At 33.7% G+C, this 116,066-nt stretch overlaps 5 protein-coding genes across 10 annotated transcripts; 1 reads left to right on the top strand and 4 right to left on the bottom strand.

The window, feature by feature from the left end:
- Nucleotides 1–2,591: 2,591 nt before the first annotated feature.
- LOC148599111 (uncharacterized) lies at nucleotides 2,592–24,578 on the bottom strand. 3 transcript variants are annotated; one of them, XM_088560395.1, is made up of 6 exons: nucleotides 23,520–24,578; nucleotides 22,927–23,023; nucleotides 12,208–12,274; nucleotides 10,381–10,527; nucleotides 5,316–5,567; nucleotides 2,592–4,487 (listed from the first exon to the last, which is right to left on the bottom strand). In XM_088560395.1, the coding sequence occupies exons 2-6, from the start codon at nucleotides 22,999–23,001 to the stop codon at nucleotides 2,629–2,631; spliced, it is 2,400 nt and encodes a 799-aa protein (XP_088416521.1). In that variant the 5' UTR covers nucleotides 23,002–23,023; nucleotides 23,520–24,578; the 3' UTR covers nucleotides 2,592–2,628. The 3 variants fall into 3 exon arrangements, with proteins under 3 accessions (XP_088416521.1, XP_088416522.1, XP_088416523.1); XM_088560396.1 differs by lacking the exons at nucleotides 22,927–23,023; nucleotides 23,520–24,578 and adding an exon at nucleotides 18,653–19,249; XM_088560397.1 differs by lacking the exons at nucleotides 22,927–23,023; nucleotides 23,520–24,578 and having other exon boundaries at nucleotides 12,208–12,686.
- Nucleotides 24,579–25,590: 1,012 nt separating this feature from the next.
- Nucleotides 25,591–48,370, bottom strand: LOC148599110 (uncharacterized). 4 transcript variants are annotated; one of them, XR_015918725.1, is made up of 6 exons: nucleotides 48,090–48,370; nucleotides 46,892–47,432; nucleotides 44,769–44,927; nucleotides 42,758–42,836; nucleotides 28,904–35,794; nucleotides 25,591–26,354 (listed from the first exon to the last, which is right to left on the bottom strand). XR_015918725.1 is itself a non-coding variant. In XM_088562259.1 (5 exons), the coding sequence occupies exons 2-5, from the start codon at nucleotides 47,372–47,374 to the stop codon at nucleotides 34,578–34,580; spliced, it is 1,938 nt and encodes a 645-aa protein (XP_088418385.1). In that variant the 5' UTR covers nucleotides 47,375–47,432; nucleotides 48,090–48,370; the 3' UTR covers nucleotides 25,591–34,577. The 4 variants fall into 4 exon arrangements, 3 of the variants coding, with proteins under 3 accessions (XP_088418385.1, XP_088418386.1, XP_088418387.1); XM_088562259.1 differs by having other exon boundaries at nucleotides 25,591–35,794; XM_088562260.1 differs by having other exon boundaries at nucleotides 25,591–35,791.
- A 5,232-nt stretch (nucleotides 48,371–53,602) lies between these two features.
- Nucleotides 53,603–66,225, bottom strand: LOC148599109 (uncharacterized). The gene is made up of 2 exons (XM_088562262.1): nucleotides 66,084–66,225; nucleotides 53,603–59,759 (listed from the first exon to the last, which is right to left on the bottom strand). The coding sequence occupies exon 2, from the start codon at nucleotides 59,731–59,733 to the stop codon at nucleotides 59,041–59,043; it is 693 nt and encodes a 230-aa protein (XP_088418388.1). The 5' UTR covers nucleotides 59,734–59,759; nucleotides 66,084–66,225; the 3' UTR covers nucleotides 53,603–59,040.
- Nucleotides 66,226–77,957: 11,732 nt separating this feature from the next.
- Nucleotides 77,958–80,503, top strand: LOC148599108 (uncharacterized). Its single transcript, XM_088560468.1, has one exon. It carries the CDS (start codon nucleotides 78,506–78,508, stop codon nucleotides 79,490–79,492), a length of 987 nt encoding a protein of 328 aa, XP_088416594.1. The 5' UTR covers nucleotides 77,958–78,505; the 3' UTR covers nucleotides 79,493–80,503.
- A 537-nt stretch (nucleotides 80,504–81,040) lies between these two features.
- LOC148599107 (transcription factor E2F3-like) lies at nucleotides 81,041–99,693 on the bottom strand. The gene is made up of 10 exons (XM_088560467.1): nucleotides 99,671–99,693; nucleotides 99,182–99,529; nucleotides 97,027–97,129; nucleotides 95,407–95,498; nucleotides 94,469–94,593; nucleotides 93,147–93,220; nucleotides 92,832–92,931; nucleotides 92,070–92,159; nucleotides 88,043–88,242; nucleotides 81,041–87,395 (listed from the first exon to the last, which is right to left on the bottom strand). Exons 2-10 carry the CDS (start codon nucleotides 99,437–99,439, stop codon nucleotides 87,136–87,138), a joined length of 1,302 nt encoding a protein of 433 aa, XP_088416593.1. The 5' UTR covers nucleotides 99,440–99,529; nucleotides 99,671–99,693; the 3' UTR covers nucleotides 81,041–87,135.
- Between the last annotated feature and the right edge of the window lie 16,373 nt (nucleotides 99,694–116,066).

Genomic DNA, 116,066 nt, shown 5'->3' with positions numbered 1-116,066 from the left:
ATGGTAACCACTTTTTATTATTTCTGGCAAAAATAGTCAAATTTCAGTTTTCAAAAATCGGCCAAATTATCGTTTTTTGCTTATATAAATGCAAAAAATCTGATCTAAATATTTACTTTTCGATAAATGCATGTGATTACAATAAAATGCTGTAAATCTATTTCATTTTCAAATGTAAGTAAAGAATAATTAAAATTTTAATATTTTTTCCATTCCTAATAATATTTTTAATTAAGATGTATACATCCCTATAATATAAATGTTCCAGTTATAGGATTATTCTATTAAATTGCTGACAAGGAGTTTTTCTCAAAATACCATTTTTAAAGCAGTTTCAATAGCGACCTAAGTACATTTTTCAAATTTTTGTTCCCCCCCCCAATTTTTGACATTCAATATATTGAGCAAGGAAAAAGAACTTAGTAACAAATATTTTCCCATGTGCCCAAGTAATTTTGATCCTTACAAAGAATTGATGTTCAGATTTTATACGAGTTCTTCATGAAGACCCCTTTTTGGTGAAATGTAGGAGATTCCCATTCTATTTTCAGCTCATCGTCTTCTAGGAGCCGGTGTCGCACTGCAAAGTAGTAAATCCCACATAATATTTTCAGGGCTACTATTGTAAACATGCAGCTTTTAGGTGATTTATAGTCATCTTCAGGTTAAACCTAAGGTAGAAGCTCCACAACACATTGAACTTAGTGAAATTAACATTGGGGCCTATGGGTAGTGAGATTAGTAGTTTATAGCCTTTATTTCTAACACTTTAAAAAGGATTAAATAGTCAATTTACTGGGCTAGTTTATAATAATTATTTGAAAACAAGTTAACATATAAAATTATTATAGTTATCCTTCCTTACATTGTCGAGATACACTTTTCTTTAATTGTATATTTTTCATATTGTAAAATTCATATTTTCATTGATACAATTTTGTCAGTTGTTCTAGCATGAAGCGCTTCCAAGCTCTTCAGACCACAGTGATAAACACATGACCAACATTTCGTGCTACACATAGCCTGTGTCTATTAAAAAATATGGAAAAACTAGTCCTACTAGAATCAAAATAAATCACGGAAACTCCATTTTATCATTGTAATGAGGACAGCCAAATTCTTTATAACGGTCGTTTTATATCTTGTCTGACATAAAGTAATGTGATGCGCAAATACGGATAATTAAATATATGGAACCGCCCAACGGTAATAAACAGGAATTTAAGATACCATTAAAAGCGCCGAGAGCCTGATTTCAGGAAAACTTTCCGGGATTTGTGGATTTAGTGCAGGCAAAAAAACCGAAAAGTTCCGAATAACGAAAACAAACTGAATATAGAGTAAGCTACACAAGTAGTTTCCTATCTGATACGCTCCCGAAGGGAGATGAATGATCCGGCTTGTGTCTGCGGCTGGGTGGTTGAAGATGCCATACATTACATTTTGGAATGCCCATTATATTTTGAGACACGAGAACAATTGAAAAATGGTACTGCCTTTTTACCAGAATTAACAATTGAAACTTTGCTTTTTGGAAATGAAACCTTATCTGATGATTTATACAAAGATATTCTTAAATCAGTTCAATTATTCATCAAACAATCGAAGCGGTTTGACATAGGATGGTCAGAGCAAGCAATTTTAACTTCATCCTGTTAATATTTCCCATATTTTCTCTCTTTTATACTATTTTTTTTTTGGTTCAGATAACTATTGCCACATATATTGAAATAACAAGATCATCACATATGATAACATGTATACTGCTCTCCATTTAGTTTTGTCACAATTGGTTGTTTACATTGTATATTATATTTTATTGCTGACGTATGTTTACAAAATATTTGTAATTGATTATGTGGAAAGGCCCTTTTTAAGTTGGTATAACTTATGTCAAATCCAATTGCCTGTAAATTTTAGCAATAAAATATGTTTAAACAAAACCCGAAGGGAGCGTTTATGGTTGTATAAACTTTGTTCTGTATACTTATGGCAAGAAGAAGCATCAATATCCGGTTTGTACCTGCATTTTCAGGAGCTGAAAAACAGCATAATGGCAGCTTCATTTAAGTATACTTGTATTTATGTGATTGAGAGCCAAACCAGTCTTGGAAAATATTTACTAGTTTCGATAACTCAATACAAATCGAATCATAGCTTTTCCAAAAATGGGTTGGCAATAATAGTCTGCAGTATGGCGCCCAGATGTAAACGAAAATTATCAATATTACCCATAATTCTCGGGTCATAAAAATTGCGAAAGGAAAACGAAACAAAACGAAACGAAAATAATGGATAAAAGAAAGAATCGAAATGAAACAATTCGATAAAATGAATCAAATCGTAATTAAAACATAATTAAACGATACAAATGGAAACAGAATGAAGCGAAACTACATTGAATAAAAGAAATCTTTTAAGACATTATGCAAATTATAAGAACCATGTTTACCAGTGCCGGACAATTCGACACACAAACACTTTGGACCATAACAACCAATAATTCCTTGTGAATACCGGACGAGTCACCCTATCTTAAAACTCCGTTCCTCTTACAAGTTAAACCTTCCTCATATCAATAAAACACACAATAAGAAAAAAAAACTTAACATTTTTTTATTAAAGCCTTCAAGTCCTAACCAAAGGTCTGTGTATAGTTTTGTTTGATTGAGCATATCTCCTACAGTTCTTTTGTCGTATATTATCTGGGAGTTCTAATGTTATCACTGCCTGTTTTTGAAGTGGAGTAGCAATTGGTGGGCTCCTCCAACTCTCCATATATTGCATCTCTGATTGTCTCACTTTTGAAATATGTGTTAAATGTTCAATTCTCTCCAGTTTCCGGGATATAGAATTCAGCATTATTCCATTGCCTTGATTAATTTTGTTTCTGTAACCAGATAATACTCTTCCTAGTGGCAAAACGCTCTTATAACCATGATGATGACTTGATAATCCAGGCTTTTCAAATCGGTCCGTATCGATTGACACACTGTTCGATAAATCAATAATTTTAATATCTCTTTCATTTTTTGATTTTTCAAAATTAAAATCAAAATTCCTACTGGACACGTAGTTGATTTTTTCAGCCTCGTGAAATGTCATTGCAGTTTGGGGCCTACTCAATAATTTTCTAGAACTAATCTGTTGTGCTGACACGGTAGCTTTAGGTTTTGGAGTGTACTTTCTGTTCCTTGAATGAGCAGAAACCGCTCGAGGTCTAGGCAGTTCCTCTGTCTGAACATTTAAATCAATATTTATATGAGTACAAAACATTCCATTTGAATTCGGTTTCTGTGTTTTAGCTTGTTCGTGTCTGAGTCTTTCATTAGCTGCCCGAATGTGTTCTATATTAAGTCTTGGGTCGGTATTTTGCCGACATAATATCACATTTTCTATTTTCTTAAACGTTCTTAATCTGGCAGCAGATTTGCTTCGTTTAAATTTAGGTTTGTCTCTCTTTGGATTTGATTTCAGTCTCGTGAGATTTATTCTGGGTGTAATGGTGTTCGGATCGTCATCTAATATCGATTCTAAATCTAACGAATCGTCGTCACTAATTTCATCGACGATTTTGATTAAATCTTTAACTTCTTCCTTCCTTTCTACTCCTGCTTCACAATATATCTGCTGTTCTATCCCATCCTCTAAGAATTGCTTTTGTCGCTCATTCATCTCTTCATCAAAATCACACTCAACTTTCTCAGACTTTTCTTCATCGTCGTCTTGAGTTAAATCTTCCGTCTCTGCAATACTCTCTCCAAAAAAACTTTTTGCTGTCGAAGGTCTGCTTGGGAAGTTACTTCTAGATTTTGCCGATTGAGTCCTGGAAATGAAACCCTCATCCGTAGCAGAATCACTTTGTCCGTCTTCTTGGGCCTCATTATTCGGTTGTTCAAAACCAGAATCTAGACTCCCCATACTCATCAGCAACCTGCGTCGGGCCAAGGCGCTCATTGGTCGTTTTGGAGGAACAATTTTCGTTTCTTCTCCTGTCGTGTCTTTTTCTTGTTCGGGTTTATTGTCGGGTTCATTTTCTTTTTCTTTAATATTTACTGAAACTGAAGTTATATAGCCCGGTTCGTCTTTAATATCAGAGTCATCCTTATTTTTTGTTGGCTCGTCTTTGACTGGCTCCATTTTCGGCTTTGTCTCTTCTTTCGGTTTATCTGGTTCCGTTTTCTCTTCTTCTTTTTTCTGGGAAGCAAATGCCCAAAGTAGACTCTTTCTTTTTCTCAATTCTCTGGCAGCACGTTCCTCTTCTTCCTCTTTCGTTAACTCCGCTGGCTTCTCTTCGTCTGGTAGTACTACTTTCTGTTTAGATTCGTCTTCTTTTTCTTCTTCGTTTTCACCACCACATTCCTTCTCGTCGTGTTTGTCGTGCTTAGCCTCTTCCTCTCCTTCTCCTTTCTGCTCTTCTGTTTCCTCTGTCTTATCTTCTTCTACAGCGTCTTCAGTGAGCTCCCCGGTGAGGAAGTATTTGAAATCTGTAAGAGAAGTCGAAACCTGAACAAAGCAGTCATAAAGATACTTTGTAAAACTGCACTATACAAGGCATATAAATGAATCATTGAGCAATACATGGAATGAGCAAAACAAAAGAAAGTAATTAGACCTGTATATATATATATATATATATATAGAAGGGTCTGAAAAGTTCCCAACGATGTTAGAACTGTCAAATTTGCGCAGCAAATTTTTGTCGTTCCCTCTGCGGGACTCGAACTCGTACCGCTGTGACATCTATGGCAACACCGCCTGCACTAAGTCCAGCGCCCTAGACCACTCGGCCAGCTAGGCTATAAAAATATAGCTTTCCCTGGCGGGTGATTCTTCCTCGTAGGATTAATCTAGGGCTGTAACTTAGTACACGATGTATGGTAGTATGGGACAGTTCATCTAGGTGTTATTATGTAGGATAGAGGATCAAATTAATGATGCATGTCACAACAAATCAATATTATACAACGTCTCAGAATGTGACGACTCTATTTGCTACACTGCTCCATCGGATCAAATTGATACAGGGAAATTCAGGAGTTTCCCTCAGGGCTTTGCCTTGCCGGACTCACCGGGGGCCTTGAGCGACACCCCCCCCCCCAAGACCCCTCGCCGTAATTTTGCGTACAACTAAAACAGGCCTAGCTACGCCCCTGATTCACATGAATGTACTGGAATAAAATGGAAAATTATCAAAAATATCAAGACTACATGCAAAATTTTATTTTTAAAAATTTTATTTTTTTTTTCGAGGAAATGAGGGGAAGGGGGCCTGGTCATGTAGCTTGAATTAGTGACATAGTGCGAATTCGTACCTTTATAGTCCACCATCCCGTCACCATCATGGTCAGCCGTGACGAGAAGCTCCATTAATTCATCATCCGTCAGCATCTCCCCGATCCCCATCATCAGCTGATATAGATCTGGAACTGTGATAAAACCATCATTATCGACGTCAATCATACGGAACGCTGAGCGGATATCCTGTTCAAACTCCTCACCACGCACGCGCTTCCTCTGATTCATGATGTTTTCATCGAGTTCTATAATATCGATGTTTCCAAACGCTGAAATGTAGAGTTCAGTGTCTCTTACAATCTATGTATTTCTAATATCGTCATTTTGTGACTAACAATTTTTAACCACAGCCCTATGGCAAATATTTTATGTATTTCAGGACGAGACCGATTTACCAGGCGAACAGATCATGATTTGTACTAGTCCGACTTTGTATTGTGTCCTTATAGCAAAAACAAGAGCCCGTAGGTAGCCATACCACCCCAATCGGACATTTTTCTAGTCACTCTACCCCTTAAATATCGCGTAGCAGTGGCTACCAATTTTAAGGTCTTTTGTGTGAATCGAATGTTTTTTTTTGTATTTCTACATGATCAACATCTGCATCCAACCCCACGATAACCGCACTCAAGACGAACACGATATCCTGAGACCACCGAGGCGGTAAGGAAATATTCTACATGCTATTTTTGTGACAGGACACAACTCTGCGCGTGTGTCTTGTATCTTTTTTAAAGAATACAGTGCTTTAGAGGATTTAAATGCCCCGTCTACCAACTAAAAAGAGTCATACTTCCATGAATAGAGCAAGTCAACCCAAATGCGCTTAAAAAAAGGAAACACAGTTCTAAGAACAAAATGTATTTAAGCTAATTAAATTTTGAAGTGTTATAGTGACATCTGTAAATAATAACACGCCATTTCTGTATGTTACACAGTTCAAAGCGTCCCTGAGGTCAATGGAATTATAAAATTAATCTCCGTGCCCTTATTTACTCACCTACTACCTTTATTTTAATAGTGCATTAAGGAATTGACATATAGTATTCATAATAAGTATTATATTGAAATGATCTACAACACTGACAAAATAGCTTTGTATCACAAAGCAGTTGTTTGTTTCTTACAGATTTCATTCGTTTCGTTTTTGTCAATTGAAAATCTAGGTTTTTGTATCACTTAAACTACGAGGCCAAGAGTTCCCACAGGTTAAGTGATATAAAAACCTAGATTTTCAATTGACAAAAACGAAACGAAACATGTTGTGAACAACAAACAGCACACAGTAACCAGAAGATGACGGACCCACAAAACTACAAGCAATTTAAAGGCTGCTTAGCAACCAAAAATACATTTGATAAGAGGCGGGTGCAATGATAGGGTGCAGGCAATCTCTGTTTCTTACAGCGGAGTTTGTTTTGTATTACTTTACTGACATAATTTGGCGATTTGTGGCTCCTCGTTGGAAGTCAAGCTCACTATGAGACAACGAGGTGATTATTATGTTATCATTGTGAACGGAGATTGCACCGAAGAGTTCATCACTTACTCTTGTTACAAGTCTCCTACACCTTGGAAATATAGGCAATGATTATCAATATTGTACAAAACTTACCCTCGATACAAGTCTCCTACACCTTGGAAATATAGGGCAATGATTAATATGGGGTAGGCATTGCCTACATCAGCGAGCACCGTGAGCTTTACCATACATGTACCGTCTGTGCGAGACTCGTAAAAATAATAAAGGACATTACAAAGAGGGGAGGGTCGACCAGGATGAAAATTTTTGCTTCGCAAGTGCAATATTTTTATTTATATTTAAGCAGCAAGCAAAATCAATATTTCTGTTTGAAAATCTGTCTTGTTAATTAATGGGGGAGGTTTTTTTTTCAATAAATGAATAACTTGAACATTCCCCTCCCCAAAAAAAAATCCAAGCCCATACCTCCCTTTCCGCTAACTCTCAAAATGGTCAACGACTTTACAGCACTTCGCAATACTTTACATTTTTGATCCCTTAAGGACATCTCTAGTAGCAACATCCATTTCAGTTTTGGCCTGTCAGATCAATCTGTACAGATAACGGAAATATTACAGTTCTCCACGGATGATGGGAATATTTTACAAGATTGAAGTCATCACTACAGAAGTTTTATGGTCGTTATTATGAACTCGTGGATCGTTAGGTCTCAGTATCGTATTAATTTTCCCATAGACTTCTATAGTGAAGTGCATATTTTTAGGATTTTTTTAAAAATATGTAAATTGATTCAATAAAACTTTCACTTATGTAGCATTTCTAAGGACATGTGAAAAAATAATTTCCCGCAAAGAAAATATGATAAGTCCACGAAGAACGGACAGAAAAGTAGTCTCGAACTATAAATAGCCATTTTCCCTACTTTCACTTTCGTTTTGCACTCACCAAACCAACCTTTTCAGTGGAACATTTTTATGATATTATGTTAGATTTTCTTTTAAAAAAGTTCTTCATCTTACAGTGTGATGTTTGCTCTATTTTATAAGTCATTGTTCATATCTTTTGACAACATATTAGTTTGTAGAGAGGCAAAAAGAAAATGCACTATATTTTTATAGCATCCATGTTTTGACGTACACCTGCTCAGGGATATGCAATGCGATACTGGTACCGTTATGGTGTATCCATCAGCACCATGAAAACTGATTTATTCAACGGGTCATAGTTTTCCTTCCCTCGTTTGTCTACGCCGGACTTGACTTTTTATGAGCAACTCGGCGGGTGTTTCTAGAAAGGCAGAGGACGCTTACCCTACCGGTGCACCTGGTCCATGCTCCCAGTTTTTAGTGGAGTCCGAGTTGCTCATTTACTTTTGTTGCTTTGTATGTATGGTTTTGGATACTTTATGTTCTTTGGTGTGTATGTCTGTTTTCCATTTCTGGTCTTTGTCCCTGGATAACATTCTTTTGATTACCGCTATGGCCTTGGTTCCCTTGATTACTCTTACAACTATCATGTGATGTAAACGAAATTCAGACGACAGCTGCAAATTCCAAACAAGAAAATGATTGCCTTTCCTATCTTAGAAAAGCTATGCTTCGATTTTGATAATATAATCGGAGTTATATTTTTTTCCGAGGCGGGTTAGGTTCTTGACAACAGCAACAGCGGAACAGCGGCGATACACGTACGTACATCCACGTGTTTCCCGAAGTTTTTATAAACATAACATTCACTTCTTTAAATAAGTAAAACAAATTAGAAAAAGACTTGAAAATTATTAGAAAAGATGAATTTATTTTTACTTAAACGTAATCTTAACCTATATATTTTTATTTGTTTGATTGAAGGAAATGATGAATTTTCTCCGTATGGACAGTTACTTTTTGTTACTTTCGGGACATAACTTTTTTTCGTTAGTATATTGGGGAACCTTAAGGGAAAGTTAGAAACTACACGTAATAACGGTAGAACTCACACCGCTTCGCGGCGCTTGCTATCAATATTGTACAAAACTTACCCTCGATAGAAGTCTCCTACACCTTGGAAATATAGGTATGGCAAGCCAAAGTGGACAAAAATCAATATTTTGTAATATTAGAAAATGAATTTTTAATATTACAAAATCATGTTTTTAATATTAGAAAAGTTTATTTTTAATATTAGAAAAGGTTTTTTTAATATTAGAAATTCATTTTGTAATATTAAAAATTCATTTTCTAATATTACAACTTCCTGATTTAGTAATATTATAAAATATCAGACATTTTGTAATATTAGAAAATGAATTTGTAATATAAAAAAATTCCTTTGCAATATTGCAAAATCAGTCACATTTTTTAATATTACAAAATGATTTTCTAATATTAAAAAATCGCAGCTGAATACGACAAATCCATTTTCTAATATTAGAAAATGAATTTCTTATATTAAAAAATCGTTTTTTAATGTTAGAAATTCAATTGAATTTTTAATATTAAAAAGGTGTTTTGTGATATTAGAAATCTAATTTGTAATATTAGAAAATAAAGCAGTAAAATTAAAAAATCGTTTTCTAATATTACAAATTCATTTTCGAATATTATAAATTCATTTTTAATAATATTACAAATTCCTGATTTAGTAATATTTTAAAATATCACACATTTTGTAATATTACAAATTGAATTTTTAATATTAGAAAATGAATTTGAAATATTAGAAAATCAGTCACATTTTTTAATATTACAAAATCGTCATTGAATACGACAAATCCATTTTCTAATATTCAAACAAAAATAGTTTTTTTAATATTGGAAATTCATTTGAATTTTTAATATTAAAAAATGATTTTTAATAGTAAAAAAGTGTTTTGTGATATAATTTGATCTAATTTGTAATATTAGAAAATTAATTAGTAATATTAAAAATCATTTTTAATATTAGAAAATGCTCATTTTTGTCCACTTTGGTTTGCCATATATAGGGCAATGAATATCAATATTGTGCAACAGTTACCTTCGATACAAGTCTCCTACACTTTGGAAATATAGGGCAATAAATATCAATATTGTACAAGAGGTTACCCCCGATACAAGTCTCCTACACATTGGAAAGAGTTACCCTCGATACAAGCCTTGACTTCGAAGTAATTATGACAATTGTTCTTCACTAAATCTAAGGCCGTGATATTTAGAGCAATGAATATTGAAATTGTTAATTTCCTACTTCCGACAGAAGCATTGCACATGCACCATGAGATTTTGGGACACTAACGTTCGATATTGTAGCTAGCTTACTTCAGACAGAAGCCTCGTACACCATGAGATATTGAGAACAAGTACTATCTTTAAAAATAATGATAGCCGACGAAGTAAAATTTGATCTTTTTACTTATAATTTTCTACATTTCATTCAGGAAATAACACATGGCATGCAATTTTAATTTTCGATACAGTTTTATCGAACGCCACAAAGTTATCAGTATTTGACCAATCGGGAAACAAAACTGCGTTTAGGTGACTTGCTTTTCCACAGAAGAGCGTCTTTAAGGTCAAAGGGTAAAAAGCGAAACTATACCAACTCCGTCGGAAAAACAGTCCATATCATACAACACTTACTCTCGATACAAGCCTCGTGTACCATGTCTAAAATAACTTCATCTTTTGTATCAAGTTCCAGGGACTTCATTAGAGGGAACACGTTGTCAATGGTAACACTCATGTCTCCATCTTCTTTTACTGACAAACTGAATACGTTCTTGATCGCTAAAAATGCAATTAAAGATTAATTGAATTAAAATGTAATTAAAAGTTTATATAAATAAAATGTAATTAAAAAGATCATTAAAATATTAATTGTTGTAAGTGATTTAATGCCATGTATTTATCAAGAATGATGCAATGCATTATGCGTGTTCCAAATCTTATATCAAACGGAACGAAATTATTACACACAATTAGTTATACACAGAGAAATCAAAGAAAGTCACGATTCAGATCAGTATTTAAACAAGTAACAGAACACAGGACGAGGTATACACACAAGGTAACAATTACTAAAGAATACGTTCGTATAGCAAGGTTATGTGATGTGTTGCGTGCATGTAGACCTTTTATGATATACTGGATCTGATATAGAAAGTTGAAAGAAACGTAGATGCCGTACGTCGAGCTATATGTCGAATGAATCGAATGAATCTAACCCAAATTCAGATTAATACTACATCGTGCAGGTTGGATACAAAGTACAGGATATGGAGGCAATTCATTGTTTGTTAGCAATAAAAGCTATGAAGAAGAATGAGGATAGAAAATACACCAAAAATCCTTCCTTAAAACACATATTTACGTTAACCGAGTTAACATAATAACCGTTTTCCAAAACCACATCGTTACACTACCGAAGCCTTTCTACTCGATCATGTCAAGAATCAATAAGTATTAGAATCTCACGTCGCTCTTCACTTTATTGGAGTATTGATATGATAAAGAATACCATTTTATCCATGTATTATTTCAATAGATAGGAGATGTCTACTTAAAACTCTTTTGTTAGAATGTATATTTATTAAAATCGGAAAGAATAATGATTTTCTTGTTTGAAATGATCCAGTTTATTATTTTTTTTTTGTCACGGGGACTCCCACAACATTTCACAGTTTACTTTATATGCTCTTACTAATTATAACTGATTTAGCCACTGGAAAGCGAACCATTCATTCACTGACTCGTTCACCCATTCAACCATTCATTCATTATATCTCTACCCAGCACTTGACCTTATATAAGCAACTTAGCGGTTGTTTCGAGAAAAATAGAGGACGCATACCCTACCGGTGCACCTGGTCCATGCTCCTAGTTTTTAGCGGAGTCCGAGTTGCCCATTTATTTAAGTTTCTTTGTTTTTTTTCTCATTTTGTGTGTTTTTTTTATGTGTGTGTCAGTTTTCCCTGTCTGTTTTTGATGTGTGTGTGTCTGTTTTCACTGTTTTTTATGTGTGTGTCTGTTTTCCATGTCTGTTCTTTGATATGTGTGTCTGTTTTCCCTGTCTGTTTTTTTTATGTGTGTGTCTGTTATCACTGTATGTTCTTTGATGTGTGTGTCTGTTTAACCTGTCTGTTTTTTTTGTCCCTGGGTTGCATTCGGTTGATTTTCACTAGAATCTTGGTTGCCTTGGTTACTCTTAATGTCCTCTTTAAGAGATTCAGGATACAAAATATAAAACTTAAAACACCATTAAGAGAGATCAGTATATATTTATACAAGATCAAATTAATGAAGTATAAACATGCCAATAGTGCATATTAGTGTATTAATCGAGTCCCTAAAACTACCTCCCCCTTTTTTCCTCTCAAACGATTTTATGCCAATAATTTTCGGATTCTGTCCAGTCAATGTAAGTTCTAAAATTCTTACGATAAGTTATAAATGAACATTCATACTTACTGTCATAAACAAACGCCCTGAATGCCTCTTTTGCTGACAATTTCGGTGTATCATCTTTAACTTTGTCCTGCAAGAAGTAACGAAAAGACATCCTTACTCAACAATCATAAACGTCGAGGAAGACACTTTTTGTATAAATCAACACATTTCCTTGTTGTGCAGCAACGTTCCTGTGCAGATCCAGTCTGTCATGTGGGTGAATTATAGAATGTAGATCGTTTGAAGTGTTATAACTCAATATCTCTTGTTAAAATATTAATTTTAATTTTGTACTCTTATAAGCTTAGCATTTCAAGTCATGTTCCCACTTCAGATATTGAATGTCACGTCAAGTACACACGTCAATAATTCTTCAAACATTATTCTATTCCATATTTGTTAATCATTTGTAAATAATTAGTTTTACAAATGCCTTCTTCTCTTTAGAAAAGGTTCAAATACGTTCATCAAATCAGTTTAAGTTACATAAAAACAGAGTCTAATTCCCTATTTTCTATTGAATGATACACCATTTCTAATAAATTGTGGTAATAATGAAATAAAATCTTGATTTCCTCTCAAATCGATCAGAGTAAGGTGATGTGTATTGTCAAATTTATATTTGATAAAGATAAGTCCTTTCAATTTAAATTCCTCAAGAAGTCATCTGTTATAATTGGTCCATAAGGCCACGGCAATATCTTTTTAAAACTTTTTAAAGTTTTTTTTTTTATTAAAACCCCATTAATTAAGTCGCCATTGACGACCAAACTTTTGTAAATGATACTGTCCACACAAATTATTGAATATTAACTTTAGGGTACTGACAATGGAACTGGTTACTCACGCTAAATTATCGTCATTAAAAAGTAGTTTCATTAAAAAATGTAATTAAATTATCTAATTTAATGTTCTATATAGTTTGGTATATGATTCGAGGTCGGGCCGAGGACTAACTCGTGTAAAATGTCAGGAATGACAATAGGTTCCCGTGTTACTACACTTACATGTAACTTAGTGTGTTCGTTATATAATATGAAAATGAGTCGAGTATTTGATTAAAGTGGGGGTGGTAACCAGTGAACCTATGGCATGATCTTGGCTTGGTTATACACATATTTCTGAAAACGCTAAATGAAGAAGTCCTGGGTGGTTTTCATTTGACAAAAAATGATCAGTTAAACAATAAAACAACTTGCAGATATAACACAAATTTTGAAAGCAGATTTACAGAATAGTGAAAACAAATTATGTTGGCCTTCTTAATTTGTTCGATGAGTTTCTCCGAGCAACTTTAAAACGAACATATTCAGGTAAAATTCAACGATGCGTTTTGTTAGTGTTTGCTCAATAAAATAAATAATTTAAAATGTGATATGTATTTCAATATCAATTTAAACCCCCATTATAAGCCCCTGTAATTAAATTCAAACACAAATATAAATATACATAAAAGAGATTTAAATAGGAACAGTTTTATTTTAATATCAGTTAAAATCTCAGTAGAAAAAATACCAACAGATTACAAAAATGAAAAATACATCGTCATGCCATACTTAACAATGTTTGAAATATTACGGATAGACAGGATAGTGAAAACTCAACTAAAGGCTGGATAAATACAAATCAACAGCAGGCAGGATAGTGACAAATCAACAACAGGCACGATAATGAAAACATAACAAAAGGCAGGATAGTGATAACTCAACAAAAGGGAGGACAGTGATAAGCTCTACAATAGACAGGATAATGACAACTTAACAATAGGCAAGATGATGAAAAATCGACAATAGGCAGGATAGTGACAAATCAATAAAAGGCAGGATAAATACAAATTAACAATAGGGAGGATAGTGAAAACTCAACAATAGGCAGTATAGTGCAAATCAATAATATGCGGGATAATGACAAATCTACAATAGGCATAAAAGTGACAAATTAATAAAAGGCAGAATAGTGACAAATCAACAATAGGGGGATAGTAACAAATTAAAAATAAGTAAGGTACTGACAAATCAGCAATAGGTAGGATAGTGACAAATCAACAATAGACAGGATAGTTACAGATTAACAATAGACAGGATAGTGACAAATTAACAATAGGCAGGATAAATACAAATCAGCAATAGGCAGGATAGTGACAAATCAACAATAGGCAGGATAGTGACAAATCAACATTAGACAGAATAGTGACAAATTAATAATAGGCAGAATAATGACAAATCAACAAAAAGGAGGAATAGTGACAACTTAACTATGACAAGATGCTGACAATTCAACAACAGGTAGGATAATGAAAACTCAACAAAAGGGAGGATAGTGACAAATCAACAATGGGGAGGATAGTGAAAACTCAACAAAGGCAGGAAAGTGACAAGTCAACAACAGGCACGATAGTGACAAATCAATAATAGACAGGATAGTGACAAATCTACAATACGCAGGATAGTGGCAAAGCAATAGGCAGGATGCTGACAAATCAACAATAGGTGGGATAGCGACGATTAACAATAGACTGGCAGGATAGTGACAAGTCAACAATAGGCATGATAGTGACAAATCAACAATACGCAGGATAGTGACAATTAAGAATAGACTGGCAGGATAGTGTCAAGTCAACAATAGGCATAATAGTGACAAATCAACAATAGGCAGGATAGTGACAATTAAGAATAGACTGGCAGGATAGTGTCAAGTCAACAATAGGCAGGATAGTGACAAATCAACAATAGGCAGGATAGTGACAATTAAGAATAGACTGGCAGGATAGTGTCAAGTCAACAATAGGCAGGATAGTGACAAATCAACAATAGGCAGGATAGTGACAGAAGGTTTACTTTCATTTTTATTATTTGAATTAAACTTTCTAATACAAACATGTTTTAATTCAGGAATTAAACTTTTCAGTTTTTTATGTTTAATAAGTAAATTGTTAACCAATTTTATTTCAAAGAGAAATCTTTGTCATTGAAATGTCAACAGTAGGTTCTAACATCTAATTACGGTATCGAGAATGACTTAAAAATATAAAAACAACGAATATGATGAAACGTAAAAAAAGCACCAACGTATAACCTTATATACAAAATAAATACACCTTGCTCTGGAAGGCCTCCACAACACATAATAAAATTCACGGTTACAGAACGATGACAAATCTTCAAAATCAAACTTTAAAGTATTATATAACAACACAAAAATAAATTAATGACCAACATCCCCTGACTATTGACAAGCGATGGGGTTATAATAGTTTTATAAGGCCTTAACCACCCCCTTTAATGTTAGGTAAAAATGAACTGAAACAACACATACACATTTAACATTCACTCAATAATACAAACAATTCTCTGCATGTGATACCTCAACATACGCCATATAAACAAAATGAGATGTCCACTTCAAAAACGATCGCAGTTAGTACAAGCTAGATCAGAACATATTTTATATATAAAAAAAGACAACCGGAAGTAGAAATAATCGGTCAATTCCAGTCGACTGAATTTGGATTAGTAACGTCAAGTACTTAATAGGCAAGATTTGATGTGACTTGCAAAAAAAATCTTTAAAACGATGACTTAGTTCATCTTTGTGAAAACAAGGTTCAAAGAATAGAAAATAATTCGAAATTTGTAAATCTATAAAGGGCAGTTGATAAATCCATGGGATTTTGTTTTAAAGACTGTACTTTATAGACTATATTTCCGTACAAAAAACTGGGTCAGCAATACCATTTTTAATCAAGAACTTGCAAATGATTTTAAATTAGTCTATTCTTATTAAGTCTTATTAATCCTTTAATGCAAAGATAAGGCAAAAAATGTGACTGCTGTCAAAGTCGTTGAATTTAATTGCATATTGTTTGACTATGATTAAGCATCTGAGCGAGTTATTGGTCTTTGAGTGTGTCTAACTGTTCAAAGTCACCACAAAAGCGAAAAGAGCGGGAGTAACTCTTTACAATAACTAATGTTACTCGGTATTATATATGAGGTCGTTCCCTGACTTCGTATTTTATAGGTATTATTATTACTATTGTAAATTCTACGAGTAATCATAGTCAGTGCCGTTATTTTTTAATTCAATAATGACATATAGCAGTAAAAAAGATTGCTAAGGGGAAAAATTGGTCTAGTGTTTAAACATACAGTGGAATGACATGTGTTAAAGGTTCCCATGACAGAGCTTTACTTGAAAGATCAAAATATGATTACTTTTAGCATTGATGAAGTTTTATTTATTAGAAGAATTTATTTGCAGTCGACGCATAAGCGTGGAATTTTTACTAAAATTATGAAGTCTGATATTCGTCTTGATATTGCGCAAATTAATCACATTGAGCTCCAAATGACAAAAACGAATATGAACAGACTTTAAATAAAACTCCGCTAAAATTAAATGCCTGTTAGCATTTCATTTATATGTACTTATTTAATGCTTCAATTGTAAATTACGTCAGTTATTAGATAATTACGGAATAATTTGACCGTCATTTCCTTCCTGTGACGTTTTTATAATAGACAAAAGTACAAAATAAAATGCGTCTTTTGAATAAATCTAAATCAGACCAAGGACATGCTGTCTAAATTTGTCCTTTCTAAATACTTTTTTCTAAATACTTTTAACATATTGAAGTCATTTCAGTATCAATTAAAACTTTGACAAAGACTGATATATGACATCTGTGCCGTTCGAGTAAAAGCATGTATATACATTGTACGGAGTTAGAGGCAACAAGAAAGCACTCCGAGGTGCGAGCTCCAAACAAATCTATAATTCGAAACCAACTCTCGCCATCTTAGAAAATGCATCTTGCAAAGTCGGGAAAGGGCCATAGATTTTACGTGACGCTATCCGACTGTCGGACGGAGTTTTATTTCAATAATATCCGAGAGTTAGGGCTAACTTCCGCTGCGTGTATCTTTCCAGGGAAGTATATTTTATATTGTACATTTTAGTCCCTGTTTAATGTTCAATAGCCAATTGCTCGTTCTTGATTTTGTCATCATGCTGCCTCTGTACAGACAAATAAAACCGACATGTTCATCCGCTTCACTAACTGGGAAAAGCTGACCATCATAACTTTTTTTTTTAAAATGACCAAAATGCTTCTTGTATACATTTAGAAAAAAGTTATCCTACCTTCAGACTACAAGGCAAAGTTTTCCTACGACCCATCTCTGAGTAGGGTGCTACTTGTATACAACCTGTACGTCCAGAGACCGAGTGTTTAAAAGAAAAAAAAAAACGCTGAAAGCTTGAATGCACCGGGAATTATGATCGGGTCAATTTTAAAATATGAATAGCGTTACCATGGTGATGTAAGGCAAGCAGACTTGTGAATAAAAAGACAAAAGAATGATTGGTTGGGCAATAATGATGGCTTTTAATGGTCTGTTTAAACAGTGCATTTGATTGTAATTTAATTCCATTTCACGAGAATCAATTGTGCAATGAAACTACAATTGTTGTTCTACGATAAACAAAGTAATAAATATTTACCTACTCTCTAGATACTGAAGCTAAAACACTGAAAAAGTGAATTCATGGAGAATTGATTTACTGCTTAACTTCCAACAATGACACCAAATGTTAGCGACTGTTGTTGGCTGACATGTATGTTCTAATGAAAAAAACTAACAAAGACATTCATACGTAAAAAACGTAGGTTATAATTGTAAATAGTAATAAAACTGTTGCAGTCTAAAAAAAATAGCCTTCTGTAATCACTTCAATCGTTAAAAAATAATGATCTCTGCGATATTTCTTCAAGACCCACGATCAATGATTTCATTACAACACTTCAACATTACAGAAGTCAACAGATCTAGAATCTTTCACAGCTTTAGACCGGAACCCAACAACTTTAGAAGTTATGCAACAGCCATTTTTAATCATGACTTCAGAATCTGATCCTGTTCGTTTTTTGAATTTCGATCCTACATACACCCTCACTCATTAAAACAAGTTAATTTAAAACGTGTACCATCGAAGTATCTAGTGTTTATCTGAATTTCGACTCAACATGTACAATGTACCACTCACTCATCCCAAACGTATATCGAAATATTATATCTTGATATTATACATCTATGGTTAGGGAACTACCTTTTGATTTTTATAGGGGAGGGCTAGGATTAAATCTAAATTATAAACGCAGAATTGAAATTTTTAAGAAATAAATAAGGTAGGACAACTCGTAAGTTAAAAAAACAAAAGGGCAGGATCTATTATTGTCCTTATATACATTTTTTAAAAATTAGGCGAAGAAAAAAAGGCAAGACCTATATTTTCTCAAAATAAAAAAAAGAGAGATAGCGCCACCCCACCACATTCAGTAAAAATTAAATGGTTGCTCCCTTTGAAGATTATTTCGACTGTAGAAACAAAGTATATGAATATTTTCCTAAGTGACTCCAAATCCAATGAAATAGAGATACATTTATACTATATGATATGGTCCTACCTTTTTCGTCTTTCGCTTAGTAAACGAGGCGGATGAGGTACGTGATAATATTTTACCAGACGGAGGCATCCGGCCTAGCAGGGTACTGTATCAGACGAGAATAAATTTCTTGCACCAGTGTCTTAGTCGAGTTTGCGGGTTAGTTCGACAGTTAAGCTTTTGGAATGATTCCTTACACAAGCACTATAAATCTACTCCTTATACGAATTCATATAATAATGTCCAGAGTAAACAAGTAAATATTCCGACAATACCATATAACTATAAATTCCACATTAAATCTTTACTCTCTAATGATAGGTCCGTCTCCATAAGTAAACCCGTTATCACAAAGCAATAAAAATGAAATGTTAATGTTTCACAAAAGTAGTCGGTGACAGAATAGTTCCACAATATCAAGAATTTATTTATGTATTAGATGTAGTATATACTATGCCTGCTATCTAAATACCTGACTAGTTTTCACAAATTCAAACTTCCATATAATTGTAAAATAATATTTTCATAAAACTATTTACGACATGATTCTTGCATTATTAAATGTCTATGTCCATATCTCGTCGAAACTTTTAGACACTATATTTCGGCAACACCGACTTTTTTTTTAGATTTAAGAAGAATAAAATGTATACGCACGTACGAAACGCTAAGGAAACAATCAAAATACTAGATACGTAAATGAGAGGGCGGGATTATGACACAATGTTTCCTAATTTTAATCAATATCGTTTTCTTGCACAATTATAGTATTTAAATTCGATTATAATCTTTCTAACAAAAGTCACATTGATTGGACTTAATGTTGATTGTGACGCGTATTTTTAGCTTTTATCTATATTTTAGTGTTATAAGAAACAATTCTGAGAATCGAAAAAAAAAGTTACTATCTGAACATACAACTATCATCGCTCGTACTTTGGATTGATTGTTGACTTAAAGAAGATAAAGCATGTGTGGTAACATACTGAGCTTTGTATTAAACACAACTAATATGTCAGGGCGTGGGAAATTCGGACAAAAAATTATATGGACACAGATTGATATCTACCTCCCTATCTATACTTAGTTATTTTATATACTCAAATGCAAGAGGAATTGGCACAAGATGAACTAACAAGGTAATCCCCTAACTTGCAACCACATAGACAGAGAACAAATACTTGTAGTAACAGACTGGACATACATGTCAACCAGAATACAAAGCAAATGATGACAGAACACACAGAGAGCACAGTGACAGAAAGACCGCACCTAAAAACCGACAAAACAAGACTAGTAACCAACAAAACATGCATAGCAACCGACAAAACACACCTAGTAACCGACAAACCACGCTTAGTAACCGAAAAAACACGCATAGTAATCAAGAAACCCCATATTAACCCAAATACTGGCCAAAAATGGTTAGTGACAAAGAGGGTAAATTATCCTTTATTCATACATCCACACAAGTATATGAAAAATATCATTTGATTTAGACATGTGAAATCGATTTTAGATATACGAGGTAAATCCTTTGTGCGAAACGATCAAAACTTTCCAAGTATATCCAAGCAACCGACAAAACACACGTAGCAACCGACAAAACACACATAGTAACTAATAAAACGCGTATAGTAACTGATAAAACATACATATCAATCAGAATTGTAGCCATGTAACACAAAGCAAGTGAAATAGCACACAAACAACACAGAACTGTATATATCAATTAATCAATGATTCAATCAATCAATCTAATAACATATGGAGGTAAAGATCTTGAAGCGTTCTATAGGGACGTCTTCATTAGAAATATGTACATTGTAACATCTAGGAGCGTTCTATAGGGACGTCATTATTATAAATATGCACATTGTAACATCTAGGAGCATTTTATAGGGACGTTTTCATTATAAATATGTACATTGTACCATCCAGGAGCGTTCTATAGGGACGTCTTCATTAGAAATATGTATATTGTAACATCTAGGAGCGTTCTATAGGGACGTCTTCATTATAAATATGTAACATCTAGTAGCGTTCTATAGGGACATCTTCATTAGAAATATGTAAGATCTTAGAGCTTTCTATAGGGACGAAGCCTGATTTTACAAGGCGGTATACAACATAGCTTCTAGTACATGTATTAGAAACACTCTTGTAGAGTTTGGAATTATACCATAATTTGTGGAAGCAATATTCATAGGTTTTCATCGCCCTTTATGCTCTGGTGTTAACTTCATTAATCTCACATGCATTTTAGTGACAGTTCTTATTTGATTATGAATTTAGAAATTTTATTTTAGCCTAAAAGAAGAATTTGTTTCGACTTAAGAGGGTTCTTGTTCAACTGTAAGTTATGGTATTTAGATCAGAATTTCTCACATTTTCCAAAAATCCGACGTTGGAAAAAAATTACATTGCATTGCTGCCCCAAATGCAGTAACGGAGATAGGTGATTGGTGAACACCCTGCTTTTGGGGAATATTGTTGATTTTGTGCAAAATGTGGGTAAAATGTGCAGATAATAGCATGGACTCCCATTATATTTAAAGCTGCTTTAGCTGTCAAATTTGTTTAGTTTTGATTCCGATAAATTTTGCTGAATTCAATGAAATAAATTTGTAGCAATGCAATGAAAGCAATAAATGTCGATAATACCTACAGAATATTGTGAAAACAACGTTTTTTTTAATCAAAGAAGATCGATAGCTGTAATCTAATTATTTTTCGCCATTACGTCCGAGGATTGTCGACAGGACATTCACTGGTTTAAAAATACTTTCACCTTGGTTAAATATAGCAAAAAAACGGATACACAGGTAAGCACATGTCTTGTTTTCATTTCATTTTATCTATTTCTTAAATAAATAATGTCAATTACTGACCATTTGTGCCATAGTATATCACTATACGTAAATTAAAAAAAAAGGATCCTTGCGTTATATTGGAACTTTGAATTTTACGGCTTTAGTCCGTCAAAGAAACGGGTCTTTCTTGTTGTCGCTTTGCAATTAGATTTTTTTTTTAAAGAATCGACTCTTACAGCACAAGATCACCAGAAGTAACATGCATACAAATTTTATCTAGGTCGACTTTTTGTCTTAATAAGCAATATATGTATCAATAATACAAAGGCATATTCAACAGAAACAAAAAAATTACGAAAATGACAGATAAAGCAGGTTTAAAGTCTATGGATGCACCCTTGAATTAGTATAAGCAGTACAAAACATAATAACAATAATATGGCAATGTTCAAAATTTCCCTTATATTATATGTATATGTATTAATAAAATTTGATTCGGTCAGATATTGTCAGTCAGGGCGTAAACTGTAGTTTCCATAGTGGTAATGAAAGACAAATAATAGAAAATTACCGGTTCCGAGACAATTAATTGTTGTTGACAGACCACCTGACCAAGAAAGAAGGACTGTCTTATACAGAACGGTCGCTGTATATCAACCCAAATAAAAGTACACGCGCACCTTTAATACTCTAAAGGTACTCCGTTGTGGAAGGTCGCATTTCATAATGAACTGATCAAATATTATTGATCCGCAATATTTTAAAGTTTAATCTGCTTACAATTAATTATTTCCGCGTAGTATGTTAATTCTGTATTTTTACTGGTCTGTTAAAGGCCTGGATCTATAGATATACATGTACATATATCCTGCCATGTCCCAGAACTATCTTTTTTCGCTAAACTTTTTCCCTGTCGATTTCTTACTACAACTTCTATTCACATTAAAATTCAAAACTTAAGAGTCATATAATCAATGGAACTCAAAATGTGGACCTAATATTAAACTAACGACCCTTGAAAAAAAAGAATATATATGCATCCTAAGTCATATAAGTTGCACAGCCAAAATTTGAAACTTTCCAGAATTTTGTATTTACTTGCGAATCACAGAAAGAAACACACGAATTTCAAATATTATTTTCTTCTCTTTCATTTAATCGTAAGTATAAACTGTTGACATGTAAGTCTACAAATATTGTCATTTCGTCGATTAACTAAGAAAATCTCAACATTTATAACTCAATTTATCGACGTAATACCAAAATTGAAGGTTAAAATAAAAACAACAAAAATAAAGTGGACTGTGAGCTTTAATTTTAATCAAAAAATGATAATGCAAGTTCATGGGGGGCATACACAAACAAATACACACGTCATGTCAAACAGACAGACAGACAGCAACAGTATCTTGCCTATGAGATTCCCATTACAGTTAAAGTGATTGTTAACTTACGATTGTTTAATAAAATAATGCTACAAACCTTTTTCTTCTTTGGAGTAGGTTTCTTCACAGCTTTCTGTATGTTCTTTAGTGTTTTCCATTGCTGACTTGACATTTTCTCTGTCACTTATAAATCGCTGTAAACACAAGCAAAGCTACAATACTGCTGTAGTACGGATAAGAATCAGGCAACAGTGAAACAGTTATTTTTTAGAAGATTTGTATTGCAGGTACTTTAACTTTTATATTACATGTATCCCTTGGTGTCTATACCATTTGTGTCATTTGTGTTTCCATGTTGAATTCCATTTAAGCATTACAACTTTCCTCAATATAATTAAGCTGTATCAATACTAAGTTCTCTTACATGTACTTATACTCTTGTAAGTTTAGAGTGATATCAACAGCTAAATGAAAAGAACCGACGAAGTTCGTACAATTGTAAAAGAAACACAAAGATGGTTTCATAATACAGTGAAAATCCTCTTAAGAGATCTATACTAAATATTGCAAATATTTCTATTTAACAGTAGTAAATAGGAGATTTATTATGATACCACATCTGCTAATCATTTGTGAAGTAAAACATCTTAGATTTGGTATCAAAATATCAGAATTTAGAAAAATACTCACAATATATCTTCGTGTATGTCTTGGGGACGTAAACGATCTCTGCCAACAATCACTTATCCCGCGGTTAAATCCATTTCCGATTTTTTTTTTAAACTCCAGATAATGAAATTCATACGCTTAATTTCCCAAAATAAAGGAAATAAACCTGTCTTATATTGTAATTGGTCAGCCAGAATAGACAGGATATTTATTCTAAAGATGTCACACCAAATGTAACCATATTAGCACTCAAGATTAGTTTCGCACACTCTGACAGTTCGCTTCTACTTTCTAGTATTAGAGAAACATACAGAACTTTCATATAAAATCGACGTTGTCCTTCACCTCGAGTTTATTATATTCAACCTTTTTATAAATCTGAATTCGTCAAGAACTATGGTTCTTTACCTACATAACATCATTCAATCCAATCGTTCGTGCACACTTGACAAATATCTACAATGTCGTAATTTCGCAAATTAAATAATTCATTTGTATGATATAACTTTCCAAAGAAAACGTAAAAACGCTATATCACTATATTTTCGAAGGGAAGATTCTATTCACATTCGGATCCCCTACGATTCCACTAATAGTTTAATTTGTTATAATTGCACGCATATTTTACCCACGAAGTGTCCGTATTCAGAATAACATACAGTAGAAATTGTGTAGATTTAATTTTTAGGTTTTTAATCTGTAAAGGATTATAATATAAGGGTAATCACTAGTAAAATCCATATTGTTGGTATTCCATGACCTTTGATCTCAGCTCATCTAAATACCAATCAAGCACGCGTAAATTAATTTAAAGAATACTGAGATACAAGAAAGTTCGTTGGCTGCGAGCCTTTTTTTGCAATACAGATAAAAACTATATTTCCATTATACACACTAGATAAGACTGCTACATATGTAAAAGTGTTACGGACGGACGGTCGGACGGACATAAGATTATAATACAGTATACCCGAAACTTCTTAACTCGATTTATTTGTTAACGGGCCCTCTTACTTGACTACTGTGGATCGTAATCACAGTCCTCCTTAAATCTTGAAAGAAATGATTCATTGCTGTTACTTGTAATATGGGTATCAAGTTTTTAGAGTCAGGTTTCGAACTTTATATGCCGTGAAAATAATACAGCGATTTTTGGTCTCTAGTTATCATGGTGTTTAGAAGCTTACTATAAAATGACGAGAAATCAATCTGTCAGTTAGTAATAATCCTTGGACCATTGATCGTTCTAATGTCTAAGCGTCTGTAATCTTCCTATGACCCCATATGTCTTTAAATACCCCTTATGTGGCAACTGTAAACTTGCATATCCTTGATCAATGAAATTAATATCATTTGATGATTTTTCATTAAACCTCAAATCTATAATGAAAAAAAAAATGGCAAAGCTGTACTATTGATAAGTCAACGTGATCAAGATAGAAAAATTGCACTGAACAAGAGCTGGATCTATTTCATAAAACTATTGCTTCCTTTGATGTCTTTATGGACAAACCTTTTTACTTCACGAGGGGGAGGGGGCTACGGTTCAATTTTTCGATCAACGAAATATTTTTTTTCTTGCGGAAGAATGTTTTTGGTAAAAACTATTAACCAGTAATATTTCTAAATAATAAGTCACATGGCAGTGTAATATAAGTCATGTTGAAACGCGCCAATCTCATTTTTATTGATTTTACCAAATTTTTACGGTTCAACTTTGGGCATACTCTTTCTTTGCATGCATATTAATGTCAACCCTCTTGAAAAAGAACGTCTCTTAGAGGTCAGAAATAATCCTGAGACAGTTTGTGTTTTCGTGGTACACCAACTACATCCATCTAAATCAATCAAAGTTTTTTCATATCTTTCCTGTTCCATTAGAAATCAAAAAGATTTATAAATTCTTTTAATTATCCCATGATCTAGTGAATTCTGAGAACTTTTTAATGTGTAAATTTTATAGAAACTCTAACAGTTTATATTTCAAATATCGTTTGTTTTATCTTCAGCCCTTTTGAAGTTTGCATAAAAAGAATTTTAAATTCTATGAGCCAGCGATCCTTGAGCTGCAGGTAAGAGTAAATTAACAACACAGAAATGGACCCTTTATTGAAATTCAACAAGTAATCATAACAATTCAACCATTAGTACATTCAACCTGTCCTTACAGTTATTAACAGTCACAGAACAATCCATAACCATCTATTCAAGCAATACACAGTCACTGTCGTAACGATCCATTACAGCAATAGACAGTCACTGTCGTAACGATCCATTACAGCAATAGACAGTCACTGTCGTAACGATCCATTCCAGCAATTAACTGTCACTACTGTAACCATGCATTCCAGCAATTATCAGTCACTACCATAACTATCTATTCCAAAGTTACAATAAACAGTCACTTCGTAACTATTCCTATCAACAATAGAGAGTCACTAATGTAATAATTGATTCTAGCAATAGACAGTTACCGCCGTCCTTATCTATTCAAAAAGTAGAAAGTCACTGCCGTAGCTATCTATTCCAACAATAGACAGTCACTGCCGTGACTATCTATTCCAACTGTAGACAGTCACTGCCGGAGCTATCTATTCCAACAAAAGACAGTCACTGCCGTGGCTATCTATTCCAACTGTAGACAGTCACTGCCGGAGCTATCTATTCCAACAAAAGACAGTCACTGCCGTGGCTATCTATTCCAACTGTAGACAGTCACTGTCGGAGCTATCTATTCCAATAATAGACAGTCACTGCTGGGGCTATCTATTCCAACAGTCGACAGTTACTACCGGGTCTAGCTATTCCAAAAATAGACAGTCACTGCAGGAGCTATCCCGTATTGAATATAATAACCTGAAACATACAATAAACAAAGTAAAGGTAACAAACACAAATCTCATAAAAAAACCAACTTGCCCCAATAACTAGCACTAGCAATCGCCAATTATTTTCTAGAAAATAAAAAAAAAACTGACATGATGGTTCAATCATGAATATCGATGTCTATGATTCAACCAAATGTTTCCAACACATTTCGAGGACTTCAGGGATAGAAACAAGAGGCTCCCAGGAGCCTGAATCGCCCACCTGGTTGAATGTTGCCTTTCAAAGGCAATAAGTCCAACAATTTGACTCAAGAAGTCTTTGGTAGGGCTTATCATAAGGATCATTTCAACAATTGAAAGTTTCTTTTAATCTATCCTAGTTTTCAAGATATTGACTGAAAACTGTAAAGAAAAGCCATTTTTCCCCTTTCAAGGGCAATAACTCTTACAAGGAGTCATCTGACAACTTTTATCTCTGAAGACTTTTGTAGTCCTAATAATAAGGATCATTTCAGCTAGTGAAAGAATTTGACTACACCTAACAGTTATATGGAGATATATGCGAAAAACTACTGTCTGACCCCCATGTTCTATTTTTAGTAACGGCGGCCATATTTTTTGACGGATCAAAAATCCCCACATCAGTTCTATGCAGGATACCCCAAGGAACATTCATACCAAGTTTAGTTTCAATTGATTAAGTAGTGTCAGAGCAGAAGATTTTTGGAAGAAATAACATTAAAAATAGCAAAAATCGTTGAAAAAGGGGAATAACTCATACATGGCTTAACGGATTAAAACCAAAATTTAACACGAAATAGATTTCATCATGCTAAACACTTTTACTTGTTACAGAATTTAGCTAAACCTAATGGTTTTGGAGATATATGCAAAAATCTGCTGTCTGACCTCTATGTTCTATTTTTTAGTAACGGCGACTATGTTTTTCGACGAATAAAAAATCCCCACATCAGTTCTGTACATGATACACCAAGAAACATTCATTACAAGTTTGGTTTCAATTGGTTAAGTAGTGTCAGAGGAGAAGATTTTTGAAAGACATAACATTAAAAATAGTAAAAATCGTTGAAAAAGGGCAATAACTCCAACATGGCTTAACGGATTAAAACCAAAATTTAACCAGAGATAGATCTCGTCATGCTGAACACTTTTACACTGTCAAAAGTTAGCTTAACCTAATGGTTTTGGAGATATATGCAAGAATCTGCTGTCTGACCCCTATGTTCTTTTTGTAGTAACGGCGACCATGTTTTTCGACGAATAAAAAATCCCCACATTTCTATGCAGGATACCCCAAGGAACATTTATACCAAGTTATGTTCTAATCAGTCAAGTAGTTTCAGAGGAGATGAGTTTTGTACAATTGTTAACGACGACGACGACGGACGCCAAGTGAAGGCAAGAGCTAAAAAAAAACCACTTTTACCGTCTACTACTAGGTAACTGAATCAATTTGTAGATGAATAAAATGCTTTGCTTTGAATGGCGCAGCTTGATACGATCGCATTTAATTATTATTAAATATTTGACACAGAATAAGAATTTGACCCAAATCCTAGTGGTCACTTTTTAGCCCCTTATTCCTACATGGTTCCAGTCAAAAACCAAAATTAAAACAATCAAAAACACTCCTGCGAGGATATGGCACCTTGTGGTACTATTTCAAAGTGAACAATTCCATTTTATGCTTCTTTCAGGCCCCTGTGTGACCCTGAATTGTTACTAGGCTCCAGTCAAAACCTTCCAAATCAATCCCAGTCTTCCCTTTGGGATATGGCACCTTGTTGTAAAATTTTCGATATCCATTCACTTTTACTAGTCCCTTTTTTCCGAAATGTTCCAAGTCTTAAACCCCTATAATAAAATCAATCCTAGACTTATTTGGTGGTATGTCACCTTGTAATATAATTTCAAATAGATCCATTCACTAATAGTCAAGTTATTGTCTGGACATCAGGAAAATGCATGTTTCTGGCCCCCCTTTTTGGCCTTAAATTTCTAAAATGTGTTAACCCTAAACATTAATCGAAGCCTTCAGTTGGTAGAATAAAACAATGTGTAACAATATCATAGACATTCCTGAGCTTTTACTGGAGTTATATAGTTAAATTCTATTAAATGCTCATTTTTGCACCTTTTTAGCCCCAAATTCTAAAACCATTGAGGCTATTACCCCCAATGTCAATACCAACCTTCCTTTTGTCACATGGAACCTTGTTATGACATTTTATTAAGATAAACCTACTAATATTTAAGTTATCTCATGAAAACGAAGTGTCTACAGACAACTACACAGATGACAGGGTTATACCATAATACCAAAAACAAATTTTTTTTGCAGTCCTATAAAAACACTTTGTAAAATTAAAAATAAAAACAAAGATCCTTTTGAAAATTAACACCTACTAAAAAGTAAAATACTTCCTTTATGGTACCAAAGCATTAAAAATCATGTAATAAGCTTTATCATAAAATGGTCATTACAAGATTATGCTAATTGATAAATACCACCATTATAAAATCCACAGTCAGCATTTTTGAAAGGGAGATAATTACCTCACTTTGTAGTACAGGTTTTTAGCATCTACCTATGTGTACATCTTATAAAATGATATCAAGTCTTTAAAGAAATTCTAACAATGAACTCATCTTGGAGAAAAAAGATATAACAACAGTTATCAAATAGACATATGAAAAGCCTAACATAGAAACACAGTTACTGGTATTAGATAAGACTCCCATTCATACAACCACAAAATTATACTTTACAGCCTAAAATAATTTTAAGAGCCTCAAATTAAATAATCAAGTATACAATATATAATATAATTAATAAAACTCAATACAAGTGTTAACACAACTATAGGAACAAGGGTGAAACAAAAAAAAACCAACTGCATGTACATGTATGAGAGTAACAATCAAAAACAGAAAACAATAATATATGTATAATATACAAGTAAAATCAATATTACAATAAATAAAAATTAAATTAGTGATCACATGATTAGTATTGTATGGTTACATTTCACCCATGGGTGTGGTCTGCACAATAAGGAGAAAAAAGATTACATGGGAGTGAAATGGATGAAAAAGTATAATAATATCTCACTCATGGTTGCCCAGCATGGGCATGGTCTGTATAAAGAGGAATAAAAGTTTATAGGGGAGTGCAATGAGTCAAATTGTCTGGTACAATTACATCACATCCAAGGGTGTGATCTATGTAATTAAGAGTAAATGTTCACAGAGGAGTGCAACAGGTCAAATTGAAAAACTCTATGTACAAAAAACTTTAAATCTTCCAAAAAAAAGTTAAAAAAGAAACAAGGATTAATGTTGTAACCCCACTCAATGAAAGGGTGGCATATTGGAATCACCTTGTCTGTTTATTTCATCACAATCATCTTGGCTTTCAATAGATGGATTTATTTGAAATTTGAAATGCGACTTCCTATATAGATGGGGCATACACAGTAATGACTACATTGCAATGCACTTTGGTTCCTTCACAGACCATCAATGGGTGGTACACTATCCCTATCCTACACAGACCATCCATGATGATACACTCTCAGCATTCTACACAGACCATTCATGGGTGATACACTCTCCCTACCCTACAGAGACCATCCATGGGTGATACACTCTCCCTATCCTACACAGACCATCCATGGGTGATACAAACCACATATATTTGTATATTTTACTGACACAATGGAAATTAACAGGAGTCAAAACAAAGCATTTATTCAAATATCTGAGTACAAATGAGTGTTCATGATCTATTTAAAGACAAAGTCACAAATGGCTGAGTGTTCATGATCTATTTAAAGACAAGGACAAAGTCAATGATTTTTTTTTGTTCAGTTTGATGTTGACAAACTGACAGAAATTATTGATCTATTCACTTTTTTCATCTGAGATCAAATTAATGGATTTAGCTTTTGGCAGTAAAAAATCTTGAATATTATACTTGCCGAGGCTTGTCCAAGGCCACTGAAAGAACTGATAATGTTTAGCAATTGAAAGTTAAAAATGAAACAAAATACTGGCGTTAATTTACTAGATCTTTTGTTAAACACAAATATTCAAACGCTAGAGACAATAATAAACTCTTTATTACCAAGACATGCATGTGATGTTAACACTTAAAACTTGAAAATATCAAAAATATTTCTTTTAACATTCAGTAAATTTAATATTAAATCACATCAGGAATATGCGATTATAATTAATGTGTGGCCTTACAAGGAATTGATATAGGGTATAAGATATGAAGGATTGTCACATATGTGGATTGAAACAAGTCCAATGTAAACAGGGATTTATTGAAATGAAACATTGCTGAAATTTCATCTCTGCTTGTAAAAATATCATAAAGTGCTTTAACAAATGGCTACTTAAAAGGGGCAGCAACTTAAGATTTACAATGATAAAAATATATAGCATCAACACACTTTTTATCAGCACAGAATTATTAATAAATATCAGTACTTAAAGGGAGATAACTCTAACTAATTGTGCAATTAGCCAACACCCAATGATAAGGAATAACATTAATAATAAAGATTTAAAAAGAAAAAAACTACTTAGAAGTTCATACATGTAGCATTAGTAATCAAAACATTTGCTAGTAATTTCTAAATGATTTAAAATCACAGAATTAAGAAACACAGCAATAGGTTCACAATCAAAAATAAACATAATATTTTTGAAGCTTTGGTTGTTAGAACATAAAAGGCATTAAAATCTATAAAAACTGACCCCAGAAAAATCTGAAAACTTTCTAATTTTCTGACTTAACCAATTTTGTGTTCTCATTTGACAAAATATATGGTCTTTATTTGTATATTAAAACAAGCACTTTTTAATGTTTTTAAAAGTCTCTTTTCGTTGTGTTTTTCAAAAGTGGTTTAGTTTAGCCAGGTTTTACTGTATTGTTTTCCCCACAAATTCTTCACAAAATCACATTTCTGTCATTAATTTTTGTGAAAATTTCATCAAAAAAAAATATTCGAAGTCTAATTTTATGGTAGAATTTATTTCTTTACCGTTTTTGTAGAAAAAAATGTAACGAAATATAAAAACTGACCAACTTTTGGCACATCACTTACTATATTTATTTCATTTCAAAAATAAACTTCACAAAAAACATAGAAAAATGAAAAAAAATTTTTTTTTTAAATTAGCACTTCATAATATATAATAATACAGGTGCAGACCCAGTGATTTGGAGAATGAAGTTCTTAGCAATTATTGCTCAATTATGCAAAAGAGGTCGTACTAACTCCCAGAACCCCTCTTCCCTCCCTAGACCTGCCACTGCCATACTGTTGGAATGATTAGAAGACAATAACTTGAAAGAAAACAACAGAACATAAAAGACAAGGTACACTTAGGGGTGTTTTGGCTCCCTATCAGGTTGAATTCTTAACCATGGCAATAGAATGTTACCAATCTGCATTTTTGTCAAGGACTAAATAAAGTACAACAATATTATCATGATAGAACCTTTTAGATAGTTCTGGTTGATAAATTAAATGTAGTTGCAAATATATATTAATTTTGGTACAAAATCAATAATATTGTCAAATTTGTGATACCTGCACAAATAAAGACCTACCAAATCTTCAGGAATTCCGATAAATTAAGACAAAAATGCTTCGGAATATCAAGATATTACATGGGTCTACATTGGTGCTGACATTTAAATTTCACATGGTATGGATAATTCACTCTCTGAATTTGCCAAATTTTAGATAACTAGCATTTTTGACAAATGATTATAAAAAAAAATATAACAGATAAGTTATAAAACAGGTAATTAAACTTGAGGTTTAACACTTTTGTTCAGCAAATTAAAGTTTGCCGTGACTCAAACATCAATTTTCACGAAAATAAGGGGGTCAATTTCACCTGTAAGTGTACCTCAACCTTTCTCCCATTCAAGTAATAAATACAAGTATATATATATGAATTTTGCTACTGCATGGTGATTGAATTTCAAACAATCCAAGTTTCCTGCCATTTCATATTTTCTGAGTTCTCAACAATTTTCACAGGAAAAACTAACCGAGGGAAAACCCGTATTTATAATAAGAATCATCAGATTTCTGCTTTTGATTTTTTAATGAAATTCACTTCAAATTCGATTCAAAGACACAGAACTCAATCACCTTTACAATTTCAAACAATATGTATCTACAAATTACCCAAATTCAGCAGATTAGGATGACTGAGTTCTGATCATTTAAACATTTAACTGAAGCATTTTGTTGGTTTCAGATTATTACAACTCTGCCTGATTATTACTGAGACTAGTATTGAAAAGAATGATGACAGTCAAAGCAGTTAACATCAAGTAATATATTACAACATGAAAAAAAAAGGTTAACATCTAAAAAATAGCAGCTACATTAACACGTTTCAATGACTTCCATATTTATAACTGCAGAGAATTCATGTAACAAAACGCCTGACGATTGATTTCTCAGTCGCTGATCCGGGGGGTGGGGGGTGCAGGGGAATAGCATCCCTCCTTTTTTAAGAAAATTTGTCATTTTATGTGTAAAATCTACAAAATATGGCAATTGTCCTAGCATCCCCCCCTTCTGATGAACCCAGCTGGCACCCCCAAAGTGTCTGGATTCACCTATTATTTCTTATCACTTTAATCTGATACTGGGAGCAACCATTTGATTCTTCAGGAGGGGTAGCAGAAAACGATTCATTCTGTTCATTTTGTCTGCTGTAATATTTGGATCATGACTTTCTATTGTTCATTTAATTTTTCTCCTAATACACTACTGTCAACACAAACTTTAATTTCTCCACTCTCTGTAATGGATATATTATGAATGGAGTCACAGTGTCTCAACTCTCCACAGTGGAGTCACCATTTCAAAAATTGTAATTAAATTCTCCTGTCTTTATACCAACGTATATCTAGTGGTTCTAACAGTTTAATAACATTTCTGTAAAGGATAGAAAAAAAATATTGGAAACTATTGAAATGGAGCAATTTTATACCAGTTTTTAACTTTGTGGAGTCACAGTAGAGGCCATGAGTGACTACACTGAGAAGAGTCGAGAAATTAAAATTTTGGTTGAAGGTAGTAAAAAAAATTCTCCATTTTTGGTTCCCACCACAAGCAAAGTAGGACTAGTCCTACCTACATACAATGTATTTCAAATTTAATTCCCCCACCCTCCCTTTAAAATTAAATGCCTTGCTACTATACAAAATGAGTATTTGAAACAATATTTTGCTGTTACATAAAGCACTATAAGTTACTTATATATTCTTTAAATTATAACCAAAACAAAACAGAGCACTTGCAGAAAATTCAGTTAAAATTTTGAATTTTTGTAATAGTTAAATATGATAAATATATATAATTTTTTACAGGAGTATTGTATTTATCTACATAAATCAAAATTTACAACAAATACAAAAATCTATAACCTTTCAATAACAAAAAATATGTGTTGCATAGCAACTGAAATAGACCACAGCAACTAGACAAAAGACAAGACATACCACTCCCATCAACAAAAGCATTACAATGATGCTATATTGACAAAAAATGTCAAAATCTAAAAAAATCTGTGTTAACAAAAGTTCCAATTTGTAGAATTTCTGTGGTTTAATGAAATCTTGTTTGTGCTTGAATTTGATTTGACATTGGATTTGATAATAACCATGGTAACACAACATTTGATTGATTGTCCCTAGTTACTGGTGACCACAATACATTGTCTTGCCATGAATGATAATTGTTGTCATTCACAAATTACCTTTTAATAACAATATAAGAGGAGAAACTATTTGATCTTTAATGAGTGATCAATATTTTATTGGGGGTCAGGAACCAATATTTCATTGGGGAGGGGATTATGATCAATATTTTATTGGGGGGTCTGTGATCAAGATTTCTTAGAGGGCTTTGTGATCAATATTTTATTGGGGAAGGAACTGTGATCAGTATTTCATTTGGGAGGGACCTGTGATCAATATTTCATTAGAGGAGAAGATCATCATCAATATAGTATCCTCATTTTCCATCCAAACCTTTACAAAGATTTTGTAATGTGACCAATTTATTGTCCCAGTCAATGAATATTGAATCCTCATAAAAATCAAATGGTTTCTCCCTTAACCTCAAGAAACATGCAAAAAACAAAACAACTGATATCCCACTAAAATAACACTAGCTACGGATATCTTTCATTCAACATGATTTTTTATTGGTGTTTCCTCACTATGAGCAAGACTTTCATCCATCAAACCACTGTCTTCACTTTGAGCCATACTATTGTCTGCTGCACCATCGCCATCATTATTATTATCACCCATAATAAATGCTCCTTTCAATTTATGCATATTTTGGTTGAGTTCACTATCAAACACTAACTCAGGTTCATTCTGATCTGCATTTAAACTGGCATCCCTAGAACTGGTACCATTCTGACCAACAGTAAATCCCCAGTGCATCTGTTTCATGTGTTTGTTGAGTTCATACTTTCGGACGAAATCTTTGCCACAAAGTGAGCAGAGATGTGGCCTATTTTGAGTATGAATGCTTTGAACATGTCGCTTTAAATGGTCAGAGCGACTGAACCGTTTCTGACAGATCTCACACTGGTGAGGCTTAATTCCAGTATGTATAGCCAGATGTCGCTTTAGATGGATATTTTTAGTAAATGCCACACCACAGGTGTCACATATGAATGGTTTTTCCCCTGTGTGTGAACGCATGTGAACTTTAAGTACTGCTTGGCTTATAAATGATTTGTCACAGAATGGACATTTTAGAAGGGTATTTTCTCCATTGTTGTGTTTCTTCATATGTGTCTGTAAGTTTCCCTTTGTTGAGTACGATCGTCCACATATTGTACAGCTGAAACCAGAATGCTGTTCTATATGCTTGCCAAGCTCTTCAGTGGATGGGCAAGTTTGTCCACAAATTGGGCAAATAAATTTGAGTTCTTGTCCATCACCAGAAGTGCTTGTCACAGTGACGGTTATTTCTTTGATATTGCCTTGTATAGAAGGACTTTTTGTTGATTCTCTTTCCCTCTTCGTCCCACCAAACGACAGGTTGTCAAGACCTCGAGCTTTCATGTATGTATCAAAATAGCTGCTTTCTTTAGAAGATTCTGCTTGTCCAGTACTTTCTGTTGAGTCTTTTAACAACTTATCAAACGAAGGCATGTCAAATGACCTTGACTGATCTAGTGACTCAACACTTTTTCTCAACATTGAGTTTATATGAGTCTGTACATGTTGTTTGAGTTCCTCTGTATTAGGCAAGACTTCAGAACACTCAAAACACATCAATGGATTGAGTTTGTCCAGTTTAGATTTAATATTGGTTTCCGTAGTAACCACTGAAACGGTAGGTTTTGGACTTTCAGCAGTATATTCTTCCATTTCAACATCTTCTATAATAAAAAAAATACATGGAATTCATGATTCTTCAATTGTTTTGGTCAATATTACTTTTATTACATTAAATACAGTGTTCTCCCAATTAATGTAGAATGAAAATATTATATACTGACTTTAAATCATGAAAAACCTTGTTAAACAGCTCATTTGATTGATTTTGGTTCAATGTTCTTTGGCAGATATTTCATGATGCAAACATTTGAACAATTAAACCAGTAAAATCCAATAAGACTAGCTCAAACAGACCCTGTTTTATCTGTTCACACAAAGCCAGTTTTTTTTTTATTGTACTAGCTCAGTAAAGCCACAACCAGAAATTGAATTCCAGAATTTTTTCCACTAGCTAAATTGACCAAGTACTGAAACTTTACATACGCAAAATTTAAGTTTTTTGGGTTATTTCTGGACTTTACCTATAGACATGTACATTCCACTACCCAATTTTAGCAGGTGGAAATAATTTCTACTTGCAAAATCAAATTTCAGCTTGCATTTAGCAAGTATTTCCCCTTAAATTTAACCACTGTAATCATATCATACAACTCTTAACACATTATAATCACTCAACAGGTATCATTACTATTTCTTACTACCAATTTTAAAGTCTTTGATGTGAGTGAGCTGGGGATCAAACCCATAGACTCCGACTGCTATCAAGGCAAACATCCTACAATTAGATAACCCAGGGGGTTATAGATCATTTGACATTACCTTCAAAGTTTGAATAATGGGTACAGTTTATTAGGGTTTTCTCCAATTATTGTTGTACAAATATTAACTGGTGACAGGACCTTTAGTGATACAGTCCATGAACCGATCTGCACAACTATTTGGGGGACCAATGACCGCTGATGGATAATGAACTGATGACCAGTGACCAATCTGACTGCAGTTTTGTTATGTAAATGACAGATGATAGGTTCAAGTAAATTTCAGAACTTCCACTGGAATGAATCTGATATACTATCATACTGAATTTACCACAATATTAAGATATTAAATCCACATATAATACTTTGTTAAAAAATACAACAAATGTAAAATATAAGTAATTAATTGATGTTTAAATCTATTGCATTATGTACATATGTGTAAACGTGGACAAACGAAACAACAGAATCTGTCAAATATATTGACCGCTCAATGGTCATGTGAGGCAATCATTGGTTCAATGGATTAGTTTGATGGTTCAATGACTGATCGATCACAATTTTAGTTGCACGGATCTGTTTAGATACTGAAGCAGAAGGGAAATAACTCATAAACAATGGACTGGCTAGATTGTTCGCATTTTATATTTTCATTCTTTGAATTATTCTCTTTGTGTCTGTCAATCACTATGAAGGAATAATCAATTCTTATAATGAATTGAATGTGTTGACTTTGAGTTAACCCAGGTTTTGTCACAGTGGTCCAACAGTGAAGACTTTATATTTGGCATTCATATTTCCCCATTTTTGATCCCTAGCATCACAAGGTGAATCATTCACAAAATTAACATTACTGATATACATTTGTTGTTATTGACATAATATTTTTTACACCTGTCTTGTTTCGTTTTCATCTGGAGTTTATTGTTTTTGTTACTTGAGTATATAGGGGCAACTATTTCACTGTACCTGTGTATAATGATGTTTTGAGGCCAGCTACAGCCTGCCCTCTGGTGTGAGGGTTTCCTCGTAGTTCATTGAAGACAAATAGGTGGCTTTGGGCTGACACTTTCATCCCAATGGGGTATTTGCCTCTTTGTTATACCTATTCTCATAACATAATGACCAATGTGAATTTTCATCCTGCAACTAGCTACAAGCTTCTATTATACAGAGTGTCAAATAAACCATGGCTGTATTTGTATAGTAACAATATATTGCCTCCTGTTTACATTTTTCATTTTGAGTAACATCAAAAGCAGAAATTTAGGAGACCAGCTTTATTTCCAAATCCATATGATGTGTGTTCTATTAATTATAACTAATGTATTGATTAGAAATAAAATGAGTTTCATGTTTAAACATTAGAAATTCCCACTCATTCTGTTCTACATTAAAAACAAACTTAACCTACACACTAAAATAGAGTGTTGGGGATCAAGGCTTAATGGACAGTCATAAATACATTCCTAGAAACTTTGTTGAACAATTAAAACTGATATTTAGGTGTTTTTAAATGTGTAATATTTTGTATACAGTGGCCAGATTTTAAAGGGGGTGGGTTATGATCATGCAAAAGTACTTTAACCCAGTCAAATTTTTTGCACCCATCCCAAGTCAGGAATTTCTGGCCTCTGTATGCCTTGTTTCCTTTTCACCTTTAGTTTATTTTTGTATAATTTGAGTATATAGGGGTAACTCTTTTGCTTTACCCGTGATTATGATGTTTTGGGGTCAGCTGCAGCCTGCCCTATGATACGAGGATTTCATCATCGGTCATTGAAGACCAAAGGGTGGCCTTTGGCTGACCTTTTGATTCATGTGGAGTCGTTGTCTCTTTGGCACTATTAATTCTTGTCATATTCCTGAAACTTTGTTTGCAAACATACAATATTTTAAACCCCAAGTGACTTGAAAAAAAAGTACAAACTCTATGGAGTCAGCCTCATCTCTTGACCTACTCATAGAGATAAACGGAAAAAGAAAACTAATGACCTAACTATATGACAAATGGATGACTTCTCAATCCATTATGTCACATTTTTTCATCTGTGACTACATCCTTTATAACGTGAGTATCTATATTACAACTCATTCGTTAATTTGGTGAGGGTTTCTAAAAAAAGCAAGACCTACCAGTGCACCTGGTCCAATGTGTTAATTTGGTGGGTGTTTCTAGGAAAGCAGGACCTACCAGTGCACCTGGTCCAAGTTTTTAGTGGTCCATATTTACTTTTGTTTCTTTGTATGCGCTATTTTCTTTGTTGTGTGTGTCAATCTTTATCTTTTGATTACCTCCCGAATCTTAGGCCAAAAAAATAGTAGTCTTTTTTCCTGTTACCAACAAGAGGTAGGTAGGTAAGGAAATTATTTAATTAGAATTTAAGGGCAGCAGGAAACAGACTTTGGCTTAGTTAATTAGTTATTCTTTAACACAATGTTTTAGACATTTATTTATCTATCATCATACAATGTTTGTATAAAAAGTTTTCATCTAAATGATTCACAACACATCTTTAGTACTTATTATATAATTAATGAGTTAAATACAAGTGTATGCTCTTTTTTTTAAATTAGTTAAAAACCACAAGAAAGTTACACAACAATGTAAAGAAAACAGAAAAACAATTCTAAATCAAGCCTGTTGGTGTTTTTACCAAAAAAAAAAAAAACCCCAAAAAAAATGATTTATTTGGCACAAGTTAGAAATTCACCAGACACACAACTAGATTCACGAAGTGAACAATAGACAGTCACATTTAGTTATTTCAATAATGATGGATATATCATATGTATGTCAAAATGTACAAAGTTTTGAATCGACAATGGGTGGCTCAGAAAATGAATTTAAAGTTTCCTAACAAAGCAACCAAGTTTTGCTCAAATTAAAGACTTACCTCCTCTTTTCAATGAATTTCAATGCTTTCTATATAATTTATTTCTCTTTTAACATTGCAGTAAATCCAAAACCAACATTCAACTCTGAGAAAGAATACATTTGTGATATGAAGCGGGTGAAAAAATTTTTGAAAACAAAATTTGTCATGTGCCATCCACTGCCTGGACATCCTCTTACAAGTCAAAATGACATTCAAAAGTATTGGAAACTGTTTTGGACAAAGTCTTAGTGAAACTTAATTGTGACAATTTTGTCTTCACAACTAGTAAAACATTATGATGTCTAATGTAGAAGACATTTTACCATGTACAACTTCTCTTTGGCCATTGCCATTGTAAGCATTTTGCCCAATTCTTTGGATTATTATGACAATCAATAAGGCTGTTTACAAATTGGATCTCCATTCAATAAGAGGCAATTCTTTCAATCTATTAATAATCCTCAAGAAGTGATAATGGTGCTTTTAACATTATTCACTGATAGAAATTGTCTTTGAAAAGTGGGTCAGTGTAAATGAAATCATTACTGAAGTGTGATGGATCTTTTTATATAGACAGTATCTTGACTTGAATTAGAACAATACACGGATCAGGGTAAAACAAAACTATATAATTAATTTTCATGATTGCAATTCAAATTCATTCTTTTCTGGGTGTATTCATGTTTTAACACATTAAAAATTTGCTATTTCGTAAAAAAGGTCAGGGCAACAGTGGGCTTATGATCATAGATCTAAATCAAACCTTTACAACTATATATCTAATCAATTTTTTACATTTCATTAAGGGGTGACAACAAAAACATTTTATAGAATCAGATATTTATACTACTGGTGCTTGGTTCTACTGTACTACTACTATATATAAATTGAGGAAACTCAGGTTGACTTTGGGAACCAGTTTCAGGAAGGATTCCTTCATCACTATACATTGCAGTATGCATTGTTGAATCATCATTTGGGCTTTCAGCATTGTGGTTTTCTACTTTGACTTCTTGTTTTTGCCAAATACTGCTCTTTCCATCCTCACCACAGCACTTTTCTACATGTTTCATGAGGTGGTCATATCGACTAAACAACTTCCCACATGATTTACATGTTTGCATGTCAATTTTTTCTGGATCATGTGAATTTCTTATATGTCTCTTTAGACTCTGTGCATAGTTTGTTTTAAAATCACAAAAGTCACAATGAAATCCATCTTTCTCATGGACTTTGATGTGTTCTTTGTAATGATGCTTCCGCTTAAAGACCTTCTTACACACTTCACACTGGAACGAACTGACATGAGCACGTAAATGTGAATTGAGATAGTCTCGACAAGGGAAAAGTTTCCCACAAATGTCACATGGCCATTGCTGATTAGCATGCTGTGATTCATGCACCCTCCGTCCATGTTGTGATTTGAGAACAGCACCACAAATAGAACATTTCCAAAAATAGCCTGCATGGAGATTCATATGGTCATCAAATTCACACGTTCTATTAAACCCTTTACCACATAATTCACAATTGTATGGGAAAGTGTTTTTATGTTTATTCGTATGGAATTTAAGACCTGTTTTAGAGAAAAACTTTTTGTTACAGTCAGGCCAAGTACACAGATATTTAAGCCGGTCCTCTTTCGACTTCTGCATTGGTAAATATGGACTTGTTGGTGCAGACTCTGTCCCAGAGGACTGACCCACTGGTACAACCAACTGAAATGCACCCTTTTCTTTCAATGTCAAAAAGTTTTCAGAACTTGTCACATCAGCATTTATCAAAGCATGTGTATCTGCAGAGTTGCCTCCCTTGTTCAGAATAGGAGTTATTTCCCTTTCTAACAATGAGACAAATTCTGAATCCTCATGACCAGAATTCACCTCTTTCTTTATGTTAGATATTTCAGTTGGTTCCTTCTTGATGGCACATAGTTCTAGATTTTCTCCTTCATTTTTAGAATTCCTGATTCTTTGAGAAAATTCCTCATCTTCTGTCTTCATACTTTGATTTCCTGAAATACAAGGATTTATCCATTAGAGATTTTATATCCTCATTTTACTAAATTTTTAAAAACAAATAAGTTTCTGTAAAAACTATAATACTGCCATGATATCACAATGTACACAAATCTAAGAATTTATTATAAATCTAACTTAACACATGCAGAAAATGGAAGTACTTGTACCCCCATCAATAATGATTTATTTCTGACTGCCTTAAAACCGAATGTACTTCCAATCCATTTTGAACATTAAAACCTCATTGGTAAATCTTGCAAAAGTAAAATAAAACAGTGAAACTAAACTTACCAAACCAAAAGTCATCAAACAAAACAGTCCCATCTCGATCATCACCAATCAAAATGGCCGATACAAACTAAAATCAACTAATCAAAATAAATGTTATTTTACATCATTTGGAAATTGACAAAAGTATAAAGGAAAAATTGTATGTATTAACTAATACAATGTGCAAGACTGACCAATGAGATTACAAAGAATATATAAGGTTCATCACCACCTATCAATTTTTTATCTTATTTTACATATAACATTGACAAAGAATAATTAATGTTCATCATCACCTTTCAGTTTTGGATTTTATTTTACATAGAATTAATGTAACTTTCTCATATCTTGGGCATGCTTTGCCTTAAATATTTTCTAGATTCACTGGTTTGTCTGTAGTCACAGGGAAATTTGTCGAAAGGTAATGAGGAACCTGAATTTTTCAGTATGTGCCTTTAGCCTGCTCTTAATCATTATCTAGAGCATTAGCGTCTTACCAAAGACAAGTGAACATTTTATTTAGTTTGTGCCTTTAGCTTGTAAGAGCACTAGCGTCTATAAAAGACAAGTGAACATTTTATTTACAGTATGTGCCTTTAGTCTGCTTCAAGATTAGGGAACATTTCATGACGAACTTAAAAGTAACAGTCTTCAAAAAATCAGATAAGAGGTGGTTCATATACTTAAAAAAATCCATCAAATTTATTTTTATTTCTTTTTCAGAAACATTCACAGACCACATAATCAGTCTCACTTTGTCATTAAAATAATATAAATTGCATATGAAATTGGCAATTTGCACAAGATTTCGCTTGGTTGAATTTTTTAGAAGATTAAAAAAAAACAGATCTGTATACAAATACAATGTAGGATTATCTCTACAATAATTACAGCATAATTTGACTGAAAAAACTACCATGAACCATCTCTACCATAAGCAGTGTCTGAACTTTATATGGAGTGGTACTTATTTGTAATGGCAATACTATTGAAACATTGAAGACTTATCAGTCATCTTTGTATAGGGATTGGGGTATTAAATGGGATCCTATAGAATACAACTGACTTTAAAAACATCTATTTTTCCTGTTAAGGGACCAAGTCATATCACATGTAACTACAGTTGTTGTACTAACCATCATCTTGTTGAACTTGGTATTCCGTTGGAATGAAGTTCTCCAGGTCAGCTTTCAGGTCAGGAAATTCTTGTAGTAACTGTCAGGATAAACGATACCATAATTATTACTAACTTGTAATATCAGAAAGTCAAGTATTGGAATTAAAAAAAAAATGTAATCCAGGGACAAAGACCAGACATGGAAAACAGAAACACACAACAAAGAACATAAAATAACTAACATAATACATACAAAGAAACAAAAGTAAATGATAACTAAGGCTCAGCTAAAAACTGGGAGGCCCCGTGCAGGTCCGGGTGTCAAAAGAATAGGCCTGCAGCAGCACTAAGCTTGTCGTAAAAGGCGACTAAATAGTGCTCAGAACCCTAGCCAGGGGCTAGGGCGCTCTGCCCACAGAGCAACTGGGATGTGTGCCCCAGGTGGTGGAATGGGGTACCCCTGGCGTTGTCAGGCTATAATACGGAAAACCTGACCGCAAACCATGGTGGTGCACTGTGTTGGGAAAGATGCCACGTTCCTCGCACGTTAAAGAACGCTACTGTGGTATTCTCCCGTGTAGGAACCATAGGGCTCCGCCACAGGAGGCTAAATTGCCCGACCCTACCCACCTCTCCCTATTTCCAGTGGCAATCAAAATTTGTCGACCCCATTGTCCTTGTGTCCCATCCCTTTTTCATTTCATCATTACTTCATGTTCATTTTATCATAAATTTCATGTTCATCGTCTGAATATAGCTGAAATATTGCTGCTCGGACGTTAAACCCCAACAAAGAAACAAACAAAAACTTGATATAGCTTTGAACTTGGATTGTGATGAAATGTTTTACCTAGTATAAACTTCTGACATGAATAAAAATGTCAAAGAACTTGAAATCAAACAAAAGAAATAAGAAATTAAACAAAGCTAAAGATGTTTATCCTTGACCCCATTCCTTCTTTAATCTTAAAAGGTAAAATGAGGCATAACCCTTTAAATCTATCAAAACTTTCCTTTTGTGTTGTGAAACTTTGTAATAGAATTTCAAAAAGATCTACACAATTCTGCAATTGCGTTTTTGCCAAAAAACAAGGAAAAAGTTTATTTTGGCCTTTTCTGACACTCATTTCCAAAACAATTCAAGTCTCACCACAAAATCAAAGACTTTAGTCTTCAAAGTTGCCAAATGTCAAATATTCACCGTCACTGATTTTGGCATACTTTAAACATCCGAAATGGTACAAATGCGATATGCTCTAAAATTGGGGGACTTATTGGTTCCCTTGATATTATTGCATTCTCTTTTGTAATCGTTATGACCTGAATGGCTATAGTATATAGATATTGGTGTACTGATAATATATATGACCTTTATATAATCAATTGTAACGAATGTCTGTGTTTGAATAGGAAATTGGGTAATATTACATGAATTCAATGCTAAACGATCATTTTATCTTTTAATGTAAGCGTTCCGTTCTAATAAAAGCAAAAAACATGCACAGACATGTGTATGATATGTTTTTAAAAAGGTACGTTGTAGCGATCTTTGGATCGCTTATGATATTGACAGGGAACCATTTATGAACCAGATTAAGCAGCTGGCAACGAATATTCATAAATATCTGGGCGTCCTAATACATATGACCTATAAAGCCTTGTGACTAGCCTTAATACCTGAATCGGAAACTGGGTAATGTTAAAAGAAAACTGATTGACATTAAAGGTTTCCGCTTCTGGGTGAAAAAGTTTTCAAGATACAAACTGTACAGCAAGTTATTTTTGTGTATTTTAGAAGTCTGTCTGAAAACTCAAAAATTAAATTCTGAGAAACATTTATTGTGAGCATAAACTTATACTAAACAGTTAGTGTACCAGTTAGCATTGATCTGTCAAAATTACAGGTAGAATCACCAATAATTTTTTTAAACATTTTTGCCTCAAAATCACAATTACATATCCTCCAAAATAACCAGCCATAAGGTAAACTGCATTTTACTAATAGTTAAAAAGGGTTAAACATAGTATACCCTATATCCTAACATCTGTCGGTCATCTACACTGTAAATCACCCAGCACTTTAGGGCCTGTAGGACTTTCTCATTTTCTAGACCCATATCCTTCAGACGTTGTAGATGGCCAACTATATCTCGCACAGAAAGTTCTAAAAATGCCTCTTCATCTAAGATCTGAAAATCAAACACATGCTTTAGCTCATAATTGTTACATGTATAACAAATGCAAGACCACAAATGAGGAATATACTATTCAAAAACAGGCACAGATTCTGAAATATTGAAAATGAAGTTCAAGGCTACTTACCCTAGTTTTTTTTTTTTTTAGCCCTTCCTAAACATTTTATGGACTTTTTGGCTCAGGCACTGTTAAAGTCTAGATTGTTTCCCCATTTACTTAATGTAAAATGTTTTTGAAAAAATAAAATAATTTCCTACCTACCTAACCTATTTTTTTTCTTGTTAGTGGCAGCAAACAATATTATTATTTTTTTTGGGCCTTCCTGCATTTTGCTAAGATTTACAAGGCATTAACAATGTTTTCAAAATGGTGAAAGGGAGTTGGTCTGACCACCCCTCCCCTTAATCTGCCACTGCAAGAATCACCTCCTTCAAAAATGGTGTCCCCCAACTGCCAATAAAAAGTGATGCACTCTCTACTTCATAATAATTCATATGAAATATGGAAGTGAGCAGTAAAGTAACTTAAAATTCAAAAAGTTAAAGTAGAGCCCTATACTGGCTGGCCTCAACTAACATCACGGCTCAGTAGGGCCATTTTTTAGGTCATTCTCCATTTTGCTGAAATTTTTTGTTATTTTTCCTAAATATTTGGTAGAAAGAGCAAATCATAGGCTAGAACCTTTTTCCAATCACAGACTACAACCCCTTTCTCAATCATAGGCTAGAACACCCCTCTCAATTATAGACTAAAACCCACTTCTCAATCACAGACTAGAACCCCCCCCTTTTCCAATCATAGGCTAGAACCCCCTTTTCAATCATAGCCTGGAACCCACTTTCCAATCATAGGCTAGAACTCCCTTTCCAATCATAGGTTAGAACCCCCTTTCCAACCATAGACCAGAGCCCCTTTCAAAATTATCTGGATCAGCACCTGAGTATACTTAAATATGCACAATAGGTCACCTCTATTGAGAAAAACTTTTATCCCCTTAATAATGAAAAGTTAGTGTAAGCTGATGTCCAAGAACAGTTCAGTTTTCCCTTGATCAATGGGCAACCTCTTTATAACAAGTTTCACAGTTTAAGTACACAGCTGTCAACACAAATTTTAATTTCTCCACTTCCCATAGTGGAGATATTATCATTATGAGTGGGGTTACAGTGTCTCCACTCTCTACAGTGGAGTCACCATTCCAAATATTGTCTGCAGTTTACTACTCCTGTCTTTATACCAAGGTATATATAATGGTTCTAGCAGTATAAGAACATTTTAGTAATTGGCAGAAATAAATATTGAAAAGTAAAGAATTGGAGCAATTTTATCCCACTTTTGACTTTAGTGGAGCCATACTGAAGAACATAAGTGACTCCACTGTGAAGAGTGGAGAAGTTAGAATTTTGGTTGATGGTTAAGTGTAAGAAATTATGACAGTTTTAATTACATGTACTAAAACGGAAAAAAAAACAATGTGGATGCTGTAGCTGAACAGACCTTGGGGAATATACCCTACAGACTGGAAAGTTTGTGTTGAATAATTTTGTTTGTGCGTTGACTGATTTACCAGTAATAATGCCACCATACTATTTTTAGACAGAAATGTCACAATAATACGCATGATCAAACACATCACCTGGTAACATTTGCCAGGATTTCAATCTACATGTAATAATCCTTGCAGACTTTGTACAATATACAGCAAATCAAAACTAAAAAAATTAATTGCAGATACATATGTACATGTTCTTTTAAGTACATGTATGAAGAAAAATTGACAAAAACTAAAGGATCAATCTTGAGTGCTTACAGCTCAGGTCATTACAGACAGAAACATGATGCCTTTGAAAGTTAACAACAGGATAATTTTTAATGTTTCAGCCAAAAAACTTTCTTTACAATACAATTGCACAATAATGTCCTCTGTATACATGTATGTGTTATGTGATAACGTTACCTGCATAAAATTCTTGATAATAAACTCTGTTGCCTCTTTTAGCAGTCCAGAACACAGACATTTAGCAGCCACTCTATGAATCTTCAGACAATTCTCAACCTGTAGCTGTGAAGACAGAAAGTCACAACACAAGTTTTGTATTTCATCAACCTGTAACAAACATGCTGCTGGTAAGAGAGTCCAGACAGAAACATCATCCACAGAAACTGCTGATGTGTAGAAAAACTCGACGATATTCTGTACCGCTGAGCCATCCAGACCATCAATTCTTATTTCCCCTTGTTTGGAATCTTTATATTTGTTTTCAACCAAACTTTTAAAGTATGGCGTACTGACAGAAAGGATAAGTTTATGGGCTGAAATCTGGGTGTCACCACAGTTCAAAATGATATCACAGAGCTCCTGGCGTTTACGGAGCTGGTTGATAGCATCTACTAAATGATAGGCATGGTTGACAGATGTGTAGTGAAGGGAGTTCTCCATGGTGACGGACAGGGATTGGTAGGTGAATGGTGACAGCTAATAACCTCTACATTGCCATCTGTAAAAATAGAATTCTCTTACACAAGGAAAACTTCATAAAAAGATTAAGGACTTAGCATTACAAATATTTCCTTTTCAAGTACATGTTACATGCATGACGTTTTTTTTTATAAGACAGCTGCTTAAAAAGGGTAAGTGAAAGATAAAATGATTCATGTAATATGTTGTCATAATTTATAGAAATTAACAGATTTGTTATAAAGTGTAGTTATAAATAACATAAATATAATAGTAGATACGTGTATGTAAATGTTACAATTAATAGAAACGAACAGTTAACACTGCCTTTGTATTTGTAGAAAATTACAGTGCACAACTGTCATTTACTGATTCGGCGTCATGATATTGTTATGATTGATTAGCTAATTGGATTATCACACCTGTTGGTGATTACACAATTGTCAATGTCAATCAATCAGCTGATTGCGAGACAAGGGATGCGTATTGCTCAACATATCTCTTGACAAAAACCAGAAATTTCTACTAACTGCCAGGCTGACAAAGGAAAATATAACTCATATGACCCATTTTTTCAACGCAAGCCTTTCAGGACAAAGAGGGACCTTAGTGGAAAAAATCGATAAGAATACTTCATTTGAAAGATAAATTATGATGGAATGTTAGTCCAGATACATTGACAGAATAATATACTTACTAAAATGTCCCGCTTCAAGTTGCTGACATGGCGGATTTATCAAAGGAAAACGAGGAATAACCCACCCACCTGCCAATGGGAGGGAACTTTCGCCGGAAATGCCTCGTTGTGTGGAGGATATCCTACTTGTGAACTACGTCATCGAAATTTGGGGAACCCTCTTCGGTTCTATGGGCATGACCCCTCTTCTTGTTTTGGTGAAAAGAACTTGAGCTTTTATAAGTTGGAGAAGGGAAAATAACTTGCTAATGTTGCATCAGCTTCTCTGTGTGGATGTTGACATCAAAGTGAAAGTGAAAGTATATGTACTACGCGCACCTGCTTGCCACCAAAAATTGCCAACGAGACTGTTCGCTATTATTCTTTCAAGTTTTATTTAATGTCACAAAAAGAAAAAGTTTGCTCTTCGACAAAAGAACACAGAACAAATGAATTGAAAACATGAATATTGTCATGCTTTTCATGATCAACTGTTCTAAGATGCTGCCTAATCTTTTTTAAAAATTATATGCATGCTGATTAAAAAAATGTCATGACTTATGGTTTAATGTGGTAGATATTATTAAAATGAAGTTGCTTTTTCAGTAATTATTTACGGAAGGCAGGGAAGTTGTTTTTTTTTTCATCTGTATTCGTTATTGGTTTTTTTTTCAACGGTAAGAACGAGGCAGTCTAATTAAAATTAGCCCCTCCAATTTTTATTTGTTTAGCGTACATCAAAAATAAAAAAAAAAAACAATGTCTAATTTTAATTAGACTGAGAACGATGCTAATATTCTTTTTCAAACAAGAAATTTATCGCACCCGCATCATGTAGGGGGTAACAGGTAAAAGGGTACGGGTGTGCGGCCCCAAAAGTTTTTTCCCACCCCATTTATATATTCTGACACTGAAAAACTGACACCCATCCATATATATGTAAAGCATTTATGCAAGTCATTCATATTAATGTTTGGCATTTATCAGTATCTACATATCACAGCAGGATGCTGATCAGAACATTTGACATTGTATCTAAAGACATCATTATCATATCATAGCTAATATTGGATCCCTTCCTGCTTATCATTCAAGTGTTAATCTTTATTTGCTTTATTTTCTAGATCAGGAACTAATCCCTTTTAGGATTCGGCGCTGGAAATATTATTATTATTTTTTTTTTCGAAACAAAAAATATCTCCAGAGCCGAATCTACAAAGGGATTAAGTGTCAGTCCCTGTAAGAGTCGGACAGTCCGTGAAACATGGAATTAAAAAACCCATCATTTTGATAGTGTAAGTTGTCTATCTGCACCATCAGAATCAAGGAAAACAGATAAGATTTTCATTATCATGCTAGCTGGACCATTGAGTATGAACATTTCAAGGACAGATAACTCAAAAATCCTCATGTTTCTAAGATTACTGAAGAAATTCTGCACGACTGATTCAGTATAATTACTAACGAGGTCTTCATTTTCTACATCATATATAGCATTTATCGACAAAAGTGAAGTATTCAAATGCTTACAAGTAAACACCGTCAAAGGCGTCTGATGTTCCACTAGATAAGGGGCAGTTCAATATTGGGGGTTAGAACCGGTGCTTTTCCATATTCGCCTTGAAAAACAAACTTCAATCATATCTTCTAAAATTAACACCAAACAATCAAATGACAGGTGTGCTATAAAGAAGCGTGTGTCCTATCTTGAATTAAATTTGAAATTGAACACTATTTGAATAAAGCATAATGATAAAATAGCGGATAGCTTGAACTTCCATGAACAAGTTTCTGGTGTAAGAGATGGGAGCAACAACTAGGAATAAAATTACTTGGATGGGAGCGACAACAGGGAGTAAAGTGACTGGGAGGGAGCGACAACAGGGAGTAAAGTGACTTGGATGGGAGCGGCAACAGGGAGTAAAGTGACTGGAAGGGAGCGACAATAGGGAGTAAAGTGACTTGGATGGGAGCGGCAACAGGGAGTAAAGTGACGGATGGGAGCGGCAACAGGGAGTGAAGTGACTGGGGTAGGAGCGACAATATGGGGTAAAGTGTCTGGGGTAGGAGCGACAACATGGAGTAAAATGACTTGGATGGGAGCGACAACAGGGAGTAAAGTGACTGGGGTAGGAGCGACAACAGGAAGCAAAGTGACTGGGGTAGGAGCGACAACAGGGAGTTAAGTGACTTGGATGGGAGCGGCAACATGGAGTGAAGTGACTGGGGTAGGAGCGACAATATGGGGTAAAGTGTCTGGGGTAGGAGCGACAACATGGAGTAAAATGACTTGGATGGGAGCGACAACAGGGAGTAAAGTGACTGGGGTAGGAGCGACAACAGGAAGCAAAGTGACTGGGGTAGGAGCGACAACAGGGAGTTAAGTGACTTGGATGGGAGCGACAACAGGGAGTAAAGTGACTGGGGTAGGAGCGACAACAGGAAGCAAAGTGACTGGGGTAGGAGCGACAACAGGGAGTTAAGTGACTTGGATGGGAGCGACAACATGGAGTAAAGTGACTGGGAGGGAGCGACAACAGGGAGTAAAGTGACTGAGGTAGGAGCGACAACAGGGAGTAAAGTGACTGGATGGGAGCGACAACATGGAGTAAAGTGGCTTGGATGGGAGCGGCAACATGGAGTAAAGTGACTGGGGTAGGAGCGACAACATGGAGTAAAGTGACTTGGATGGGAGCGGCAACAGGGAGTAAAGTGACTGGGGTAGGAGAGACAACAGGGAGTAAAGTGGCTTGGATGGGAGCGGCAGCATGGAGTGAAGTGACTGGGGTAGGAGCGACAACATGGGGTAAAGTGACTGGGGTAGGAGCGACAACATGGAGTTAAGTGACTTGGATGGGAGCGACAACAGGGAGTAAAGTGACTGGGGTAGGAGCGACAACATGGAGTAAAGTGACTGGGAGGGAGCGACAACAGGGAGTAAAGTGACTGAGGTAGGAGCGACAACAGGGAGTAAAGTGACTGGGAGGAAGCGACAACAGGGAGTAAAGTGACTGGGGTAGGAGCGACAACATGGAGTAAAGTGACTGGGGTAGGAGCGACAACAGGGAGTAAAGTAGTTTGGATGGCAGCGACAACAACGAGTAAAGTGACTGGGGTAGGAGCGACAACAGGGAGTAAAGTGGCTTGGATGGGAGCGGCAACATAGAGTAAAGTGACTGGGGTAGGAGCGACAACATGGGGTAAAGTGACTGGGGTAGGAGCGACAACAGGGAGTAAAGTGACTGGGGTAGGAGCGACAACATGGAGTAAAGTGACTTGGATGGGAGTGACAACAGGGAGTAAAGTGACTGGGGTAGGAGCGACAACAGGGAGTAAAGTGACTGGGGTAGGAGCGACAACATGGAGTAAAGTGACTTGGATGGGAGCGACAACAGGGAGTAAAGTGACTGGGGTAGGAGCGACAACATGGGGTAAAGTGACTGGGGTAGGAGCGACAACAGGGAGTAAAGTGACTGGGGTAGGAGTGACAACATGGAGTAAAGTGACTTGGATGGGAGCGACAACAGGGAGTAAAGTGACTGGGGTAGGAGCGACAACAGGGAGTAAAGTAGCTTGGATGGGAGCGACAACATGGAGTAAAGTGACTGGGGTAGGAGCGACAACAGGGAGTAAAGTGGCTTGGATGAGAGCGGCAACAGGGAACAAAGTGACTGGGGTAGGAGCAACAACATGGAGTAAAGTGACTTGGATGGGAGCGGCAACAGGGAGTAAAGTGACTAAGAGGGAATGACAACAGGAAGCAAAGTGGCTTGGATGGGAGCCAGGCGCGTAGCTGAGGCCAAATTGAAATGTAGGCAAAATTACGGCAGGGGGAGCCCCGCAGAGATAGCGTTTATGAGCATCATTTATGTTCTATCCTGTTATATAATCAGTCCCCTGTGTTATTCTGTTATTTAATCAGCCCCTGTTATCATGATCTATAACCAGCCTCTATTATCCTGTTATATAACCAGCCCGTTATCCTGGTCTGTAATCAACCCCCGTTATCCTGTATAATAATCAACCCCTATTATCTTGGCCTATAATCTGTAATCTGTAATCAGCCCCATTATCCTGGTCTGTAATAAGCCCCTCTGTTATCCTGTCTGTAATCACCCCCTCTCTTATCTGGGGTTATACTCAGCCCTGTTATTCTGGGCTATAATCAGCCCCATTGTCCTGGCTTATATTCAGCCCCTGTTATCTGGGTTTATAATACGCTCTGTGATCTTACTTTAAAATCAGCTCCTATTATCCTGGTCTACAATCAGCCCTTGTTATCCTGGTTGATAATCAGCCCCCTTGTTATCCTAGTTTTAATCAGTCCCTGTTATCCTTGTCTACAGTCAGCCCTTATTATCATGGTGTAAAAACAGTCCCTGTTATCATGGTTTATAATCAGCCCCTATTTATCCAGTTTAACAATCAGTCCTCTGTTATCCTTGTCTACAATCAGTCCTTATTTGTGTGGTGTAATAACAGTCCCCGTTCTCCTGGTTTATCAACAGCTCCTTGTTTTTCCGGGTTTATAATCAACCCTTGTTATCCTGTTTTAAAATCAGCCATCTGTTATCCTGGTTTTTGATCAGTCCCCTATTATCCTTGTCTACAATCAGCCTTTATTTTTGTGTTGTATATACAGTCCCCGTTATCCTGGTTATAACAGCCCGGTTTTCTGGGTTTCATTCAGTCCCGTTATCCTTGTCTACAATCAACCTTTCCTTTTGTGGTGTATAAACAGTCCCTGTTATCCTGGTTGATCAACAGCTTCTTGTTTTTCTGGGTTTATAATCAGCCCGTTATTCTAGTTATAATTAGCCCTGTTATCCAGGATTACAATTAGTCCCGTTATCCTTGTTTACAATCAGGTTTTTAATCAGTCCCCTATTATCCTTGTCTACAATCAGCCTTTATTTTTGTGTTGTATATACAGTCCCCGTTATCCTGGTTATAACAGCCCGGTTTTCTGGGTTTCATTCAGTCCCGTCATCCTCGTCTACAATCAACCTTTCCTTTTGTGGTGTATAAACAGTCCTTGTTATCCTGGTTTATCAACTGCTCTTTGTTTTTCTGGGTTTATTATCAGCCCCTGTTATCCAGGTTCATAATCAGCCCTGTTAACCTGGTTTTTAATCAGTCCCCAATTATCCTTGTCTACAATCAGCCCTTATTTTTTTTGGGTGTATAAACAGTTCGTGTTATTCTGGTTTATAAAAAGTCCCCGTTTTCTGGGTTTATAATCAGTTCCCCTGTTATTCATGTTATAATCAGCCCCATGTTATTCAAGTTCTACAAACAGCCCTTATTTTTGTGGTGTATAAACAGTCCCCGTTATCCTGGTTTATAACAGCCCCCTGTTTTCGGGGTTTATAATCAGTCCCCTGTTATCCTGGTTATAATCAGCCCTTGTAATCCTGTTTTATAATCAGCCCTTATTATGCTGTTTTATAATCAGCCCTTGTTATGCTGTTTTATAATCAGCCCCTGTTATTCTGGTTATAATCAGTCCCCTATTTTCCTGGATAAGAAAAAAACCATATTAACACTTTATTCACAAAGCAGCAGAGTTCATTAATATCCAAATAAATAAATAATAAATAAAACAACATTTTACAAGTATATGTATACAATCCTTTTCTCATAAGATGTAAAATTTCTAACTCACTGATGAAGTAATCTAAAAAGACCTATTATTCTGTTATGCCTAGTTCACATGTGCAGATACTCAAATGTGAATCAAATACAATTTCAAACCCATAAAATGCATTCAGACACTGTGAAGATTCTATTATTACTAAAGTGTGATGGCATGCTCTCCTGTTCTTTACTGAAGTGTGATGGTGTGCTCTCCTGTTCTTTACTGAAGTAAGATGGCATGCTCTCCTGTTCTTTACTGAAGTGTGATGGCGTGCTCTCCTGCTCTTCAACACGTGTGTCTTTAGGTGTAAATGCACATTAATACAAATTACAATATTGAATGTTAATATTTCAAGCTAAACATCAAACATTCAGGAGTTGGGAAGGCAAAGGGCCATGGGTCAGTTACCCTTTCTGGCTGGAAAAGGCTCCTTTACCAAGAATCAAATTATGTGGTTTCTTAACAAATGGCCCCTTCTTATTGTGAGTATTTTTGAAAAATCCTGAAAATGGCCCCTTCTCAAATATCTTCCCAACCACTGTACAGTGTGATCACTTTAAGAGTGCAATTTGCATAAAAAATTCACATTGTAAATAAAGTGTGAATCTAATGCCAATTAAATACACATCCATGTCAACTAGGCATTAAATCTACTACTGTTAATGTATGGTATTGATTTTTGCCCCGAACAGAAAAATGCTTAAGTACATTTAGTACCAGCAAATTGATTTTTCACACTACATGTACATAACTCAATTTTTTTTTAACATTAATACATTTTGTACATTGACATGACAGAATCCATGAAAATTAGCAACTGTGAAAATTTTATGGGCTAACAGTACTCTATTATACAGGAAGGGTTCTGATTCAGAAAATTGTAAAAAGGTGTTTTCAAGGCTATTGTATGCCCCTTTTTGCACTATTTTTGCATAAAATTAACATAATTTTCAACAAAAAGTCTCTAAAATTTAACATACATGTATGTAAGGGCGAGTTAACTTCACTCTAGGCAAGTTCGAATTTGGCAAAACTTTGGACAAGTTTTCTTAATTCTACCCTCAGATAAATATATAATAGTTACTTTGAATTTTGATACTGACAGTACCATGTCATGAAGTGAAATATGAAATGTTGTCAGTATCAAAATCAAAAGTAATTTACATCATTTTAATGTAATTTAGCACAGTAATACAACTAAAAACTGTTGATGTGTAACATCATTTCCATTCATAACTCCAAAGAAGGCAAGTGTCGTCATAATCACACAATGTTTTGACAGAGACTTTTGAATATCTTGTCATGTAGGAGAGAAAGAACAAGAGGCTCCCAAGAGCCTGAATTGCTCACCTAATTAAATTTCTTTTAAGGGCAATAACTCTAACAAGGAGTTGTCAGACTATTTTGACTCCATTTGATTCAATGGACACATTTGTAAGCCTTATAATAAGGATCATTTCAGCAATTAAAAGCTATTGGCTAAACCTAGACTTGGGGATGTATGCAAAAATCTGTTGTCTGAACTCATTGTTCTAATTTTAGAAACGGCAGCCATGTATTTTTAGCGATCAAAAATCGGTCATTTCGTTAAGGATACCTATAAAACAAAAATGTCAACTTTCATTCAATTTTGCAGAATAGTTTCTGAGGAGCAGATTTTAAAAAGTAATAACATCAAAAACAGCAAAAAACTTCCAACAAGAGACTCCCAGGAGCCTGAATCGCTCACCTGGTTGGTTTTGCCTTTCATGGGCAATAAATTAAACAAGAAGTTGTCCAACAATTTTGACTCAAGAAAACTTTGATAGGACTTATCATAAGGATCATTTCAGGAAATGAAAGTCTAAATCTATCATATCTGTAAAAAAAAAAAAAAACCTGTCATTTTCCCCTGTCAAGGGCAATAACTCTTATAAGAGGGTGTCTGACAAATTTTATGCCTGAAGACTTTTGTAGTCCTAAAAGTAAGGATCATTTCAGCTAGCGAAAGAATTTGGCTACATCTAACGGTTCTGGAGATATATGCGAAAAACTACTGTCTGACCCCTATCTTCTATTTTTATTAACAGTGGCCATGTTTTTCGAGGGATCAAAAAACCCCACTTCAATTCTATGCCGGATACCTCAAGGAACACTTATACTGAGTTTTGTTTCAATTGGTAAAATAGTGTCAGAGGAGAAGATTTTTGAAAGAAATAACATTAAAAATAGCAAAAAAAATTTTGAAAAAGAGCGTTAACTCCAACCTGGCTCAATAGATTAAAATGAAAATTTGACCACAGATAGATCTCATCACGCTGAACACTTCTGGCCCCATGTCAGAATTTGGCTAAACCTAACGGTTTTGAAGATAAATGCAAAAAACTACTGTCTAACCCGTATATTCTATTGTTAGTAATGGATCAAAAATCCCCACATCAGTTCTGTGCACGATAACCCAAGGAACATTCATACCAAATTTGGTTCCAATTGGTCAAGTAGTTTCAGAGGAGAAGAGTTATGAGAAGTTGTTAACGACGACGAAGGACGCCAAGTGATGGCCAGGTGAGCTAAAAATATATGTCAACAAAGGAAAAAGTACAGATTACCAATACACACTGATGATTTAAATATGTGACCTACCTAAGTATATAATAAATAAATAAAATAATAGTACATGTATTTCTTGTCAGACAACAACCAATACACATATCCTAAAATATTTGATTTACAAATGAACTGGGCCTCAGGTTTCATAAAAAAACAGCTCAAGTTTTCATGAGTTTTCCTCAAACATCCAATTTCAAGCAATCTGATTTGTCAAAATTTCAACTGAGGAAATATTTAAGGAAATCATCAATTTGAGATTTTTTTATGAAACCAAGGCCTGATAAGCCTAAACATTGAAACAAAAAAAATCAAACTAACATGAAGGCAAAAAATAAAATCATGGATTTCAATATCAAACAAAAACCTTTGCCAAGCACAGCACGATACAACCTCAACCAGTTGAACTCTGTTCATTTGGACTAAGTGTGGAGACAATGTTACTTTTTGACACACTTGAAAATAGGGACTTAAAGTACATTATAGACACAACAACTGATATGAATACAATATTATGGTGCAGATGAAATTCAATTTAGAGTTTTTCTTCAGGGAGCTTTCATGAATCATTTTCTCAGTAATTTTGAAAGAGTCCGAAACAAAACAATTAACAACACCATCAATGACAACATCAATAAATAATATGCCCACAATTTTTTGCAGTCATATACAAAAACCTACAATAGGTATTCAAAAATAAATTTTAGTTTACTTGGACAAAAATATCTACCCAAAATTAAAAAAAACAAAAGGAAAATGCCAAGTTGCACTGTAAAATTGTCCAATAATTAATCATACTGACACTTGAGAAACTTCCATCCAATTAAAATGCTACATCAGGATTTATTAAGTACCTTTCAGTGTAAGAATCAGGCAAAGGGCGGCACATCATAATTTTCAATTTGGTCTTTTTTGCCACAAATATTATCAATACATCTAGAAAACCACTGAAAAGCTATTTCAATTTATCCTGAAGCATCTGCGATGTGGATATTTTTTGACTGCTTATATAATGAAAAAGTGCGGGAAAATTTTCCCACCATTTTTTCATTGTGCATTTCAACTAAATTTGACCTATCAATAAAGGCTAATTTTTAAACACTTTAATGGTTATTTCTGGAGGTTATTGGGTATAAATACTTGGTTAAATCTTTTTTTTTTCCTTCAAATGCCACACCTTATACACATTTTGCCTGATTCTTTGAAAGAAAAGTACTTAAGTGTAAGTATTTGTAAGAATCAGGCAAAATGGGAAAAATCAGTAACATGCATGTCAAAAACCCACAAATCTGACAATGTAATATCACTCAAGGATACTTTCTTTATTTGGAAAGGCCATTATTTGATCTCGGCATCACTGGCTTAGCTCAGTAATTTTTCAAAAGAATCTTAGAAAAATGAGGTTTTTAACAGAGTTATATGCCCTTGAAATGTGCATTTTCAGTGCATTTCAATTAAATTATTACTCAATGGTCCAGTATGATATGGAAAATCTTGTCTGTTTTCCTTGATTCAGATGGTGCAAATAGTCAAATTATACTATCAAAATGATGTTTTTTTCCCCATACCATTTTTCACCTAGCGCCTGATTCTTACAGGGACTGACACTTAAAGCTTCAGAAATAGAAAAAATTTTGTCTACACAAAACATTTTAAGGATGTCTTTGTTACTTATTCAGAATTACTCAGAAATTTCAGAAATGCTACTTCCAACTGGCAGAATCTAGATTAAACCCTGCAATCTATGCAAAACCCAAAACTGTTCTCCAATAATTTAAAAAATTTGTAATGTCCTTTGCTGTTTCCCAAAAATTACAGATGAAAAAAAATCCTAAACAAACTTGGCATAATTGTAAATGGCATGAAGTCTTAAATTGCTGAAATGGCAATCTAATACTGTAAATGGTAAAATTGTTCGTGTCAGTTTTATTTTGGCGCCAAGTTTGAAGAACATTACAGTAAAATTTGATGAACGATTGCAAATTTAAAACTGCCCGAAAGCAAATTTATAGCAGAATCTACAAAAAAAAAGAAGGCATGAAAATTTCCCAGTTTACAGTACTTCATGCTTCAGACTTTGCTTGTACTTAAGGCCATCGCTTTCCACACATTAGTACTTCCTCATGACCTTCACATCAGTACTTCCTCATAACCTTTAAATTAGTACTGCCTCGTGACCTTCACATCCACACTTCCTCATGACCTTCACATTAGTACTTCCTCATGACCTTCTTACCTAAATATGTTACTAGGGTTTTGGATGATTATTGTTTTTACCTCTGAACTTCTACTTGATTGATCAGATTTTGTAAACATATTAATTTTGGCAGTATACATATTTTCATGGTGGACAGCAACAAATAGTACCAGTAACCTGTGAAATGGATATTGAACACCATATGTATGAATTAAAATGCTAATCATTTTGCAAATCTACTAAAATTGACTTCCACAAATATGCTGACTTGACAAAATCCAGAACCAGGTAAACTAATATTTTTACAATGTGTAAATGAATCACTCCTCAGAGCAAAAGTAGTAATTTCCCCAATAATTACTGAAAACTAAAAAGTAATAGTTTTAAATAAATAGCTTTAAAACAAAACTGTCTCTCCTCACCCAACAGTTTGTAAAGAGGATGATACTTGTGCCAATTACATGTAAGTGGGCTAATAAAACAAAAAATAAATGGACTTCCTAGTGTAAACACTGATAAAAGTAAGAAATAAACCTAGTACACATTAAATATCATCTATAAGTGTCATCAACTTTCATATTAGCTAAATTATTAGAAACCCTTTCTAACTCTTGCTTCTCATGGATATCAGGAACTTTTTCAAATATTTCTAACAATTTAGTTCTAGCTAATTCAATATTTTCGAGTGATCTTGACCTTGTAAGATTGTCATTTGCACGGACACCTTTAATTGGGGACTCTGAATTTGACTTGGAGAGTCCTGGAGTCAGTGAGCCTGATGTGGTTTCATCATATGTGATTGTAGTTTCTGGCAAGGATGTGCTCAGACGCCATGGAACTTCATATGGTTTTTTGTATCGGTTCTTTCTGAGCAGTGACCGTCTTATACATTTCTGTTTTTCTCGGTTTCTCAGTGTTGGAGTATCTCTATATTGGTCCATATTACTAGAGCCAGGAGAGTTGGGATCAACAACAATATTCTCCCCTGGGTCAACTGTTGGATAGAAAGTTCCAAATGTTCCAGACGATATACTACTAACAAAATTTTTGTCTAATTGAACAATGTTGAGGGATTTAGTTTCAGAGTGAATTGTCTCACTTCGAGTTCGTACTCTTTCCCTTAAATACTGTCTTCGACTGTTTGTCACTGTACTGAGCATGCCTAGTTCATCTAGTGCTGCATCAACATCCATGGCATTACTTCTTTCTTTACAACAATAACACGAAGGAGATCTTGAATTCATTTTCCTGTAACCAGTACAGAGTTCATCTGAAAAAAAAATCAAAATTAAAAGAATAAAGATATACAGAAAGGTGCTACAAATGAGAATTATATGAATCAAGCATCATATGATTTATCAAGAAATAATTCACAGATACTTTCATGGAATAGTAATCAAGGGAACCAAAGTTATAGCGGTAATCAAAAGAATGTAATCCAGGGACAAAGACCAGACACGGAAAACAGACATACACAACAAAGAACATAAAGTAACTAAAATCATACATACAAAGTAACAAAAGCAAATGAGCAACTTGGACTCCACTAAAAACTGGGAGCATGGACCAGGTGCACCGGTAAGGTAAGCGTCCTCTGCTTTTCTAGAAACACCCGCCGAGTTGCTCATAACGTTCTAACAGGGTCCGTAAAAGGAATCTTTCCTTAAGAAAATAATATCAAATCATGCAATATTCCCAAAATTTTAACTTTACTCTACTAATTGTGACTCTCTTATGGCAAATTAGTCAATAGTTTTTTTCTCCAAAAAAATGCTTGAATAAAACATTTCCCAAAATATCCAAAAAAAACCCCCTGATTTAACTGTTTTACTTATGGACTGACCATTTTTTCCATCTTATTACACCCAATTGCAAAAATGTCCACACTGTTGCCTAAAATAATGACTGTAATAACTAAGCGCAGTCGAAGTGTAACTGAGACAACTAAATTATGTCTACTCAAATTCTCATTTTGTTTTGCCCTGTCACTGCCTCAACATCTCAAATGTTCATCAAAACATAATTTGTGTAACTGAACACAAACATACATTGTTGAAGACAGTTATAAAACAACAAAGCGTTAATAAGGAATTTAATGCCTAGCAAAACATTTTGTGCCACCAGGTAAACAAAATGTGGATACACAAAATGTTTAAATGGGCCACATTTTGTCGACCCAAGTGCATATAAAATATTGATGTAGACATAAATGTATTTTGACATCTTTTGACATGTACTCAACCAAAACAGTATTTACATAGCCAGTTATTTAGGTTGACAAAAAACGACTGACCCAACACTCTTTACATTTATGGTAGACAAAGGCATTTCTTGAAACACTTTCAATCAGAACAATGCAGCCCATGCAGTTCTATGTCAAGGTGTGTGGCACTTCTGGTTGTGTAGTTCTATGTAAAGGTATGCGGGCACATCTGGTTCCTCAATATACCAACGAAAGAAAAGTCCTGTCCCAGACGTACAGAAAAAAATGATTTTCCTGATTACCCCCATACTTGGAGAACTGTATTATTGCCTGAATTTTTTTATCAATCAGAAAGGTAAAGCATGTTGCTGGTGCTATTCATAAAGGTAAGAATAAAAAAAAATAGAAGTATGGCGCTCACTTCTACAGGTGAAGTATACTTATGGTCCGATGGTAAAGCTTGTGGTGCTCACTTCTACAGGCGAAGTATACTTCATGGTCCGATGGTAAAGCTGGTGGTGCTCACTTCTATGGGCAATGTATCTTCATGATCTGATGGTAAAACTGGTGGTGCTCACTTCTATGGGCAATGCATACTTCATGGTCCAAGGTAAAGCTCATGGTGCTTGCTTTTATAGGCGATGTATACTTCAAGTAAGATTTGTTTTATTGTATTTTTTTTATGTTGGTCTTCTAGTAATTGTAGAAACCAAACCAGACAAGTCTTTCCCTGATGCCTCCTTCAGAATGGATCACTACCACTTATGGAGGAAGGACCAGAATGATTGGAGGAGGACTTGCAATGTTCCTTAGAAAGGACATATCTTGTTATAGGAAGAATATGGAATGTGAGGTAGAATTTATCACTGTAGACCTTTCAGTAAGCTCAGAAAATTGATGATAAAGTTTTCCTATATAACTCACAGGGTCACTTACTTTTCTCATAGCCCACAGGGCTTACAGATAAATTAGTTAGTCCACAAAATCAATTTTATAAAATAACTTAAGTAGCCCAAAGGACTACCAATTAAAATTTCATGTTAGTCCTCTCTAAAATTAGGAAGGCACAGGACTACTGGACCGTTAAGTGTCGAACCCTAACTAGGACTACCAGACCTGTTAAGTGTCGAACCCTGATTAGGACTACCGGACCTGTTAAGTGTCGAACCCTGACTATGACTACTGGACCTGTTAAGTGTCGAACCCTGACTACGACTACCGGACCTGTTAAGTGTCGAACCTTGACTAAACCATAACTTATGATAAATTTCGGTTAAGTACATGTACATTGTATGACAATCTAAATCATGACCTATACTCAGAGGAAAAGGTACTCCTCTCATTAATGTTTGTGATATTTTATAGAGAGGACAGAAGATTTATTGGCCTACAATTTAGCCCTTCTTAACCAATAAATGGTGCCATTTTGATAATGATATCCTTTTATGTAATAACAATGAGATTGAGAATGATCAGAAAAAAGTAGCAGAACAATTTAACTTCTTCGAAAAATGTAGCCAAAGATATTGGAAATGATAGTTGTGAAGTAGATAAAGAACATCCTAGCATTATATCAATAAACGAAAATACTTGTATTCAAGAGGAATTAGAATTTCATGAAATTAAAAATGATTTTGTTCATAAAAATCAAATAAATGTACATAAAGCAACTGGTATTGAGTTTTGTTTGTTTGTTGGGGTTTAACGTCCGAGCAGCAATATTTCAGCTATATTCAGACGATGAACATGAAATTGATGATAAAATGAACATGAAATGATGATGAAATGAAAAAGGGATGGGACACAAGGACAATGGGGGGGTCGACAAATTTTGGTTGCCACTGGAAATAGGGAGAGGTGGGTAGGGTCGGGCAATTTAGTCTCCTGTGGCGGAGCCCTATGGTTCCTACTCTGGGAGAATACCACAGTAGGGTTCTTTAACGTGCGAGGAACGTGGCATCTTTCCCAACACGGTGCAAAACTATGGTTTGTGGTCAGGTTTTCCGTATTATAGCCTGACAACCCCAGCATGTAACACGCCAGGGGTGCCCCATTCCACCACCTGGGGCACACATCCCAGTTGCTCTGTGGGCAGAGCGCCCTAGCCCCCGGCTAGGGTTCTGAGCACTATTTAGTCGCCTTTTACAACAAGCTTAGTGCTGCTGCAGGCCTATTCTTTTAACACCCGGACCTACACGGGGGACTGGTATTGAAGGATATCTGTTAAAATATTAAAAATTGCCAAGCCTGTTTTTGTTGAAGCAATCACTAAACTTATATGGCTATGTTTACTCTATTACTACAGGTGAAGTTCCTGACAAGTTGAAGGTAGTCTTTGCACAAAAAGAACAGCCAGCTGGAGAGTAGGCAACTACAGGTTAGTTAGTATCCAACCTGTGGTGTTAAAAGTTCTTTGAGAGGGCCATACATGTACAATGTATATCAGCAACTTATTGAATATTTTGATAACATATTTCATCCTATTCTATCTGCATTTATACGAAGTGAAAGCTGTAAAATACATAATTGAAGTCAGAAAAAGGGCAGTCAAAAGAAATGAATATGTAGCAGTTGTGCATATGGAACTCTCCAAGGCCTTTGACTGCTAATAGTTATTTCTCTGACAGAAAACAATGTGTTAAGGTTAAAATTACTTAAGCATCTGAAAGAAAATTTATGAAGGCATTCCTCAAGGATCTATTCTAGGTCCTATTTCATTTAATGTATTTTTAAATGATATTTTTAACTTTGTTTTAGAAAGTACTTTATATACATGTAATTATGCAGATGATAATACTCACACTCAGGAAACAGCCCTGACAGATTACATGTAGTTAACACTGATTTAGTTAATGTCATGCACAAAAAAAAAAACATCAATGACCCAATGACATACATTTGTATTACTTGGTGTAAGCATTTTATACATGCATTGTATGGCCATGCATTAATTAATGCATTGTATTGTTAGTCTAGTGTTTCTGGTTATAACTTATATTGAAGCACAAACATTCATTATACATATAAACTTAAAGTTTATGCAAAAGTCGTCTGCATGTGCCTTATCTATCAATTACCAGGGTCTTTTTCATAATTCATTTACAATTCATCATTAATTAACCACTTACAACAGTGACTGTTAACTATTCATCTTTCATTGTCCTGTTGATTGATTTATTTGTGGGAAAAAGAACACCAAAATAACGGAATACATTCAAGAGTGAGCCTAGCGTTTCATTTATGAAGATTGGTTTGTACTCTTTTAGATATGATGGGGCCACACTCAGAAATGATTTGCAAGAAGCAATTCATGTGCGAACAAGTTTGAACCAGTTTAAAAGTCTAACAATAACTGGAAAGGCTACTTGTTCAGAAGTGGGTTCTGCAGACCTTAACCCACTTTTTATAGTTTTTTATTTATACAGTGCTTGCCTTGTAGTGCTAGTTTTTTATATATTATAGACAATAGACAATATTTATTAGCACAAACACATTTACATCAAATGGTTATGGTATAATCTTCAATATCACCATTTTTACATGAATTACAAGTTCTATTATTTCTGTCTATTTTGCAATATCTCCCTTTTTCTATTGCTAAAGAATGGGCACTAATACGGAATTTACAAAGAATGAATCTATCAGATTTATTTTTACAAATGTCTACATATGCGATTGTTTAAATGGTAAATGGGTTTTTCGGAAAAATGTTAGTTTTTTACTTTCTGATATGACATTAATAATATTTTGTTTAGTTTAGTCAAGCATTCTTTGCTCAATTCTGTTAATGTGAGATTCAATGATGTTTATGTTTAGATTTAGGTAACAGAATCTTAAATTATTCAACATAATTTTGATGGGAGACATCCATACACTACTTTCTTTATCTTTATTAAAAATATTATGAACCAGAGAATTGGGAGAGTTAAGTATGTGTACTAAAAACTTCAGAATATTTAACTGAACTCTGAGGTGTAAAGGTATCCTATTTAGTTCAGATAAACAGGCGATATTTTTTGCCTTGCTCTGAACCCCAAGAATTTCTTTTACAAATTTTAAGTGTAAATGTTCATATGGGTCTGAGTCTTCGTAATTTTTAGCAGCTCCCAGACCTCACTTCCATATAAAATAACAGGAACTATTAAGGTATCAAATAATTTCTCCATTAAATTACAGGGGTTGACTGATGACAAAGACTTTTTTTTATTTTAAACCAAGCTTTCTTTCCCTTTTCCATCAAATGTGTTTTAGACAGGTTGAGGTTACCAGTATAATTAAATAAAATACCGAGGTAACAATAAGACTTAACTGTTTCAAGTGTCTCTGTAACTATTTTGAAATGGTTATGGAATGTTTTACCATTTGAATTAAAACTATTATCTTGGACTTCTCTTTGTTGATTTTGAGTTTCCAATCCATACAAAAGTTATTAACAGCATTAATAGATTTTTGTAGACCCTCAGGTGTTTGACCCTCAGGTGTTTCTGATAACAAGATTATATCATCTGCATACATCAAAGAAGTTATTTTTAAATCAGAAATTGAAATGGGATCAGTACAACTTTTATCTAGTTCATCAGAAAGCCCATTTATAAAAAGATTAAATAAGGTAGGACTAAGTACATCCCCTTGTTTTACTCCACAAGTGCTTACAAGTGCTTATATATGCAGGCTTGCTATGCTTAATGTCTCTGAATTACTATCATTTCTTTTAGATTTGCTTTGTGCAGACACAAGATGTTAAATAATGGGGAAAAGAGGGTCAATTGGGGAAATAGTGTCAATATATATAACAAAGAGATTTATATGGACACTATTTTCCCCTCCCCGCCCTAAACATGATAACGTTACCAATCCTAGACTACATTCCATGAGGCTCACAAAGCATAGTGTGTGTGTGTGTGTGGGGGGGGGGGGGTTATGTTATCGTTATCGTATCTAACCTCCCTCCTCCCATTAACCCTCTTTCCCCATTATTTACGTCTTGTCACTTGTGCCTGTGTTATTATGCTTTGTGTACCTTAAGTAGCTTTTTGGTGTATTGTTTGTATTTTATGTTGGTAAAAAGTTCTACAGAGCTAGTTTCTGTATTATATAGCACCAACTTTGAATAAAGTTTCTGTCTGTCTGTCACCGTTTTGAAGACAGAAGTACTTTTCACCAAAATGTAAAATCATTGAACAGTTGTAAGATAGCATATTTTTATAGTAAAATATCAATAATCTTTTAGACGTTTTCTCATATATTATGGGCATGAACTTGTTTCACAGGAGAGGACGGAAAAATGGTTGGCGAGATAGTACTCGCCGGTGACTATTCTTAGACCAGTATAGAAGTAACATTTCGACGATCGTTTCCTCACTGTTACTGTAATTTGTTTTACAGTCTTACCATTTCAGTTTCAAAGTCTAAGAATTTGTCTGGTTTCCAGTAAACCTCTCCATTTTTGTATTTCTTTTTACATAAAATCAACAAAACTTGGAATGTTTACGTTTTCGTCTGACCGCCAATCATGAGGTCAATTTTAGGGTCTGACAAATAACCATATTTGAGCCTATTTCCGAAAGAAACCGAAAAGGACCATATTCATTCGGACCCTCCCCGGAATTTACTATGAATCGTCCTATTTAAATACGTAGTCTTGTTTATTATCAATGATTTAACTTATTCATTTAATTTGGTTTTCAAACACTATTTTTTCTTAACCGAAGTAACATATCGGATAACAAAAGTTCGACAAATCTGTCAGAAGAGCCACACAAATTAAAAATGCAACCCTGCTCATTGCTTGAGATTCTAACCTGCCTAGGTGGGACTGGAGCAGTTAACAAAACCCTTAAACCAAATACCATTTATCACAAACTGATACACTAGATAACTTCGGAAGTACATTGATAGGAAAAGAAAGTACACTTGATCTCATGATAACAAACCTTCCTAACCAAGTCCCTATTACTGAAATATTACCTGGTGTATCCGGCCATGACATAGTCTTTATAGAAAATCAAGGCTAAAGCAAACGCCTCGAAATATACCACTCTGTAGTAAGGCAAAATGGGAAGACATGAAAACAGAAATACAGCATTTATATGGTAACATCAAAGGTAAAATTGATACTCTAGCAGTAGAAAGGTCTTTAGTAAGAATTTAAGACACAATTAAATCAAATGAAAGCCAAACATATTCCACAAAAAAGCTTACAAAAAGATACACTCCCCTGGATAAAAACTGAGCTATGACAACACGAGACCGCTTATAAAAGAAAATGAACAAAATTTGGTAAAAACAGCGTAAGAGGGCGGTTTCAAAAAAAAATTCCAAACATAATATATATAAATTTATTAGTTAAGGCAGTCTAATTGATCAAAACTACTTGACAGATGAAAACAAACTTATCCTGTTATAATTACATATGATATAAAAATCACAGCCCCAGGCATAACCAAGCTCTTATATACAAAACCTAAACCCATCAAAAACCTGCGGACCAGATCAAACCTCGTGTTCTTAAGGAATTAACCATTGATATATAACCAATTCTTTGTCTAACTGATAAAAAAAAACTGGTGAAGTATTGTCAGAATGGAAAACAGCACTGGTATGTTTCATTATGTTAAGACGTCTAGATAACTATTTCCCCTCCTGGTGAAATAGTTTTGACTATTTTCCCTCTATGGTAAATTTCATTATCAAATTTCCCGGACTTTTTTATTCATTCATCTCATTGGTTTAAATTGAATGACGTCATAGGAGAGAACTTCAGTGTTTTCATAGTAGTTATTCAATATCATAAAACATTTATTACATGTAACTGGATTTTAGGGTAATAGCAGTTTTATTGTCCCCTTTGTGCAAACTATTGTCCTCGGCGTTGCCTTGGATTTGAGGGTGATAACAGTTTTATTACCCTCAAATCCAATCAATAAGTGTATATCGTTCACGTTTTGTCAGGGGTACCCCAAAGTTCTGTACTGGGAGCAGCCTGTTTTAATTTTATATTTAATAATGACATGCCAGTAGGTCTAAATTCCACAATACATTTATTCACCGATGGCCGATGACCTTATCGCCCATCTAACGGTTAAAGCTAACAGTTACACTACAACGTGACTTAGATAACTAGCAGAATGGGAGCAAAAATGGTACATAATATATTCCACTCTGACAAATGCAATGTCCTTTCGATTTCTAGTAACAAATAAACCCTATTGCTACACATTACATGGCCACACACTAGAACATGTCGATAAAGCTAAATACCTTAAATGACACAGTCAGGGTGAACAACATATGCAATAAAGTCACCAATAGAATAAGCTTCCTAAGAAGAAATTTAAACATCAGTTCAACCAAAAGAAGCAGGCATTTAAATCGCTAGTCATGCTATCACTTGAATATGTCTGCTCTATTTTGGATCCATACACTGTAGATGACATAAACAAAAAGAAATGATTCAAAGGCGTGCAGCTAGGTTTTTGATAAACAGATACCACAATAAGATAAGATAAGATAAGATAGTTTTATTCAATAATCATGGACCCTCTTGGGTAGAAAAAATGATACTATGATTACAATGATTTTAGAAAAATGTGCAAATATTCAATATACATGCAATTATGAATATTCCTCAAAGCAGGTAGAAATTGTCTAAGAAAGTAGTTGTTCTCCTTTGTATATTCCGAGTGATCGTCGCTGTTTACTATAACAAACTTTTAGTAATTAAGTATGTATATAACTCGTCAATTAGTTTTTGTTTTATCTAAATATGCGTATGATTCTTTCCCAACAAGCCTTGAAGTGACCATTCATGCAAAAAAAAAACCATTCTGACAAGTTAATAGAACATGTGTAATATATATATATATATATATATATATATATGTTAATAGAACAAGTGTAATATATATATATACAAGTTAATAGAACATGTGTAATATATGTACAAGTTAATAGAACATGTGTAATATGTATACAAGTTAATGGAACATATGTAATATATATAGAAGTTCTGACAAGTGAATAGAACATGTGTAATATATGTACAAGTTAATAGAACATGTGTAATATATAGACAAGTTAATAGAACATGTGTAATATATATAAAAAATTTATTTAACGACGCTAACCCTGCTATAAATGTTATTACACCAAAAAAAATTTTTTTTTTCTTCTTTTTTTTCAAACAAGCAAATGGTTCATTCAATTCAGGTTGATTGATTGATTGATTTTCTTTATTTCCTCCAAAATATGGAGATTTACAAAAACAAGAAAAAAAATCACAAATGCAATACAATAGTCACTTGACAAAAAAGAAAAGCAATGGTGTTTAGAACAAAGTCTAATCAATCTATGTTCTCTGAAAGAATGGTGGATTTTGAAATATCGCCTAAGTTCAGGTCGTTGTTGTACCAATAATTTCCATTTGTTTTCTTCATCAATAGTTACTGTTTGACTTACGACTTTTGACCAGAGTCTCTTGTCTGTAATGAAAGTTTCTTCAATGAAGTGCTCAAGAAATAATAACATATCCCCATATTTAAATCAAAGACTGAAGTCTTCAAAGTCGCTATTCGTCAAATATTCTCTGCCACTGATTTTGGCTTACTTTCAACATCTGAAATGGCACGAATGCGATATGCTCCGTTGAAATCGGACGACTTCCGCTAGAATCTTGGTTCCGTTGATATGATTGCGTTTCCTTTCGTAACCGTAATGACCCGTATGTTTTCAATTAAAAAAAAACTGGTTACCCGGAACCAGATTAAGCTGGTAGTGGCTAGATATCTGACATCCTTAACATCTGTCTCAGAAATGCATATATTATCTAGCGTGATATTGCTCTGGATAGGATCAGGACTTTATCTCTCGTATGTTTTTATCAATTCTTTGGTTAAAACCGTGAATAGAGTATGTAAGTCTCGTCATGTGACCCCGTGATTTCACGAGAATGGGTCCTAGTCTACCATTCAAATTCATAGAGATTTGTCATTTAGAGAGCGTCGAATTCAGTGAAGGGCAAACATATTTCTGTGTAAAAAAATACCGATAAAAATGACAAATAAATATTTCTAAATGATAGATAAACTAGAAGATTTTGAATTGTAATACAGCGTTTCGAGTACCCGGTAGTAAACAATAAAATACAGATGGGTCTTCGATTTTCAATACGTTCTACATCGGAAATTCCGGTAAAGAAAATGAAACTAGAACGTACGAGACTTACATACGCTATAAGAAAGTTTGTCAATTTTTCAATTACAAAAGTATATTCATTAGTCATCAATAAGGTTTCATCTAAATTCTTAAAATTTTGACCATGGCAATTGACCAATGAATGTAAATTGGCACGTATATTCTTGTAAAAAGGACATTTGGTTCAGAAATGAACTTCATTTTCAATGTCATTTTGTGTACATAAATTGCATATTCTCAAATTCCTGTCCAAAGGTTTATTTTTATGCCTCTCTGTTTCCATATTTTTCATTTTTGGCTTTAAAATCACTGAGACTCTGACGTCAGTCTGACTAAAAGTAATCTGCAAACACAGAAATTAATCAAAGTACTGAAGTACTGAGTCAATGAAGGCCTTCATAATTTGTTCTGTTCACTTTTCTAATTATAAAAAATGGATTGTATAATATTAAATAGGGGAAGGAAATTTTAAACCCCCATTCCCAAGGATTGGGGCATATACATTTTTATCCTTGTCCGTGTTTCCCGAACACCTTTTTCCGTCACAGTTTTCTTCGTAACTACTCAACACAGCGGCTTGAAATCTTGAAACATTTTTCCTGTAGATATACAAAGAACTTTGTTTTTTTAAAATCAATGTATTTTGAAAGTTAAAATTTTCGTCGCACTTTTCTTAGCAACTACTTATCAAGGCGGTTTGAAATTTTGACACATATTTGTGTAGGTATGTCATACGGTAGGATATGTTTTCGGAAAAAATCGACAGCGTTTTCCTGTCTACTGAGAACTTTGGTTATTTGTTACTATTTTTTTTTATTTTGAAAGTAAAATTTTTGTTGCACCTTTCTCGGCAACTACTCGTCACAGCGGCTTGAAATTTGAACATATTTTTCCTAAAGTTATGTTATATAGTGGGATTTATTTTTGGAAAAAATTCGACAACAACTCCCAGTTTATCGATGACTTTGCCTTTCCTTTTGACTTTATATTTTTGCAAGTTTAAATTCTCAGCAACTAATCATCACAGCGACTTAACATTTTGAAATATTATTCCCATAGTTATCCCATTTTCGGGAAAAAATCGACAACAACTTCCTGTTCACCGCAGACTTAGTTTATTTTCCTTATATCGTGGTATCAGTAGTGAGCCATTGCTCTCAGATTTCTTGTCGAAGTTTTTATCTGTAAGACACAAAGCTTTTTTTAAAAGATAGTTTATAAATCGAGTAGTCATGACACCTAGACATGATAAATGGGAGAATGATTACTCATAACTTTATTGAACTGTCCAGACACATAAATTTGATGATACACATTAAACAAACATGTTAAATCAATCTCCCATGTTTCTGCTTATTATACTATTGAACCAAATATTTCCACGTCTAAAAAAACTTTAAAATTAGGATTTTCTCAAGTCATATAAGTGCATTGTAGGCTTTTGTAGCTAAACCACTGTTGAATCTTGTTAAAGCATGTAGCTTTATCATTTTTTGCTGTCTAATTACCATTAATGTAAATTATATGACCATAAAATCAAACAAAACATGAACACAGCAGCCTAACCAGTAGTAAGACATATTCTGAGTTCTGTCCGATTACTTAAAGGCTGGGTTCTGTCACCTCTACAAAATACAGTTACTACAGAATCCCGATAAGGAGCAGTCCTAAGAGACTAAAAAGGTTATTCAAACAACTTATGTACTTCTGGACTCCAGAATTAAATTAAATGCAATACTGCGAAATATTCCAAATAAACATATAAACTGAAGACTTTTGGGGAATAAAATCTACTATCTAAATTTAGAAAAGTACTAATATGTTACACAGTTTTGAACAGGTGTTTGTTATGTGTTTATGTATATTACGAAAAAAAATAAAAATAGGAATATAAAAAGCTGATTATAGTTTCTTATATATGCGTCTTAAGCTAAGACTTTACAATTATTGTACATAAATAATTTTAAAAGTTTTCAGTAAATACAATATTATACAAATTAACTCTGACTGAAATGATACGTGTACTTCAAATTATTGCATAGGATTTTAAGAAATAATGATGTCTTTAGGGAATGCTTTTGTGAAATTTCCCATCTTTTAAAATTAGTAAAATTATTTCCCGAATGGTAGTGGAGCGGATAACCTCCGAATTTCACCAAAATATTTCAAATTATGATACAAGCACCAAATTTTGCACAGTTATACTTTATTATATGCTTGTTGAAATAAAACCGTGAGCCACTTCGATTTTGTATTTTTAAAGACGGCTGTCAACTTTTAAAAATGGCAGACAAAGCTAGTTTTCCATTTCCTCAAAAAAGGTTTTTAAGTCGAGTTAAATTCATTATTCAAATGATCTCTGGTATTGTAATGGTACAAAAATATTAAGGATATCTAAATATAGTCGCTTGACGTTGTTTTCGTTTGTGCATGCGTCAATTTTGCCGAAAACGTTCAAGATTTGCAATCCAATTACAGGATAAATAAAAATTTCTATCTACTCGCCCTTTTTTGCACACTTGAGATCACAATGATTTTAAACCATGTACATGCATACAATTTGTATTTAAGATATGACAATACGTAGGTGCCTTTTTATAGCCGAAATATTGAAGAAAAAAAAACGGAAATTGTCGGATTTATAAATGCCCCAAATATTTTTTTAAATGTGGTAATTTCAACTTATATGGGATATCAATTTAATAAAACTGTTACATATTACTGTGAAGCGTTTGAAACGTTCTAACCTTTAAATGTCAGTAAATTAGATGTTTTTGGCAGGCTTTGATTAAAAGAAATAACGGTTTTAGACTTTTTCTCGGAATCTGACTTTACTCTGTTCTATCATTTTTTCAGTTTTGTAATGAGAATTAAACGTACTTTACATTAGTTACATATTTTTTTGTTATTATTATGTCATATACGAATGATTTGCATAGTGTACCAGGGCACATATTGTGCAACTTGCAGCCGTGAAACTGGGTATCGGGTTTAATCCCAGTTTTGAAACAAATCTCCCAAGCACATCTTGATTCGCTCCAAGTTAGATTAATGTGTCGTGTCCGTATTATAGAAGATTGCCAAAGCGGTAAAGCCGAACAAAGAAGGACTAGACATTTGTCCACCGGATGGTGTGATGTAGCGTACGGTGTTGGTGTCATTTTTGGTAACGTCGAAATCGGCAAAATTTGACGTCTTTTTTGTATTGCGACGTACATTGTTCAATAATTGTTATACGTAAAAGTAAGTGTGCTTATTTGATATTTTACGTAAAATGACACACACGACATGTTTTATTATTTAATTATCCAATTCTCCGATTCGATATTGGTTTTTTGTACATTTTGGCAATTGAAATGACCAGACTACATCCTGATATGGGAAATAGTCTGGCATCAACCATTTAAAAATGATTTGAAAGAAATTTTATCCTATGAGAAAAATGTTAGGAATTATGAAAAAAATTTCGTGATGTGCTAAAAAAAAGTAAAACACCAACACTAAAACAGAAAGCCAACAAACCTACAAGCAAAAAAGTCAGTATAACCCCCCCCCCCCAACCCGATATCGAATAATTCGGACAGGGCTGCTAATATATATATATATATATATATATAGACTCTCTAACTTATACTGTCAGACCCCATGGAGGGTTTCCCCAATTTTAAATGTCTTGGAAGGAGTAATCAAGTAAGCAAAAGTTACTTTATGTTCTTTGTTATATATGTTTGTTTTCCATGCCTGGACTTTGTCCCTGGATTGCATTCTTTTGATTACCGCTATAACCTTGGTTCCCTTGATAACTCTTTGACGAAGTATCTATGACTGAAACCGTTTCAACCTCTCTTCTTGCACTAGTTTCGATGGTTGAGCATGGCTCTGATGTCGAATCTCAAACTGTTTCTGCCTTTGTTGCGCAAGGACAAAAGTCACTTTGGCAAGCCTGGAATGTCTTTCCCGGTGCAACGGAGGTGTTCCGACGATTGAGTCTCTTGTAGACAAAATTGGGTCGGATTGTGTCAGTATTATTTAATCATTCGTCGTTATTATGTATTACCACCACAAACGACGCTTGATCTTTTTGCACAAAAGCAAAAGCCATATAACTGATACTTCTTGGATTCTGTTGGTGACTTGTGGCGATTTTCGTAATCAGAATTTATAAAACCAAAACAAAAAATAATAATGAAAATAAAAAATGCAAAAATATGAATTTCAATATTCCCGTAAAAAGTCGCATAACTTCGACTCTACAAGATATTACTCGACTAAAAGTCTCAAATTTAGAATCATTCGATAGAAATTAAATTTCCTGAATTAATAAACCACCATTAACTGATTTTCAAGAAAGATTTTTTTTTAAATGTTTTAAAATTTAACCCCTTCCCCGAAAAAACGGGTCTCAGTATCAAGCATAATTCTCATTCACAGCATACCGACACTGTGAAACTCATATATTAGGCATTCATAATTTAAAAGATAATTATTTGCCCAAAATATCTTAACAATTCAGGCTTGTGATTTTTTATAGGGTTACAATTACTATAAAATCGTAAAAAGTAGAATTTACAGAATTTCAGAATTTCTTCTATATCACCCTTTATTATCTTTTTACAAAATACCGTAGTTTAAACAAGCTTTTGTGTAATACAGTAGATTTGTATAGTGTCTAAGCTTTCAAATCGGCCAGGTAATTAATATTTAAAATTTTCCAAGTAAAGTTGGTGCACAAATTACCACCCCTACCCATGAAAAAAAAACCTCAACATGAACAAAAATGTTAATTTTTAACATATAAACGGCGTACACTGGGCAAGTTGCGAGCGATTGCTTTCATTATCGATGCATCCAACATATTTGCTAATTTCAAGCGCGTAGGCGACAATAATATGTTTTTTCATAAAAAGGGAAAATTCATTAATTCAAACGCCTGAATTGATATTTTGAATAAATCATTATCTTAATTATGAATGCCTAAAATATGAGTTTCACAGTGTCGGTATGCTGTGAATGAAAATTATGTTTGATACTGGGACCAGTTTTCTAGGGGTAGGGGTAATATTTTAATTTTTTTTTTTTGAAAATTCTTTCTTGAAATTTAGTTTTGGTGGTTATTAATGTAGAAAATTAAATTTAGTCACGCTATAACTTGTACAGTCGAATTTATGCAAATTTTCGCGGGAGTCGAAATTCCCATGTTTTTGGAATTAAAAAAATATATTCTGACTACGAAAATCGCCACAAGTCATCAACAGAGTCCCAGGTGTATCAACAGTGATAATATTGAACGAAAATAACAAATAAGCTATTTTTACAATAGAATAAACACTCTAGGGTGACTGGATAGACTACCCAAATGTATTTCGTTCAGCACTTTTCTAATCGGCGTTGTGACGTCTATTTTGCCTTTTACGGACTGATTTGAAGTTTACACCGGATCGAAAAGTTCCGGGGTCACACGTCATCAAGAAATTTTTGTCCACATCACAAAACCACATCACGTAAAGAAGAAATCACTGCACGTAAAGAAAAGAAAATGCACATAAGGTATTTAGAGATCGACATAAGGTAAAGATGAAACGACCTCACGTTAAAAGAAAACCACTGCACGTAAAGATAAATCCACATAATGTAAATATATGTTGACATAACGTAATCACAAAACGACAGAACGTAAAGACAAAATTACAGAACGTAAAGACGAAATGGCAGAACGTAAAGACAAAACAACATAATGAAAAGATGTTCCTACATTACGTAAATACAAAATGACCACATGTAATTATAAAACGACTGCAAGTAATATAAAGTTGACAACACGTAAACAAATGTATCTCGTCAGACAGTTTAGGCGTGGCATATACGTAATCCTGTTTAATTTTTTTTTTTTATCATTGATGTACAATATTTGTAAAATGTTCCTTGTACTCTGTTAGTTTATGATAAATAGGTATGAATCTATCGTGCGCTCATAGTCATGATAATTTACTCTTTTTGCTGTGTAATGTATGATTATAATTCATGTTACAAACTTTAGAAGGTTTGAACTTCTTGAATCAGTTTATAATTATGCAACAACAGCGAAAGTACAGGTATTGCATGCTATACATACATTGTATGTACCAACAAATACTTGTAACATGTATTCTTTTTCCGACGCAGTGATTTCCAGAATGAAATGTAGAAAATTATAAGTAAAATGAACAAATTTTACTGCGTTAGCTATCTTTTTTTTTTAATGATAAGACTTGTTTACAATGTGTTACTTGTAAACAGTAAAAACCTAGTTTCAGTTGATGTATTCATTTCATCTTAATACATATACACATATTTACAATTAACAACACGTTGAAAACTGTGTAACGTACTTGTTTTTGTCTAAGTTTAGAATAGATAGTAAAAATGTTATTTACTATAAGTTTTCAGTTTCTGTTTATTTAGAATATTTTGACAGCATTGCATTTAATAGGAATTGGACTTGCTAGTTATCTGATTTAGCCATTAAACAAATATATGGGGTCCATTAGTACTGAAAGATACAAGTTGTTTGAATGACATGAAAATATAGATGGTTTCTATCACAGTCTTGAATACCCTTTTTGCGTCTCTCAGGACTGCTCCATTTTATGACTCTCTTAGTAACTGTATTTAGTAGAGGTGAAACCTTGGTTTTGGGTGAATTATTATGTTGGTGCTTTGGTCTGATTGTATGGTCATGATTCATTTTGAAAGTAATTAGACAGCAAAAAGGGCAAATTTACATGCTTTGACACAGGAACATAGGATTCAACAGTGGTTTAACTAAAGAGTCTTTGTCCATGTATGACTAAGGGAGAACGTGGAGCTGTATAAATATCTGCTTCAATTTTATGATAAGTAAAAGCAAAGGCTATGTTGTGAAGTGATATAAAAAAGCAAAAAAAAAAAAACAAACAAACAAACAAAAACAACAAAAAAAAAAATATGGAAGAGTGAATTAACATGTATATTTTTTTATGTGTATCGTCAAATCAAATCAAGAAGCCATGAAGCCATGGCTGCTGAGCTAATAAACGGTCTTTGAAAAAAAATTCTTCTAAGAATAGTTCAAAATATTACAATCCTTTTTTATGATTAGAAATGTAATTGTGCAGTAAGAAACAGAGCAAACTATGAAGGCTTCATTGACTAGTACTTCAGTACTTTGATTTGTTCGTGGTGATACAGCATTATTCACATTATAAAGTAAATTATAGCAAGATGTGCTAAGACGAATCCATAAATTCATACAATAGAGCGGATTCCGTTGTGTCCAAGCTTCTGTTCCAAATTTATCTTACAAAATTACACCAAAGTTTTCCAACAAAAGGGGTTCCAACCCCTGGCAACCACAACCCCCTTCCGGATTCGCCACTGGTGTGCATGCTCATAATGACACGATTTTCTTCATCATAAATGGATATTTCCTGTCTAACCTCAACAATTCTTTATCCACACTTCAAGAATCCTATTCTCATGACTACGAGGCATTTCTCTAAAGAAAATATGAATAACAGTTATATAAATAGGAGGGGGAGTATCAAGAAATGATCTTTGCTCACTACATGACTAGCTTGAACTGTCTTGCGATTTAGTTTTACAAGATGATATTTTGCCTATTTCTATTATATGTTCTCAGCTGATTTAAATCATGAAACTTCTTTGTGTTTGTTCGGTTCAGTTTCGAATCGTATGATATTTGATACAGACCCATGTTATGTCTCAAAGGAAATTGGAGCAATTATTTTCTGTTCAAGTTTCTCTTTCAGTGCACAAAGCGAATGAAGAGAAAATAGTTTGCAGTTAAGTGAGATTTATTTATAGTAAGGTAAAATGTAGTTCTGAAGTTGCATCAAGATTAACTTTTAGACCAAATTAGTCTCCGTCGGTACCTATTAAAATAATTAATCTTCAGCATGATACACCAAAAATTTTCAAACCGTAACACAGAAATTGATGACTGATAAATTTGAATTAACTTAAAGGTAAATATTCAAATTAAACAACCCCTTAGAAACAGTTGGGCAAATCGGAAATAACACCTTTGAAATGTCACCTGAAGTGATCAAAAGCTTTTAAAGGGATCAATAAAGCGTTTATAGGATCAACGAATGTAATACACAAATAGTCAGGATTTGGCAATACACAATATTGAACTCGGGAATACACATTGTTGTGTGCTATCTCACAGGAGATATAGTTGTCAACCATGGAACCCTGAGATAAAAAACAACACAAAACTCGATCACTCTGCAGGGGAAGATATCAATAATTGTTAATCGGTATTCAAAGTTTTCAACTGGATTGAAAAGAAATATTGGATTTTAAACCACGTTCAAATAAGACATATTTGCATTTCTATGCATGTAAAGTAGGATAATAGAATGAAAGTGATCTGAAAAGAACTGCAAAAAGATTTCCAGTATAACCCGTCAATGGTGCTGTTAATCCGATCACAAGATTACAATAAAGAACAGTGGTGAAGTAGGTACTGTAAACGGGATAATACAAGAATCGTTTTAACATTTTATACGAACTCAATCATACCAGGAAGGTGAATGATATTCAGTGAATTATTTTTTATTTAAAAATTCAAAGAGGGTATGGCTTCCTCTTATTTGGGACCCGAGTCCCCTCGTCCATATTCGGTGATATCAGAGGCTTACAGGAAACGACTTTTGATCCCTGCGTATACTGGTACGGAGACATATGATTTCGGAACCGAATATGACCATACATTTTATAACTTACTACAGAAATATACTGATCTGGACACCAGAGACCGTCTATGTTACGTTGGAGATATGAAAGGAAACTTTGCCGAGAAAATTGTAAATAAATTTTGTATACTGGAACCCGTAATGACCGTTATTCCGGGACATTGTAGCTACATTGAAACGGCCTCAGAGAAAGTCCTCTCTCTTCGTGTAGCTAATACGGGTGCTGAGGAGTACTTCCGGCAACTAAAGAAAAGCAAAGACCCAGAGAAAATGAAGTTCGATAAAATTTTGTTGAAGGATGCTATCCGTTATTTTGATAACCCGAAAGAGACTTATATGAATATAATGGACTGTCTATCACCCGGAGGACAGCTCCTTATTGTCCATCGACCCAGCAATCTTAACACGTTACCTATATTTGGCAATGCTAAGGAAAGGCTGGAGTCGAATGAGACACCTTATATGGACATAATCAACCATCTACAGGACTGTAAACTAGACATTCAATGGGAAATGGAATGCTTGCCTTTAATCATATCGAAACGGAAGTGGTTCCGAATGCTGAAGGAAAAATTCCCGCCAATGATGGAAATAATGAGTGACAGCGAAATTTTATCTGGTGTTCGGGAACTCTCGGAAGGCGTTCTTAAGTATGAAGGTGAACAGGTGGAACTTGTGGACAGATTACTGTTTATCTCTGTTACCGCGGCGAAGTCCGAGAACGGTGTGCCGAAACTTCATAGGTATGGCCAAAGCGAGGACTTGTTCCCCGATCTGAGGAAGCTCAAATTTTCTATGGAGTTAACAGACGAAATAAAACCGTATGTTTCTCGGAAAAAGTTTGAAGAGGAAAAGAAATTTGTCCGTTAGTGTTGCAATATGTAGTAGTTAATTAGCTATTTAAAAAAGTTTTGAGTTCATAGATATAATGGGTTTCAATATTATATGATTGATTGATTAGGAGAAAACACCAACGTGTCATGAATTTCATACAAAATAAATGTGTTAGGATCGTGAATGTTAGAAGGGCATGGCTTGTATTTATCGAAATGACTAAAGCTAATTTGAACTAACCATTACGGTTTGTGAACCTGAAATCTGTTTCGAAGTATTGTACAAGCAATTCAAGATAAAAAAATTAGTATTTATCCATTCAGAAAATTGCGGTTTTCCAATTGATTAATGGATTTAAACTTGGAAGGTATTTTAGACCTCATCTAATACTCAAGTGCCTTCTTTGAAGTCAATTGTCACTAGCTTAAAGACATATCCTACTACTTAGATCTACCAGCATCTTTTTTTTTATATTTTGTCGATATACTGAAAAAAAAAAAAACAAACAAACTTTGCTTTCAATTTATGTAATAAAATTATACCGTCACCTACCTATTTAAAGAGTTATGACGTCATCTTTATGACCTTATTTTGAGTCTACAAATATATAGTAAAGCCTGTATATTTTTCTTTTATGCATCTTTCACTTGTAGCTCTTAGTACATGTTTAACTCGGTGAATGAAATGAAATGTACGGACTTGACAAAAACCGATTTTTAGTAGTTCTGCTATTTTTGTTGGCGCCTCCTTGATCGCAAAAAATGACCAATTATAACTCGTTTAAACTTTTAAAAATGATAGAGAATCGCATTTACTTCAGATTAAGACTATAAAAGTGTATGGTCACCGAGTTAGCAGAAAAAAATATTTTCCAAAAATTGATAGACATCATTGAAATGGCGCTTTTTGATACATGTTCTGCATGATTCACCGGCTCCATTTTTACGTTATGCTTTGTGTTGTGCAAAAAATATAATGCACTGTTGCAAACCTAGTCAACATTTCATCTTAGTTGTTTTGTTGTTAGAATTAAAATATTAAATTAAATCGTATGATTTTTCTCAGTGCCCAAAATGTCCATCATTGACTAAGCCTTCTAAAAGCCTGACGTCAACTAAACGGGGTCTAACATTGCACCTTGTCTTGACACTGAGTGGAAAAATCTGACATCAACTGAACGTGGTGTAACGTTGTGCCATTTCTGCCATTTGGCCTGACATCAAATGAACGTCATGCAACATAATGCCATTTCTGACATTTGGCCTAAAATCTGATTTCAACTTCACGCAATCAAACATGGTGCCATTTCCGACAGTTAGCTTAAAATCTGACATCAACTGAATGCAATCAAACATAGTGCAATTTCTGAAAAAAAATCTGGCATTAACTGAAAACTTATCAACTATAAATTATCAATATTATGCTATCAATCATCAACATAACTATCACAGACTGTATTAAAACACTGGACTTTTTTTTATCACTGACAATCAAATCTGCCATTGACTGAGCTTATTCTGTCAAAAATCAACTCTTCTGACACAAACAGTGCTCACATGTACTTGTAAAAATAATACTCTCCTAGTTGTTAAAATGATTTTTAATTTTAAGCACAACAATAACTATCAATCACACACTGCATACACACAGTAACAGTTAACAGAAAGTCAGATTCTAGAACAATTCAATGCTTAAATCTCTGGAAGAAAAGTTGTGTTTGTTGGGTACAAGTTCTTTAACATATTAAAATATATCACTTATCTTTCTAACAATTTTCTTCACATACATTTATATATTTTTAAAATATTGGAGGATTAATATAAAAAAAACAACAATAATAATAATAATAAAAAAAATACACCTGTACCAGCTAAGACAGAATGTCTCATGACCATATGGTAATACACAATCAACTTAACTTTAGTTAACATGGTTTGAGCAATTGTGTATTCTTATGTTGTAAGAGCTAAAGTGCTTCCCATCACTCACAAATCAAACCACATTCCCTGTTGAAAGTTTTTTCTTTGGAAATATAAAGAAAATTTAAAAAATGGACACACTAGTAGTGTAACATTCACAATGTGTCCAGCTACATATTTCCTTCACTATTGGAAAATGGTCCTATCAGCAACACTTCATTTTGGAAACGTGATTTTGCTCAGCTGACAAAAACAAAAACAAAAGAAAAAACTAATTAAATCCTGATTGAAAACAGCATAACTTCATTCTAAAACAGATATTTTTTGTCATCTTCAATTGTTCCAAATTAATTCTAAAGGTCACACTTTCAACAGAAAACTCTTGCATACTAATTCACAACACCTAAATATAAATAAAAACACAAACTCTATAGAATAAATTAAACCAAAGACAAAACAAAAGAAGATAATAAAATCTACAAACAAAAAACTGTTAAGGTTCATTATTTACACTAGAATAATGAGGTAAATATTTATAAGGTCCACTAAATTGACTCAAGTTTGAAAATTATAAAGATAAGTTAGAAAGCTTTATTTTTCTCTTGGAAGTTAAACTGATTCGAGCAGTGACTTGCCACTAGCAAATATGGCATGAAAATCATGTTAAGTTACCTTGTGAAATCATTGTCCCCCTAACACAGGAAGTGGTCCTTATATAGTACAAGACTTTGATTTCACTAAAGACAGATCAGTGAAACCCCGTAAACATTACAGGTTTAACTGTACTATCCACTGGCTGCTGAATGAAGTTGCAACTTTTTTTTTGCCAAGCATTTAACTATCTATCGACCAGGTAGTGAACTAGTTTCTTTATTTAGAAAGTACATTGTTTTCTATAACAAAGTAGATTGTAATTAAAGGTTGATAGGAGGCATTAGATCAAATTGTGTCTGCCAGTCTGACTTGATAGAAATCTAAAAAAAGATTCATATGAACTTTGATTCAATGATTTCATTATTGGTAACAGTTTGAACTGAACCTGTACAACAGAATATACTTTTTAAAGACGCATCTAATTTTTATTTAAGTCCTAATAATTTTGAAGGCTGGGATGAAACGTGAGGGTGATTTGGTATAAAATATGGACAGACTACCAAAAAGAGAAAATGCTTCACTGAAAGCGTTTTAAACAGTATCCAGACTCCCCCCCCCAAAAAAAACAAAACAAACAAACAAAAAACAAAAAAACAAGAGGAAAACGAAATGGTCCTAATTAACAGTAAACAGAAAGTTAAATTCAGGGCATGAAAAGTGGAATTCCATCTGCACAACCCCATCCTCTACTCTAGATAAAAGCAATACCTCAATATTTCACAAAACTGTTTTCCATTCTAAATTTATTGGTTGGTAGAACATAGAACATGTTCAAAAATACTCAAAACTCCTGCTATACACTAATGATGTGACATTAATAGGATTATCAACTGAAAAGTGTCAATAACCAAAATATGATGACAAGTGCCATAGAAAGCCTAGATTTGACAAGTGAATTTAAATCTTTATACATTCTTGTTATCATTGGATGTATTTAGGTTATTCACCAATTGATTACCCTATTTATTATATACATTTTCTCCATTATTTGTTGCTACTTTCAACATAAATTTTAATTTTGTGAACAGCGGATTGATATTTGTGTTGCGACTGTGTTTTGGCTGACGAAAGTCCGAGAGTGAAATTACCAAATTTATTTTAAAGTGTGAGCTATCGGAATTTTTTACATAGGCAACATTCGGTATATCATGGCTATCTATATAATAATAAATTATATGATAGGGTTATTTCATTATAGCTCTATAATACAAATCGTATAACACAAATAATTTAATTCTATTCCTATAACTTATATATTTTCTATCTGACTAGCTAACAATATTATAAGAACTTTATTATTATAAGACTTGATTACAATATCATATGGGCTATCAAATATATCTTCACATCTCATGAAAAAATAGGACTTCTTTCAGATTTGAAAATAAGTTCTAAGTGTATTTGTAGGTTACCAATCATGAACAAGCCTTTTGGAGTTCAAACTTCAGTTTTTTTATTACTTGGATTCAGACAAGCTGAACACATATTAAGACATGATCAGTTATTACCCAAAACAATTATTATATTAATGTAAAGCTACCTAAAAACACCAAAAAAAATCAACAAAAATATTAACAAAAAAAAATATGAGAAAAAGAATTGGCTAGAACAAAAATTAAGCTCATACTCCACAAAAATACAGGTATAAAAAATAACAAGCTATACAGTCTGCCCTCATGTAAGTTATATTATGATTATATATACACTGTAGCTCTCATAAAAATACATAAATCGATCATCCTACTTCTTTCTTATTTTTTTTTTTTATATCCCTTTTGACCTTTGACCTGAGAAGATTATATTAATATTATCACTTATTATCATCAATCTTAACTGCCTCAATTTAAATTTCCTTGAACAGGTACGTGACCTGATATTTCATCTACATGTTTCATTGCTATCCCCCCAACAAATCATGTCCTAACAATACATCCATTACTTATCGTTAAATTTTAATCAATACCTAAGAACATTCCTAAATTTCTTTACCTCATGAAAGTCCATTTACCACATCAAGGAACAAAAAAAGATTTTTTAAAAATAAAATACAATTAACATTAAATAATAAAGGATTAACAAAGCTATCAAAGCTTTCTAACTTCAACCATTCATTTATAGCACTATACTGTGTATCCTAGACCCATACCAGGCTTCACATGGTGCCCTAATATTCCCATATATCCATGTCCTAGACCCATACTGAACTTTACATGGTGCCCTGGTCGGGTCAGATATATCACATGGTGTCTTGGTGGGTAGGGTTATCAATAACACTTATGCTATCTGACTTTACAGAAGTGGCATTAAGGACTTAAACATTAATTATCTGAGAAGTCAATGACTTCCTTTACAATTGGAAAACTTTTATTGAATATCTATTCAATGAATTTTATGGACACCCCAAAGGTTTAACCAGTATGTACTCCAAGATTCACCTGTTCTCCAAAGAGCAATACCAAAGAACATGGATGCACAATTTTCCAATATTCATGTGACAACTCTTTACAAGATCTTTTTTTTTTTTTTTTTTGAGAAGATGGGAACTTGTGAATCTGCTTTAGATTTTCTGTGAGTTACAGGGTAGAATTTACCATATTTTCAAAGCAAAAATAACAACACTCAATCCACACCATTTACACTTAAAAATTTAACATTGAAAAAAAAAGTTGTAACAAGCATTAAATTGAACACATTGGTGAAAAATAGTATATCAAAAACTTGTGAACACAATTTTGTGTGCTGTAAACAGTCTTACTTTACAACAAGTAAAATACCTAATAGTGAACTTCGGGAATAGTGTTGTATTCCCTTGTTTAAATGACCATTATTATCTGATGAAATGTCTTGGGTAGTTAACTGCATGATATACAATAGCCATCATCATTTACTTAGTACATTTTTAGTGTTTACTAAACACAAGTTACATGCAGTTTTCCAATACATGTACATGTATGTATATAAATATATATATATATATATGTGAACCCAACATTGCAAAGTAATATAAAAATTTGATGATGTAAGTGCATGTATGCGAAGGAAAAAATTAGGATGAAATGTGGTGGCTAGTTCATGTAAAATACATGTATAGAACATAAATGTGCATGATATTAAAATAATTTTGAAGCAAATGATTCTTGAAAAATGAATGAACACATTAAGGAAACTAATTAAATGCATTTCTAAAGATGGTTGTGCAAAATATCGCCAAATATGTAAACACATGCTTTGTAGTTTTGAAAGTGATCTGTACACTATTGTTATATATGTGGTACATACATGTAGTTACTAAACTACTAACCACTTGTTCTGGTAGACATGTGGTGAATAATCATTTCAAGGAACACTTCTTGTGAAAACTTGTTTAAAGGAACACTTGTGGTGAATAGGTACACATAGGTGAATACACATTTAGGAACACTTGTGGTAAATACTGATTTAAAGGAACACTTGTGGTGAATACTTATTGCATAACTAAACTGTTGTGTATAAACTAAAGTCTCGTTCACATATGATGTATATTCAATGTGAATTCCAAATCTACTATCTAATTAAACTAGAATGCATATGATCACAAATTCTACAGTAATTAAATGAGCATAACCCAAAGAGAAGTAAGGAATCAAGCACAAAATTAGTTGTGAATATGATATTTGGGAAATTTTAATGCATTCGATTCATATCACTAACACAAGTTTTATCACACAAGATTGATAGTGTGGGAAAATTACGAAAAAACAAAATGAAGCGACACAAGATCACATTATCCTGCAATTAAGTTTAATGACACTGGAAAAAGAAAGCCACAAACAGGTTTATTCTTCTTAAAAGCAATATTTATGGAAATAGTTGTGATGTAGAAGAAGGGTCAATCATCAGATCATATTTTTAGTAATTGAGCATGTTTTATTTGATTTAAATTGTGTGTGTAAATGTCAAATAGTATAGTGCACACTAAATGTTCATTACAAGTGAACAAGATAGTAACTTAAAATCATGAACATGAATTTTAATACAATATCAATGATTTAAGTAGCAGGTCTCCATTAGGGCTTTTCCAGAATAATGAGGCTTTGTGAGTGTGTGGTCGGAAGGCACTTCCATGGATAATGGTATGACATGTAATTACAGATGGATTTGCCTAACAATCAAGAAATACCAGATAATTGTATGCATGGCGGGAAAGAATTAAAGGTGCCTTCCAAATCCCCTATACATTTCTGGAAGAGCCCTAATACATGTTTATTACATATTCCTTATTATCAGAGTTTAAATGAATACACACCGTATCCTTGCATTAAAAAAAAAATAGTTACCACAATGGAACTAATACATGAGAATAAATAAATTAACAAAATGAATTACAATGAACAAAAATACTATAATTTCCTCCTGCAAAAAATTAATGACACTACTCTACTATCACAGGAGGCAGGGCTAAGCTAAATATTAAACATTTAACTTAGCAGTATCCCAGTTTGCCACTTAGAAAAGGCCAAATTTAAAAAAAAATCTGAATATTTGGTCAGATGGTATTTCCTCTTTAAACCATTGAATTAAGTTGTTCCATAAACATTGAAATTATAACTTGAATCCAGAAAAAGTCGTATGGCAGTAAACTTGTTTGAGGACAAAAAACAAATACAAAACAAAAAACAAAAACCACTTATTTTTTATACTTTCCTTACCGAACTTTAGGTTTTTTTGCCATTTTTTTCATAATCACTATTAAAAGTCTAAATGTGTTTACAAGAAAAAACAGTCAAAAAAAAAAAAAAATGCCTACCTACCAACCCTAGTTTTTTAGAGCATGTTAGTGGAAACAGTTGTTTTTTTTTCTTGGCCTAATTTGAACCAACCTGAATGAAGTTTACTGTTATAGTTACAGTTGAACATAATAAAGCTTGCATGATTTTCACATCATTGCATGTGGAAAATATGTGCTTAATTTCATACAAAAAAGCATTGATTTATAAGACATAATCAACTAAACAAACCTCTTTTTTTTTCTTATGCTGATGTTTATGTAAAATTTTCATTTATATCTTAATGTTGCACTTCTACCTGTGTCTCCTATTTCTGAAGTACTGTGAACATTTTTTCTTCTCACACATGAACAGGTATATCAAAGTCATATGCATCAAACAGATCTGATATACCTTCATTATTATCCATAGAAAATAAATAATCATCCAAACTGATCGGGGGCTCTATGGAGAAAAAGTCCTGATCCTCTGTCTGAGGGAGAATGTTTTTAATGGAGTCAGGAGATATATCCTGATCCTCAAGTAAAGCATTTTTCATAGTACCAACAGGAACAGTGCCTGGTTCTTGTTTTATCTGAATATTAGGCTGCAGTTGTTGACCTGAAAGAACATGGATTGTAAAATGTAAGCAATATTTGGTTTTCCTGTTGTTTTGTAGGTGTAACTCATCAAAAATTGGTATGAGACAAGTCAGAATACTTATCCAAAACATTGGTTAACTTTCATGTTCAAACTTTTCCCATTAATCCATTTAAGACTTACATGTAAAATCAATTTCAGAACTAGCATTTACTTCTTCTGTAAAGGCTTTAAAACCCTGCCAACTCCTACCATTCAACCATAAGATTTGATAGTGTGTTTCAAACTAGGCAGCAGGGTTTAAAATGTTAAAGCTTATTCGGGAATCAAACCTGCTTAAAACTGAAGTCAATAGCAGTTTCAATTACTCCTCCAAACTGATGTACCTATTCTGAATCTTTTCTTAATACTGCAAGAAATATAGTTTTCAACGAACTTTACCTTTAATACTATGTATTTCCTTTTTCAATGTTATTTTTTTTTAAACTTCATCTGTAAATTTCAAAATTAACCTTGATGATCAAGTGGTTTGAACATTAAAAAAAGAAAGACCAGGGGTTCTAATTAACTTTCAAGAGTGAAAGGTTCTGGACTTTCATCAGAAATTGATGTTCCTGGACTTTGGACCAGTGCTAATTTGAACCCCTTAAGACAACATTTAAGCTTACATTTGAAATCATCACAGGACCGTGAGTCATCAGAAACTGTAAAACTTGATCGACTTTCATCTTCACTGCTGGAGCATGTCAAGGTACTGTCAGAATTGTTACCAGTGGACGTCTCCTCTGGACACAGGTATACCTCTATTGGACCTTTCTGAGACTTTAGCCAGATCTGGATGCTTTGTGTGGGATCTGGAACTTCTAATCTGTAATACAGGAATGTTAAATAAAGTCTGATTTCGTTAAAACGTACATTATCACAAAGCATTGTCTTATAACTTAAATTTAAATATTGGTTTTTCCATTTCCCAACTTAGGCCAAAAAATAGGTCTAGTTTCCTGCTACCTGTAAGAAAAATTAGGGTAGGTAGGTAGAGTAATTATTTGTCAAAAATATTTTCATTGAGTTAAAGGGGAACCAAAATGGCCTTAAAATATTTAGGGTTGGCAGGGTTGCAGGAAATATACATTTTTTACATCTTATTTTATTTGGCTTTACTCTAGTCTGTCATGGGAAACAGTCAATAAAGAAAAGCTTTGTTTAAACTTAATTCTTTAGAATCTCAATAAATAACAACTCTTGTAATACCTCAAAGGGATCATAGGTTTTTATTGATAGTAGAAAAAAAAATGTGTGCAACATTCACAAAATTGAAACCCCACTCCTCATAAACACCCCATAACAAAACAAAAAACATTTAGAGCTGTTGAAGTACAACTTATGAGGAAAAGGGGTGTTCGGGTCTCTTGACAAAACATCAATAGAACTCCTAGTGGTGTTCCCATGATCAACAAAAGTCGGAATTCAGTCAGTTAGGGTCAGTGATGTCAATAATCGATTGAAAATGTTCGTAATCGATTTGTTGCTATTATTTCCGGAACCATTTCATATCCATTTCCGGTTACGATTCCAGCCTGGATTTTAGAAAGGATTATAAAAAATGGCCGGAAACGATCACAACAACAAAGTTGTGGTTGTTGATGAGATTCAGGAGACCAAAAATTAAAGCCGTAAAATCTATAACCACCCAGGTTCAGGGAGTAAAATAAGATTGAAAGTTGGGAAAACTGGAAAACTTTTGGATTTCACAAAATATGTACAGGACATGACCAAAGCTGTATGCCGGCTTTGTCAGAAGGAGTACACTAACAAGGGTATGTAAAACAAGCAATCTTTATAAAAAGTTACTCTATTTATATGTAAAGAATATAACTCTTTACGATAAGGGAGATTGGCCAAATTCTTTACATCTATAATCTATTCTAGTATGCCCAAACTTAGGCTTGTTGTCATTGCTTTATTAACACAATGTATGTCCATAATTTCCCCTTTTGAATTTTGTAAAACCATACAATGCATCCAGGACTCATTAATTAGAAATGCACCATAAACTTGGGTCAATTAAACAAAAACAAAGTTTGAACTAAAACAAAAAGAACACAATAAAAAAGGGGTAATATATGACATATAAAACTAAAAGTCAATGAACAAACAATCCACACATACATGGCAAATACTATTGGGACATAATACTATATGCACACATTTTGATAACAAAATATATAATGATTTTCGAACTTACTCAAGATAAATTCTAACATGCAATTTTTAAAGCCAACCAACTTTTCCTTTTGATTTTAAGCAAAGAAACCAATGTCTTCATCATGTATGTGTGGATCTTTAATTAGTAGAACAACTAAAAAGCTGTTAATTCATTCAACAGTCATGTGAAAAGAAAAATACAAAATGCTATCGATACATGTTCAACATAATTGAACCAAAAAAGTGAAATAACATATTAACCGATTATAACTGATAGTTGGTCAGTTGACCTTAATCGATTATGATATATAATCGGTTGGCCTTTGCAACTAATTGGACACCACTAAGAACTTCTATGGGTGGCTCCCCTGATGTTAAAGTGCCTTCCTAGGGTACCTCATATCTTTTAATGGAACAGCCCTTAGATAGGAATCTCCAATATGTGGTGCATACATTACGAATCTTCTATATTTAATAATAATCAGCGATTTTCATTTAGTTCTATTCAATGGAAGATTAACATAGGAGAAAGGAACCACTCCGTGTTAAGACCACCCTATCTATTCAATGGGGTAGGAAGGAGAAAGGAAACAGTCTGTGTAAGACTACCCTATCCATTCAATGGTGTAGGAAGGAGACAAGAAACAGTCTGTGTAAGACCAACCTATCTATTCAACGGTGTAGGAAGGAGACAAGAAACAGTCTGTGTAAGACCAACCTATCTATTCAACGGTGTAGGAAGGAGAAAGGAACCACTCTGTGTAAGACCACCCTATCCATTCAATGGTGTAGGAAGGAGAAAGGAACCACTCTGTGTTAAGACTACCGTGTCTATTCAATGGTGTAGAAAGGGAAAAGAAACAGTCTGTGTAAGACCAACCTATCTATTCAACGGTGTAGGAAGGAGAAAGGAACCACTCTGTGTTAAGACTACCCTATCTTTTCAATGGTGTAGAAAGGAGAAAGGAACCACTAGAAGTTAGCATACCCTATCCCAAGGGTCCGGAAATTTGATAGCCCATGCCGGACATTTTATCAAACTTCAGCGGATGTTTTTGTCAGTCTTTTTTACATGCTCAGATCGAAAATTAACTTAAAAAACGTTTGTATGTAGTTATTTAAGATAAATATTGTAAAGTGTGTTATTTCATCACATACTCTGTCTTTTACAAAGTATCAGAGTGAGTGAATGTGTTCGGTTTCAACCACACGTGGACATCCTAAAATGTAAACAAAACATCGTATCTCTCGGACATTTTCATCACATTGGCAAACAGCCGGAATCATCCGAGTGATGAAAAAAAATGTTGATTATTTATAAAAGAAAATAGCGAACACATTTTGTATATTGATTTAAATGGTCTGTTGATTTCTGTGTTAAAACAATTCAATCAACGAATTAGTAATCACAAACTACATGTATGACTAATTCAGTTCCATGTGCTTTGTTACCTCTGACAGATCGGCGGGAAAATGGTGGCTTTGTCAATCTTTTTCCGTAATTAATAAATGTATGAAGATTCTCCGAGTTACTTCAATTAATTCGTATCGGCAATGGGGCTGCACATGTACTGTTAATTCAATTATGCAATCAACTAATCAATTACATGTAAATCACAGTCACAGGTGGCTGCACATCGGCTAAAATTGACACACACCTGTCAATTAATTTCTAATAAACAATTAGGAGACTGGTAGACAGGATGTTTATACACTATTAAAACCATGCAGATGGTAATTCATAAGGGTTGACAATTCTTTATGTCCGATATTGGAGAATTGTTGTCGGCCATTTGCAAAATTTGTTGGTCAATGACTGGCATTTTTTACCGTTTCTGGATCCATGCCCTATCCCCTACTTTGCAAAACAAGAGGCTCCCAGGAGCCTGAATCGCTCACCTGGTTGAATTTTGCCTTTCATAGGCAATAAAGAAGTTGTCCAACAATTTTGACTCGAGAAGTCTTAACATAAGATCTTTTGAACAATTGAAAGTTTCTTTTAATCTATCATAGTTTTCAAGATATTGACTGAAAACTTAAAAAGTCACTTTTCCCATTTCCAGGGCAGTAACTCTTACAAAGAGTCATCTGACAACTTTTATCCCTGAAGACTTTTGAAGTCCTAATAATATGGATCATTTCAGCTATTGAAAGAATTTAGTTAAACCTAACGGTTTAGGAGATATATGTGAAAAACTACTGTCTGACCCCTATGTCCTATTTCTAATAACAGCAGCCATATTTTTAGACAAATTAAAAATCCCCACATCAGTTCGATGCAGGATACCCCAAGAAACATTCATACCAAGCTCGATTCTAATTAGTCAAGTAGTTTCAGAGGAGAAGAGTTTTGTATAATTGTTAACGATGATGACGACAGACACCAAGTGATGGCAATAGCTCATATAGCCTTTGGCCAGGTGAGCTAAAAATGAAACAAATAAACGTAAAGTCCCAAAAATGTATCAAAAAGTTAAAAATAAGGCTTACCTTGTTTCTGGAGGTGCTTTAATGGCAATCACAGTTTGGTTGTCTAATGACTTAATACTTCTCAAATCTTGGTATGTTACATAAGCATGCGTAAATAAGTTAAGGACAAACAAAGCATACAGTCAAACCTCGGTAGCTCGAACTCCAAGGGACCATTGAAATGTGTTCGTATATTTCCGGATTTTTTCGGTGCTGGTCTGAGTTTGACTTTATCGTTAGCAATTGCCTACTTCATACAAAGTTGTGGATCTATTTCATTCGCTTTCGGAAGATTATGTTGATTTGTGGACATTAAACATGCTGTGTTCGCTTTTAAAAACGTGCATAGTTCGAGTTCCTTGGTCAATAATTTGTTTTCATCTGATTTTCTTTCATGCTTTTAATCATACCGACTTAGGAACATTCTCGAACTTCAATCAATGTTACGTTAAAGATCAAAACTACATAATTAGTGATGACTTAAATTTTACCTGTAATTAATTAAAATGACACTGATTAATGGTTTCAGTTTTTCACACCTTTTATTACTTAAGCTGACAAAATGCTGACGAGTTCCAACAACCTTGAACTGCTACTTGTTTAACATAAACCATTAGTGGACAAGCTTTCATATTGCTAATCCTTCCAAAAAATCAATTATCCATTCTCAAGTTATCTTCAAGAAACTGTTGTGGGGACAGAAAAGACAGACCTACAAGCACGGTTTTGGAGGGTATAACATAATACCTCGCCACTTTGTGTGGTGGGGAATAAAAAGGATATTTTGAATTCTGAGCATCTTCAGTCAACATTTTTAACTGTTTAGTACATGTTGCAATCAGCTGGTCCAACTCATTTTCTTTAGCTTCCAAGTCTGCTACATCTGAAAATAGAAAACAGTTGGTTAAAAAGAAGAACTGACAAAATATATATATATTGGTATAAACAGAGTTTTTCATTAGGTAACAATTCACATGATCTTCGGATGAGTGACTAACAACATAGAATACCAAATTATATGGCTAAAAGGGATCCTTATTGAACTTTCTCCTTTGTATTGTACTTTCAACGGGCAAGTTATTACTATAATTCGTTTACCTGAATGTAGATCAACAATTTCTGTAGAGAAGGCTGGGGTGTCAGGGTTAGCTGCTATGGAGTTGGAACAACCTCTGCAAAAATCATACATTTTAAAGCAATTTGAAATAGAGTGATACCAATTTCAATACAAATTCAGCCAGGTTTCTGACTAATTTAAATAGCTGTAGAAATCTGCCCTGCTTTATCACCTTAGTACAGTAACACCTATGAGATATTTTGGGCACTGTCTTTTAAGTTTGAATAGCTATCATGATAGTCTCGTCATAATTGATCCACAAATGGACAGCTTTCCAAACTGATTGTCAAGGTCTGACACTAACAGTTATCCAGTAGTCTAATTTGAGAGAGGACTACATGTACCTTGAAAATTCAATTGGTAGTCCTTTGGACTGTGCATAAATTGATTTTTAAAATTTCATTCGTACTAAGGACAGGATTGCAATATAAAAATTTTGGGGACTACCTAATTTATTTATCAGTCTCCTGTGGGCTACCATTAGAGAAAAGTTCAGGTCAAACCCCGGACAGTGCTATTTAATTCATTAAACTCCATAATAGATATTATAAATGTATAAAATGAAACAAAACAATCAATCATTTTTAACCAACAAATACAACAGCTTGTCAAAATGACAGCACACTGGATTTTCCCTGTATTGAAGGGTCAAAGTCCCCATTTTGCAATAAAAAAAGGCAACTGAGAAATGGTTGATGACAGAAGCAATATTTCTAAAGACCAAACTTTACCATCAATTTGTCTAATCCAATAACATACACAAATTAGAAAAGAATCTGCCAAATACTTTTCATGTTATTGCAAGAACAATGTTTGGTAGCAAGCCTCTGTACACTCTTAAAACTAATACCAGATTTTTTCCTTCAGAAAATCTGTTTAAAAATTATGAAATGTTACAGTGTGGCATAAAACAATAAAACATTGATCATTTTTAACCAAACAATAGCTAGTGCTAATGCTACAGTGGGCAACAAAGTAGCAAGCACTTGATGAAATTTCAGAACTAAGTCAAAGTTCATTGAAGGTTTTGATTCTGGAGTGTGTTCACAACCAGTTTGCAGCTGTTAACCAGATTTTATCTACACATTATAGAATTTTTCGGTTATAAAACCTCCTAAGAGCTTATTAGTATTGTTGTTATGAACTTGCCGACTTAAATATGATTTAAATACTGAAATTGTTCAAAGTGAAGCCAATGACGAGTTGTATGTAGTGTACCAGACCATTCACAGATGAAAGATTACAAGTTCCTCATCAAATGACATGCACTTCTATACTTTTTACACAAGATTAAGACACTCACTTCCATTGAATATTATTTTTTGATTTCTTGGCTATGAGGTTGATACCCTCTAACACATTGGTTATATCATATATTCTTCTTTTCTGTACTGATAAGTATTCTGCTGCTCTATTCAGGTCCAATACCTAGAAAATATAACATACATAAGAAAATCCCAACTCAAGGTCATTGTTCAAGTATGATTTTTGATTGTTAAGAAGAGTTTTCTATCATTACTGCATAGTTATTTCCAATGGTTAACCTCCACTCCATTCTTGACTTTAGGCCACTATTAAAGGAATCTTTGTTTCCCCTTTGTCTGGGTCATGATTTTGAGACAGACCAGGCAGGCAGGAATTTTTTTATTTATTTATTTATTTTTTTTTTTTTGGTGGTTTTGGAAATGTGACAGTACAAATAGAGACATATCATACAGATGAAGCGCTTTTCTGGATTGACCTTCATCAGGTTCATCTGTGGCCGACAATGTGGAAAGCCAAGAAAAAGTCCAGTCTATCAGAGTGACCTGACTTTGTATGTCTGTATCTGTAAAACTGGTAAAATTACAAGTAGAATGATCATCATTGAAGTTGTTTTGTTTGGGTGCTGTATAAATAAAAGAAATATATCTGCCAGAGAAATATCTGAAGAAGTCTTAATATATGAAAATATTATCAACCTGAATACATTGAAGGAGTCCACCTTCATAAGTAAATATTCAATATATAATTCAAGAAAATAGACAGATTTTCCCGAAAATAATTTTTTGACACAGCCGCCTTTTCAGACCCGGTCGGCAAATGGGAAAAAAACTTAATTTTAATTTAGGCTTTATAGAAGAGTTTTCTCTCATAACTGCATAGTTATTAGTCGAATTTTCAACAACTTGTTAGATAGTACAAGATTCACAAATCTTAACGTCAAACACTGCCTCTTGATATTTCAGTGAATAAACTAACCCCATCTGTAGCATTCCTCAGTAATCCTACAAACTTCTTTGTTAGTAGACCTAGAGATGTATCATATCTTGTCTTCTCAAGTGGAGAGCGAGCTGTAAAAGCAGTTCATGTGATAACAATCAAGCTATAGAGACTCTCTATGTACATGCATATAAAATGTACATCATAATATGTATGTAAATCTCAATCGTTATATTCGTGCCAACCTATAAAGCAACAATAATGTTGAACAGTGTAAAATTCTCAGGACCCTTTTCTGGCATCTTAGTATTACAACCATCTTCACAATAACCCTGTAGTCGGAGAACCCAGGTGGGTTTTAAAAATTCCATTTACAGGCCAGTTATACATTGTTTTTAATACATATATAAATTATAAATTCTTCAAAATATTGTTAGGGTCTATGGATAAAAAAAAGTTTACTGTGAAGACTGAAAATTCAGTAAGAAAACCACATACGTGTAACAAAATAGTTCTAGACAGTGTTGGACATTTCACTTTTCAGTTTTAAAAATGTACACTAATCTAGTAAAATACATGTACAAAAAATACATGTACAAATTAGTTGACTACCCAGTGATTGGGATTAAAATTTTGCCAATGGGACTATGGCCCCCTTACCCTTCAATTCAATGGGCCATTCTAAAAAAAACATAGGACAAATTTGGAAAAGCAGGTAAGGCCGGCTAGACATAGATATTGAAGACCAAATGTAGCATAAACAAACTTTAATTTACACTGCAGATCAAATTTTATTTAGAGTTAACAATTAACGTGTCAATTGATAGTCACATCAAATCACTTTTCTTTTCTGTTGTTTGAGTTTTTATACTAATGTATTGTCTAGTGCTTTATCATCATAAGTCCACAGATTCCCCATTAGTTAGACCCTAACTTGGCTATCAAAATGATAGGAAAGTGTATATTTTTTTGTTTGTCTGCAATCAGATTTTTGATTTTTTTGGGGTACTTCAGGACCAGATAATATGACTCCACCATTATCAATATTTTCAACAGGGGGTTCATAATTGTGTCCAGCTGCCAAGTTAATTTATACAACAATTGCAGTTTGATTCTGGTCATTACCATCAATAATATTTTTTTAGGCTTTGAAAAAGATAATTTCTTCTGTTCTGGGTCTAGCTTTAAAATGTCTTTGGTGGCATTTTCAATTTTAAATGGGACCGCCAGGCCACACTATTCTGATATAATCAAATTATTTTTATTCTTTAAAACAATGTTTATTGTTCTTTCAAACGCGTAAGCAATCAAGAATACGTAATCTAAAAATCAACAAATTGCAGTTTCATTCCCCGTTCTTCAAATCCCCTAAAAAACGTGGCGATCAAAACATCCACCTGCAGCTAATAAAAACATAGTTAAAAGACACATTCATGCTTTATTTACCGTCACATGTAGTGGACAACACTCCATCATCAATGATGGGAACTTAATGCTCGCACATGATGCAACACATTAGTCACTCAATGTGCCATTCTAAGAGGAAATGCGGCTATGGCCCATGGCACACAGTAATCCCAATCACTGACTACATGTATCTCTTTTCTTTAAGCTATAAAGTATGATAAGATCCAACTATATCTTGTAGTTTATACAAACCTTTTGGGCTATCGGAGGTTTTTCTACGACCTTTACATCTTTTGGCAGGAGTTTTGAAACCTTCAATGGAAGTCTCAGCCTCAAGATCAAGTTTTCTTTTCACCTGAAAAGACATCAACAGAATTACTGGGGAAAAGATTAACAGTCACCCACTCGCCAATGGCAACCAGAAAAGTGCCTGGGCGACCATGTTTTTCTATTTTAGTAGCCCAGCTGGCGAATTGCAAATTTTTTTTGTTGTAAACAAAAGTTGCGATCGGAGTTTTAACTGGTTACCATTCGATCGGAATTGTAGTGTCCCTAGTTAAATTTTATCAGTAACCAGTTCTAATAATACGGAAATCATTCTTAATCGATATCGGCCAATTGATTTTATAGTTCAGTAGTCCAGGTGGCTACTGGCCTCAAAAAGTTAATCTTGACCCCTGAATTATGCCATTAGTGATTAAATGTACATTGTACATTAAGGATAATAACAAAATTATCGAACTGGTAAACTCTAGGCAATAGTCAAAAGGAAAAACTGTATAATGATTGCACTATGAAGGGAAAAGCAAAAAAAATTAAGACACCATTACAATCGCCCTGACTTGGTACAGGCATTTCCAGTGGAAATGGTGGTTTAACCAGGTTATATAGCATGATAAACCTTTCCCTTCCATTACCGTTAATTATTTCCAGTATATTACAATGCAAACAGGCAGCATGCATTTACACGTACCACTTGTCAACTTAGGTAAAATCAGTAGTCAAAACAGTACAAAAAATATGAACAATAACAACATAATTGAAAATAAAAGGAACTATATACAATTAAAAATCCTGTTCCTGGAGCCTAATTGTAAGAATGAAAAATAAAGCATTTTATGGTGAGCTGCAAGTTAACAAATAATCTTTTTTTTTAACAGACTTTCAGGAGGCTGGAGATATCAAATTGGGGAGTCAGACCAGGGTTTGAAATTAGCAGGGGCCCACTTGCCAATAGCCCCTATAATTTGGTGTAGGGTACTAAAATTTCTACTAAAGCTTGTAAAGAACTATACATGTACATGATGGCTACCAAAACTTAACATTATAATCCTGGTGACTGAGACTTGCTCCTACTATGACTGGTACATTTGTATAAGACCCATTCTAATGAAACCAATCATGAAACGAAAATTACATACCCTATTTGGGAAAAAAAGAATTAACGTGTGGTACTCCCAAATTTGGAATCACTCTTTCTCTGTAATATACTGCATATTTGATAGTGGGAGGAAGCCCCTGTGCAGTTGGCAAAGAATCAAAGCACCAAAGGTGCTGAAACTTGGAAGTTGCTTGGCGTGCAACCTTCAAGATAGGTTACCAATGTTTATTTTTTAAGCAATGTGCTAGAGTGCCGGTCATGATATGGACTAAGGTTTGAGAATGTTTTGGTGTTGAACCCATATTTCCCTTGCAATCTACAGCAAAACAAAACAAAGCTGTACACAAATATCGTGAAAATAAGATTATTGCATTTGTTTACGTTCTTGAGACCTTAAACTTGAAAAAAAGCAGCTGATGATGTTGATTGTAACGCTTCTTGATAAAATGATTTTGATTAAAACCAATTACGGGCGTAGTTAAAATCCAACACCACCCAAAGAGAGATAAACTCCAATTAAATTGTATTGGCTGTAACAATCTTCTTTGAAATTACTATGCGGCCAAGCACAAAAAATAGTTTGGTGTCGCAATTTACCAGTTCGATAACATTTAGCTGAAAATCAACACTTAAAATATTTGAAATATCACTCATTTGGGATATTGGTGAAATATTTAAAGTTTAAAACAGAATCGCGCATTAATTTGAGAAAGAATTTCCGTCCGTGAAGTTATCTGTCAGAAGTCCTTTTGTCATTCTTATACTTACAATACTCAAAGCCACTGACGTGACTTCCAAGTAAAAATATACAAAATAAACAAAATACAGAAAAAAAATAAAAAAATGAAAATCATTCTAGTTAAAATAAATTAACAATCAATTACAGCCACAAAAATTTTCACTGGTCCTTACAAAAACTTAAATGTCATGTCCGCAAGAAGTTAGACAGTGCTGGCATGCATGACACGCCCACACGATAGATCAGTACCAGGAAATGTAATTCTGCATTAATGTCCCCGAAATTACCTGTTTACCAAATTGGGGCTTTACATCACCCACGAGTCCAATGGGGCTAAGACAAATAGTCCGTGGAGTCTGTCCACCCTGATGTACAGTGTAACTTTGATAATAAGCCTGGGTGTCCTTAGTTGCACTCAGGGGCTGTCGATAAATACTGGATAAATTTAAGATCTGTGGAGATGATTCGATGCTATATTCTGTTGGTTCCTTCTTTATTACAGTTGCACAAATTTCCCGATTCTCCAGCAGACCTGCCCGTGGCATCTTCTAAAGGACACCGCAGAAATACTATGCCGACTTCTTTGTTTGAAGTTTTGCAAATACAATGACCATCCACTTCCGGTACATCAAAAACTGAAAAATTGGGATAATAACAGATGCACTTCCAAAAATATAGTCAAAAATGTAAAAATAAATTGTTTCTGTAAATAAATATTAGCACTAATCACTTAATCCGTGATCACAAATCACTAGATGGAATAAGATTATGGGCACCTGTCCAATGTAAACAACCTTTGTCAGTTGACGAACAAAGCAAATTTGAAATGGCGCGAAATTATATTTCCCGCGATATGACATCACGGCTAGTGGCCCTGTAACAGACTTAGTCTGCAAAAATACAATTTTAATGTAAACTGTGTTATGAAAGAATAAAAATGCAGCGAAAAAACAAACGACTATAGTAAGAGACTCGTTTAATCCAAGGACTGAGAAGCGTTTAAGTGTATTGAGACATGTATTTTTACCAGAGTTTATGTTGACAAAAACAACGGGGCCATTAGTACACGTAATATAACAGCTGATAATGGAATATTTCCAGCTGATCGAAACGCGTAACCACGCTAACTTATTGATCAATATGTTACGTGAAATGATTTTATTGAGTTTGAATCAAATATAAATCAATAAATTAGTAATGAAAAAGTTTTATCTTAAGTGTGTTGGGGTAGAAATATCATAGTTTAGACAAGATGCGGCAAAATTTCAAGGTACAATTAAAGCTCATTTTTTCTTGGGGCATTTGTTAACATGACATATACTTGCATCACTGATTATAACAGTTACCAAAATCACTAGATAACACGATTACTTGTGGCGAGACATAAAATCAAACGAGTATAGCCTATACATGTAGTATCCGGTATTTATCTTCAAATAAGATTAATTAGTTATTTGTTTTCCTGTGTTATCTGAACATTTCATTTCTGCCAAATGATCATTGGCTACCGAAACACTCGAGTTAGCATCAGAGACACATAATTAAATTACAGGTCTATGTTAGCATAAAAAACACATACAAAATAAAAAAAATGAATTGATAAATTATGTGTATGAATTAAAAATAAAGACAACTCCAGTGAGAAAGAAACAGCACTGACTCCTTTTATAGAGCAGTAAACGAACAAACAATTAAAAACTCTCCAAAAAGAGAAAAAGATAAATACCATTAATTTATCTTAGCAATAATTTTTTTCTAGTCTAATCATAGATCAACCTATATTTTAATTACACACAGGTATAATAAATTGCCTTTATAAAAATCCTTGAACTTTTCCATAATTATACACGATGAAGAGATTTGTGATACAAAACAACAATTTCAAAAAGTGTACTAACTAAATCATTGTAGTTGTTTTGTTCTGTTTTGTTTTGTTTGTTTGTTTTTTTTTATTGTTTGTTTGTTTGTTTTTGGCTTGTTGTTTTTTTAACAATTGTATAAAATCCCTGCTTTACATAATTAAGAAAACTTGTTTTAAAACGTCAACAAATAGTCAATCGGTTTAGGGTCCAGTTGATGTATTAAAATTAGTTCTGAATAATATTTTTTCCCTGTAAAAAGTCATTAAAAATAACATTGTTATTAGAATGTCACATGTCAGATTTACATCAAATAAATAAAGTCAGTTTAGTTCATGCAGAATATTACAACGAAATGAAAACAAAATATGGCTTAAGCAAGAACTTTTTTAGTATATATAACTCCTTGCTATTATTTTATTCAATAATAGATAACTTATGTCTGATATATATTGACTTATTCATCTCGAATTTACTCTAAATCGACCGACTAGCAAACTTCAGTCAACTTTAAACAAGGGTTTTTATAGTAGTCTACTATAGCAAATCTTGCTTTAAAAACATTTCATGTAAACCAATCTCTGAAACAAATAATATATTTGTCAGTCTGAAAATGAATATTATAATTAAGCATACCTTATTGTACCGTTAAGTCCTACTGAATAACAACCTTTCATCGATATTTTCTCAAATATCAACAGCTACAGCATTGATTGGTTGAGAAACCTGATATCAAGTGGCCACTTAATACTCCCGGTAATTAATTTGTATACTCAATAATCACAAACAACATAATTAGTTATGTAAACAATTCAACTAATAATTACAGGTACAAGCCATAGTCCGGCCCTACGTCCTGTCACGGCTTGGGACATTAACCAGAGTCGTGCTCACAGTGGGGAGGAGCTTGTTGATAATTAACACATGTAAAGTACCTGGTGGGAGGGGTACCACCTGTCTTAAGTGACAGTCAAAAACGTCTTTTTTTTAAATGAAAGTCTATACTTCTCTGAATTTTGAAAACCTGTTCTCGGGTCTAAATATTTATTTTCACAGACTCTAATGCACCAACATATTGTTTGGCACTCAATAATTATTTCGAATCTGAATCATATCACAAAACTTGGCCAATTTCAAAAAATGATCAAATGTCTGAAACTTAAAAAAAAATAAAATCAATTTGTGCCGTATTTAAATTGCCCAATATTATATTCCATGGGCTGGGGAACTTCATGATGATTTTCTGGTACCTAACCTCCCTATTGACGAATCATTTTGATGCCGTTTTACCGTATTCAAGCCTAAATTTGTATTCAATGTAAACAAGCCAAGATTTTTGTGAGTAAATTACTGGAACCGATAAGTCATCCTGGAACAATAGTATACGCATATGGAGAAATAATTACGCACTCATTCATACATATCTTTATTTCCTCATTACATGATATCTTAGAATTATATGCACGTGTACATGTAAACATCGTATTTAAATAAATGCATGCATTCAATAATTAGAGAAAAAACATAATAGAGTCGTCACATTCTGAGACGTTTGTATAATATTGATTTGATGTGACATGCGTCATTAATTTGATCCTCTATCCTACATAATGATACCTAGATGAACTGTCCCGTACTACCATACATCGTGTACTAAGTTACAGCCCTAGATTAATCCTACGAGGAGGAATGAACAACATGCATGTAAATAAACGTCTTCAAAAACCGCATATATTACATACCTTGCAGGTATCTGGAGTACAGTTAGGAATTGTAGTTATCAGTTTTGTGATAAAGTAAGAGTTCCGTACTTCACTGAACGATTTCGACTGTTTCCAAAAGGCTGCTATTGAGACTGTCTTGTGAAGGTGTTTGAAACGAATAAAGTCATTGTCGGTTTCTATTCGGTTTATCCATTTTTTTGATTATGAATTGCACTGTTTAAGATTAATCTCCAATGTTTTTTTTTTTGCTGGGAATAATCCTATATTGATATAGCCTACCAGGTATTCAGTAAGGTTGTACGAACATAGAATGTTGATGATATCCGGGATAAACCTGTACATTTGTCTTCCTGAGTTGGATAAATATGAGAAAAGTCTAACAAGGAAAATCTGATAATGTTTTAATACTCAAACTAACAAATTTATGTAGTAGAAATAGTAAGTACTCTTTTGTGAATGCAACTGATGATCGGATGCAGTCCAATGATACTTTCACACAAATCGGATCTTGTGGATATGTGTAAATCCAAAATATATTTAACAATGAAATGTTGAAATCTATTTAAGATGGCAGTTTCTTGGCAAGTCTGTCCACATTTCACATCCATAAAGTACACTCGGTAGAATTACAGTTTTATAAAGTTTAATTATGACATATGGATGTGTCGAACTTGACATTACACCTTTTAATGATTACACCTTTTCATGAATAGAAAGTATTTTTTCCTTTCCTGCAAACATCTTCAGTTCACTTCTTTGATTTAAAACGAGAATTAAGTTTTACACCTAAGTGGGTATACTCATCGACTGAAATTATTTCGTCACCCATACGCCAAACAAACTGGACATTGCGTTCTCTCGGGTTCTTTGAAAACTGAATTATTTAACATTTGCTGGCATTAAATCGGAATCTCCATGTTTTCGAATATTGGAAACAAATATCGAGTATACGTTGGAGCGAAATAGGGTTAATCGCCACACGATATATCGTCAGCTAAAGGTGATGAACTTACAATGTTAAAAATACATATGTTCTTACTTTGATTCTCAATGTTACAAATTAAATCATTAATAAATACCAAATATAAAACACCTGACAAAACACTACCTTGTCTAACACCCTCTAACACATTGCATAAATAGAATTAAGTGCATACATATGCAGAAATAATAATGTATGCGCATAAAGATATTTACGTAAAAACATTAATAATGAATTATGACTCACATTCGCGCCACAATGCTCGCCTTTTCGTCTGAAGTGTTGGCTAACAAGTACGTTCAAGTAACTGCTCGTTTATTATCTTTATCGGCCACACATTTGTAGATCCCTGATTTAACATTGATATTGAATATTCTGATCTTGGTGTTCTCACTTAATACATTGGAACTCTATACTGGCTCAAGCGTTGCAAAGGCTTGACGCCTTCGCTTTGCTTTTAAAATTGCATTGCGGAACAGATATTGGTGGTAGGAAAACATTCTCCGTCAACACTACTTAAGATTTCTACCCACTGACATTCTGTAGCATATTTCTAAACAACGAAGCTGATTTTCATCTTCAAACAGATCTACCAAAAAATAAATTAGTTTATAACAGTATGTTTCTTTCTTACTTTTTACAGTTTGTTTGAATTTCATAATGATTCCTTTTGATCTTTACTTCATGAACCATTTTTGTAACCAAGCTGTAACCAATCAGATAGCAGTTTATACTCGAATGATACCTTTTCTATCTTTTCTATCCCGAATATACACCCTCCGTAAAAGATAGCTTCAGAAAAATAAACAAACAAACAAAACAAAACAAAAACTGGCATGGCATATAGCTGTAATATTGCTGCTCGGGCGTTAAACCCCAACAATCAATCAATCAATCAAAAAAGACAAACTTGTGTCTGTACCTCAACATTAAGTCAATAACTACCGAGATAACCCTTATAGGTCACTGTCTAGTGGCCTATGTCGCTATAGGTCTCTACCAGGTCACTAAAGGTCTTTGTCTGGTCGCCGATGTCGCTATAGGTCTCTGGTCACTAATGTCCCTTATAGATCTCTGATCACCGATGTCGCTATAAGTTTTGATGTCCCAGAAAGCTCGACATTTTAGAATGTTGTACATTAGAAGCTGGTTATAATAAAGTAAGTCGTTATAATTCGAACATTCAATTATTTACTTCCTCTGTTCGCTATATGCTATGCAATGCTAAGATCATATAGGTTTAAAAAAGAAAAAAAAACCCGTAGATTCAATACACTGAAACAAAAAGTAAGGCGTACAGACCAATGGTACATTGTAAGATCCAATTGGAGTACTGCTTAAGTATATGGTCACCTCACGCAGAGAAATTAAGAATCAATATAGAACAAGTTTGAACCGTAGAGCAGCTAGATATGTCACCAAAAGATACTATAGTTCCCTCGATTTAAAAGGCGATAGGACGTGCCGCTGGAATAGATATCATTTTTCAGCTTGCAAAAAATGTTAATAGGTGGGAAAAACAAACATGATTGTATGATAAGTCAATAAAGTTTACATTACAAATTGTATGGATAATTAAAACCATCCTTGTCCTATCATAAAATATTTTCGTATTTGTAAAATAAATGGATGACGAATATTGTTATTAAATGTCCCACTGTAATCAAGGGAACACTACATATGTGTATTATATGTTATTCCGGCCTTAGACAGAGTATATAATGTCACATGACTGAGTACATATTGACCAATAATATCTCCAAGGGGTTTATTAAGGAATTATAAACATAAAGAAAATTAAATAATCAACAATATAATTATCACAGAACTTTTAACAACGACGGGAAAATCAAAAGTCTTATTTATACGGTACACATAGCAGGATGTAACCGGCCTATTATCCAATCTATCCAATCCTACTTTAATGTGAGCTATAATATTTATGTATACATTTTTAAATCAAAATATATGAACATGGAAAGGGGGGGGGGGTTATAGAATCCCAGCGACACCCCTATCAAAGAAGTATTCGGGAGTGCATCTCCTCCGAACGAGTACCACAATATCAACAGTATAACAGACATGCTAAGCCATCCGCAATATGGTCAACATTAGAACGAAAGAGAAATAAATACTAGAGTTATAATGCGATACAATATACACGTAACACAAACCTATCACCATAACTACTTCATTATAGTATTTTTTTTCACTCAATGCATAGTTTAATAGAATTCATTACCACTAACAAATATAAATGCTGTGTCAAATTCTAAAATCTAAGCGAAAAAAACTTTATTGCGCTTTAATAGATTTCGAAAAGGCCTTTGATAAAGGTTGGCGAAACGGACTTTTATATAAACTACCTTTGAACCACATAAATGGGAAAATGTATAATGTCATATTTAATATGTATTCAAATATCAAATCATATATTACTTTCAGAAACATGACATACGACTTTTTTCAGATGTGAAACTGGCGTGAACAAGGGTGAGAATTAGCAGCCTTTTCTTTTCTCCGTGTTTTTAAATGATCTAGAAGATTTTTTACAGTCCCACACTATAAATGGGCTAAACTCTGTATCTTCAGAAATCGAAACAACTTAAGTTTAGGTATATACATGAAGCTTTTAGTTTTATAATAGGGAGTTTTACGAGTATCTTAAAGTGAACATTTGGTTAAAAAATGTTTTTTCATTTACGATATTACTGAAATATGAATAACACAATCTGTCTTATAGTTACAATACTGAGTGCTTGGGTCTTTCTATATAAATTAAATGATTAATGAACCTTTATAAATTTAACTTAAATAACAAGTTGGCCAACACTCTTGTTAAAGTCACAGATTGTGATTAAATGCTTGCAAAGGAAGACATTCCAACTACATGCCTTAAACCAAGTAGCTGGTATTATTTTGTGAGTCTCAGATCACAGTATTTTGTATGTATGCATGTGCATGTAACATATGAAATGTTTTGTGAAGATACATATCTTGAAAGTCATCTTCTAATTAAGAACTTTGTAGAAGTAAACGTTTATGAAACTTAAGTTAGTAAAACTTGTAAAGATGTAATAAGATTGAATGAAAGGAAAGTGGTCAATAAATGGTGATGTCTGGTTGAGTAAGGCTATTGTTGATTTCAGGGTTTTTACTGACCCTGGTACACATCTCGCCACACCCCCCAAACCTTTTTACCTGAGATTAGTGTAGTCAGACTTTTCCATGCATCAGTCATGTTTTCCATCTCCTTTTGTTTTGATCTGAAAACAACTGTACAGAGTTTTGCTACCTTCTGGTCCATAAGTGTATGCTTCTAACAGTTCCCAATTAGAAAATGACTTTCATGATGTCATATCATCATAAACATTTTATGGAATTTGCATTTTCAACTATATATGAAATATTGTGAGGAGACTTGTGAAGTTCGGCCACTCACCCCCACTAAACTCTTGACATTAATTGTTTTTTTATTTTCACTTTTCTTTCCAAACTATTTCTTTTCTGTTAAACACAATATTATAAATAAAACCAGATATACAATAATTCAAATACCTTTTCGCTAAATAAATAAGAAAATTTCTCCATTTCAATTAAAGAAAAAAACAGAACATAACTGTATCCTGTGAGCCGTTCATACTTTGTAAGTTTTTCTTTTTTAAGAGATATATATCTCTTTAAGATTGTCCAACCCCTATCTGTTACATGAAACATTAAATTGAAATTAAAATTACATAGGGTCTGTCTGTCTGTAAAATCTTGTGAAGACAACACCTGAAACCACTGGTTAAATTTCTTCTATAATTGGTAGGTTTTGTTAAGAAGTGTGGCTAGGCATGCTATGCCATATATTTCATTTTGGTTCAACAATTAATCATAAGGTATTTCTCAATGCATTAAAACATGTAAACTTAAGAGCCAATTAACAATTTAGCAGTTAGAAAGACAGCTTTTGATTTTTGGTCAATTGATAAAACTTCAAATTACTCTTTTGGCATTACTTCTGAATGCATGTATTTATGTATTCTCACAAAACTTGTAGTAATTAACCTGATAAGATATTAATTGATTTTTTTGGGAGTAGGTTCATGTTTGAGGTCTCCTGTAGGTAAAAAATTAAAATTTAGTATTTCAGGCTTAGTTTCTAAATATTTTGTGCATTTTATTCCAGTGAAATTAGGGTAACCAGTAATAACTTGTGAACATGTAAAAACAAAACTTATAGTTATAAAGTTCAGCATTTAAGTAGATCAGCTGAAAAAAATATGTCACAAAGTTTGTAATTGTTCCAGTTCTGTTGACACACTAAAAGTGTTTTTGTTTTGTTGTAGTTTTGGAATCTTTACTGCTGTTTAGTTGTTTCAATTTAGACTTGCTTTTTTTTCAATGGTAGGGTAAATATTGTTATGTGCAGAAATACTTTCTATTTTGGAATTTGTTTTCTTGTTTTGTTTTGTTTTTGTTTCTTTTTTTTATATATCTTTAATTATTGATCAGTTTCTTGATCTCAAGTCACCAAATTGTGGCATTCTAGAAATGGTTATACATCCGTCAAGCCTGCAAATTGGCTCAGGCTTGCAGTGTAGACACTATTTTGAATGTTCACACTATCAGCACATGATGAATATACTTGCCAACCCATACGTTTTATACCAACTTGAGAAAATGAACTAATTTCAAATCAAAAATAGTAAACTAATGACTGAAAAACTCTTGGGATATTTTGAGTACCATTTCAGTAACACCAGGTCAATCATATTAATCATCTGATATCAATTTCTGTGATTGCAAACAGTTTTAATAAAAACCAGCATGTGCATATGGCAAAATTTTAAATTCCATGCATGATGAGAAAAGGAACAGATGAGATAAAACACAGCGAATGCACCATCATATAATCTTTATAAAAAGTAAATACTTACAGATATCACGAAAAGTCTTCCAACAAGTGTTAAACCTCAGAAACTTTCTGAAAGGCCTCTACAACTAAAGTAATACACAGTAACATAACAAGGACACTTCTTCAAAAACTAAAAAAACTAAAAAAGTCAAATGAAGTCATGAAGATACATTAATGAACAACATCTGCACAACTGTAACTAAAACAAAGGATTCAGAGGTACAGTATTATATAAAGGAGTTCAGCTGAAAATTAAGTTCAAGCTGAAGTTGGCAAAATTTTTTATGTAAGAAAAGGGTCGAATGAAGTGAAGTCGGGCAGTGTTTGAGGTTCACTGCAGCAGCCATCGGCTGCCCCGTCCCCCGATTCGACCCTATACTATTTAATTGATTATAGGGTGGCATCAGGAGATGCGGCATATTGTTCAGCTTCCATGAACAAGTGTTGTTCAGATTCCATGAACAAATTTTCTACTACATTTTTGTTTTTTGTCAAAAGAAATTAAAATTGCGTTTTTAATCAACTTCTACTTTGGCATCAATTGTTTTTCTTTTTTGAGTGATTTTGAGATTTCGTTAATTTCCATCTTTGTGTAATGAAGCAAAGTTATTCAACAGTTAAATTTTCAACAATTTTCTCACATTTTTTTGGGGTCAAAATCAAGTGAATTATCTTCTATTATTTTTTTGGAACTTCAAAAGAATTTTTAAGGATTTTAATGAAACGTTGCATGGATAGGGTTAAGCTTCATATGTATGTGTGCCTTATGCAAGACTATATGTAGCTGATGGCAAAGGAAGACTGTCCAATTTACCGGATGATATAAGGGGGAGTCAGGCTATAGCTAACTTTATGCTTAACTTAAAAGAGATGTGTTCCAGGGTCAGGCCTCACACACTACTGTGAGGTGAAACAAAATCTTTTTACAAACCAAAAGAGTCCCCTGATTCAATCCTATAATTACTATTTTAGTAATTATAGGGTGAATTACTATTTTAGTAATTATAGGGTGGCATCAGGAGATGCGCCATATTGTTCAGCTTCCATGAACAAATTTTCTACTACCTTTTTGACTTTTGTCAAAAGAAATTAAAATCATTTTTTAATCAACTACTACTTTGGCATCAATTGTTTTAAATTCTGTTAATTCCAGTAAATTCTTTTTGGGTGATTATATGAGATTTGGTTAATTTTCATCTTTGGGTAATGAAGCAAAGTTATTCAACAGTTAGATTTTCAACAATTTTCTCAATGTTTTTTTGTTTTTTTTGGTCAAAATCATTTCAAGTGAATTATCTCCTATCAATTTTTGGAACTTCAAAAGAATTTTTATAGTTGAGTCACAATATATTGTCTTGGGCAGTATGCCATTTGTCTCCCCTTTATAAAAACTTCCAAGTTTTGACACATTTTAGCCATAAACTCCTCCTTCAAATGGATTTTAATGAAACTTTACATGGATAGGGTAAAGCTTCATATGTATGTGTGCCTTATGCAAGACTATATGTAGCTGATGGTAAAGGAAGACTGTCCAGGTTACTGGATGATATAAGGGGGAGTCAGGCTACAGTTAATTTAATGCTCAACTTATAAGAGATGTGTTCCAGGGTCAGGCCTCACACACTAGTGTGAGGATTAAACAGAATCTTTTTATGTACCAAAAGAGTCCCCTGATTCAATCCTATAATTACTATTTTAATAATTATAGGGATGAATTGGGAGATGTGGCATATTGTTCAGCTACCATGAACAATTTTTTTTTCTGTAAAAAAGAGTAATCAAGGGAACCAAGGTTATAGCGGTAATCAAAAGAATATATTCCAGGTACAAAGACCAGGCATGGAAAACAGACATACACAACAAAGTACATAAAGTAACTAAAATCATACATACAAGGTAACAAAAGTAAATGAGCAACTTGGACTCCACTAAAAACTAGGAGCATGGACAAGGTGCACCGGTAGGGTAAGCGTCCTCTGCTTTTCTAGAAACACCCACCGAGTTGCTCATAAAAAGAAGACAATAGCAGATTTTTTTATTCAACTACTACTTTTTTCATCATTTTAAATTTTGTGTGAGTTCAGTAAATTCTTTCTCCAGTTATTTTGTCACATATAAAATGGTTAAAGTTTTATGAATTTTTCTTAAGTGTTAATAGTCCAAGTGCTTGCAATTTTAAAAACAAAAAAATTGTGTTTCCAATAGTTTTTGCATTTGTCTCCCTTCGTAGAATAATTAAAAATATCAAAATTGGTAAAACAGAAAAAGAAGAAAAATCTCCACTGAAAAGAATTTAGAAAATTGAACTAAGATTTTTTGAATGTTTTGCCATCTTTGGGATTAGCCATGGAGTATTATCTCTTTGTCCATCCTTTAGGACATTTCTTAGTCCATCCATAAGTCAAGATATTTTCTATGAGCACAACACTTCTTTCACCATTGTAGTGATTGATTATTCAAACTTACGTCAGATGTATATGTGCTAGTTAAAATGAAATGATGTGACAATACTTGAAAAAAGGAATACATAGAATATGTCACTAGTAAATGCAGCTTCCTTGATACAGTTTAGAGGATCATGATGAAACTTTATATGGAGTTGATGTAGATGTTCATAAAGCAAAAACAAAACCCTACATATTTAATTTTAATAAAGGGGTATTATCCAACTTCCAAGTTTTGACACTACATTTTAGCCTTGAACTCCTACTTCAGATGGATTTTACTGAAACTTTACATGGATAGGGTTAAGCTTCATATGTATGTGTGCCTTATGCAAGACTATATGTAGCTGATGGCAAAAAAGACTGTCCAGTTTACTGGATGATATAAAGGGGAGTTGGGCTACGGCTAATTTTATGCTTAACTTTAAAAGGAGATGTGTTCCAGGGTCAGGCTTCGCACACTAGTGTAAGGTGAAACATATTTTTTTTGATGTACCAAAAGGGTCCCCTGCTTCAACCCTTTAATTACTATTTTAGTTCTTTGTTGTGTATGTCTTTTTTCCTTGTCTGGTCTTTGTCCCTGGATTACATTCTTTTGATTAACCTTGGTTCCCTTGATTACTCTTTCAAATTTTGTGTGAGTCCAGTAAATTCTTAAGTGTTTATAGTCCAACTACTTGCAATTTCAAGAACCAAAAACTATTGCCAACAGATTGTGAGTCAGGTTACTGTATAAATCTGTTTAGGCAGTACAGAAGCATTTCAATCAAAAACTACATTGGCCTCCAATATTTTAAATTGTTTAAGATTTCGTTACACTCCTTCTTTGGGTCATTTTGCTATTTATGGAATAGTTACATATTACACAATTAGGCTAAATTATTGTCTTTTGAAAAAAAGAATATTTCTCCATTTCTATTTACATTATTTAAAAACAGAACATGACTGTGTCATGTGATCCGTTCATACTTTGTAAGTTTTTCTTATTATTGGTTAAGATATATATATATTTATTTTTTAAGTTGTCCAGCCCCCTCCTGTTACATAAAACATTAAATTGAAGTTAAAATTACATAGGGTCTGTCTGTCTGTAAGATCTTGTGAAGACAACACCTAAAACTACTGATTAATTTCTTCCATAATTGGTAGGTTTTGTTAAGTGTGGCTGGGCATGCTATGCCATATATTTTATTTTGGTTCAACAATTAATCATAAGGTATTTCTCAATACATTTAAACATGTAAACTTAAGAACCAATTAACAATTAAGCAGTTAGAAAGACAGCTTTTGATTTTGGGTCAATTGATAAAACTTCAAATTACCCCCTTGGCATTACTTCTGAATGCATGTATTTATGTATTCTCACAAAACTTGTAGTAATTAACCTGATAAGATATTAATTGATTTTTTTGGGAGTAGGTTCATGTTTGAGGTCTCCTGTAGGTAAAAAATTAAAATTTAGTATTTCAGGCTTAGTTTCTAAATATTTTGTGCATTTTATTCCAGTGAATTAGGGTAACCAGTAAAAACTTGTGAACATGTAAAAACAAAACGTACAGTTATTAAGTTCAGCATTTAAGTAGATCAGCTGAAAAAATATGTCACAAAGTGTTATTTTTCCAGTTCTGTTGACGCCCTAAAATGTTTTTGTTTTGTTGTATTTTTGGGATCTTTACTGCTGTTTAGTTGTTTCAATTTGGGCTTTCTTTTTTTTCAATGGTAGGGTAAATATTATGTGCAGAAATACTTTCTATTTTGGAATTTGTTTTCTTGTCTTTTGGATTTATTTTTAATTTTTGATCAGTTTCTTAAGTCACCTAATTGTGGCATTCTAGAAATGGTTATACATCTGTCAAGCCTGCAAATTGGCTCAGGCTTGCAGTGTAGACACTATTTTGAATGTTTACACTATCAGCACGTGATGACGATGATTCTTCAACAGATTCAAGACACATAAGGATTATGCAGCAGTTACTTTCCAGCTTTAACCTCGATTACAAGTAAGTATACAAAATAAAGTTACAAAATCACTTCTTCAAAATAAACTAAAAAAGTCAAATGAAGTCATGAAGATACATTAATGAACAACATCTGCACAACTGTAACTAAAACAAAGGATTCAGAGGTACAGTATTATATAAAGGAGTTCAGCTGTATTTCTAGAGTATAAATTTAGTGCAAAATTTAGAAAAATCACCCTATAATATCCCTTTATTTCACCAGATTTGTCCTATTTTTCACGAACTTTAGCCCTATTAAAAGCCCTATTTTTAGCATCCGTCGTCATCGTCTATCGTCGTAGTCCGTCGTCGTCGTTAACAATTATACAAAACTTTTCTCCTCTGAAACTACTTGACTGATTAGAACCAATCTTGGTGTAAATGTTCCTTGTGGTATCGTGCATAGAACTTGTGTGCGGATTTTTGATTCGTCGAAAAACATGGCAACCGTTACTAAAAATAGAACATAGGGGTCAGACAGTAGTTTTTCACATATATCTCCAAAACCGTTAGGTTTAACTAAATTCTGACATTGGGAAAAGTATTCAGCATGACAAGATCTATCTCTGGTCTAATTTTGGTTTTGATCCGTTAAGCCATGTTGGAGTTATTTCCTTTTTCAATGATTTTTGCATTTTTAATGTTATTACTTTCAAAAATCTTCTCCTCTGACACTACTTGACCAATTGAAACCAAACTTGGTATGAATGTTCCTTGGGGTATCCTGTATAGAACTTTTGTGGGGGATTTTTGATCCGTTGAAAAATATGGCGGCCATTACTAAAAATAGAACATAGGGGTCAGAGGGCAGATTTTTGTATATATCTCCAAAATTGTTAGGTTTAGCTAAATTCTGATATAGGGTAAAAGTGTTCAGCATGATGACATCTATCTATGGTCAAAAGTGTTCAGCATGATGACATCTATCTATGGTCAAATTTTGGTTTTAAACTGTTGAGTCATGTTGAGATACTGCCCTTTTTCAACAATTTTGCTATTTTTAATGTTACTTATTTCAAAATTCTTCTCCTCTGACATTATTTGATCAATTGGAACCAAACTTAATACGAATGTTCCTTAGTATATCCTGCATAGAAATAATCTGGGGATTTTTGATCCGTCAAAAAACGTGGCAGCCTTAATAAAAATAGAACATACAGTGTAGCGGTCAGACAGTAGTTTTTCGCATATATTTCCAAAACCGTTAGGTTTAGCTAAATTCTTTCAATAGCTGAAATGATCCTATTATTAGGACTACAAAAGTCTTCAGGGATAAAAGTTGTCAAATGAGGGCTCACTAACCTCTTCTAAAGTTTCTATTACTTTACATGTTAAACAAGTAATTTTCAATGTTTCACTGTGAATTCCGAGGACAAATGACACCTGAAAGTTGCATGCCATTGCAAAGGTTGGAAAAGAAGGCTTTCAAAATCATTATGCTAATGGGACCATGTCCATAGAAATTCTTCACAATATTTACTTGAATAAAAAATACTGAAAATCAACAGTTTTACCTTTTGCTGCTGACAGCATGGAGGCACCCATGTAATCAATATTCATACACTTTTGTGGTAAATTACAAATATGATTTTAAAGTACACATTCTCAGCTTTATTTTGACTACTTTTGATCATATACACACAAATAATACACTAAAATGCATATTTCTAGTTTCAGTGTGTTTTTGGTACTACATAGGGGGGTGGCCATGTGACCCGGAAGTGGTTAGTGAGACCTGACTGTTTGTAAGAGAAAGGGGGAAATGACTGTTTTAGCAGTTTTCAGTCAATATCTTGAAAACAGTGATAGATTAAAAGAAACATTCAATTGTTGAAATGATCCTTATGATAAGCCCTACCAAAGACTCCTTGAGTCAAAATTGTTGGACAACTTCTTGAAAAATTTGTTACCTTTGAAAGGCAAAATTCAACCAGGTGGGCGATTCAGGCTCCTGGGAGCCTATTGTTACATAAACCCCACTTGAATGCCTGAATGTGTTAAAAATTTGTACCATTCACATTTTTATCATGGTTATAAAAAATAGTTTACTTTTATTTCAGAGGTGCAAGGAGGCTGTTTTTCACTGATGGATTAGGAAACAAACTGTTGCCAAGAACTTTCTATCCACAATACTTGGATGCATTGTTCTTTACATAAATATGTATTTTGTAATGCTGTACTTTTAAGTAAATTTCTTTTTGGGAATCCTAAAGCATGTATGATGACCCATAGTATAATGTTTTACTATCGATCAAACATTGCATTTATTGTAAAAAATATTTTGAATCACAATTAGTTTTATCAGGCCTTAACAAGAAACTGAAGTATATAATTTAGAGAATGATTGCTGTGAAAAATAAGTGAGTAGAAATATTTAATCCACTTTGGTATAGCTTTGAGTTTTTATCTTGATAGATGCTTCTTCAGGTGTAAATTCTGAGTTACTATGTTTCATATAAAATACATATTTTTAGTCAAAATTCAGTATCTCCATCTCCATCTCTTTTAACAATTTCTTTTTTCACTTCTTCCTACAACACTTATTTTACAACAGAAACCAACATTATTATTTATGACATGTTTTATTGTGTATTCTGTATTTATGATGTACATGTATTCTGTATTTATGCTGAATCAGTTGTGTTATACATGTTGGATTTAAAAAAATAAATAAATAAGAATAAATAAGAATAAAAACATGTATTTTGACTGTTCACTTGCATCTTATGTTGTACTTGTTAAGTATCAGTCTCTGTAAGAATCAGGCAGTGGGTAAAACATGGTATGAAAAAACCATCATTTTGATAATGTAATTTGACTATTTGTACCATCAGAATCAAGGGTAACAAATGATATTTTCCATATCATATTGTGCATGGGATTTTAATTTCATTGAAATGCACAGAAACTGAACATTTCAAGGGCAGATAACTCTGCCAAAAACCTCATTTTTCTAACATTCTATTGAAATATATCTGAGCAAAGGCAGTGTTGAAGAGATCAAATAATAGTTTTTTCTAATATAGGAAGCATCCTTGAGTGAAATTATATTAACAAATCGGTGTTTTTTTTTCCATTTTGCCTGATTCTAACAAATACTTACAATTAAATGGATAGAAACTGTCAGTGTTCTATATTTTTAGTAAATATGTTTATAGAATATACATTTCAGCAATCAGGTTCGTCCATGGCGCGGAATGTGTGTCGTCATAATTCAATATTAATGCTATTTCATAAACATAATTATGCGTATTATTTGT

This window comes from Perna viridis, chromosome 14 (genome assembly GCF_037379345.1).
Source record: "Perna viridis isolate PV_CMFRI_1.1 ecotype Kerala chromosome 14, ASM3737934v1, whole genome shotgun sequence".
Lineage (NCBI taxonomy): Eukaryota > Metazoa > Mollusca > Bivalvia > Mytilida > Mytilidae > Perna > Perna viridis.
This window is presented reverse-complemented; position numbering and strand designations above follow the sequence as displayed.

Coding starts and splice junctions, on each gene's coding strand:
- LOC148599107 (XM_088560467.1), bottom strand. CDS start 99,439: ATGCCACGGGCAGGTCTGCTGGAGAATCGGGAAATTTGTGCAACTGTA. Junction 97,130..99,181: donor AGCCCCAATTTGGTAAACAG/GTAATTTCGGGG, acceptor ATGTCTTTTCAG/GTGAAAAGAAAACTTGATCT. Junction 95,499..97,026: donor AACCTCCGATAGCCCAAAAG/GTTTGTATAAAC, acceptor CTGCTTTTACAG/CTCGCTCTCCACTTGAGAAG.
- LOC148599110 (XM_088562259.1), bottom strand. CDS start 47,374: ATGGAGAACTCCCTTCACTACACATCTGTCAACCATGCCTATCATTTA. Junction 42,837..44,768: donor GACAGATGTTAGGATATAGG/GTATACTATGTT, acceptor TTATCCTGACAG/TTACTACAAGAATTTCCTGA. Junction 35,795..42,757: donor CCAAGTTCAACAAGATGATG/GTTAGTACAACA, acceptor TTTTTATTATAG/AAGATGTTGAAATGGAAGAA.
- LOC148599111 (XM_088560395.1), bottom strand. CDS start 23,001: ATGTCAAGTCAGCAATGGAAAACACTAAAGAACATACAGAAAGCTGTG. Junction 10,528..12,207: donor CAGGGCGTTTGTTTATGACA/GTAAGTATGAAT, acceptor TTGCATTTTTAG/CGATCAAGAACGTATTCAGT. Junction 4,488..5,315: donor CGGGATGGTGGACTATAAAG/GTACGAATTCGC, acceptor CTTCTCTTACAG/ATTTCAAATACTTCCTCACC.
- LOC148599109 (XM_088562262.1), bottom strand. CDS start 59,733: ATGAATTCAAGATCTCCTTCGTGTTATTGTTGTAAAGAAAGAAGTAAT.
- LOC148599108 (XM_088560468.1), top strand. CDS start 78,506: ATGGCTTCCTCTTATTTGGGACCCGAGTCCCCTCGTCCATATTCGGTG.